The 138,017-nt window shown below is 39.1% G+C and overlaps 2 protein-coding genes across 6 annotated transcripts; one reads left to right on the plus strand and one right to left on the minus strand.

The window, feature by feature from the left end:
- Positions 1-32,053: 32,053 nt before the first annotated feature.
- On the minus strand, positions 32,054-36,567 carry LOC111155083 (3-oxoacyl-ACP synthase, mitochondrial). 3 transcript variants are annotated; one of them, XM_022515130.1, is made up of 3 exons: positions 36,482-36,499; positions 34,881-35,988; positions 32,054-32,654 (listed from the first exon to the last, which is right to left on the minus strand). In XM_022515130.1, the coding sequence occupies exons 2-3, from the start codon at positions 35,858-35,860 to the stop codon at positions 32,252-32,254; spliced, it is 1,383 nt and encodes a 460-aa protein (XP_022370838.1). In that variant the 5' UTR covers positions 35,861-35,988; positions 36,482-36,499; the 3' UTR covers positions 32,054-32,251. The 3 variants fall into 3 exon arrangements, with proteins under 3 accessions (XP_022370838.1, XP_022370836.1, XP_022370837.1); XM_022515128.1 differs by lacking the exon at positions 36,482-36,499 and adding an exon at positions 36,533-36,567 and having other exon boundaries at positions 32,164-32,654; XM_022515129.1 differs by lacking the exon at positions 36,482-36,499 and having other exon boundaries at positions 32,164-32,654; positions 34,881-36,278.
- A 5,280-nt stretch (positions 36,568-41,847) lies between these two features.
- On the plus strand, positions 41,848-102,931 carry LOC111155022 (N-glycanase 1). Of its 3 annotated transcripts, none has more exons than XM_022515033.1 (12): positions 41,848-41,978; positions 52,526-52,640; positions 63,710-63,955; positions 74,437-74,602; positions 82,483-82,705; positions 85,126-85,247; positions 85,949-86,070; positions 88,658-88,768; positions 90,029-90,193; positions 94,070-94,255; positions 101,163-101,340; positions 101,708-102,931. In XM_022515033.1, the coding sequence occupies exons 1-12, from the start codon at positions 41,848-41,850 to the stop codon at positions 101,881-101,883; spliced, it is 1,941 nt and encodes a 646-aa protein (XP_022370741.1). In that variant the 3' UTR covers positions 101,884-102,931. The 3 variants fall into 3 exon arrangements, with proteins under 3 accessions (XP_022370741.1, XP_022370740.1, XP_022370743.1); XM_022515032.1 differs by lacking the exon at positions 85,949-86,070 and adding an exon at positions 86,236-86,381 and having other exon boundaries at positions 101,708-102,928; XM_022515035.1 differs by lacking the exons at positions 85,949-86,070; positions 101,163-101,340 and adding an exon at positions 86,236-86,381 and having other exon boundaries at positions 101,708-101,843.
- The last annotated feature ends 35,086 nt before the right edge of the window (positions 102,932-138,017 follow it).

Genomic DNA, 138,017 nt, shown 5'->3' on the forward strand with positions numbered 1-138,017 from the left:
TCTTCTCCCATTCTGTCAGTTGTCTTTTGGTTTTGTTAACTGTTTCCGCTATTTTATTTTCTTATTCAAAAATTAAACATTGTTGAGCACCAACTATGTGTTGGGTACTTGGGATGCATTTACCAACAAACCAGTCAAAAATGACAGTCCTTGTGGAGCTTGCCTTCTGTAGAGGGAGGGAGAAAAAATAATAATAAACTTAAGAAGGAAGTAAACTTTATAGTATGTTAAGAGGTGATGAAATGCTATGGGAAATGGGAAAAGTAAGGAGCATGAGGAGAGTAAGGAAGGGTGCCATTTCTAATAGGTGATCAGGCTAAAACTCCTTGGAAGAGTGGCATGTGAACAAAGACGTTAAGGAAGAAAGAGGTAGACCTCCAGATGTCAGATAAATGTCAGACAGATTCTGACATTTATCATGGAGAGTGCCTCCTCATGCAGAGCCCTAGGCAAATGTCCTAAAGCAGGAACATGTTAGAACCTCAGCAAGGAGACCGGTGTTGGCAGAAAGGAGTAAGCGATGGAAGAGAAGATGGAAATGAGGTCAGACAGGTAAAGGGGACAACAGATCATGTCAGGTCCTTGTGGGAAAGTATAAGGACTTCAGTCATGAGCAACTAGCAAGGATCTGAGCAGAGGTCTTGCTCATGTCCAACTTGACTTCTCATTGTTCTAGCTGGGTTTCCCTCAATGACTCCAGCTCAGCATATTACCCCCAGAATCATAGGCTTCTTGTGCACATTTCACAGTCTTCTTAATCCTGCCTCTTCCTTTAGCAGCTGCTGCACTACTCATTCTCTATGGTTACTAGTTCTTTGATCTCCTTTGTCCCAGAGCAGCTAGAGCACACCCTCCCTTAAGCCCCCCTGCATACCACTTTCTTTCGGCCCAGGGATTCTTTTGAGGCTAAGCCAAGATGTCTTCCAAGTCACTTGGAATTCTTAATCCAGATGTACAAGAAAGTTAACATCAGCAAAGTCATTCATGATCAGAATGATTCTGATCATGATTGATCAGAAGTCAAGGAGTAATCCTTCCCTCTTGCATCACCACCAAGAAAACAGTCCTTAGGTGCATTTCATGAGGCTCCTCGGGAAGTCACACTGGATCCAACACAAGATGCCTCTAGCACTCATTCAACTCAACAACACGTCCTTGTATTGGCTTCTCCTCCCTTCCAGTTTCATTTCTCCACGCTCTATCCCTGCTCCCTGAGACCATATTTCCTAATAAACTGACCTCACACAAACATATCTCAAGTTCTGCAGGAACTTGAGGGAAAATTAGGGGAAATCCAGTTTAAGACACCGTCCTACACTTTCAAACTGTGCCCTTATTCCTCCAGAGCGCAATCCCCTAGAATGTGGTACCAGTCTGGAATGTCACAAACGGTCACACTCACCCAGCTTTGACTGACCACCAGTTCTACCCCAGCTGCCCCTTTAGCTCCTTCTGTTCCCCACAGCCAGAAGCAGAAAATGAACCCAGAAAACAGGTGGCCAACAGATTGTGAAAGGGCTGGGATGCCATGCTCAGAATTTGTAGGCAGAAGAGATTCAATGGATGTTTTTAATCAGGGGTGGAATGTGATAGCATTTTGGAAAAATAACCAATGGCATTGTAGATGGTAGATAGGAAGAAGAACGTCTGGAGCCAAGCTGGGTTGCCCTAGGTGGAGGGGCTGGCAGGCGAGCTGCAGAGGAAGGATAAACAGATGAGGGAACGTGGTGATTTGAGGTTGTCGTTGAAGTGCTAGATCATACTGAGATCCCTCTTATTGAATGGGAAAGCTTCAGAAGCCAGGCACAATGAATAGTCTAAAAGAATCAAGACAAAGTGGTGAGAAGGGACAAAAAGGTGAAGATGTGGGGCGCCTGGGTGGCTCAGTGGGTTAAAGCCTCTGTCTTCGGCTCTAGTCATGATCCCAGGGTCCTGGGATCAAACCCCACATTGCGCTCTCTGCTCAGCAGGGAGCCTGCCTCCCACCCTCTCTCTGCCTACTTCTCTGCCTACTTGTGATCTCTGTCAAATAAATAAATAAAATCTTTAAAAAGAAAAAGACATGAAAATGTAAAATGTCTATCTTATTTCTTAATTATAATTCTGAGTGGAAGGCTTGGTATAGAATATATGGATACTAATTACTCAGATGAGGTTTGGGGATTATTGGTGGATTTCAAGGATAATTGGACTGAATATGCAATGAAATTCAATTCTGCTTAACTGATAGGAACTAATGATCTCATTTTAAAGTCTAAAGTGAGAATGGACAAAACTTTCTATTAGTTCAACATAAATATTAATATGGAGCCCTGGGTACAGGGCTAGAAAAATGAGGCCAGAGTATGGCCTTAAATTTATTTAGAATAATGGTCAGACCAAAATGCTATACCACTTGTAAGAGTTAACTACACGGATACAAATATATGTATATTAATGATCTTTTAAGCCAACTTTAAAAATAAATTTGGTTTTGGGGCGCCTGGGTGGCTCAGTGGGTTAAGCCGCTGCCTTCGGCTCGGGTCATGATCTCGGGGTCCTGGGATCGAGTCCCGTATCGGGCTCTCGGCCTGCTTCCCTCTCTCTCTCTCTGCCTGCCTCTCTGTCTACTTGTGATCTCTTTCTGTCAAATAAACAAATAAAATCTTAAAAATAAATAAATAAATAAATAAATTTGGTTTATCAAATTGGTGATTTTTCCTTTTTCCTAGTAATTTAACGTTTCTATTTTCTTTCTATAATTGAATAATCCCTCATCTTCCTTTTTACAATTAAAATGATTTTCATATACATGAAAAATAAATAGCCAAGATAAATGCAAAAGCATAGGAATGAGGTCTGTAAACCACCACGGTAGTTTTTGCTTGTTTGTTTGGTTCTTTTACTTTTATCAATGTACAAAATCACTTCTGCTAAATTGCATTCATCACCTTGAAAAAAGTCCAGAAAAAAAATTTTTAAAACCCTACAAATCAATACATGTACCAATAAAAAAGTAAATAACCAAACCCCACTGTATCAATTATCTATTGTCGCATTAATGTTTTGTAACTAGCACCCACAAATCCTGATTGGCATACACAGACAATCGTTCCGTGCTCTCATCACTGTGGATTGGCTATGTGGTTCTGCTGATCTCACCGGGTTCTCTCAAGTGTCTGTGAGTTGGATAGGTGGCTCTGGTTTAGCAGAGCTTTACTGAATCCAGTTAACTGGGCTAGTTCTGCTTTCACTCTTCTGGAGACAGATTAGCTAGAAATGTCCTTCTCATGGCAATGGCAGAGACTCGGTTGCAAAAACACTTCAAGACTCTGCTTGCACCATATTCCTAAAATCCTATTGGCCAAAGCAAGACCTCTGAGCCCAAAGCTGGGACATTTCATCCTGCTCACGGTGGAAGAGTTCTGAAAAGGAACATGACAAAGGGCACAGATACAATGAGGGGAAAAAATACAGCCACTGGCAATCTCCCATGCCCATTGTTCAGAATTTACCCAAGGAAATATTTTAAAAGGATAAAAAACAAAACTATGCATAGGACTCATTCATTAACATACTGATTACAATATGGAAAAATTGGAAATGTAAATATCCATGGATGGGGGCCTTGTTAAGCCATCATGATATAAGAAAATAATCATTTATATTTCTATTAAAATTGATGTAGATTCTTTTTTTCATCTTTTTAAAAGATAGATTTATTTATTTGAGAGAGAGAGAAAGTGCACCCACAAGCCAGGGAGCAGCCAAGGGAGAGATCTTCAAGCAGACTCCCTGCTGAGTGTAGAGCCCATCAGGGAGCTTGAGGTCATGAACCATGAGATCATGAGCTGAGCTGAAATCAAGAGTCAGAGGTTTAACTGAACGAGCCATCCAGGCACCCAATCCTTTTCTTTTTTAAATGGAAAGATGTCCGGGGCACCTGGCTGGCTCAGTCGGTTGACCATCAAACTCTTAATTTAGGCTCAGGTCATGATCTCAGAGTTGTGAGACTGAGCCCCATATCAGGCTCTTCACTGAGCATGGAGTTTGCTCAGAATTCTCTCTCTCACTCTCACGCGCTCTCTCCCCCCCCGCACTCTGCCTCTCCCTCCACTCTCACCCTCTCCCCCCTCAAAAAAAAAAAAAAAAAAGACAAAAAACAAGATTAAATGGAAAGAGGTCTACTACATGTAGTAGCAGGAAGGAGATGCAGGGGAGAAATAACTTATGGAGTAGAATGAATAGTATGAACGCATTTATGTAAAATGCATACATATTCCCACATGTTATACGCCTAAGAAATCTCTCGATGTCAACTATACTTTTCTCTGATTGTAGAGTTTCAGATGCTTATTTCTTTCTCTGTATTATTTGATTTTTTTTATAACGCACAAATATTTTACAAAAGCCATACAGTACTCAAAAAAATAAGTAACTCCTCTTTAAGATTAAATAGAGGCGGGAAATAGACCTTTCTTCTTAATTTTATTCCTGATTCATTGTCAAGATTTAGATTGGAAGTCCTAGTTTTTAACCACAAAAAAGAGTAAATATGCATTTAAAAACAAACTTTGGGGGCACTTGGGTGGCTCAGTTATGCATCTGACTCTTGGTTTCAACTCCAGTCATGATCTTAGAATCCCATGATTGAGCCCCTTGTCGGGCTCCACACTCAGTGGAACACAACAGTGGAGTAAAGCAGCAAATACTGCCATACGTAACAGTGGAGTAAATACTGCCAAAACATAATAGGGGAGTCTGAGATTCTCTCCCTCGCCCTCTGTTCCTCCCTTCAGCTCGAGCTATCTGTCCCTCTCTGTCTACAACAAGTAAATAAAATCCTTAGAAATAAACGGTTAACTTTTTAATTAACTGGGTGGAAAGTACAAGGATATTTGTTATACTATGCTTTATACTCTTTTGTGTCTTATTCATATTAAATATTTTGAAAAATTCTTAAGCCAAACCTGTTTTACTATTCCATGTATTTGTATTACAAATGCAATCCTTTATTAGCCTGAGTCTTGATGTCTAAAAAGATTTGAGACTTTTTTTTTTAAGATTTTATTTATTTGACAGACAAAGATCACAAGTAGGCAAAGAGGGAGGAGGGGGTAGGGGTTGGGGGGAAGCAGGCTCCCTGCTGAGCAGGGAGCCCGATACGGGGCTCTATCCCAGGACCCTGGGATCATGACCTGAGCCAAAGGCAGAGGCTTAACCCACTGAGCCACCCAGGTGCCCCTCAAATTTGAGACTAATTTTAATAATTTGTTAGACTCCTCTAAAATATAATCACTCGGGGTCAATGAGCAACTTCATGCCCCCAATTACAAGCATTCTGGCTACAGGGCACAAAAAAGAATATATACTAAAGAAAAAGAACAGAGTAATGTTAAGTAGTAAGCCTAATATGGTGATCCAAAATTGGCCAATATCCCAAGAGGACTATTCACCAGGATGCCTTAAAGTTCCTGAATATAGTTTGTTATCAAAAGAATCTAATGTATGTAACTCGATCTGAGCTTAATATGACCATGCACACAAATTCAGCTGCCACATTTCCAACACATTGTCCTCCACATTCCACCAAAAATAGGGATTCCAGCTGCCCGTATGTTAATACACACTGCAAGAACATTGCATCATTACCAAACTATTGAGGGCAGGTTTCCTTAGTAGATACTGAACTGGTGATACACGCATTTTAGTTTTTTAATATCGAATACCAATTGAAGGCAGTAATTGCTGCTTCACTCTAAAATCCTATAGTTCAGTTTTTCAGTACAATTGCATTTAGATGTTGACCTACATTTAAAACATTTTCATTCAGGTCCTGCCTTCCTTCATTGATAATATATTCCTTAAAGACAAGAACAGTATCTATTAATCATTGAAGGCCCAGGACCCCTACCACATTGTCTGGTAAAGAGTAGATTCTCAATAAATGGTTTCTAAATAAATGAATAAATTCTAGCTCTATTTCCATTTCCAAGCAATAAAAATAAATCTGATGAGATAAAGTTAAAAGAGCACGGGACTTTTGAGTACAGAGATGTAGACACTGTTGGCTACCAAACCACACATTTACTTTGCAATACTATCATCTTTTACAGTAAATTCTGACTCCACTGACAGACTAAAAATGCTAGGTCTTTATTTTTCACACCTTCCTTGTTACTGTAGGGATAAAAATATAACCAATTCTAACCAATGAGATATGTAGATAAATATTTGGAGAATTATTTCTTGGAAAGATGCATCTCCTAACTAAAGAGAGGAAGAAGGAAAGAATGGGAGAGATGAAAAGACAGAGAAGTAGACAAAAATCAAGGAAGAAAGGGGGAGGGGAGAGAGAGAAATAGAGAATGAGAGAAATAGGGAAGAAGGAAGGGAGAGAAAAAAGAAAAGGAGAGATTTACAGAGAAAAAGAGGTCCCTATATTTCTATTTCTGCTTTAGATTGATTCTGTAATGTGAAGATGTGATGTTTGGAGCTACTGCAATCATCTTATGGCTTTGAGGGAAAGGTCAAGACAATCAGAGAAATCAGTCCAGCTCCCTGAACTAACCTAGAACCATTTTCCAATCTTCTTTTAATGTGAGATTATTAAATGTCTTTTTTGTTTACACTACTGTTAGCTAGGTAGCCTGTCATAAGCCAAAAATATCACATTTGATGTACAAAGCATAGGTTTAAGTCCCAGCTCTGCCACTTACTAACAATAGGACCTTAGAATACTTTCTTCATGTCTGATTCTTCATTTCTCTATCATGACTTTCCTGACAAGGATGGTATAATGAAGGGAGGAACACAGAGAACAGTAAACAGCTATAAAAAATCAATTTAATTGTAAGTTGAAACTAAAGATATTCTCATATTTTTCAATGATTGTCCACAGATCATGTCCTCAGATCTCAAAATCAACAGGTAAAGAAAAGCACACTATAAAAACAAAATCAGAATCTGCTGACAAAGAGAAGCAATTAAATTCCTTATGTCTCTATCTTATCTTCCTAGCAAAGAGAACTCCAGAACCTCATTAGACCAACTCCAAGAATTTCTTTCATAAAGCACTATACCATGATTTTCAACAATATAGATTTTATTTTTCTTCAAATATGTTTAAAGTGGGCCAAGAGACATTTTTCTGGAACATAATTATAGTAAATATGGACTAATTACAGGATCAAGCCCAAGGCTGTTTTTCTACGACAGGTTGCACACTGTAAACTGTAAGGGTTCAGTCACAGCAGCGTCTAATCACTCAGCATTCACAGCTCAGTACATTCTATGCCTTTGCCAAATGAAACCAGACAAATACTAAAGGATAGACTTCAGACGGGTACATGGATCCGGAAAAGCATGTGTTTTACTTTCAGGTTGCCTGGTCTATGATCGGGGATGCTTTGCTATTCTTCATTGCACACATTTGTGGGAGTGAACTCCAGCCAGCTTCAAGTCAAACCATCACAGTCACCGCCTGCCCGAAGTGAGAGGGTTAGGCCTGACTTCTTGCTGATCACAGCACATTGTAGTAACTACTATTTTATCCGCTCAGCATACGCACTTTCCTTACTCGTTTCTTCTGGTAACAAACTTTCCTCATTTGTCACAGGCTTGGGCAAGTGATGCAAACAAAATCACTTAAGTGCCACGCCCTCCTGACCCCAGGGATTGGCTCAGGAATGTGCATGTGACCCATTTAGGGCCAATCAGAACCCTGCTCTGAGCTTACTGTATGAATGTTAAGAAAACTCCATCTCGGTAAGAGATAACCAGCTCAACACATAGAAATAACTAGCTCATTGTTTGGGTCAGGCTTTTAGCTTCTGCATAACTGGCAGGTTGCCCATTCAAATGACTTTTTTTTTTTTTTAATTCAATTAGCCAACATAGAGTACATCTTTAGTTTTAGATGTAGGTTTCAATAATTTGTCAGTTGCCTAGAACACCCAGTGCTCACCACATCAGGTGCCCTCCTCAACGCCCATTCAAATGACTTCTGGCAAATACTTGCTGGTTTACCCAAGGATATGACTTAATTTTTCCTCCGCATGGTAGCAAGCAAAAATTGGGCAGTAAAATCAGCTATCATCAGAACACAGAATTCAGGAAAGACTTAGATTATCTATATCGTTAGAACACTGGTTAATGTAACAAGCAGAAACAAAGAGTAATTGAGAATAAAGATTAATTGATCCAAACAAGACTCTAGAGCAGCACCATCTAATAGAAATATCCAGTGAGCCAAATGTAATTTTAAATTCTCCAGTAGTAGCTGCACTTTAGAAAGTAAAATAAAAGGTGAAAATAATTTCAACAATATATTTTATCTAACCTAATATAGCCAAAATCTTATCATTTTAACATATAATATTTTAAAATTATTAGTGAGATATTCTTTCCCTTTTTAGTAGGAAGCCTTGAAATCCCATGTGTGTCTTATATTTACAGCTCATCTCAATTCAGACTAGCCGTATTCTTTTTTTTTTTTTTAAGATTTTTTTTTTGGGGGGGGAGGGGTAAAAGGAGAAGACAAGAGAGTCCCATGCTGAGTGCTGAGCACAGAGCCCAATGTGAGGCTTGATCCCATGACCCTGAGATCATGACCTGAGCAGATATCAAGAGTCAGACGCTCAACCAACTGTGCCACCCAGGTGGCCCTAGCCATATTTTAAGTGCTCAATAGCCACATGTGACTAGTGGCTACTATATTAAACATCAAAGGTCTAGAGAATAAGATATCCTGTTTTTTAAGTTTGGGTAGCAGCTTCCTGTTACTCTTTGAGTTGGGCATCAGGGTGATTTTCCCTAACCCAAGAAGACTCATTTACCATTATGATAAATAAAAATCCCATCTTTGATATTAAAAGGCAAATTCTAAGATTACGTGTGGGTGTGGGTGCACCCAGGCATGTGTGTCAAGAACCTGAGACCCATCTTGTGGACCATTACACCTCCCCAGTGAACACACAACTATGAGTCATCTACTCTGCACCCAGGTTGTTGAGCTCTCTCTTGGAGAAAAATCCTATAACTCTGAGCATTGGTCTCATTTACAAATTCAAGGCTTCAGATCTCAACTTGAAACTCAATATTACCCCCAAATAACCTGTCCCTAATCAATTCCCTTTGCCATTGTCCTCAAAAATTTCATACTTTCACCATTTTCTTCAGTCCACTGCCTTTGCCTACCACCTTCTTCCATCATTCCTCCCTGGGCAACTCCAATCTTTCTTCATAGAGAAATGGAAGCCTCACATATGAACCCCATTTCCCTACCCCTGTTTCCTCCTTCAAACTCCAGACTTCAACCTTTATTTATCCTTTTTGGCCTCTTGTCTAAATCTAATTGCAGTCACTTCTCGCCACTGTCAGGCTTTTCTCAATCACACCATCCCTTGCATATCCAACCTTTCTTCTCTGCTTCCTCTCTTCAGCATCTAAAGTTCAAACTTCTACCGCATTGAAATTATACACATCCAATTATTGCTACTGCTCGCTTTCTCTGCATCCCTTTGTAGCAGTCTACCTTCCTTACTCTATTAAAAGTGCCTCAAGATACCTCCTCCTGGAAAATCCAACACAGCCCACTCACTCTATGTGTTATTGTTCCTCAGTAATATTTGACCAAGTTAAGCATGTCCTCTGTCATGAAAATCTTTCCACACTTGACTCTATGACACCAGTAACTTTCTGATTTCTTCTTTTTCCAGCTTTCAACAATTTCTTTACAGTTTTTTTCTCCTTTGCTTATTATTTGATTGTTGTTCCTTAAATATCAACTATCTACCTTCTTCATTTTCCATGGGCCAGTAGCATCACCAACATCTCAGAGCTTGATGGAAATTCAGAACGTTGGGCAGCACCCCAGACTTTCTGAATCAGAATCTGCATTTTAACAAGATTCCCAGACACAAGAGGCATATCAAACTTACTCTGGTCCCACAGGCATGTCTGATCCCATGTGTTTAGATAAAGGGAAGCTCATGAGAGGAGTAATCATGAAAGAATACTTTGGAATTGGAGTTCAATTTGACATAAGCCTAAAAGGATGGGGAGAGCCAGGATTCATCTAACTAAAAAGTGGCAGGAAGCACAAAGCCCATTTGTCTTCAAAACTGATAATGTAAGGTCAGGAACACGGCAGGGATGTCCGTTATCACCACTGCTATTCAACATAGTACTAGAAGTCCTAGCCTCAGCAATCAGACAACAAAAGGAAATTAAAGGCATCCAAATTGGCAAAGAAGAAGTCAAACTATCACTCTTCGCAGATGATATGATACTATATGTGGAAAACCCAAAAGACTCCACTCCAAAACTGCTAGAACTTGTACAGGAATTCAGTAAAGTGTCAGGATATAAAATCAATGCCCAGAAATCAGTTGCATTTCTCTACACCAACAACAAGACAGAAGAAAGAGAAATTAAGGAGTCCATCCCATTTACAATTGCACCCAAAACTATAAGATACCTAGGAATAAATCTAACCAAAGAGACTAAGAATCTATACACAGAAAACTATAAAGTACTCATGAAAGAAATTGAGGAAGACACAAAGAAATGGAAAAATGTTCCATGCTCCTGGATTGGAAGAATAAATATTGTGAAAATGTCTATGCTACCTAAAGCAATCTACACATTCAATGCGATTCCTATCAAAGTACCATCCATTTTTTTCAAAGAAATGGAACAAATAATCCTAAAATTTATATGGAACCAGAAAAGACCTCGAATAGCCAAAGGAATATTGAAAAAGAAAGCCAAAGTTGGTGGCATCACAATTCCGGACTTCAAGCTCTATTACAAAGCTGTCATCATCAAGACAGCATGGTACTGGCACAAAAACAGACACATAGATCAATGGAACAGAATAGAGAGCCCAGAAATAGACCCTCAACTCTATGGTCAACTCATCTTCGACAAAGCAGGAAAGAATACCCAATGGAAAAAAGACAGCCTCTTCAACAAATGGTGTTGGGAAAATTGGACAGCCACATGCAGAAAAATGAAATTGGATCATTTCCTTACACCACACACGAAAATAGACTCAAAATGGATGAAGGATCTCAATGTGAGAAAGGAATCCATCAAAATCCTTGAGGAGAACACAGGCAGCAACCTCTTCGACCCCAGCCGCAGCAACATCTTCCTAGGAACATCGCCAAAGGCAAGGGAAGCAAGGGCAAAAATGAACTATTGGGATTTTATCAAGATCAAAAGCTTTTGCACAGCAAAGGAAACAGTTAACAAAACCAAAAGACAACTGACAGAATGGGAGAAGATATTTGCAAATGACATATCGGATAAAGGGCTAGTGTCCAAAATCTATAAAGAACTTAGCAAACTCAACACCCAAAGAACAAATAATCCAATCAAGAAATGGGCAGAGGACATGAACAGACATTTCTGCAAAGAAGACATCCAGATGGCCAACAGACACATGAAAAAGTGCTCCACATCACTCGGCATCAGGGAAATACAAATCAAAACCACAATGAGATATCACCTCACACCAGTCAGAATGGCTAAAATTAACAAGTCAGGAAATGACAGATGCTGGCGAGGATGCGGAGAAAGGGGAACCCTCCTACACTGTTGGTGGGAATGCAAGCTGGTGCAACCACTCTGGAAAACAGCATGGAGGTTCCTCAAAATGTTGAAAATAGAACTACCCTATGACCCAGCAATTGCACTGCTGGGTATTTACCCTAAAGATACAAACGTAGTGATCCGAAGGGGCACGTGCACCCGAATGTTTATAGCAGCAATGTCTACAATAGCCAAACTATGGAAAGAACCTAGATGTCCATCAACAGACGAATGGATAAAGAAGATGTGGTATATATACACAATGGAATACTATGCAGCCATCAGAAGAAATGAAATCTTGTCATTTGCGATGACGTGGATGGAACTAGAGGGTATCATCTTAGCGAAATAAGTCAATCGGAGAAAGACAACTATCATATGATCTCCCTGATATGAGGGAGAGGAGATGCAACATGGTGGGTTAAGGGGGTAGGAGAAGAGTAAATGAAACAAGATGGGATTGGGAGGGAGACAAACCATAAGTGACTCTTAATCTCACAAAACAAACTGAGGGTTAATGGGGGGAGGGGGGTTGGGGGGGGATTATGGACATTGGGGAGGGTATGTGCTATGGTGAGTGCTGTGAAGTGTGTAAACCTGGCGATTCACAGACCTATACCCCTGGGGATAAAAATATATTATATGTTTATAAAAAATAAAATTAAAAAAAAAAAACAACTGATAATGTAACCCTTTTCTCCCCCAAGGCAACAGTCTCCCGGCAGGGAATATAAACAAGAGATAAACTAGTCAAAGGTTGTTCCCACCCCCACCCCCGCCCCCAGGGTTTCTTCAACTAGTATGAGAATTCACCTAGACCACTTGGTCTCTACCCTCTGCAAATTTCTTTTCATTTATTTATTGAGCCTCTACTCAATAGTGTCAGGTACTATTATTCCCAAAGCTGGTGATATAGCAAAGAACAAAACACAAAAGTTTCTGCCTCACATTCTTAGTAGAAATATTTATTTTCTCCCCATAGTGAGTCATTTAGAAAGAAGTCATCATGCAACTTGAGTCCCTTTATGATCAATTCCCTGTGCAGCCCGAAGGTTCAGGAAGAATTCCAAAGTATCACTTGAAATACTTGAAAGCAAAGCCTCTATACTGGGAAGATTTACAAGTAAGGGTCTGTAGGCAAAGAAGACCTGGATCCTTCTTCACTTCCTCATTGCTTGTACAAAGAGGCTTGCTGGAAGCTAACCCCTGATAACCTCAGAATGACTAAGGCACTTACTCAATGTTTCTACACACTGAACTCTGATATCACAACAAAAAAGAACATCTCTGCCCTCCAGCAGAGACAGGAGGTGCATTTCCTTGACAAGTGCAAATCCACCACCACATCTGAGAAACTTTTCCCAAGTAGATGAATAGGTTTATCAGTGCACATAAAAACAATATGGAACATTCTGTTGTAGCTCTTAGTCCATACAGATTTCACCTGTGACCTATTCCCCATTGTTTTTATAGACTAATTTGAACGACCACCATAGTTCAACAATAGCGCACCACAGAAACGAGGATGGGATACATGCCCGGAAATGTGAAAGTTAAGTCTATCAGAGTTCAGTTGGGAGCAGAAGAATATTGGTAACACTAAACCATAGAAAATTGACAGTGGAATTATAGATTAACTGCAGAAATAGAGCATCTCCCAGACACTTTCATAAAAGGATGTTTTCCTCCAACCCCAAAGATCATGCCCTTCTATATGGTTGATAACTGTGCTGATAAAATAAAACGGGAGAAAAAAGTAGAGCTCTGATATCATGGCTCTTACCTTCTGATTTGATTTCAATCTCATTATCACATATTTCCAGAAATAAGCAATAGTGCCAAATAGCTTTTTCTATCTTGAGGTGGTTTCCCTGTGTGTTAGCTGTCATTGTAAAATTATTGTGCCTCCTACATGCAGACTAAAATTCCAAACAATGGCTACTGACAAATTTCTCAATAGTTCACTGGTTCCTCACAGAAAATGGATTTTCTACCCAGCTAAAATTAATTACCGTTGTTACAGAAATCAGAATGCATCTGTCGGTTTGAACAGAAAATTGTGTGCTTTGCTTTCCTTTTTATTGCATCAGTAATACAGTCTCCAGAATCAATTATTATCCTATAATCTTCCTAAAGAAATAGCCCACCACTATACCTGCTTACTGTGGAAAAGTACCTGGGTTTGTGTATCCCTCAGGCACAAGAATCTCATGATGTTGGAGACACCATTTGGGGGAATAGGAGAAGGCTTCAGCGAATATTTTATCACCTCTAGCCTACCCCAAGAATATGAAAGCTTTGGGAAAGTGACCCGATAGTACTAGGAACCCGGGATGAAGAAGGTCAAGGTGTTGAAGTTACTACTTCTGCCTGACCAGCCACCTAAAATTTAGTGGCTCAAAACAGCAGCCATGTATCATTCCTCATACATCTACAGGTCCCCAGGCAGCTAGTTCATACGACCCACTTCTGTGTCCTCAGTCACCTGGCAGGCTGCTCTTGCTTCCGCAGTGGCTCGAGCAGGACAATTGGGAGGTCTCAACTCTCCTGCCTGTGGTTTCACCTTTCAGCAAGCTAGTCTGGGCTTATTCTCAGGGCAGCAGCAAGGAGAGAAGAGAAGCATGCAAAAGTCTTTAATGATTCAGCTTGGAAAGGGCATCCCGTCTGGACCACAGCAGGCTCTTAGCCAGAGCAAGTGACCACTCAGCCCAGATTCAAGGTGCAGGAAAGAGGATTCTACATCTTGATGAGATTTTTAAAACCACAATGCAAAGGGCTAACATAAAGGGGTAGAACATTGTTAAAGTGTTTTAGCCACAAGTCTAACATTCCTAGGAAACCCCTGGACAGCCTCCTTGGGTAGTACACTTCTACCTGGCTTCTACTTCTACTCTTCGGGATCACGTTCATGCTGAGATTTTCTCTTACTGTGGCCTCCTCTTGCAAACACTGTTACACCCCAAAGGGCAGGTCAGAGAAGAGACAGCGACAGAGGAAAAGAGGACAATGCTACCTGTGCCTGTAAGACTTCATGATCTCTCAGCTCGACTGGTACATCCAAAGCACTTGCTGTGGCTTCTTGGTTGGAGGGAGTAAGCTTTCCCACCCCTTGACTTTGGGAGACCCATGTGCCTTGCTTTGGCCAATGACATGTGCCACAAGCAAAGATTTAAAATGTGTTTGGGGCATCTGGGTGGCTCAGTCCAATGAGCAGTCACCTCTCGATTTCAGTTCAGGTCATGATCTCAGGGTCTTAGGAGGGAACCCCAAGTCAAGCTCCATGCTAAGTGGGGAGCTGCTTCAAGATTTTCTCTCTCTTCCTCTACCCCTCCTCCAGTGCACATGCTCTCTCTCTTTCAAATAAAGCTTTTGAAAAAATAAATAAAAATAAAATGTGTTTATACATTGCCTGTATTATTGCATTGAGGCCTGGGCCAGAAGAAAAACATACCCTGAGTAGACACTGCCTCTTTAGCATGGCGTGAGTCAGCCCAGACAATCCACAGGGGTGTGACCCACAAACAAATGCTTACAGTTATATGCAATTGAAATTGTGTGGCTGCTAAACAGCAAATATTGAATTATTGATAAACTGAATTAAAAGAGTAAAACAAAAGGCAAGGAGGAGACTGGAAATTCTGAAGGCAGGAAACCAGCAAAGAGGTGATGGAATCACTATCTTCAATCTGGGTTTGTACAACACATGAATTTTCTGGAGAGAAATCCTACAGAAAGGGTATCTTTTCTTTTTTCTTTCTTTTAAGATTTTATTTATTTGACAGACAGAGATCACAAGTAGGCAGAGAGGCAGGCAGAGAGAGAGAGAGGAGGAAGCAGGCTCCCTGCCGAGCAGAGAGCCCAATGCGGGGCTCGATTCCAGGACCCCGAGATCACGACCTGAGCTGAAAGCAGAGGCCTTAACCCACTGAGCCACCCAGGTGCCCCAAAAGGGTATTTTTTCTTTACTGAGCATTACAATCACCGATCCAAGAACGTCTTTTCTACACTGTGTGTGTGTGTGTGTGTGTGTGTGTGTGTGTGTGTGTAAACATATTTCTTGTTTAATAGCCAGTGCTGGCCATGGCCACTCATTAGGTGAGAACTTTGCATTATTTTTGTAAGTATAACAGGTTACACTGGTGTCTGTTCAAGAACTAAACCACCTTCTCCCATCTGTGAAATGGAGATTAACATGCTAAGATGCTTCAAAGGATTGTTTTCTGTTGTTGTTGTTTTTTTTTTTAAGAATAATGGAAAAAAATAATTGAAAACACTCAAGAAATACAAAGCGATGTAAACACTAAATAATAATTACTTGTGAGAATTGAAATGAGAATTGCTTTGCCAAGAATCTTAAGTTAGATTATAGCTCCATTATTTGTGAGGAACAGCTAATGGGAATCTTCATTAAAAATTCTAATTTTCTACTGACTGACTCTTTACCAGATCAAAACTATTAGCAAATCCGTATCAACCATCCATCTTGAAAAAGAATGATATTCAGCGGAACCAGCCTAATTTCTTTTTGCAATACAGTTGACCAGCGTTGTCAGAAGTCACACAGCCATTGCAGAAAGATGTGGTACTTCCCGTTGGAGAGGAAAATAATCATTTCCCCCGGCAGATAAAGCTTCACAAGGGTGTAAGGCTCTAGTTAGTTAGTTGGATGACTAATTGATGTAATATTTCTTATTACCATTCCAAAAGACTCACTGCTGATTTATATATGCAAACTAATAATCATAATAGCTACCGCTTATTACATATCTACTATGTGCCAGGAACTTTATATATATATATTATTTTATCCCCTAACCCTATTATGTGTAGTTCTTTATATATAATAGAAGCTAATGAATACTTAATGAATATTCCTTCTTACAGATAAGAACAATGGAACTTAAAGAATTTAAATGACTTGTGTGGCACAGGACAGAGCCAGAATTCAAAGAAACTTTCTGAATCCAAAGCCTGTCTAGGACACATAGTACATTCTAGTAGCTCACTCCTTCTCCACTGTAGACACGAAGAACAGAATGTAAACTAACAGAATCCTTGCTCTTTTGACACTTCTGATCTAAACCAAGGCAAAGTTACCTGGTGCAGCCTGCGTTCAGTGGGGTCCAGCTGTCCTCATGCAAGGTAGGGTGGACTGCCATGGACCAAGGACCAGACTTTCTCTAGGTCCTTCCCTGATTCTCCCAAGGCTGTGCCCTCTGGAAATCAATTTGAAGCAAGGTATCCTGGTATTTTCAAATACAGCATCCACCAGTAGGGCCTCAGCTCCAGCCCTTCCCTAATTCTTTGACCTGCCCTTCTATCTCTTGTTCTACAAAGATGACCCTGTTACCCAGCTCCAGGAAAACATGTGGGCTGATTGGGGCTTCCAGGGACCCTTAACCTTCTAATTTTCCTCATCTATCTCACTACCCAGAACACTCCCCACAACCCACTTAGGTCAACATGTTCCTCTCCATGGAATGTTTTATATGTTTGCTATAATATCATGAGCATGAAATCTGGAGCCAGAAATCCCAGCTTTGTCATTTATTAATGGACTTTAAGAAAGTCTCATAATTGGGGCACCTGGGTGGCTCAGTCAGTTGAGCATCCAGCCCTTGGTTTCAGTTCATGGTCTTGAGTTAGTGAGATTGAGCCCAGATTGGGCTCAGCATTGAATGTGGAGCATGCTTAAGAATCTCTCACTCCCAAACAAATATTTAAAGAAAAAATATTGGGGACACCTGGGTAACTCAGTCAGTTACACATCTGCTTTCAGCTCAGATCATGATCTAAGGGTCCTAGGATCAGGCCCTACATCAGACGCTGTGCTCAGCAGGAAGTCTGCTTCTCCCTCTTCCTCTGCCCCTCTGCCTGCTTGTGTTCTCTTTCTCTCCCTCTCGCTCTCTCAAAGAAATAAACAAAATCTTAAAAAAAGTTTCTCTTTCCTTCTGCCCTCCCCCAACTTACACGCACACTCTCTCTTTCTCTGTTAAAAGAAGAAGAAGAAAAGGAGGAGGAGGAGGTCTTATGATCATCTTAAGCCTTGACTTTCTCATCTATAAAATAGAAATGAATCTATGGAGAAAAAGAATGTACTTTAAGGCAGGTTTTTCAAATCTCACCAAAAGTACTGTTAATCCAGATACTTCAGATAGAACACTCTGACAAATTGGAATGGAGAGGGATTTCAGTTGAGGGAGCTTGGTCTATGACCCTAATATCACGCTGCCTAGGAGCCTACCTGATTCCCCCCTTAAACTGGCCCTAAACCATAGTTCTTAAAAAGAGGGACATGTAATAAAACAAGGGCAAGGATTTTTGTTTGGTTTACTAATATATCCTAAGGACATGACATGTAGCTGGTATTCAGTAAATATTCTCTGAATGAATGAATGGAGAAATTTCCATAAATAGCCAAACTCACAATTCTACCCACCAGGGAAGTAATTGGCCCTAGTGGTTTAAAGCAGTGATTTAGGGGTCTGACAGATTTGAGTTCCATTTCTGGCTCTGCATCTTATAAACTATGTGAGCTTGGGCAAGAGCTAAACTCCTAGGCCTGAGTTTCATCATCTGGAAATGAAAATAATAATAGCATCTGCTTGTTCAGGGCTGTTTGAAGGATTAAATGAGATAATACATGGAAAACATTTAACACAGGCTTGGCATGCAGACCAACTGCTGGGAGGAAGAGAAGCTAGGAGTATTGCAGGAGTAGCCAAGTGAGACAGAGGTCCTTTGGTTTATGGATTCCATCTGTGTTCTCTTTGCAGGCATAAGTGACACCAATTCACTCATTCACTCGGCAAATTCCTTTTAGGGACTTTCTATGTGCCAGACATTGATTTAGGCACAGGGGATGCTTTAGTGAACAAAACAAAGAACTTCTGGCAGAAACAAATATATAAGCAACAGATGAAATAAATAAGTAAATTATAAGTTATGTTAGACGGTGACTAATGCTTTGGAAAATTAAAAGTAGAGCAGGGTAAGTGTGATCAGCAGTGGGAGGTGGGAGCATAATGTAGTATTTAAATAGGGTGATTCTTGAGAAGGTGACATTTGAGGAAAGACTTGAAGGTGGTGAGAGATTTGGTCATGTAGGTATCTGGAAGACGAGCAGTGAAGGCAAAAGGGAACAGCCAGTGCAAAGGCCCTGTGGAGGGATAGGACCGGTGCCTTTATGGGTCTGTAAAGAGATAATCAGGGCTGGAGTAGAGTGAATGGAAGTGGGTGCGGATTATTTAGAAGCTGGTAAGCCATTCTAAGGACTTCAATATTTGACATGGCCTGGGTTTTAAAAGGGTTGTTCTGGCTGCTGAATTGAGAACTTATCATAGGGAAACAAGTGCACAAACAGGGACACCTACGAAGAATCTATTAGAGTGATATAAACAGGATGGTGACATGGACCAGGGTACCAGGGGCCTGGGAAATGGCAAGAAATGATTGGATTCCAGATATATTTTAAGGTGATTAGAATGGGTAGAAGTCAGAGGTTTGCCCCAGTGAAGGTCCACTTATCTCCACTTATTTCCAGACGACACAGTGCCCAATCAGTAAAGATAAATACAAATAATTCCATAAAATTATACTAGGTGGGCCTTGCCCTGTTCAAAGAACCATGGCCTCCACCCCTGATTTTTATTCAAAATTAGCAATTTATAGACCTTGGCCTGTCTGCTAACATCACAAAAAGATAGCCATTATGTGCTGACTCAGGAACAGTGTGTGTTCTTGTGAACTTGGATCAAGTCAAGCCCCAGTTCTAACCACTAATTTCTAGACAATCTAGAAGATACATGAACATGTTAAATAATACCACATACTTGCAACCAGCAACATACAAATGTGTAAAATTCTATAAAACAAACGATCTGTTTCTTTCACAGATAAATTGCAAGGGAAAAAGAGAAGAAAGAAACTTACTCCTTTAGATTGAAAATGATTTAAGAGCCACCTCTTCCAAATATTTTAACCTTATTTAGGTCCTGTTTTTCAATAAATCCATATTTTTAAAAATTTATGAGATATTTGGGCAAATTTTAACACAATTTCATATTTGATAATATTAACACATTATTGTAAATGCTGTGAGGTGTGAAAATGGATCTTGGTTATGTTTTTAAAAGGAAAAGAGAGTATCCCTCTCTTTTAGAATAAGAGTTGACAATTTCTAAAAAAGGTCAGACAGGACATATTTTAAGCTTGTGGAGCAAACATTCTGTCCCAACTACTCAACTCCACCATTATAGTACAAAAGTAACCATCCACAATAAGTAAATGAATAAGTATTACTGTTGTTGAGAAAGAAAATCTTTTCCTCTATACTCTTAGATTCACTTGTTGGAAGCTTGTGAATTAAACTGAATGAAAAACAGATTGGGGGGCACCTGGGTGGCTCAGTAGGTTAAGCCTCTGCCTCTGCCTTCAGCTCAGGTCATGATCTCAGGGTCCTGGCATCGAGCCCCGCATCGGGCTCTCTGCTCGGCGTGGAGCCTGCTTCCCCCAGCCTCTCTCTGCCTGCCTCTCTGCCTACTTGTGATCTCTCTCTCTGTCAAATAAATAAGATCTTTGAAGAAAATTTTAAAAAAGAAAGAAAAAAAGAAAAGCAGATTAGGAAAGATTTTTATTCACATACATAAGAGTACACACACCTAGGAGGTAGTTAGAATTTGGGACTTACATATCACCTTAATGGAGGGGGGGTGGACAAAGGACACTTATGGGAAACCAAATGAGTTCTAGGAAGGATAAATGGGCCCTTAGAAAAATAGATGACAGGGGTGCCTGGGTGGCTCAGTGGGTTAAGCCGCTGCCTTCGGCTCGGGTCATGATCTCAGGGTCCTGGGATCGAGTCCCGCATCGGGCTCTCTGCTCAGCAGGGAGCCTGCTTCCCTCTCTCTCTCTCTCTCTGCCTGCCTCTCTGTCTACTTGTGATCTCTCTCTCTGTCAAATAAATAAATAAAAATCTTTAAAAAAAAAAAAGAAAAAGAAAAATAGATGACAGATATGATAGTTTCGTGACAATGTCTGTTTAGATGTGGTTCTAACTTCTTTATGATAAGAATCAATCTTTCATAATGTTGAAATTCCCAAGGAGGAGATTTATGATAATTGAGTTCTTTTGGGAGACCCTGCTCTTAGGCACATAAGAGAGTTGGTAGGAGAAAAACCTATCCTCAAATGACTTCAGCTTAAAATTATTTTTATGCCATATGGAATATTCTGCACCCCTTCACTATGTTCCAATTAAAACAGACATTGGGCTGTAATTTGCTACCTCTATATTAGAGATACATATTGGAATATTTATACATGAAGTAATATGATGTATGAAATCTGTTTCAAAATAATCAAGTAGGGGAAGTGAATGGGCATTAGGTAGAAGACTGCCCATAAACAGATAACCGCCGATGAGTGCATGAAGATTTATTATACTTTGTTCTATATTTTTAAATATTTGCTATTTCTCATCATAAAGGTAAAAAAAAACAGTAAGAAAGAAGCAAAACAAGAAGCAAACAAAATAAAACAATACTTAAGATTTTTAATTAATCACTATTATCGAACACATTAAATTCCAGGAACAGTGCTAACCACTTTTAACGTACTAACTCATTTAATCTTCAAAACCGCCTTAAGAAGTAGGTACTATTATTGTGCCCATTTTACAGATGAGGAACAGGAGATACAAAAAAAATTAAATAGCCAAAGTCACAGAGCTCATAAAAGCTCAGAACCACTATCTAACCCAGGTAGGTTGGCTCCAGAGGCAAGTCTCCTAAGACACTGTACAAATTACTTATTTGGTAGAAGATGCTTATGGATTTGTAGAATTTTCTCTGTTCTCTGCTAACTATGACTCTTCTCTAGTTAGTATGCTGCTCCAGTAATGTCTAGTCTGGGAGGATTGCCTCCTGGATCTTTGCATTATACATTATTATTCATTCATCTTTCTGAACTGCAATATGATAACGAAGCTTAGTTATTAAAATAATCTAAATCCTTCTGTATCTGAATGCATTTTTTATCAACCTTCTCCCTCTTGGTTTCATCCAAAATACAACAACAAAAAAAATCTTCTTGAGAAAAAAGACCTAGTGACTTGTAGAAAACATGAATATTTGAGTCCTGCTAATCTCAAGTATACAATTTTAACCAAGCAGGCAGAGATTCAGGTCAGGAGCCAGTATTTTCAACCATCATTGTGTGTACAGAGGATTTCACATCAGCAGTATTAGCATAATCTTTAAATAGACATCAAAAAAACAAAACCCAGGCTACAGGAACCTTGAGAGGTCATCAAATCCTCCCTGCTGCTAGGAAGGGGTGGGCCTGAGCCAGCCAAGAGAGGCAACCTTTCATCCCTTCACCAGGAATTTCATAAGCTTCTTTGTTAACATTTCTACGCTTCAAAACACTTATTTTGGGGGAAATTCCTAAAGTCTGGATATGGTACTTTTTAGCTTGACAAAGCTTTTCTCCATTTAGTCATAGGTATCAAGGATGATACTATAACAGTAATAATAAATATAGATATAAAATATAAAAATGATAAAATCCAAAGGCAATTGAATTTTCTGGATCTAGCAACAAAGCTCCTGGAGAATTCATTAATATGAAAAAGACCATACTCGTCCTCAATACAATAGCCACTTTTTACACAGATGATCCCACTCAGTGTATTATCGATCAACCTGTTGGAGGTTCAAAATCATTATTGCACAAGTATTATTACTGACTCCATCTACAGAAGAGAAAACCAAGGCCCAGCAACAGTGATTTCAATCTAGGTCTACTGAGTCCAACTCGCCCTCTCTGCCCCCCATACCACCCTAGGAAAGCAAGGAAATCTTCAGGTGGGTTGTTCGTCATCAGGTCATGGTTAACAGATCTTGGCTAGGGTGGAATTCAGCAGTGAAAGGAAAAAGGAAATTCTCATATGCTATTTTCTGAAATCAGGCCAGACCAAAATGGCAACATATATATCAGTTACTTAGAGGTTATAACATGTCATTAGCCAGATAAGGCATGTGGAGAATGGGTTGACTTGTATTTGTCCACACTGCTTTAATTTGTAAAACTGATCATATATTGGGGCACCCAGGTAGCTCAATCAGTTAAGCGTCTGACTTGATTTTGGCTCAGATCATGATCTCAGGGTTATGAGATGGAGCCCCACATCAGGCTCTTTGCTGGGTGTGAAGTCTGCTTAAGATTCTCTCTCTCGGGGCGCCTGGGTGGCTCAGTGGGTTAGGCCGCTGCCTTCGGCTCAGGTCATGATCTCAGGGTCCTGGGATCGAGTCCCGCATCGGGCTCTCTGCTCAGCAGGGAGCCTGCTTCCCTCTCTCTCTCTCTCTGCCTGCCTCTCTGTCTACTTGTGATCTCTGTCAAGTAAATAAATAAAATCTTTAAAAAAAAAAAAAAAAAAAAAAAAAAGATTCTCTCTCTCCCTCTGCCCCTCTCCTGCCCTGTGCTCACTTGCTGCACTTTCTCTTTAAAAAATAAATAAATAAATAAAATATAGGACGCCTGGGTGGCTTAGTCAGCTAAACATCCATCTCCTGCTCAGGTCATGATCCCAGGGTCCTGGAATTGAGCCCTGCATGGGCCTCCCTGCTCAGTGCCTGCTTCTCCCTCTCCCTCTGCCCGCCACTCCCCATTTCTTGTGCACGCTTACTCTCTATCAAACAAAAAAATAAAATCTCTTAAAAAGATGAGCATATGCCCTATATTATCTGTGGTAATGAAAAATATACCATCAGTGTTTTTTGTGTTTTGTTTTGTTTTGTTTTTTAAGATTTTATTTATTTATTTGACAGACAGAGATCACAAATAGGCAGAGAGACAGGCAGAGAGAGAGGAGGAAGCAGGCTCCCCACCGAGCAGAGAGCCCGATGCGGGACTTAATCCCAGGACCCTGGGATCATGACCTGAGCCGAAGGCAGAGGCTTTAACCCACTGAGCCACCCAGGAACCCCCATCGGTGTTTTTACCTATAAATAGGTCCTTCCCTTAAGATACAACGATGAATTTTAAAATTCTAAGTATTTTAAAATTCTAAATAAAGATATACAAATACTGTACCTGGAAGAGCAGAATATTTACACCTAGAGAAGGATCATTTTGATTTTCAAGTGGAGGTTTATCAGACTTTAAATGTTCTAATATAATCTCTCAATACCTGCAAAACCAAATAGGTCACATATTCATTCTTTTCCAAATAGACAAAAGGAGACATTCAATAAACTTTCCACCATTCCTTCACCCAACTCAAAAGAGCATCCATAACAGTTATCTTCACCCTGTTCTATAGGATTTTTCTTAGTAGGAAGCGTCAACTCTTGCTTTTTGAGCAGATGGTATATTCTTAAGTTTAAGAAGATGCTCTTTGGGGTCAGAAGATACCCTTGAGTCCCTGCTCTGCCACTTTCTGACTTTGGAAACTTTGGACCAGCTTTTTAATTTCACTGAATTTCAGGTTCCTTATCCCTAAAATGAGGACAACAATATTATTGGAATTACATAACTGTTATGAGGATTAAAGGAGAAGGATTAAGAAAGGCACTTGAAACAATGTGTGGCATATAAGCATTAGCTATTGTTCTTGTAATTGTTATTACTACTCCGGTACTAAAATCCAGCTTTCTAAGGTTATACTGCAAAGTTTCTGGACACTTCACTGATGCACAAAGATTAGATGGCTAAACATTTCAGAGAATTTCAAACAATGTGCTTCTTTGAAGAGTTAGGGTAGGAACTGTGAAAATATAACCCATTGACCGAATTTGCCCCTTTCCCTGCCAAATCCTGCTAGACCTAAGCATTCATTTATGCATGGTCTATTGCTGCTTTTGAACTATAAAGGGAAGGTTGAGAAGATCTAATTGAAACCATATAATGCACTAAGCCAAAAACATTTGCTATCTGGCCCTTTACCAAAAAAATGGGCTGAGTTAAAAGCATTTTTGCTCAAGACAGCATATTTAGTTTCTTATAATTCAAGATAACATTGCTTGTAAGCAATTCTAAAGAAACTACCAAGATAACCATGAGCTTTCTTATTTGATTCCAACCAGCAAAGCTGAGTCTCAAGTAACCAAACAGAGAAAAAGCATGGCAGCTTCTACTAATTATGATCAGGAGGTCCATTCCCTGTACTTAAGGCCCTGAGTGGGCAACTCTTACCTTGATAACAACTCTTTTGGTTTTCTAAGACCATGGGGCTTACTACATTCCTGGAACAAAGAGAAATGACATGATCTGATTTATATCATACAAAGATCAATTTGGCGACTATGACAAGCATGAACGGTGTTTGGGAAGCATTGGATAAGCTGAAGCAGGGAGACCACAAAGTTGCCCCTTGTACTGATAAGGAAAATCTGTGTTCTGAGGTGGATGACCAATCCACCCGGGCCCAGGGCCATTCCAGGCTTTCCCCTAGCCCCACCAGCCACAGCCACAAGAGTGGCACAGAAACGGAAGTAAAAGTGTATAAACTACCCCATTTGTCTGTGCTAGGGTCTCAGACCTTGAGGGATTACTCTCCTCTGGGCCCGCCAGTGTGAAATAAATCTCCGATCCTCCACGGTCTCCCAGTGCCACTTAGTTTTTTTGGCCAGGATCCAGCCCACATTCCATAATAGTACTAGTTCAGGGGAGAGGTGATAGCAATGGTTGGGTGTGAAGATCAGTGACTGCTTAGGGCATATACTGGGTATATAATCCACTAGAATGGCTGAAGGATTGGAAATGGGAAAGCAAAATCTGGGGAATCGAGGATGATTCTTGCTAGTCTTGTGGTCGAAGCAACCAGGTAATCGGTAGAGCAATTTTTGAGATTCATTCATTTTTTCACTCAGCAAATGTTTACTGAGGACCTACTTTGTGCCAGGTACTATTCTAGGCACCAGGAACTCTAGCAGTAAAATAAGCAGTAAAAATTCCCACTCCGGTAAAATTTATATTCTAGGAGGGAACAGAGAATACAGAAGATTAAGGGAGAAGCAAAGAATCTGGGGAGGAAGATGGGGGGAATCATTTACCAGATCCTGCTGATTCTGTCTCCCAAATATTTCTTATAGTTCAAATTGAAAAAGATGGCAGCTGCTTTAAAGCCACATTCACCTTGTTAAATTAATTAAACAAGGAGGCTCTTAGACTAAGGTGGCTCAAATACTGTGGCAGCTGAATGTAGATTTTCAGGACCCAGGATGGGGTCAGGAACTTCTAATTGCCTGGGTCTAGCCGGAGGGTCAACTGATGTTTCTGTCAGCTGGGTGACCTCCTGCAACAATTTACCCTCCTGATCTGCCTTTACAACCTTACAAGCCCCCCTGCCCAGACCCCGGCCTCTTCTGCTAATTACCCTGAGCAGGCAGCAAGGAGTTTCACCGGGATGGAGGTGATTCATTGGACAGCTACCTGGCTGTGTTGGAGGCAGATACCACAATACAGACACATGCAAGAGAACACAGGTTGAGGTAACGATTCCCAAGATAAAGAACATTTTTTTTCCACCAAAGACCCCATGATCCAAACTACCAATTCGTTAAGTTACCGAAGAAGGGTGTCATTCAGAACATTCACTTGTATCCTCATGTGACTCTGCTAATGTATTAGCATGAGCAGGTATGAACACACCGCATTCTCTTGCGTAACAGCCTAGGTGCCTCCTTGCAAGGCAGTAATAACATTCAAGGCCATCCTTTTTTGGAGGATAGTTTTTTCTTTAGAGATATTTCAGTGTTCAGTAAGGAGAGGCTATGTTGGCTATCATTTAAGGCTTCCTAAGTGAATTTTGTAAGGCCTTCTATGTGAGTGATAACGTCCTCCAAGATGATGGTGGGGGGAAAAGACAATGGCCAAATGATTGTACCAGTGGAAAACAGAATGTATCCGTCTGGCCTAGAGGAGAGTGAGGTTGGTGGCTTTAGGATTTGACCTGGCTGTAATACTGTGCATGTTTCCTGGGGAAGGCAGCACTCTCAGGCAGGAGGAGATGAACTGGGGGCAGAATACGTCAGACCAAGACCTCTACTTTCTTCCCGTTTAAAATGGTGCATGTTTCATTCCAGGTATAGTACATTTCAGAGGCCCAGCTTGCAGCAGGACAACTGGATCCCAGTGGAGATTAAATAGTTCCTCCTCATCAAGGGGTGCAAAGTAATTATTCATCCATTCTGGTGGGACATCCCATTGCAAATCCCAGTAGGTAACAACTTTCCCAGGCATCATGGGACTTTGTATACTCAACAGCACAGCACTTTGATCCACGGTGACGGTTGGTGGGGAGGGCTCTGGTTCCCATAATTGCCATACATTTGTGATATTGGGTATCTCAGCTGGGTCCTCAGTCTGGCATATGGAGCAACAGGTGCTACTGGATGATCATTCAAATGTATTAAAACATGGGATAGTACCTTAGTCTACCGAGGCAAGGTAGTTTTACCCTTGAGTAATTTAATCTATTGCTTGCAGTTTATAGGGAAGATGGAACCTCCATTCAATGTCATACTCTTTTGCCCAGTTTTGTACATCATGACATTTGCAATGTGACCCCTGATCAACATCTATTTGATGAGGGTATCTACATGGTACTTAGCTTCGCTAATCCCCTATGGTGACAGGAATACTTGGGTTAGGCCAGACACAGTGTCGACACAAATCAAGGCATATTAAGAACCCTCAGTTGGAGGGAGGGGACCAACATCATCAACCTGCCAATCTGTCATCCATTGGCAGCTCCAGTGAACAGCCCTAGGGTCTTTTGGCAATTGCCTTGGGCATTGTTTAGAATGCACAAGACAAGTTGTTACTGCATTAACCAAGTCTATGTATTTCAAGGGCAATTTGGCAATATGCCATTCCACCTGGGCAGTAGTGTGGAACCTACTGAGGGGTCAGTACGAGGGCTTGTACAGAGCAATAGCATTAACTTCCTGATTGCCAGGAGGTGTCCTGCCTTATAAGCCAGGATGTAGAAGGCAGTGAGAAATGTCTCAGGCCCTTGCAGGTGAACCCAAATGTCCTTCCACATATCCTGACCTCACAGGGGCTTATTCATGAACATCCATCTCTCAGCTTCCCACTGGTCCAAACCATGGGACCTTTTGAATAGCCCAACTGTCAGTATAAAGGGTTAACGGCCAGGACTTATGAGTGATCACCAGCCAAACTGCTCTGAGTTCAACTCACTGGCTGCTGTAGCTCCTTCCTGTTGCAAGGAGAACAGATTCTTACTGAACTTATACAAAAAGCTATATAGGGGGGCGCCTGGGTGGCTCAGTGGGTTAAAGCCTCTGCCTTCGGCTTGGGTCATGGTCGGGGTCCTGGGATCGAGCCCCACAACACATTGGGATCTCTGCTCGGCAGGGAGCCTGCTTCCTCCTCTCTCTCTCTCTGCCTGCCTCTCTGCCTACTTGTGATCTCTGTCAAATAAATAAATAAAATCTTTTTAAAAAGGAAAAAAAAAGTCTAAAAAAAAGCTAAATGGACATGAAAATAAGAATACACAGTAAGAGTTTCCAAATTCTGGAAGGATCAGGTAGGGAAGAAAAGATAAGTGTTTCAACTTTGTTTATAAAGGTAGATGTTGGCAAACTGCTGATAGCTTAAGGAAAAAGAGCAAAAGGTTTTCTTAAATCTGGAAAAACAAGACCAAAAAAATCAATGTTTCCGATAAAAAGCCATAAAAATTATAGACATCCTTATCAGTTTTTCCATTAGAGTTCTGTAAATTCTTATTCAGTTCTATAGTATGATCTTAGGTATCAGACACCTGTACATGTCAGTCCTTTCCATGAGTCTCCTAGAAGATAAAACAATGTGCAGGAACACTTTTGCAAGGGCATGGGAGTACAACAGTAACTGTAAATGACAAAAGACTTAAAAATAGCTATGGTTAAAGATCTGGTAAGAGTTCGTTAACAATGTGATTAACATGGAAATTTGGTTATTTCCTTGGCACACAACCTCTTGAGGACTCCTCCAATACTGAGCAGGGGGCTTCCTGCAGAACAAACGAGCAAACAAGATGGACCCTAGGAGCATGCCAGTGACATGGGATCCATGAGTTGTATCCCATCTCATACCATCCAGAAGCAGCCAGCCTCAGAGAATGCCAAAACAGCCCTCTAACGGCAAACCTGAATCAGCAGCTCACAAGCAATATCCTGAACGTGGTGCCTGCCTCAGGATGCAGTATTTGCTGAAATCAAAGACTTCGGTACAGGGCCAAGTCCCCACTAAGTAGAACACAATGGGTGTGGGGAAGAGGAGTGACCCCGATTACCATCACTCCCAGTGATTCAATCACAATAGGGAATTTTGTGCTTCCCATTCTTGTAACTCCGGGCTCTGCAGTGTTAGAAGTTCTGGTCTCCAAAGGGTGCACGTACTCTTGCCAGGAAACACAGAAAGTGTCTCATTAAACACCAAAGTGTAGTTACCACTAGGACACTTGGACTCCTTGTGCCCTGAGCCTGGAAAGTCAACATACTGGCTGTGGTATTTGACCCTAATCAGCTGAAGAAGATGGCGCTGCTTTACAAGGATGGGGAGAGTATGTGTGGAATCTGGGTGGTATACTTGGGCACCTTCTGGTATTTCCTTTCCTCCCGATGCCAATGGTCTAGACACAAACAGCAACTGCTCTCTGGAAAAGGCGTGGCATGATTGCTTAGGGCGCAGGCTGTGGGGAATGAAGGTTTGGGTCACACCACCAGGGGAGTCAGCAAGGCCTGCCAAGATAACTACAGCTGAGTGCAAGGGGGAATTTAGGATGAATAGTGGATTAGGGGGAGGAGGAGGACCAGTGTCAACCTGAAACCTACCTCGGCATTAAGAGCTACTATTTGTCCCACTAACCTTCCTCTTCTAGGAGAAGTGGTTAAGCTGTCTCTGTAAGGCTGTTATGTTCACCTGTTATCCTCTGATGATGGTATCTGAAGTGCACAGGGCAGGCAGTTGGAAAGGGAAGATGGATGTAAAGTTTCAATAACAAGCTGGAACCCATAACCACAAAAATGAACTGAAACCACTCAGAACTTGCTCCTTCTGATTTGGGTGGTGTGGGGCAAACCTGGGCCCTTCATTATCATGGAGCTAGACACACACCTGGTCCAGGAGTCAGGGAAACTGAAGGAAGATCCAGCAGAAGGAGAAGCAGTTTCAGGCTCAGCCGCTGCCTCCTCATCGAGGATCACGTATCTGCTATGAAATGGCTGCTGCTTCACATCCACCCTCCCAATCTCCCACAAGAATCTCTTATGGCCAGCACTAACCAAAAACATAAAGAGAATTCTGGGTAATGTAGGTGAGCCTAGGCAAGCTGACATCTTACAAAACCATCATGACCTTATCTTAAATGACCTCCCATTACTTTTATGCCCTTAACAAAACTTGTTAAGGTTCCTTGTGACCTGACTTCCACCAGATTTCCTGCTTTATCTCCTCTTCCTCCCTACCACCCCCGCAATCTCAGGCTATATGTATTTATGTATAGTACAAATGTTCTGACTTTTCTAACCTTTCCACACTATTCCTTGTTGCTGGAAGACTTTTCATTCCATCTCTCTTCCCCTAACCTGGCCGAGACCTATTCACCCTGAACCTATGGGTTCAGCTTTTTTTTTTTTCTTTTTAAAGATTTTATTTATTTATTTGACACAGAGAGAGTGATCACAAGTAGGCAGAGAGGCAGGCAGGGGAAGGGGAAAGCAGGCTCCCCGCTGAGCAGAGAGCCAGATGCAGGGCTCGATCCCAGGACTCCGAGACCATGACCTGAGCCGAAGGCAGAGGCTCAACCCACTGAGTCACCCAGGCGCCTCTGGCTCAGCTTATTTTTGGAAACTTTCCCTGCGGGGCACCTGGGTGGCTCAGTCATTAAGCAGCTGCTTTCAGCTCAGGTCATGATCCTAGGGTCCTGGGATTGAGCCCCACATCGGGCTCCCTGGTCAGCAGGAAGCCTGCTTCTCCCTATCCTCCTCTTCCTGCTTGTGTTCCCTTTCTCGCTGTGTGTCTTTCTGTCAAATAAATAAAACCTTAAAAAGAAAAAAAACAGGAAACCTTCCCTGACGTATCACTTTATTCTTGGCAGCCAGTACAAAACCTCCATAGTTAGCAACCAACAAATTTTGGTTGAGTAAATTAATACATGCCAATGACAATTAGAACTGATTATAACTGAATGAATATGGCTGCAGTCTTGGGAATACAGGAGATTAAGTGTTATAGTTAAGATCAGTGGGTAGATAATATATCCAGCCTATTAAAACATGTGGAACACAATTCAGTTTGGCAGAAATATACATGTTCCATTTATCCATTTATCCATTTATTCACTCTACCCCTTTGCTCTATGAACCCCCATTTTAACACCCACTTCTTGCTCAGTTTGAGTCTCCCACAAAGCAGAGCCTAACACCAGGTTGTTTGTTTGGGAGGTGATTCCTGGGAGTAGGATTAAAAATCAGAAAGGGAAAAAAGGGAAAGGGGAAAAGCCAGGAAAGAAGTTATTGAACTGGTTAATGCCCTGAGCGGTGAAGTTTTATCTGACCAGAAACCCTCTGAGGAACTGGGGAGAACATTAGATATCCCTCTGGAAGGAGGCTGACACACTTAACCACTAATCCCATCCTTTTTGGTTTTGACTGCTGCTCTAAGGAGCTTGTCCCTATCCCTTTCCCAATACTTCCAGCCAGATGGGGATGAATGAGATCCCAAAAGATCTTTAGAAAAAGCCCCAGCGTGGAAAATTAGAGACACCACCAGCACTTGTGGGGGACATTAGAAGCAGACACAAAAATTATCTACCATAGCTATAATAAAGGTGGGTTGAGATAATGTGGCTTAAGTCACCAACAAGTTCTGCTCCACTTCCCAAGAACCTTTATCTCCATTAATCACTAGATGCCACCATAATTACAAAAGGAATAAGAAACACCAGACCAATTTTACTTCCTTCTTTCAGAGAACTCATTACTTGGACATTCAGGGAAATTCCACTAATTTATTGCATCTCTGTATAGATAATACAAAGAAAAGAGCTAGCTGGATAGAAGGGGTAACTAGCTTGCTGCCAGCTGACTGCTTTATTCAAAGAATGTTGATCAATGAGGCAAACTCCCAGTTATATGTGTCTTCCTTCTCTTATGTTGTATGGGAATGGTAAGCCTAGAGTTGTGCAATGCAACAACCTAGCCTAGCACAGAACAGCTACTCACCAAATGTTATTGGAAGATACAAGAGCGGGTGAAACATCAAAGAATTGTTTGACCTAGAGTATTAGGAAAATAGAGATCAGTGGTTCTCATATGGGGACCATTTTGCCACCCAGAAAACACCTAGCAACGTCTAGAGACATTTTTGGTTGTCACAACTAGAGAAGATGGTGCCTCTGAAATCTAGTGGGTAAAGGTGAGGATGCTGCCCAGCATCCTGTAATATACAGGACAGCTTCTCCTTACCCCAACAGAGAATTATCCTGTCCACAATATCGATAGTGGCAGCGTTGAAAAACCCTGACACAGATAAAGGGTATCTGGGTATTGATACAGATCAGTATATAGATACATATTGATATATTTATGTAAACATTTATTTCTCCATTTAATATAGTTCATATTTTTTTAAAAAAACCATATTTAATTACAAATTATTTGTCCTACATGCCAGCAATACAAAGTGTTGCATTAGTACCACCAAAACCAAAGGAATTGGTGAGTCCAATACATCTTTTCTCAATTTTCCATTCCTGTGCCTTTAGTGGAACATAATTGAGATCAAATTCTGGTTCTGTACAATCCAGGTTTAAAGTAGGTGGTAGTTTTTGATAATAACAAGCCAAAGCAGTAAAAGCTGCCTCAACTGCCCCTGCGGCTCCCAACAGATGTCCCGTGGCTCCCTTAGTTGAAGAAACTGCAAGGGCAGGTGCATGGTCTTTGAAAAGATGTTTGATAGCTTTGTTTTCAGCAGCATCTCCCAATGGGGTGGAAGTAGCATGCGCGTTGACATAGGATATCTCTTCAGGTGGTACACCTGCATCTTTTACAGCTGCAGCCATACATCTAATAAAATAAGGAAAGAAGTTCATCAGAACTAAGTTTAATTTGAACACAGGAGTCTTTATATGGCTTATAAGAAAAAAATAAACATATATGCTGGGTGAAGAGAATCCTTTCCTCTAATAACAGAACCCGACTTGGATTACCAGATGAATTAGAATGCCACCTGCATGGGAATAAGGAGTAACCCCCAATACCCTGGACTGATTCAACACCATGAGATAAACACACAGGCCTATAGGTTTTATAATCTCTAACAAAATATATTTCCATTTATTTGAATTGGTATTTTTCTCTGGAGGAAAAACCATGTTGACTCAAGCCTAGAATAGTTTTTCTTCTAGGAATTTTTTATCAAGGGGGGGGGGGGGGGGGTGTGTATGTGTGTGTGTATGTGTGTATGTAGTGATTCCAAATGTGGTAAAACATTTTATAACTGTGTTTTAATTTTTTCTCGCACATTTAAATGTAAAACTTGGCATATTTCTCAATAATCTAAAAATGGCTGCACCATTACTTTGGTGCTTCAAAAAACTTTTCGAAATTCTATTTAGGCTGTAAGAATGCTAAATAAATGAAGTACAACACCAAGCAAAAACAAACAAACAAACAAATCAGAAAATAAAACATTTCTCTAGAAGAATCTTTGAAAACATCATCAATGTCAACACCTTCTGTTTCAGTTCCTGATCTCTGGACTGCATATATTTCCTTAAGAGGTAGCTCCGGCTGTAATTTGAAGTGTGATGAAGGGTTTCACCTAAATATAACTAGTTCTTCATCTAGCTGGCTACTGTTTGACACTTCTAGCACCAACAACTATTTGCTAAAACTCAAAAGCATAATTCAGGGGCCAGTAAACTATGGCCCTGGCCAGATGCCTGTTGACCCTTGAATAATATGGCTTTGAAGAGTGTGGGTCCACTTAAATGTAGATTTTTTATACTACTGTACTGTAAATGTATTTTTTCCTCCTGATGATTTTCTAAATAACTTTCTCTTTTCTCCAGCTTAGCTTATTGTAAGAAAACAATATACGTGTTCATTGTTTATGTTATCAGTAAAGCTTTTTGTCAACAGTAGCCTATGAGTAAAGTTTGGGAGGAGTCAAAAGTTATACATGGAATTTTTGGTTGCACAGCGGGCCAGTGCCCCTGACCCCTGCATTGTTCAAAGGTCAACTGTAGCTTCACTGGAGTACGTCCATTCATTCATATATTGTCTATGGCTGCTTTCGCACTAGAAGACAGATTTGAATAATTGTGACAGAGACTCTATGGCCCACAAAGCTGAAAGTACTATTTGTGCCTTTACAGAAAAGGTCTGCCAACCCCTGGCCAAGTAAACTGGTTAAAACATAATATGATCTAAGCAGGCTAATCCATTAGCTAACACATTAACAGGGATTTTTTTTTTTAACTTAACTATCTCTTCTGCTATATCAACTTGCTTTTCAAATTGTGGTTCTCAGACCAGCAGCATCAGCATCCACTGAGCTTGTCAGAAAGGCAGAATCTCTAGCACCACCCCAGGCCTAGAGTCAGAATCTGCATTTTAATATCCCTGGTATCCCTGGGTGGTGAAAAGTTAGAAAGTACTGACTTAGTAACAGCAGAACCTGGTTGAAATGGCACAGAGACCGGACACAACTAGAAGAAAGGGTTGACTTTGCTCTCTGAGATGATGAAGGGCCAAAGAGGAGGACTGTGGGAGGGAGCACTCTGACAGCTGTTAAACACAACTGGAAGTATGAAAGATTGGCAAAGACACACACGGCCCTCTTCACAACTTTACATGCCTTAACTAAAATCCAGTTTCTGTTAAGGATGTTCAAATGCTTTCAAATATTTCAAATATGTTAAAGCAAAGAATTCAAAACCGTTTTGTTTAGTCTAAAATGGAAAAACATCAAAGACAGTGTATACCACGGGCAGATACTACAATACTGGACTCCCTAATTTGAAAGTCTAATAAAATGTCTTTTTTGAAGAAATATTTTAAATAAAACTAGTCTTGGGGCACCTGGGTGGTACGGTGGGTTGAGCAGCCCACTCTTGGTTTCAGCTCAAGTTGTGATCTTGGGGTCCTAGGATCCTGGGATCCTTGCATCAATGTGGAGTCTGCTTGGGATTCTGTCCCTCTCCCTCTGCCCTTCCCACCCCCACCCCTGTGCGCTTGCTCAAATAGGTAAATACATCTTTAAATTAAAAAACCAAAACAAGTCTTTACCTTAAGGCACCTTCTCCTTCAGGGTCAGGCGCAGTTATGTGACCAGCATCACCTGAGAGTCCATAGCCCAAAATTTCTGCGTAGATCCGTGCCCCTCGTTCAATGGCATGATCATATTCTTCCAGCACCAGCACAGCTGCACCTTCTCCCATTACAAAACCATCTCTTTTGGGGTGAAATGGTCGACATGCCAACTTAGGATCAGGGTTTGTGCTCAGAGCACGGGCTCTGGAAAACCCAGCAAGAGATAAAGGACTAATGCAAGAATCTGTACCTCCAGCCACCATCACATCAGCATCACCATGGGCTATAAATCTAAAGGAGTCTCCCACAGCATGAGCTCCTGTGGTACAGGCTGTAGACACTGCATGATTGGGGCCCTTGAGTTTATATCGAATGCTGACCTGGCCTGCTGCCATATTGACCAGAATCTTAGGGACAAAGAATGGGCTGACTTTACTATAACCTTTTGTCTGAAACATCAAAGCAGTTTCAGAAACAACTTCAAGAGGAACCATTCCCATGCCAATTGCAACTCCAGTAGTCACTTGATCAGCTTCTGATTGAGGGTGCCAGCCAGAATCTTTCATGGCTAACTCTGCAGCCCCAATGGCCATAACGGTTGGAGAAGACATGGACTTGATATCGGATTTGGACACAAAGTTTTGTTCATTGAACTGACCTTCATCACCACCTCTTGGCACATAAGCAGCAACACTGCAAGGGATATTCTTATACTCCTCACCAACCAATGAAATAATTCCACTCTCTCCTCGGATGAGACGATCCCATACCAGCTGAGTTCCAACACCCAGAGGAGTCACTAAGCCAATGCCTGTAATGACAACCCGCCTACGAAATCTGAACGTTGGCACAGTTCCGGAAAACCTCCTTTTACTTCCTATTAGTCGCTGGCATAATCTTGGATATACATGAGGGCTTGTCATTTTTAAGAAATTTTGCAAGCAGTTTGACAACATGATTGAGATTCGATCAGAAACACATTCCTGTAACAGATCACAACACGTCCTGGAGGTAATCACTGTTGTTTAAATACTTTATAGGCCTAACAAACGATAGCCGATTTCCTTCTGGCGCTCGGTGTGAGCTGTTAATGAAGACAGGGAAAACAACGTTAACATCACTTTAATTTAGACTTATCATCAAACCGTTTGGAGTTCCCTTTTTAGACTGTTAAGTACCCTCAGACATTCTAAGACAAAGAGGCGAAATGATTCATTCAATTCACAACAGAATTACACCATGAAAAACAGGCAGTCCCAGCCTTTTATGGACTGCAGAAAGCATCCTTTATTAGGATTACTGAAGCCTTATTCCAAGTAGTATTTCTGGTGTCGATGACACAAAAAACACCAGCGCCTATCCTCTTGAGGCAGGGGTAGGTGAACTTTATTGGTCTTCAAAAGCATGGTGAAAACTAGGGCTTTAACCCAGGGCGGGGTTTGGGAGTGAGGGGGCGTGGCCAACTCCCCACACCGCCTCTCAAGCACCACCACACACGACCCCCGAAGAAAGCACGCCCAGAGGAAAGGAAACCAGGCCCAGGCCATCACATTCCCCCTCCCCGATTCAACCCACACCCGATGTGGCGGTGGAGGAGCAGAAGGAAAAGCGTAGCCAGCAGCTGATACCTTCACGAGGCCTCACGCCGGCCGCGCAGCCGCTGTCTGCACACGCCCGTCCGCTCATGCGCGCGCACGCGCTGTGTCTGAGCTGGGTGCGGCCGGGGGCCGTTCTTCCGCGTCACCTTGGTGGAGGTCAGACCGCGGGCGGCAAGGCTCACGTTGCGGGGGTGGAAACGCCCCTCGGGCGATCTTAGTGACTGGATGATAACCAAGAACGTTCCTGGGACGTGATGAGATAGATTTTTTTGCCCATCAGAAAAGGATTTTGGCGAGGGGAGGGGAGTAATGATGATGTCCAAATATTTCTATCTGCTGGGAAAAGGGACGCAGTCATAGTCTACTGAAATCCTTGGAAAGAATTAAGGAAATTGTTGTAGCCTCAAAGTTATTACTCTACCTCCCGAAATTGTTTATAATAGCAAAGTAGAACTAACCAAAGTGCCCGACATCTGGAAATGGGTTGTTGTAGTACACCTAAAGGCTGTGCAGCCATTTAAAATAATTTTGTAAGTGAATATTATGTAGAAAGGTGTTGAAACCATGTTAGGAGATACAGGTTACAAAATAGTATATATAACTTAAAATATGTGTGTGTGTGGTGTGTGTGTGTGTGTGTGTGTGTGTGTGTGTGTGTGTGTGTGTTTTAAGATCTGCAAGGATGTACAATGATTGTCAAGTTCCCCCATTTTTGCTTAGTCTTATTTACTATCTAGTTTATAATAAATAATACTTTTGTAATAATAAAGCGTTTTTGCTTTTTAAAAATTACTGGTTCTGGGGCAGGGCTCCAAATGCCATGTGTAATGTCTAACAACAATGGAGACAAAAATAGAAATTGTAGACATTTATTGCTAAGTGTCTAAAAAATACAGTAACTTCATTTGTTTAGAGCTGTAAATCTATAAAGGAAAATATGAAATATTAAAAAGAAAGAAAGAAAGCAGCAAGATACTTATTTAGATGACCTCTGTTGCTTACATGCTATCCCAGGTGTGAGGTTTGTGTCCTTTTTTTCTTTTTTAGATAAAGGATTGACGATATAATCTGCATCTGATCCTCCCAGCCATATTTGTTTCTTTCTGAACAGTGTGTCTTGAAATGATTGTTTCTGAGTGCTCGGCCTTCATTCTCAGTTCTAGAGAATTTTGGTTAAGTTTATCTTTTCCTGGTTAGTACTGGACTTAAACGAGTTTTGAAATATACTTTGCGTAAAATAATTTAGGAAAGCCCAGTATGACCTTGAGTCTTGATCCAAGGCCTATTCAGTTACTTCTTAGCATGACTTTATTCATTAACTAGAGAGTTAATTTAAGAGGAATTAAACAAACACATGTTGTTATAAAATAACTAAAACTTGAGAGAAATATCCAAACTTGCTGTCCCTTTTCATTCTTATGGAATATGTTGAAATTACAATGTGAAAAGATCTACAATATATTTTTTGAACCCAACCTCCTATGAAACATACAGTTTTAATGTGCTGTTTTTTCTCTTTTGTAATAGCACAAGAATATCTTGGATAAGAAGTGACAAATCAGTTAAAATCTTGTAGAAAAGTAAAACCACCAAAAAGTCATTTCATTTTTATTTCTACTTCTGATCTCCTTTCCTTTGCTTTGGAAAGAGGTAAGAATGTCTATGATACTCCAATAGCCACAAAATGATTTAGTACTCTATTTCTTGCTGGTGATGCTGATGCTGATATAACCATGGCTGTAAACTCATTGTAACATCCATGAAAGCAAGGCCTGTGCTTATCTACTTCACTGCTTCACAGTACCCAGCACAGTGCCAGGCATTTGGTAGTCACTCCATAAATATTTGGTGAATGACTGAATTATGAAATGAATGAATAAACACATACACTTTATTGGTTAGTATATACGCAATGCTTTGTGTGTGTTTTTTTTTTTACCAAATGACTTTTTTTTTTCTTTTCACAGTAACTTTTTTGTTTCATCAGTTCTAGGGCTGTCTGTGTAAGGTATGATCATCAGTTTTGTCTTTCCTACTTCTTTAACAATCTCTTATGTCCTCCATCAGACTACTTTGTATAAACAGGTGCTCAATAAATGTTGGTTAGTCACTTAATGCACTCACACAATAGTGAATCACCATACCAATTCCTCAAAGGCTTCACCTCCTCTCCCTGTTACAGACTTCAATCCCGGGGAAATTTAATGGGTTATTTCTTTTTTCTATTCCATTTAAGAATAGTGCCCCCATGTGTCAACTCTAACAATGGTGTGCTTAATAAAGCTGGAATCTTAAAAAATATATATTTTTTTTTAATTATTATTTTGGAGGAAAAAAAATCAAGTAAAGGAATGGAAAGTTCAATGCTAATTTAAAACTAGAACATCCTTGAGTTGACACAATGTTAAAAAGTATAAAGAGATTAAGAGTAGCCTACTATCTTCAACTCTTCTAAAGGAACTGAAAAATCAAAATATTTTCAACTTAGTAGAAGAAGCAGACAGGGAAAACAATGAGTCAAAGTCACTTATAATAAACTCTCTTAACCAGCTGCATAAATGGTGATATCCAAGAGAGAGTGTACTTAAGAACTTCAATGGGAGTATTGGTAAATAGTAATTTGGAATGCTTTAAATTTCAGGTGACTTAAAATAATAACTTACTGAATTACCCTCAAAATGATGATTTCTATAATTCCTTGGATTGCATTATCACAGCATGAACTTTATGGCATTGGTTTTCACACTGTGTTTGCATGTTCCCCATAAAGATACCTGGTGACCATTACCTCTGTTAAGGCACAGGCTAAACTGATAGCATTCTGTCTCCCCCCCCCCCCCCCCCAGCTTAAATTCTACAGCATATCCACTTTGGTGCTTTCTATATACTGGGTTTCCTCCTAAGAATTTATTTGAAAGAGAACAAAAAGTGGTGTTACTTAAAAAAAAAAAAAGTCAAAATACTATATAGTATATAATAACTTTAAGCTATTATAAGGATAAACAAATGTGAAAAAAGAAATTCAAATTAAGGTGAATGTAATGTTATGTTTTGTTTTGTTTTGTTTTGTTTTATGGAGAGAGACACAGTGAGAGGGAACACAAGCAGGGGTAGTGGGAGAGGGAGAAGCAGGCTTCCCGGCCAAGGAGGGAGCCAGATGATGGGCTCAATCCCAGGACCCTGGGATCATAACCTGAGCCGAAGGCAGACACTTAACAACTGATCCACCCAGGTGCCCCCTAAGGTGATATAGTTTGTGGTTAGAGACACCTACCTATAATTCTAAGCCCCCTTCCCCGCACCTTTCCATCCTTTAGAGTTGTGGGTAGTACATGTACAGCTAGGGACATTTCCCAGCCTTCCCTCTTTTCTCTAGATGGGGCTTCATTTTCTCCAATTATATGGTAGAGAAAATGCTGTATGTCATTTTGGGCCCATGTGGTTAAGAAGCAGGTATGCCTCCTTTTTGCCCAACCACTAACTAAATGCAGAAGTCTCTGGGGCCTTATGGCAGGAGTTAGCAAACTACAGGCCAATTCCAGCAGGCTGCCCATTTTTGTAAAGTGTCATGGGAATGCAGCCATGACCATTCATATTAAAGTACTATCTACAGAACTACAAGTGCAGAGGCAGAATTAAAGAGTTGAAACAGAGACCCTATGGCCACAAAGCCTTAAACATTACAATCTGGCCCTTTACAAAAAATGTTTGTTGACCTCTATTCTACATGATGGAAGCAGCCTGGGAGACTGGATCATTACATGGAGGAAAGCAGCCCACTGATTAATGACACCTGCTTTTTAAACTGCTATGTGAACAAGAAATTTCTCTTGTGTTAAGTCACTAAAAATTTTAATTACAGCAGCTAGTTACATACTATTGGTTAAACACACTGGTCTTGGAAGCTGTTCCAAAATGCTACATATTAAAAACTTTTCCCTCATATCTAGCAGATGAATGGTAATTGAAGCACATGGCTTGGCTCAAGGTCTTGCTCTGAGATACTGGAAGAAAACTTCAAATTTAAGAAGCAAACAGAAGATAAATAATCAAGAACATTTAAATAAGCAACTTACGCAAATAACTTAAAAACACAAGGTCAAGAGAATGTTTGTTGAAGTTTGAAAGATAGGTCTGCAAAGAAGGAAGCCATTGGTAAAGCACATTTTCAAGGACATGGTGAGGCAGAGAATGGATTAAAGAAGTTAGGATTCATCTTCTAAAAGAATAAAGGACATTAATGACATGATCTACCTATGAAGCAAAGTCACAAAGTAACACCTGCGCTTACCATGTGAGATGCATATTTTTCTGCCAATCCCGCCTCCCATTTTATTCTATTCTATTTTGTCCTTACGGTATATATGCTTTATGTTGGTCACCGAACGGTAAATTGAGTCCACAACCCACTACGTTGCAACCTGGGTTTGAAAACTAATTATTGGGGCGCCTGGGTGGCTCAGTGGGTTAAAGCCTCTACCTTTAACTCAGGTCAAGATACCAGGGTCCTGAGATCAAGCCCCGCATCCAGCCGGCAGGGAGCCTGCTTCCCCCTCTCTCTCTGCCTGCCTCCCTGCCTACTTGTGATCTCTGTCAAATAAATAAATAAATAAAAATCTTAAAAAAAAAAAAAAAAACTAATTCTTTACAGAGACGTCATGCTATTTGAACTGGCACTTAAGAAAAAGATCTTTCCATCATTCATCTAATTCTAAAAAGAAGCTATATACCAGAAACCCAGTAAAGTTTACAGACACCCATTTTAAACATTTGTTTTAAACATGGTTTTAAGCATTTGTTGCTCGGTCCTTCTGGGGTCTTTCATCCACACTTATCTAGGAACACGGAGCAGTCTTCGAGGAGGAAGCTGTAAGATTGTTTTGTCTGGGGGGAAAGGGGTGGTTGTACTACGGGGTTTTCCCACCTTCTTGGCTGGATCAATGGAAGACCACACTTGGGCGCGGAAGGAGCCGGGTTTCTAGGACAAACTGGCCAGCGTGGGCCAGCATCTCCCTGCCCCACCCAGCTGAAGCCCCCGGGCCCTGACAACCAAGCACCCCGCCCCTTCTTTCTGATCGAAGCCCGAGGCCCTGGCGATGATGCCAGGTTTGGACTCCAGGTCCAAACCCCGACTGTCCCAGAGACGCCCCCAGCCCGCCCGGCTGAGGCCGCCCCCGCCCCTCCCCGCCCCCGCCCCCGCCCCCGCCCCTCCCCGCCCGGCCCCCGACCTCCCGGTCGAGTGCCCCGCCCCTCCCGGCTCGCCGCAGAGGAGGTAGCGCGCCGTAGCGCCTGCTCAGTGCGGGACGCGGCGCGCGAAGGGCGGCGACGGCCGCGGGCGCTCAAGCATGGCGGCAGCGGCGCTGGGCAGCTCGTCGGGTTCCGCGTCCCCGGCAGTGGCCGAGCTGTGCCAGAACACCCCGGAGACCTTTCTGGAGGCCTCCAAGCTGTTGCTCACCTATGCGGACAACATCCTCAGGTGCGGGGCTGAGGAGTCGCGCGGAGGGGAGGGAGGGTGCCGCGGCGGACGGTGAGGGGGCGCCTGGTTGGACTGGGTTTAGGGGTGCCCGCTCGGGCCCCGAAGGGTGGCGAGGCCAAAAGGGACTGGGGTCTGAGCTGGCTTTGGCTCAGTATCGGAGCCCACGGGCCAGGGGCCTCGAGCCCCGGTCGGGCTACTCCCTCCCGGGAAGAGTAAGTTTCTTTGCACTTGTGACTTGGCACCTCATGTCGGGGTGCTCTAGGGGGAACTGGAGGTCGCAGGAATGGCGCAGAGTGGAGGAAGGTGAGAAGGCGTGCCCTAAACATTTGCCTCCTTTCGGGTTAACTGTCTTAATGTCAGTACAGAAACGGTAACACTGTTTCATTCCCAATGCGTGGATTTTACCGAACAGAGTGCCTTAGCCACAGGCTTATGAGAAGTTAGTCTCGACAAAATCCTCGCCCTAACGTCTTGTGACTACCTTAATATTAAAACATACTACTACTGAAGTGGTGGTGGGGGGTTACATTTTTATGGTCTTTTCCTGCCCACTTTTGTTGGTTAAAATATTATTAACCATATTAAAGTTAGAATTTTCATATTGATACCTGTATTCTGCTTTTCAACATGACCTTTTAAATAAGAATTGATAAAGGTTACCTTGGCTGAGAGTAATTTGTTTCATTCTCTTGTGAGCAGAAGTACACTTGTAGATCCTTAAGGGACCTTACAGGTTTGGGGAATTGGGATGCAAGTTTGATTATTCATTTTGAATTATTATCTGCTTCAGTTCTTAGATCAAATCATGTAGTGGCTTGTGTGGGGGAGGGAAGAAATGGAACCGAGGGTAAAGAGCTCCAGCTGCCAGGTACTTGTGGGGTTACCTCATTCATCAGGTCACCATGATTGTTATCTAGGTTCTCTCGCCCACCTCACCCCTTGGTGCACTTTTTCTTCTAAGTGGTGGATGTATTGGCATGAAGTCTAAAAGGAAATTCTTAGTTTCAAGGTTATAGATTTGATGTGACCCAATTTTAGAGACGGTGGTTACAAATGTAGTGTTTTAACCCATGGTATTTCATTGTTCATGGCAATATATTGTTCATAGAGGTAGCACTAAGGATTTTAAAAGTAAATTGAAGGGAAAATGAGCCTTTATTATATGCCAAATGCCCTAAGGGATGTGCAGCATGTGTAGTGTACACAGCTACACAATTGTGACCTATGTGGAGACTGCCTTTCTCCTCTGTGACACCTTCTCAACTCACCTCTACCTTGTGAGGTCTAACAGCTCTTCAAAGCACAGGGATGCCGATAGACGCTGCATGAATGAACTCATAAGCTGAGTCCTCTAGGTCTTACTGAGCTGGGACCTCCAAACTGGAAAGCAACCAAGCCATTTAAATCCCATTATTCAGAAAAGGGAAGTGGCCTTGTAATAGGATTCACTTCTGCTTTTAATCTAGTGAAACCCAAAATGCTAAGATCAAGGTGTTTTGAGGAAGGAAAACTTTGCATGCAAATAATGACTTGGCATCATAATTACCATTATGAATATTTATCAAACTCATAGAAGAAGCTTGGCATGCTGTCAGTTCATTTTACAGTCTTTCCTATGGCTTGTGTTTCTGATCTGATTTCTGTTTCTGATTCAAAGGGTATTGAATTATTAATCTGGAACTCATAATTGAAGATGGTATGAAAAGCTACCCTTGTTAGTTTAAGTACAGGTATATCTTGTTTTATTGCTCTTCACTTTATTGTGCTTTGCAAATACTGGCTTTTTGTTTGCTTTGTTTTGTTTTTTACAAATTGAAGGTTTGTGGTATTGAGTGAGCCTATTGGTTCCATTTTTTCCAACAGCTCACTTTGTATCTCTGTGTCACATTTTGGTAATTCTTGTGATATTCAGACTTTTTCATTGTTATATTTGTTTTGGTGGTCTGTGATCAGTGAGCCCTTTCATTTAATTGAAATATAGTTTACACACAATGTTACATTAGTTTCACTAGTACAACATAGTGATTCCACAAGTCTATACATTATGCAGTGCTTACAAGTGTAGTTGCCATCCATCGCATACAGTTCTATTATAACACCATTAACTATATTCCTTATATGTATCTTTTATCTCCATGACTTTTTTTTTTTTTTTTTTTTTTACTGAGCTCTGTGTCCAGTGTGGGGCTTGAACTTATGACCCCAAGATGAAGAATCACATGCTCTACTGACTGAGCCAGCCAGCTGCCCCACCCCCACACCCGTGACTTACTTATTCTGTAACTGGAAGCCTACATCTCCCACTCCCCTTCACCCATTTTGCCCATCCCACATTTCCCCCTCCACCCCCACAACCATCTTTTGTACTCTGTTTTTATGTGTTTGATTCTAATTTTTGTTTATTTTGTTTTTTTATCCGCATAGAGGTGAAATTATGTGGTATTTGTCTTTCTCTTTTTGACTTACTTCTCTTATCATAATGCCATCTATCTAGGTCCATCCATGTTGTTGCAGATGACAAGATCTCATTCTTTTTTATGGCTGAGTAATATTCCATTGTGATTATGTATACCACATCTTCTTTCTTCTGTGATCAGTTATCTTTGATGTTAATATTGTTTTGGGATGTACCAACTGCACCCACTTAAGATGGTAGACTTAATCTATAAATGCTGTGTGTGTTTTGACTGCTCCACCCATTGGCCCTTCTCCTGTTCCTCTCTCTTCCTTAGGCCTCCCTGTGTCCTGACACACAATAATTATTGAAATTGGGCCCATCAGTAACCCTGCAGTGGCCAAGTGTTGCAGTGAAAGGAAGGGCTGCACGTCTCTCAGTTTAAACCCAGCTTAGTGAGGGCATGTCAAAATCCATGATAGGTAGGCCTGTTGTCCCAAACAGCCAAGTTGCAAATGCAAAAGAGAAGTTCTTGTTTTGTTTTTTGTTTTTTGTTTTTTAAGAGAAGTGCTTTAAGGAGGTTAAAAATGCTACTCCAATGAACACACAAATGATGAGAAGGCAAAACAGCCTTATTGCTACTAATGGAAGAAGTTTTAGTGGTCTAGATAGAGGATCAAGCCAGCCACAACATTTTCCTAAAACCAAAGCCTAATCCTGAGCAAGGCCCTACCTCTTCAGTTCTCTGAAGGTTGAGAGAGGTGAGAAAACTGAAGAAGAAAAGTTGCAGGTTAGTAGAGGTTGGTCCATGAGGTGTTAGGAAAGAAGTTGTCTCCATAACACAAAAAGGCAAGGTGAAGTAGCAAGTGCTGATGAGAAGCTGCAAGTTATCCAGAAGACCTAGCTAAGGTGATTCATGAAGGTGGCTACACTACAACACATTTTCAGTGTAGACCACATAGCCTTTTATTGGAAGAAGATGCCATCTAAAATCTCATAGCTAGAAAAGAGAAGTCAATGTCTGACTTCAAAAGGCTGACTCTTATGTTAGGGGTTAATATAGCTGGTGACTTTAAGTTGAAGTCAGTCTTATTAACCATGCTGAAAATCCTAGGGCCCTTAAGAATTATGCCAAATCTATTTGGCCTATACTCTATAAATGGAAAAAACAAAGCCTGGATGACAGCACATCTGTTTGCTATGCAATTTACTGACTGCCACTGTTGAGACCTGCTCAGGAACAAAGATTCCATTCAAAATACTGCTCATTGACAATGCAACTGGTCACCTAAGAGCTCTGATGGAAATGTACAGTGACATAATGTTGTTTTCATGCCTGCTAACATCCATTCTGCAACACCCATTCTGCAACCCATGGATCAAGGAGTCATTTGGACTTTCAAGTCTTTAACAGTTACATTTTGTAGGGCTATAGCTGCCATAGATAATAATTCCTCTGATGGATCGGGACAAAGTAAGTTGACAAACTTTTAGAAAGGATTCCTCATTCTAGATACCATTAACATTTGTGATTCATGGAAGGGGGTCAAAATATCAACTTTATTAGGCATTTGGAAGAAATAGATTCCAACTCTCATGGATGACTTTGAGGAAAGACTTCAGTGGAGGAGGGAACTACAAATGTGGTGGAAACAGCAAGAGAACTTGAATTAGAAGTGGAGCCTACAGGGGCGCCTGGGTGGCTCAGTGGGTTAAGCCTCTGCCTTCGGCTCAGGTCATGATCCCAGGGTCCTGGGATCAAGCCCCACATTGGGCTCTCTGCTCAGCGGGGAGCCTGCTTCCCTACCCCTCTCTCTCTGTCTGCTTCTCTGCCTGCTTGTGATCTATATCTGTCAAATAAATAAATCTTTAAAAAAAGAAGAAGTGGAGCCTATAGATACAGCTAAATTGCTGCAATCTCTTGATAAAACTTTCATGGATGAAGAGTTGCTTCTTATGGATTAGCAAAGGAAGTGGTGTCCTGAGATGGAATCTGCTGGTGAAGATTGTTGATATGACAACAAAGAATTTAGACTATAACATACTTTGTTGATAAAGCAGCAACAGGGTTTGAGGGGACTGATTCCAATTTTGGAAAATGTTCTATCAAACAGCGTTGCATGTTACAGAGAAATTGTTCATGAAAGGAAGGGTCAATTGATACAGCAAACTTCATTGTCTTATTTTAGGAAATTGCCCCACCGACACCAGCCTTTAGCAACCATCAACATTGAGGCAAACCCTCCACCAGGAAAAAGATTACAATTCACTGAAAATTCATATGGTAGTTAGCATTTTTTAGCATTAAAATATGTTTAATTAAGGTATGTACAATTTTTAAAAATAGAATGCTATTAAACACTTAATAGACTACCGAATAGTATAAACATAACTTTTATATGGAGTGGGAAATTTTAAAAATTCGTTTGACTTTAGTGTAATGTTCACTTTATTACAGTGGTCTAGACTCAAAACTATAATACCTCAGAGCTATGCTTACAGTAGTATTAGTCCCTGCTCTTAAATTAGAGTTTAAATTCCTTTAGGCTTCAGGAAGTTAGAAAACACTCTTTCTTCCACTTCTAAGTTCAGTGACTTGTTAACCTTTAAACAGAAAAGCCTCTGATCTCTTTTTGATTCTAACTACACTACCTTATAGATCCATTACTCTGACTTGTTTAAGAGTAGAGAAAACCAAGAGTTCTGTTGCTTTTGCTGTTTTGGGAAATTGATCGGTGTTAAAGATAAGGGACTATGTCAGGGATGTTGTCTTGATATATCTTGTTCCTGCCTCAGGGTTTGACATAGTATCTATGAAATTAGTGCTGAAATAAGAATTTCATTAATAGGTGTTTTGGGGTTGTTGGTTTTTTTTTTTTTTTAAGATTTTATTTATTTGTCAGAGAGAGGGCACAAGCAGGAGGAGCAACAGAGGGAGAGGGAAAAGAAGGCTTCCCGCCAAACAGAGACCCTAATACAGGGCTTGATCCCAGGACCCTGAGATCATGACCCAACCCACCCAGGCACCCCTTGTTTTTTTAACAGCATTACTTGTCACTGCACTCAAGTGAAGATAATACCTTTGATTACATTTCAGATTTCTGCTTCAGGTGATGTTTACTTATTCCCCAACTAAGAGTTATAAAGCTAATGAAATTCTAGAATAAAATGTAAGCTAATTCGCATGTACAATATGCTATAGGTTTGAAACTTTCTACCTTTTTTTTTTTAGTTCACTAACTTCTAGATAAAGTTGAGCTGTCTCAGTAATAATAATAGTTTGACTAGCATGTGTTCCGTAGATAATTTGCTCCTTTCATTCTTTAAAAAAGATGGTTGATTTCCTTTGCAAACTGCACACAGTTATTGGTTACAAACTGCACTGCGTAGGGTTGGGAAGGGCCAAGAATGGAAAGTGGTTTCTTCCAAGAAAAAAGTTATGTTTAGGAGAAGAACATAAGTATGGAAAGTAGCCACAGCATTAAATTTAGAGAATAATTGGAAGACAGTGTTCAAGCAGTTACATGTTTATGTCTGGAGATAGCAGAGGGACCTAGTGTGGAAGAGTTTTGAGAATGGAGGTTTGGGAAGATGGGATGGGTTCAAGGAATAGTAGAGAACCTATGTTTGATATAAGAGGTAAGAGAAAATAATTGTACTTTCTAGAGTCAAAGAGATACATGAAGGAGTTTCATGTAGAATAGTGATGTAAGGCACAAGCATGGGTTTCATTTGTGAAGCTGTTACAGTAATCATAACCATGAATGGGGATAGAATGTAGAAAGAACAGTCGGAGGCAGGGATTGGCAGTTCTTGATGACAGAATGCAATGAGTAGAGGAGACAAAATAATTCAAATAACTTAAGCTTTCTAATCTAGGTGACTGTTGACAACTAGAGAAATTGAGAGAGGGAAGTTAATTGAGGATTGGTGAGTTTGTTGGTATATTGTATGGTGGAGAGTATGTAAGCTTTGTAATCAGACCAGTGGTTTGAATCCCAGTCAACCATTTCTTAAGAGTGTGGCTCTAGGCAGTTTATGTAAAGTCTCTGGGTTTCAGTTTCATCAATTTTTTTTTTTTCAGTTTCCTCAATTTTAAGAGGAAAGAAAAGTGCCTGCATTATAGGATTGTTGCAAAAGAAATTATTCAGTTTTTTCATGTTGAACAAGCTAGATTATGTGTGTGGTTCCCTTTTTGTCAGCTACATAGAGTGGTAGAGCTAGAGTCAGAGATGGTTCCCAGATGGTTCTAAAGATGTTTTTGAAAAATTTACATGTATCACAGAAGAATAGATTTTCAGAAGGACTAGAAATATTTTCTATTTTCTAAATGGCCTGCAAATCAACTTTTGTGATTAGTAATAAATACAAGATTATACCATCTCTTGTGTACTAGATTTCTATTTATGTAAACCCTTTCTAAGATTATGAATTCTAAAGAGGTAGAGGGCTAGTAAATGGCTAAATATATTTAATTACCAGCATTTCTGAAATTCTAAAATAGAAACATTGAAGGTTTTCTTTTTTCTGAATCTGTGACCTCTGGGAAACCTACTGTTAACATGTCTTAGGATATTTTTTGGGTGCCTGGGTGGCTCGGGCAGTTAAGGGTCTGCCTTTGGCTAAGGTCATGAGCCCAGGGTCGGGGGATCGAGCCCTTCATCAAGCCCTGCATCTGGACTCCCTATCCAGCGGGAAGCCTGCTTATGTGCAGTCACGTGCACATGCTCTCACTCTCTCTCAAATAAAGTCTTTTAAAAACAAATATTTTTTTAAAAGATTTTATTTTTTTTGTTTATTTTATAGAGAAGGGGGTGAGGGAGTGGGATTTAGAAGTGAGAGGAACAAGGAAAGAATCACAAGCAGACCCATGCTGAACACAGAGCCTGACATGGGGGTTTGATCCCATGATCCTGAGATCATGACCTGAGCCGAAACTAAGAACCTGACCCTCAACTGACTGAGCCACTCAGGTCCCCTAGTGTGTCTTAAGATCTTAAATATATGGTCAGTTCTGACTTTGAAGGTAAAAAGCATGGATTTTTTTTTTTTTTTTTTTTTTTTTTACCATTCAGTAATAAAAACAAAGAGAAGTAGGGGGTAAGACAACTAGGAAGACAGCAAAATGTATTCAAAGTGGTAGTAAGGTACAGGACATTTTGCTGCCCTTTCAAGATCCCATTCTTTTAACATCGTCCAACAAACACACCAAAAAAAAAAAAAAAAAAAGTAAAAATTATTGCAAACAAGCAAGATAAATATTACAAATTGCAGAAATAGTTCAGGGTCGGCAGAGGTAGAAAAAAACACATCTAAGTATTATAGCAAAAAATACTTGAGAAAAATCTACAGAGGAAATTAAGTTAATGAAAGAAGAAAATGAAGCAAAAATAAACGTGATCCTTAGGGCTACTTTAGCCACTGCCAGATAAGGAGAATAGTAATGAGTTCAAGAATGGTGGATACTTGGGGATATGCTGTGAAGCTAGAGATTTAGAAAGTGTTTGTTTGGTACTTTTCCAGGGGCAGGGAATGGGATCTGTTGGATTTGAGCTCTGATGGCTTTATGGCCAAATTCCCTCTGCCTTGGAGGGCTTCAGGACAAACTTTTGGCACTGTTGTGTGTTCAGTGTGTTGTGTGTGTTGTGTGTTGTGCTATGGCTGGTGTGCTCAGCATATTTAAAAACAGGAAGATAGAATTTGGGTAGCCAGACATTACTGTTGGTCTTTTTGGTTTGCTTTTGTTTGCATTATTTTTTTAGTGAGAAAAACAGATAAATGGTATTGTGAGGCCCATAATGTTAAAAGACAGAAAATTGCTGACTAGACTGGAGCAGAAAAGCTGTATCAAGAGTTATTTTGAAACATGAATCAAAATAATAAGTTGTATCAGATCAACTAGTCTAGGTTTTATAAGAATTTTTAAACAGTCGTGAAAGAGGGAGGAAAAAAATATAAAATTAAAGCCAGAGAAAGACTGATCATATAAAAATCTGGAAGCTATTGGGGGGAAAATAGGTTAAAAAAAAAAAAATCAGTCAGTTTTGCACCAGTACATTATATCATCCTGGTGGTACTGACGGTTATGACCCTGTAAAATGTGTTGAATATCATGAAAAGATGCTTCATTTATCTATAACTGGCCTTGATAAAGTAAGAATATTGTATAGTTTAATGTTTTTTAAGTGGTAAGAAAAGGAGGTACACTTATGATACAATGTGGCATAAAAGCCAGGGATGCTAAGTATGGTGCTGTGTTCAGGGCAGTCCCTACAACAAAGACCTCAAATGTCAATAATGCCAAGGTTGAGAAACTCTCATTTAAAACAAAGAATAAAAGAGTGGCAGATATATTTTTCTTTGTGTTTTTTAACCATCCACGTTGAAGAACAGTGTTTTCATTTTTAATTTCCAATTTTTTGTGGATCTATAACTTTGTAAAGTACAATAAAAATTTCATGGCAAATTGTTATAAAATTGCTGAGTAGTCTCAATTTCTGTACTTCTCATGAATGACTAACAAGGAGTTTACAGGTGGGCACCAGTCTGTGGACCTTTTGAATAATACTATTTTAGAGCTTTATCTCTGAGTATTCTGTAATAAATTTGTACAGTTTTTGAAATTAAAGAAAAGTTTAAAAAATATTTATGTATATATGACAGTTTGGCAATAGAGAGTTGCTTTATAGAAAACAAATGTGAAATATGTTGAAATTTCTACAAATTAGGACAAAAATGCTTAATGGTTGCTAGCAGTTGCTAACATTTGTCCATCATCCATTCCATACCCCAGGCAGATGGCCTCAGCACTCCTTCCTATGGACCCCTGACATGGCCTCAGAATCCTTCTTAGAATAGTGCTAATGGAAGCCACTACTATTGCAAGGGAGTTTGTATCAGATTTGAAATTTGCTCATCGGGATTCTTGGGTGGCTCATTCAGCTAAGTGTCTGCCTTTGGCTCAGGTCATGATCCCAGGGTCTTGTGATCAAGTCCAGCATCTGACTCCTTGCTCAGCAGGGAGTCTGGTTCTCCCTCTGCCTGCCATTCCCCCTGCTTGTCCTTGAGAGCATGCTGTCTCTCTCTCTCCCTCTCTCTCTGACAGATAAATAAAATTTTAAAAAATTTCATCATCCTAAATTATGTTCTGAAGTTCCTTTGTGTAATAAAAGTATAATAGTGTCATTATTTTTTTTAAATTTTATTTATTTATTTATTTGAGAGAACATGAGCGGGGTGGAAGGGCACAGGGAAAGGGAGAAGCAGTCTCCCCACTGAGCAGAGAGCCCAATTCAGGACTTGATCCCAGGACTTCAGGATCATGACCTGAGCCAAAGGTAGACGCTTAACTGACTGTCCCACCCAGGCACCCCAATACTGTGGTTATCTTAACCCTGTATTTTTTTTTCTGTTTTTTTTTTTTTTTAATACAGCCTTTCTGATTTCTCAGGTTATTAAAAATATCAAAGTTTTTCATATGCTGGTCTCATCCCATGTATGATATTCAAAATCTTAATCATGGTAAAAAAATTTTGGGCTCTGACAAAAATATATCTTGAGCTGAAGCAGAACTTAGTATAAAAACAATCATTGGTCTAGGGAAGAAAGAAAATCAACTGACTCTGAGGTATACCTGGATTTGTATTTGTCAGAGGTAAAGTCTTTGAGGAACTGTGATCCTTTTTTGTTTAAAGCTTCTTAGTTTCTTTTATTCATTCATTCATTTCACAAGTATTTATTAACCGCCATCTGTATGCATCAGGCACCATTCTTGATTGATCAATCAGAACAAAATAGGCAAACTTGCACCTATGTCTGGAGCTTACCTAGATTTTTTTTCTTAGCAACCTAAAAACTCATAAAGGTATGTGGCTTTAACAGCATAGAATTAAAATGTCGCATGGATTTCCCTTATGGAAGCATTAATATCATTAGCTATGAAATTAAACAGTAAGGTGGTAGTAACTGTATATTGAGGTAAGAATCATAAAATCCGGCTATTTTTCTGGACTTTGCTTCCTTTTTCTTTAAGGTTGGGAACCTTACTACCTCGTAGCCAGTATTGCCAGTATAAAATGTAAGAAGGAGTGCAAAAACACTTTGGAATGTGTAAATTGTTGTATATAATCATACTTTTTTTTATTTAAATCAGAAACCCTAATGATGAAAAATATAGATCTATCCGGATTGGAAACACAGCTTTTTCTACTAGACTCTTACCTGTTAGAGGAGCCGTTGAGTGTTTATTTGAAATGGGCTTTGAAGAGGTAAGTTAAAGGGTTTCTTTTCCCTGGTTCACATATAAAGAATTTATTATAATGTTGATGGATAAATATCTAAATAAGATAATATTTTTAAATTAATATATTATTTTGAAAATCTGTGGAACTACTTACTTCTTCACCTATTAGATATTTAAAAGTCACAGTAAATAATTTTGAAATCACAGTAAAGTATAACAACTCTCCCACAGGGAAAATTCTTTCAAGTTTTAATTCTTTAGAACAGGAAGTTCAGACGTACAACCCAAAGACCAAATTGTGGGTCACTTTAGACTTTTGGCAAAAATCTGATTTGTAAGTATACATAAATATTAGCATGGTCTAACCACCTGTCTCCAGTAAGAAATGAAAAGAGTAAATGCAGAAAAGCTGAGTTAAGTTGACACATGTAAGGGATTTCTTCTGTGACAGAAGAGAAGAATGTCAGTATTTGTTTGTTTGTTTTTTAGTCAAAATAAAAGTTCAGTGTTTTCATCTTCTCAAGTCTTGTGGCATAGCTTAATTTTATGACACAATGAAAGTTATCAATATTGTCAGTTTTCTTTATGTATATATGCTTAACCATTTCTAGTTTATGGACTATTGAAAGACGTTGAGCCAGGTTGTGGATGCACAGCAGTCCATAGCAGTCAGAAATGCAAGGCTATAGAAATTGTTAAAAAGAGATATGCTGAGTTGCCATAAGAAGTATTTTCCTTCCTGCCTCTCTGCTTTTCTCCCTAGATTCTGTTTCAGGCCCTGAAGGGTATAGTAGTGAACTAGAGAAAATGATCCCATCTCACATGAAGCCTGATTCTAATAGGTTAGACAACAGTAGACGTGAAAGCAAAGATGAGTGCAAAAAAGAAAATAAGGCATGCTAATACATGAAAAAGCAACTGTAGAGGTAGGCAGCTATGTAAGAATGAGTGGTCAGGGTAGGCCTCTCAGGAGATAATATTTGAGCTGGGAACTAAATGAAAAGAAGCCCTCAGGTAAGAGTACTTCAAACAGAAGCATTCAGATGTGCAACAGACTTCTAGTAGGATTAGCTTTGGCACAGAGAGTAGCTACACAGGCCAGCAGAATCTAGGGTGTGGGGATAAAGACTTGGACTTCATTATAAGTGAGATGGGAAACCATAGGAAGGTTTTAGGCAGGGAAGAATATTTAAAAGATTACATTAGTGGCTGTATAGAGAATGTTCTGGATGTTCTGGGATGGGGGCAAGGGATGAAGCAGGGAGACCAGTTAGAAAGCTTTAGGAGAAACAAAAATGGTTTGTATAAGTTCCCTGAGGGCAGAGCCTTTTGTCTTTTTGTCCCCTCTGTTGCTAGCTCCTAGAACACATTGAGGCACTCAGTAAACATTTGTTGAATTAAAGACTAATAGCAGTGGAGATGGGGGAAAAGTAGAGGCATCTAGAATTTTTTTTGGAAGAAGAGCCTGCAGGACTTGCTGATGAATGTGGGGTACAAGGGAAAGGAAGGAATCAGGGATACTACTAGGTTTTGGTTTGAGCATCTAAATGGATGCACGTGCCATTAATTCAGATTGAGACATCTTGGAGTGTGTAGCAGATGTCAAGAGAAATCACTACTTCTCTTTTGGGTAATTATAACCTATATACTGTTAAAAATTCAAGTAGAGATAACAAGTAGGCAGTTGAATATATGAGTCCATAACTCAAAATGAAAGGTCAACCTAGAGATAGAAGTTATGTTGTCATCTGCTTATTAGTTACAGACCTCTGAACATAAAGAACTTGGTAAAATTGAGAACATTGCTGATTTCATTAAAGGAAATACAGATTTTTGAGTTAAATGACAGAAAATTTTAGTAAATGACAACTGGAAATTGTACTGATTTCTCAGTTTTGAAGTGTCACATATTCTGTGGAATCCTGTTTGTCTTTTCATTCAACAAATATTTGAGTGCCACGTGTGATGACAACCATCCCAGTTTGCCTGGGGCTGTCCTCAGTTTGGGACTCAAAATCCCACATTCTAAAAAACCCATCTCAGGAGTGCCTGGGTGGCTCAGTGGTTAAATCCTCTGCCTTCGGCTCAGGTCGTGATCTCAGGGTCCTGGGATCAAGTCCCGCATTGGGCTCTCTGCTCAGCAGGGAGCCTGCCTCCTCCTCCTCTCTCTCTCTGCCTGCCTCTCTGCCTAGTTGTGATCTGTCAAATAAATTTAAAAAAAAAAAAAAAAAAAAAACCATCTCAGCCAGACCCAAAGGTTGGTCACACCATTGCCAGGTAACAAGCCACATTGAGAGTTGGAGTAGTATTTGACACAAATGGAGCAAGTTTCAGAAAAGATTAACATGTTTTGATCAGGCTAATTTATACTTCAAGGTCCTGATTGTCTTTAGACTTCACACCTCAGGACCCATCTGCAGTAAATGTTTTATCAGTGTGGCTAAGTTGCAGAAGGAACCAATGGAACTGCAACTGAACTCTACCATTAGAAAGAAACTTAGTAAGCTTAAAATGAACTAGGAATCTCAGACCCGTCCCAAAATGTTCGTTGTTTTTAAACGATTATTAAATATTAAAATCTTGAGCACTTTTGGGCCTACTTGCCTCTGAGGCTACATTCTTTGTGAAGATTTTGAGGAGGTTGAGAAAGGCTGGGATCCATATATATATGTGATTCAGCCAGCTTGCTGAGTGAAGTGATTCTTGCCAGGTCCCATGGCGGGGGGTGGGGGGGTTAGTTGTCTTGGTGACTGGAAGATATTACCAGCACTTAGTGGGCAGAGCCAGGTTGGCTTAGCATCTGATAGTGAAAATTGTCTTCGCAAAAATATGTTGAGAAATACGGATTTTGTTCAATACTGGAATTCTCATTAATTTTTTAAACTGTTATTAAATCTAGTGCATTAAGCCTGTAATTTTGTCCTTTTGCATTAAGCCTGTAATTTTGTCCTTTTGTGAAAAGACAGTGTGGTTGATAAAACTTTTTGGTACAGACCCTTTAGCCAAATCATACATTCTTTTAAAACTGGTCCTATAAAGCTAGAAGGGAAGGGAACAAGGCACAAGTAGCATCTCTGTCTTATCAGGGCCTTCTCTGAGGTATGGACTGAACATAGATCCCGGTACCTGTTGTGCTGGATTTCTACCTCAGCCCGTGGTGTCTTCTGCCTCTCTCAGTGCTGCTGCACTATGAGATGGGAAACCTCCATATTTGGTTTCAGCCTAGATACCTGATTTCTGAAGAGAAACCTCATCAGAGATGTGGGGTGGTTCCTTTCTAATGTTGGGAAATCATTGTGATCCAATTTTTGCTAATCATGTATGTCATCACAGCTGTAGAAATATTCACTTTTTGCTCAACACTTCCAACTATTAGTACAAGCTTATGGTTTTTGGTCCCTGTTCAGTCTAAGATGTAGTCAATTATAGCTTAACGATCAAGGTTTACTCCAACAATTAGTCTGTAGCTTCAGGCAGATAATTTTACTTTTCTGAACTTTCATATTTTCATATAAAGAATAGGGATAAACCTAATACCTACATTTCAGGATGGTTGTGAGAATTACTTGAGATAACATACATAAAAGTTTATCATAGCACCTAGAACACATGAATACAGTAAATGATAGTTTTGTTTTTATAGCTTTTATAGGTAATGAATATATAGAGCTTAATGGCCTCTTTTGAAAGCCTTTTAAAAGGGATTCATATGAAACTAATTTTCATGTCATTAATGAGAAATGTAATGGTCAGTTGATTCTGAAAGGTTTGCCATCACCAGGGAAATAGATCATTCTCAGTTGTGGAGCCTAACTTAAGTGCTTAAAATCTACAAGTCTGTCTCCTGCACATTAACAATATTTTATCCCATATCCATTTGGTGGAATTACTATTTTAACACTGTTGTTTCTCACAGCCTTGAAACTTGATTGAAGATATTTCATTTAACTTTTTTTTTGTTTTGTAATTTGTTTCACATTGTGAGCTTTGTTGTAATGTTTATTGTGTCTTAAAGCACTCTGATTATATTATGGGTATTCATTAAATGAATCGCTACTTGAGGAGTGGGATTTTTATTGCTTGATTGCTTTGTTTGGACCACCTTTTTTTTTTTAATTTTTTATAAACATATAATATATTTTTATCCCCAGGGGTACAGGTCTGTGAATTGCCAGGTTTACACACTTCACAGCACTCACCATAGCACATACCCTCCCCAATGTCCATAATCCCACCCCCCCCAACACCCCTCCCCCCATTAACCCTTAGTTTGTTTTGTGAGATTAAGAGTCACTTATGGTTTGTCTCCCTCCCAATTCCATCTTGTTTCATTTGCTCTTCTCCTACCCCCTTAACCCACCATGTTGCATCTCCTCTCCCTCATATCAGGGAGATCATATGATAGTTGTCTTTCTCTGATTGACTTACTTTGCTAAGCATGATACCCTCTAGTTCCATCCACGTTGTCGCAAATGGCGAGATTTCTTTTCTTTTGATGGCTGCATAGTATTCCATTGTGTATATATACCACTTCTTCTTTATCCATTCGTCTGTTGATGGACATCTAGGTTCTTTCCATACTTTGGCTATTGTAGACATTGCTGCTATAAACATTCGGGTGCACGTGCCCCTTCGGATCACTACGTTTGTATCTTTAGGGTAAATACCCAGCAGTGCAATTGCTGGGTCATAGGGTAGTTCTATTTTCAACATTTTGAGGAACCTCCATGCTGTTTTCCAGAGTGGTTGCACCAGCTTGCATTCCCACCAACAGTGTAGGAGGGTTCCCCTTTCTCCGCATCCTCGCCAGCATCTGTCATTTCCTGACTTGTTAATTTTAGCCATTCTGACTGGTGTGAGGTGATATCTCATTGTGGTTTTGATTTGTATTTCCCTGATGCCGAGTGATGTGGAGCACTTTTTCATGTGTCTATTGGCCATCTGGATGTCTTCTTTGCAGAAATGTCTGTTCATGTCCTCTGCCCATTTCTTGATTGGATTATTTGTTCTTTGGGTGTTGAGTTTGCTAAGTTCTTTATAGATTTTGGACACTAGCCCTTTATCTGATATGTCATTTGCAAATATCTTCTCCCATTCTGTCAGTTGTCTTTTGGTTTTGTTAACTGTTTCCTTTGCTGTGCAAAAGCTTTTGATCTTGATAAAATCCCAATAGTTCATTTTTGCCCTTGCTTCCCTTGCCTTTGGCGATGTTCCTAGGAAGATGTTGCTGTGGCTGAGGTCGAAGAGGTTGCTGCCTGTGTTCTCCTCAAGAATTTTGATGGATTCCTTTCTCACATTGAGGTCCTTCATCCATTTTGAGTCTATTTTCGTGTGTGGTGTAAGGAAATGATCCAATTTCATTTTTCTGCATGTGGCTGTCCAATTTTCCCAATACCATTTGTTGAAGAGGCTGTCTTTTTTCCATTGGATATTCTTTCCTGCTTTGTCGAAGATGAGTTGACCATAGAGTTGAGGGTCTATTTCTGGGCTCTCTATTCTGTTCCATTGATCTATGTGTCTGTTTTTGTGCCAGTACCATGCTGTCTTGATGATGACAGCTTTGTACTAGAGCTTGAAGTCCGGAATTGTGATGCCACCAACTTTGGCTTTCTTTTTCAATATTCCTTTGGCTATTCGAGGTCTTTTCTGGTTCCATATAAATTTTAGGATTATTTGTTCCATTTCTTTGAAAAAAATGGATGGTACTTTGATAGGAGTTGCATTAAATGTGTAAATTGCTTTAGGTAGCATAGACATTTTCACAATATTTATTCTTCCAATCCAGGAGCATGGAACATTTTTCCATTTCTTTGTGTCTTCCTCAATTTCTTTCATGAGTACTTTATAGTTTTCTGTGTATAGATTCTTAGTCTCTTTGGTTAGATTTATTCCTAGGTATCTTATAGTTTTGGGTGCAGTTGTAAATGGGATGGACTCCTTAATGTCTCTTTCTTCTGTCTTATTGTTGGTGTAGAGAAATGCAACTGATTTCTGGGCATTGATTTTATATCCTGACACTTTACTGAATTCCTGTACAAGTTCTAGCAGTTTTGGAGTGGAGTCTTTTGGGTTTTCCACATATAGTATCATATCATCTGCAAAGAGTGATAGTTTGACTTCTTCTTTGCCAATTTGGATGCCTTTAATTTCCTTTTGTTGTCTGATTGCTGAGGCTAGGACTTCTAGTACTATGTTGAATAGCAGTGGTGATAACGGACATCCCTGCCGTGTTCCTGACCTTAGCGGAAAAGCTTTCAGTTTTTCTCCATTGAGAATGATATTTGCGGTGGGTTTTTCATAGATGGCTTTGATAATATTGAGCTATGTGCCGTCTATCCCTACACTTTGAAGAGTTTTGATCAGGAAGGGATGCTGTACTTTGTCAAATGCTTTTTCAGCATCTATGGAGAGTATCATATGGTTCTTGTTCTTTCTTTTATTAATGTGTTGTATCACATTGATTGATTTGCGGATGTTGAACCAACCTTGCAGCCCTGGAATAAATCCCACTTGGTCGTGGTGAATAATCCTTTTCATGTACTGTTGAATCCTATTGGCTAGTATTTTGGCGAGAATTTTTGCATCTGTGTTCATCAAGGATATTGGCCTGTAGTTCTCTTTTTTGATGGGATCCTTGTCTGGTTTTGGGATCAAGGTGATGCTGGCCTCATAAAATGAGTGTGGAAGTTTTCCTTCCATTTCTATTTTTTGGAACAGTTTCAGGAGAATAGGAATTAGTTCTTCTTTAAATGTTTGGTAGAATTCCCCCGGGAAGCCATCTGGCCCTGGGCTTTTGTTTGTTTGGAGATTTTTGATGACTGTTTCAATCTCCTTACTGCTTATGGGTCTGTTCAGGCTTTCTATTTCTTCCTGGTTCAGTTGTGGTAGTTTATATGTCTCTAGGAATGCATCCATTTCTTCCAGATTGTCAAATGTGTTGGCATAGAGTTGCTCATAGTATGTTCTTATAATTGTCTGTATTTCTTTGGTGTTCGTTGTGATCTCTCCTCTTTCATTCATGATTTTATTTATTTGGGTCCTCTCTCTTTTCTTTTTGATAAGTCTGGCCAGGGGTTTATCGATCTTATTAATTCTTTCAAAGAACCAGCTCCTAGTTTCATTGATTTGTTCTATTGTTTTTTTGGTTTCTATTTCATTTATTTCTGCTCTGATCTTTATGATTTCTCTTCTCCTGCTGGGTTTAGGGTTTCTTTCTTGTTCTTTCTCTAGCTCTTTTAGGTGTAGGGTTAGATTATGTACCTGAGACCTTTCTTGTTTCTTGAGAAAGGCTTGTACTGCTATATATTTTCCTCTCAGGACTGCCTTTGTTGTGTCCCACAGATTTTGAACCGTTGTGTTTTCATTATCATTTGTTTCCATGAATTTTTTCAATTCTTCTTTAATTTCCTGGTTGACCCATTCATTCTTTAGAAGGATGCTGTTTAGTCTCCATGTATTTGGGTTCTTTCCAAATTTCCTCTTGTGATTGAGTTCTAGCTTCAGAGCATCGTGGTCTGAAAATATGCAGGGAATGATCCCAATCTTTTGATACCGGTTGAGACCTGATTTAGGACCAAGAATGTGATCTATTCTGGAGAATGTTCCATGTGCACTAGAGAAGAATGTGTATTCTGTTGCTTTGGGATGAAATGTTCTGAATATATCTGTGATGTCCATCTGGTCCAGTGTGTCATTTAAGGCCTTTATTTCCTTGTTGATCTTTTGCTTGGATGATCTGTCCATTTCAGTGAGGGGAGTGTTCAAGTCCCCTACTATTATTGTATTACTGTCGATGTGTTTCTTTGATTTTGTTATTAATTGGTTTATATAGTTGGCTGCTCCCACGTTAGGGGCATAGATATTTAAAATTGTTAGATCTTCTTGTTGGACAGTTCCTTTGAGTATGATATAGTGTCCTTCCTCATCTCTTATTATAGTCTTTGGCTTAAAATCTAATTGATCTGATATAACCACTCCTGCTTTTTTCTGATGTCCATTAGCATGGTAAATTCTTTTCCACCCCCTCACTTTAAATCTGGAGGTGTCTTCAGGTTTAAGATGAGTTTCTTGTCGGCAGCATATAGATGGATTTTGTTTTTTTATCCATTCTGATACCCTGTGTCTTTTGATTGGGGCATTTAGCCCATTAACATTCAGGGTAAGTATTGAGAGATATGAATTTAGTGCCATTGTATTGCCTGTAAGGTGACTGTTATTGTATATTGTCTCTGTTTCTTTCTTATCTACTACTTTTAGGGTCTCTCTTTGCTTAGAAGACCCCTTTCAATATTTCCTGTAGAGCTGGTTTGGTATTTGCAAATTCTTTCAGTTTTTGTTTGTCCTGGAAGCTTTTAATCTCTCCTTCTATTTTCAATGATAGCCTAGCTGGATATAGTATTCTTGGCTGCATGTTTTTCTCATTTAGTGCTCTGAATATATCATGCCAGCTCTTTCTGGCCTGCCAGGTCTCTGTGGATAAGTCTGCTGCCAATCTAATATTTTTACCATTGTACGTTACAGACTTCTTTTCCCGGGCTGCTTTCAGGATCTTCTCTTTGTCACTAAGACTTGTAAATTTTACTATTAGGTGACGGGGTGTGGACCTATTCTTATTGATTTTGAGGGGGGTTCTCTGAACCTCCTGGATTTTGATGCTTGTTCCCTTTGCCATATTGGGGAAATTCTCTCCAATAATTCTCTCCAATATACCTTCTGCTCCCCTCTCTGTTTCCTCTTCTTCTGGAATCCCAATTATTCTAATGTTGTTTCATCTTATGGTGTCACTTATCTCTCGAATTCTCCCCTCGTGGTCCAGTAGCTGTTTGTCCCTCTTTTGCTCAGCTTCTTTATACTCTGTCATTTGGTCTTCTATATCGCTGATTCTTTCTTCTGCCTCATTTATCCTAGCAGTGAGAGCCTCCATTTTTTATTGCACCTCATTAATAGCTTTTTTGATTTCTACTTGGTTAGATTTTAGTTCTTTTATTTCTCCAGAAAGGGCTTTTATCTCTCCCGAGAGGGTTTCTCTAATATCTTCCATGCCTTTTTCGAGACTGGCTAGAACCTTGAGAATCGTCATTCTGAACTCTAGATCTGACATATTACCAATGTCTGTATTGATTAGGTCCCTAGCCTTTGGTACTGCCTCTTGTTCTTTTTTTTGTGGTGAATTTTTCCGCCTTGTCATTTTGTCCAGATAAGAGTAGATGAAGGAGCAAGTGAAATACTAAAAGGGTGGCAACAACCCCAGGAAAATATGCTTTAGCCAAATCAGAAGAGATCCCAAATCGTGAGGGGGGAGAAAGGGGATAAAAAGAGGTTCAGAAAGAAGAAGAAAAAAAAAAGAAAGAAAGAAACAATTAAAAAAAGAAAACCAATAAAGAAAAAAATATAAAAAGGAAAAAATATATATATGTATATTAGATAAACTAGTTAAAAAACGTTAAAAAAGAAAAGGGTAAAAGTTAAAAAAATTTAGCAGAAGAAGAAAAATAAATTGAAAAAAAAAAATTAAATTAACTGCAAGGCTAAAGAATCATGGGGAGAAAGCCATGAGTTCCGTGCTTTGCTTTCTCCTCCTTTGGAGTTCCGCTGCTCTCCTTGGTTTGAAACTGCAGTCCTTGGTAGGGGAACTTGGTCCTGGCTGGGCTTCTTGTTGATCTTCTCGGGGAGGGGCCTGTTGTAGTGATTCTCAAGTGTCTTTGCCTCAGGCGGAGTTGCACCGCCCTTACCAGGGGCCTGGCTGAGTAATCCGCTCGGGTTTGCTTTCAGGAGCTTTTGTTCCCTGAGCGCTTTCCATAGAGTTCCGGAGGGCGGGAATGAAGATGGCAGCCTCCCGGTCTCCGGCCCGGAGGAGCCGAGAGCCCGGGGCCCCACTCCTCAGTGCGCCCTCTGAGAACAGCTCCGATTTACTCCCGTCACCCTGCCTCCGGCCGCGCTCCGAGCTGACCGAGCCTGCGACCGGTTCAAGGTAACCCCAAGCTTAGAGCTTACTCCTCGGCTCTGTCTCTGTAGCCGGCTTCCCCGTTCTAATACCTGTAAGCTCTGCGACACTCAGACACCCCCGATCCTTCTGTGACCCTGCGGGACCTGAGGCCACACTGACCCTGCGTGGGCTTCACCCCGGTTAAGCCTCTGGAGCGATGTCCCTCAGCGGAACAGACTTTTAAAGTCCCGATTTTGTGCTCCGTTGCTCCGCCGCTTGCCGGGAGCCGGCCCCTCCCCGCCGCGGTCTATCTTCCCGTCGCTTTGGATTCACTTCTCCACCAGTCTTACCTTTCAGAAAGTGGTTGATTTTCTGTTTCTAGAGTTGCTGTTCTTCTTCTCTTCGATCTCCCGTTGGATTTGTAGGTGTTTGCAATCTTTAGATAAGCTATCTAGCTGATCTCCCGCTATCTGAAGTAGTCTCAGCCTGCTACTTCTCCGCCATCTTGACTCCTCCCCTCTGGACCACCTTTATATTACTGTTAACAGTCCATAGTTTTGGCTTGACCACCAGGTTGTACTTTTTGTTTTCTAGGAAATATTAGTGGATCCTCCCCCATATCCAGACTTCTAATCACGTAGCTGTTCTTCAAAGTCTTGGGTTTGGAGAGTCAAACTTCTTGACCCCAGATCATTTTGTATGGCTACATCTCTAGTAGTTACTATTATTTCATAGGGAATTTCACAGAGAATAGTAGTATCATATACTACTGCAGAGAAGATAAGAATGTGCATTTTTATAATTCTTATGAGTCTTTGTAACTTATTATTCCTAAAAGAAAGTATTTTTCTAATGGCCTTTAAACCAATCAGATAAGCTAAGCATTATATGCAAAGGAGGAGACCAATTTTCTTAACTTCCTGGTTCATATATAGATACTTTTTACCTTTGACTATTTAAAAAAAAATACCATAATGGTAGGAAATGAGAATGATTGTTAAAATTATGATGTATTCTATAGAATTTTATACATTTATACATTTTATACATTTTACACATTTATACATTTATACATTTTATATATATATATATATATATATATATATATATATATATGACTATCAGTATAAAGCGAAGTTTAAAATTTTTACCAATTTTATAAATTCCAGGGAGAAACACATCTTATCTTTCCCAAAAAAGCTTCGGTGGAGCAGCTGCAAAAAATTCGTGACCTGATTGCCATAGAGAGAAGTAGCAGATTGGATGGATCAAATAAGAGTTGCAAAGTTGAATTACCTCAGCAGCCTGCATCCAGTACCCAGCTTCCTGTAACACAGCCTTCAAATCCTAGTGGGTTAACCCAGCACGCAGGGAACAGTGAAGGACAGTCATCAAATCCACCATCTGCTCCAACGGTAATGTTAGAATTAAACCTTTCTTAACCATTGAAAGTATTGAAATGGCAAAAGCTTTGAGATATGTTGTGATTTATTCCTGAATTTTTGCTCTTGTTATTCTTGGTTCTTAGAATTGTAATACATCCACATTTCCTTAAGTCTTTAAAAAATTGTCAAATTTGTAACAAAGTAGGGAAAATGGTTATCTTGTTTTATACTTTTAAATCTTAACTTTTGGTTCATTGCTTCTTGGGCATTTCATCATTTTATCATTCATAAATGTACCCATTGCCTTGGTACATAAATCAGTAACATAAATTAGTATATATATGTCTTTAACCTAAAACCAGAGTAACAGACTTGCTGGACAATGGCAATCAAACCTCTACTGCACTGGTACTTCCGATCTAAATTTTAGCTGCTGCCATTCATTATGAACATTATTAATTCCAATAGCCTAACCATTATTAACCTCTCAGTTTGGTAAAAGAAATCAGCCTCTTTAAGGTAAACAATAATGCATTAATTTATTGAGGGGGTGCCACCAGATTAATGAAGTTCAGTTAGTGGCATACACAGATACATGCTTCTGAAGAACTGCAATCAAACTTCCTTCTCTTACAGGCATCCTTGATACACTGAACTGATCTTATTTAATAGGAAACTGTCCTATTTACAAAAATTCCTTTTGATAGTGGTCCTTAAGTTTTCCTCTGAATTTTCACTCAGAAAGATTTCGTGTTTTGTTTTTTTCCTATAGTAATTTTATCACTAACCAGCTTCAACTCGTATCCTCTTATTTGAATTTTTGTAAAACATTTTGTCAGTGTCCTCCGTAAAGCAGGCCTTATATAGAGAGTCAGTTATTAAATCTGCCCTTAATTTTCTCCAGTTGAGTATTTCCAGAGTCCTTAACCTCACTTCCCTGGGGGTCATTTCTTTGTTTATGCTGAGAAGACCCTAAGCTTGTCTTTAAAAAATAAAGAATAAAGGTGGTAAAGGCTATTAGGGGAAGAGACAGTATTAACTGCCCTTTTATATAATTCTTGTTGAGTGGTTTCCAGACTTTTTTTTAAATGGAGAATTAATTCCTCTAAAACATATTTCTTTGTGCTTCAATTTACTTAGATTAACTTTTAAGTCTTGAAAATATTTTCTCCTCTAATTAGCTTCACAACTAGTGTTTACAAATGTCTTCTAGAAACTATTACTGAATATGTCTGATCAACTAGAAATGATACTAAGTGGCTGTGGGTATTCCATGAGATAGCATATGTGGAAACATTGTAAACTATAAAGGACTTTGTAAATTATAAAGGTTTGCTCTTGGTAATAATAATTCTTTTTGTAATGTATCTGAGCTGCTTAATTCACAGAGTAACAGAAAGATGTAACTCCTTAACTCCAGTGTGACATAATAGTGACCCTAGTCCATCCATTCCTTGGAAGAGTGGTTTTTGGTTACACATCTTAACAGTAGTAAAATGTTGAGTATATAACCCAGCATCTATTTCCTTATAAATTATATACTTCTAATATGTTACACACTTATACAACAATTTTTTTAAAAAGTGAAATGAAAAGTAAATCTAAGATTTACCCAGGCACCCCTTTTTTTGTATTCTTAACCTTGTAATTCATATATAATTTGAGGCCTTTAAAACTCTGTAATCACTAGAAAGCCTCTGTATTCTAAACTAAAAACAAAATGTCATTTTATTGACAAAACAAATGTAGAGTTTAGAGGAAAATAAACTTTCCCAAAGACATATGCTTTTAGTAGGCAGTCTGTTACCAATTCTTATTTCTCTAGTCCTCAGGACACAGTATCTTTTTCTGAGTTCCTTAAGAGAAATTAGAATGAATCTTATTTTTTATCACCAAGTCTTGTTTATCCATGGATCACTGGAATGCATAGTTTAAAAAAGTATTTTGTTTTTTAAGCATTCATCACCACTATTTGTTATGGTATAGAATTTGACATCTATATTCCCCTGCCTTGCCTGTTTTGAGTGGGTGAAGTTAATTGGTAATTAAAATAGACCAAAGGCAAGCAGCAAGAGAAAGATTTAAAAAGCACTGAATGGGGCGCCCAGGTGGCTCAGTGGGTTAAGCCTCTCCCTTTGGCTCAGGTCATGATCTCAGGGTCCTGGGATCGAGTCCTGCATCAGGCTCTCTGCTCCGCAGGGAGTCTGCTCCCTCCTCTCTCTTCCTCTCTCTCTCTGCCTGCCTCTCTGCCTACTTGTGATCTCTTGGTCAAATAATAAATAAAAATCTTTAAAAATAAATAAATAAATAAAAATTAAAAAGTATTTAATGTGTATAAACTAGATAAATCCTGAGCACTGATGTGCTCATAACTATTATAATATTTCTTTGGTTAAAACTGCATCAAGTAAAATTTTGAAATACAAATCAAAGTGATAGTGATGTTGAAGTTTGCCAGTAAGCTTTTCCTTTAGGATGTAAAGTCCTGGAATATCCTGGTACTCAATAAGAGTTGATGTTGTTAGAAACTTATTTTGCTGCTTTCTCTGGATATTTTATGTAAATGGAATTACACAATATGTAGTTTTTTGCTTTTGGCTTCTTTGTGTGTTTTTGAAGTTTATTCATATTGTAGGATGTATCAGTATTTTATTCCTTTTTGCTGCTGGGTAGTATTCCATGATAGACATTTGGGTTATTTCCCATCTTTGCCAATTATGAATAGGGCTGCTATGAATATTTACATACAAGGCTTTGTGTTTTCATTTCTCTTGGGTAGATTCCTAGGAGTGGAACCACTATGTTATATGGTAAGTTTATGTTTAATGGTTTAAGAAATTGCCAAGCTGTTTTCCAAAGTTGTTGCACCATTTTACATTCTCACCAGCAGTGCGTGAATGTTTCTCAATATCCTCCCTGACACTTGTTATTGTTTTTTTTTATTATGGCAATTTTAGTGGATATTAGGTAGTATCTCATTGTGGCTTTAATTTGCATTTCCCTAATGACTCAATTGACTTTTAAATTTTTACTGGTTATACATGCTGAGTGTTTAGTGTTCCTAAAGGATATAATTTCCCAATAAACCTTTATATATTTTTATACCCTTTGTCTTCAAAAAGCAGTTTTGAAACAGCAGAGATAGTTTTTCAAAGACATAGACCTTGGAATGTTAAAGGCATTATATTTCCAATTTTGCAACTTTATCTAGGTTGAAAATATGTGATTCTGAAGTATGATTTGCTTAAAATAAGCCTCTGTTATTACAGAACTAGTTTAGCTGCATACTTTTATTTGGCACATGCCTACTTTTAGCATTTGTATAGAATTGTTAAAGACTTTTCATCAACTCTAATCACTCTAGAAATTATTGCCCATTGTGTATATGGGTATGCATTTATTTATTTAAAAGAATTATCATCTGAAATTACTCTTGAAATTATGTGTTGTAATATTGTATTGTAGACAATGATAAAATGAGTTGGCTTATTTTTTTTTTGAGTTGGTTTAAACTTAATCTCATAGGAAACGTTTTAGTCTGGATCTCTATCTGATCTTTATTAGATAAGAAGTCTTCTGTTTGGACATTAGATTAAATTTCCAGTTTCTTGTTGTGAATCCACCATTCTTCAAGGTAAACTATACTGCATAACCTTCAATAGGGGCTCACTTATATTACATGTCCATATACCAGGATTCTTAGCATCCATTAAAAATGATGATACGGTCTTTTGGGCATTAAGAGAGTTGTTATGTGGGGGAAAAGTGATAAACTGAGAATTCCAAAATTAAACAACATATGTCGTGTATATGTATATAATATTTCAATTTTCTTATTAAAAATGCACATACACAAATACTTTCATTTTCAAAAGGTCTGGAAAGCTATACACAGGTATCTTAGCCATAATTTTATCTTAGGGTGAAATTATAGGTGATTCCATATTATTTATACCACTCGATATTTCCTGACAATTTATTACAACAACATTTACTTTATAAATAGAAAAAAAAGAGGGGTTGTAAGAAATAAGGTGATTAAAGTCACAAGCTGTTTAAAACTAATGTTAAATTATTAAACAGAACTTCTATGCTTAAAAAGGCAGATTCTAAATTTAAAAGTCACAAAAGCAAAAGGCTGCATAAAGGCAGAGGGAAGACTGGTGGGCTTGAGAACCCCTGGTCCTTTACTAAAGAAGTAAATTTGCTAATCCAGCTTGTACGGATTATATCACATGATTTGACAAAATATACATTTTTTTTTAATTAATGAAGAGTCTTGAATATATTTCAGTTAGAAACCAAAATAATTGAAATCCAAGTGATCAGTGAAGCAAACCATCGTTTTGACCTAAAACCAGACAGATTGCGCATTTTGAACTTCTGTTTGTATGCTAAATAATTTCACCTCTCTCGGGCAATTACCTGCTACCTGTCTATGTGGTTGCCCCACTGCTGTAGTCACCATGCAACCAGCAGTCTTTGCTTTTATCTCTTAGTGTGTATGGAGTTGTGCCAAAGAATATGTAAAGAAATCAGGCAAGAAAATAAACTCTCATTCAGGATTGTTTGAGTGCCATAAAAACCACAAAGAGTGAGGTGGTTTCCAGATTGGAAGTATCAAATTGAAAATAAAAATTCTCTAGATGAGTTCTTACCCTCTCTCAGTAAATGAAAAACTACATGTAAAAACAACAGCAAAAATATAGCTGTGCCTCCTTTTTGTAAGAGTTCTTTAAAAATGGAGACCTATTTTGTGTGTTTCTGTATCAGTTCTGGTAAAAGAACGTACTCCTCCCTCTTGGGAATACCCTGAATTTCTCATCACAAGATCTTCAGTAAGTTTCTTTAATCATCTGTTGCACTCATCCCTTCTGTGAATGGGGAACCGTGTCTGCTCTTAATAAAAGGCAGTTCCTTCTTTGTCACTGCATCCCTTCTCCTCTGTTCAGTGTGGAATCTCATGTGGACTATGTGCAGTGTTGAACCTCGTCTTATCTTGAGGATTCTTTTCATTGGCATTTAAACCTTGCTTTAGGGCAGTTTTCATCTAAGGTTAGGCTGTTGGCATCAGGATGACCTGGACATTCAGGTTCCTAGATGTAACCCTAGACTGGCTAAATTGGAAAGGGATGGGGGTGGAATTAGGGAATCTGTGTTTTTCACAAGCAGATTAATGTTTAGGAAGCTTTCCTGTAAACTCTTCTATCTGAGAAACAAGCCAACATACATATATCCCTGGGTACTACATGTCCTCTGGGTCTCATTTCTTTACAGAAAGCTTCCGAAAGAGCTCCCTGTATTCATCACTGTATCTTTATGTCTCACATACATGTTTAGCAAGCTTTCCCTTCTTCAATCATGTACACTATCAGTAAAATGTTTGAGCATAGCCTTATAAATTTTTGTTTATAAATTATATACATGTACTGTTCTGCCATTATACTGTATCAGGAAACAATGTCAACAGAAGCTAGTGAGTAAATATTTTTAATTCTTAAAAATGTGTTAATAATATCATTGACGTGAGGGGTGCCTGGGTAGCTCAGTTGGTTAAGTGTCTGCATTTGGCTCAGATCATGATCCCAGGGCTCTGGAATTGAGCTGCATCAGGCTCCCTGCTCAGCAGGGAGTCAGCTTCTCACGCTCTCCCTCTGCCTCTCCTCCCGCTCGTATTCTTTCAAATAAATAAAATTTTAAAGTAAAGATAATCACAGTCTTACACTCAAAAGACCTTCAGAACATAATTTAGGTTGATGAGTAGATTTTTTTTTTAAAGATGTTATTTATTCATTTGATAGACAGAGATCACAAGTAGGCAGAGAGGCCAGGCAGAGAGAGAGGAGGAAGCAGGCTCCCTGCTGAACAGAGAGCCCAATGTGGGGCTCGATCTCAGGACCCTGGGATCATGACCTGAGCCGAAGGCAGAGGCTTTAACCCACTGAGCCACCCAGGCGCTCCAATGTTTTTTTTAATATTTTATTTTTAAATAATCTCCACACCCAACTCAGGACTTGAATTCACAGCCCCAAGATCAAGACCTGCATGCTCTACCAACTGAGCCAGCCAAGTGCTCCCAGTCTTTGTAATCTTTTACAGTTGAGCATTTGTTAGTGAAAACTGTATAACATAATCTGTAAATTCACTTAGCCAGGTACATATGAATTGCCAAACCTTGTAATATGGTAATTAGTATTAAACGTGAACGTGCCAGTTGCTAACTTTCCCTGTACTTTGTGGTCCTTTCTTTCCTCAGGCCAGCTTGCTAGCCACTGATCACCTAATTCTAAGTGTTCTTATAACCTAATTGCTTTATTTTTTTTTTTTTTGCAAAAAAAAAAAAAAAAATAGGAGTTCTAATAATTTCTGTATACTTTCCCATAGACCATTTTGTGCTGCTCCTTTAGGTACTTGTAGGCCATTTTGGGACACAGTTACACAACTAAATTTTTTACAATTTGTTTTCTACTATCAGAAATCTTCCTAAGATCATCAAAAACCTCCATGCTGCCAAATTTAATGTACTTTTTTTCAGTTCATTTCTACTTAACTGTTCATCATCTTTAGCTCAATCATTTCTTGGTTTTTCTTCTACCATAATTGGTTCAGCCACTGACCTAGTTAGTTGCTCACTCAAAATCCACAGATCATTACTAATATATTTTCCTACTTTTCCAGCTGCCCCCTGACTCCACCGTTCAGTCACCAAGACTTGCTGATCCTATTTCCTAAGTTCTTTTTATTCACTTTACTCCTACTAAAGCCACCAGCTCTTTCAGAGTTCTGCAGTAGGCCCCCCTTGGATCATCTGTAACCTCCTTTCTCAATATTGAGCTAGAGTGATATTCTGAAGATGTAAATCTGATGGTTTTACTCCCTTGCTTAAAAGTCTTGAATAGGATCCCATTACAATGGAGGTTGACCAGAAAGATAGCTGCTTATTAACTCCGCTTCATCCTCAGCATTCTCCACCATTCCCCCTTGGTTTTCCATGCTCTCAACACCCTGAATTGTCTCTGATCCTACATAATTTCCTGAACATATCCCCACAGACACACTCCCCAGCTACCTATATGCTGTTCCTTCCAATAGGATTCACCTTTTCCCTTTCCTATTAGCTTCTCATCCTTAGTACTTAACCACAAATACGAGCAATACCATTTTTTCAGGGAGTTCTAGGTTCAGAACCCTGTTGTACAGTGTCACTATCTTCTGTATTTGCTTACTCTTCTTACACCTATTTTAAATTGACTAACTTACCATTATATTCCCGGTACCTAGCAAATAATAAAGGTGCATTAAATATTTGAGTAAATGAACATTGTTGTACCAGTATTAGTTTCTGTATCGATAGACTGCTTCGTGAGGATAATATCCTTGACTGTTTTGGTCTCCATTATTTTTCCAGTATGTAACATATACACACATTTATACACAAATATTTGTTGACTTAATATGGTGGTTTTGTCATTATTTAATACCTTTCCTCTCTCTTAGACAATAAAGTGATATCTGTCTTAGGCACCCATCCCCAATGCTTTAAAAAGTCCTGGATAATAAGAGACTCTTAATGTCACAAAACAAACTGAGGGGGGCCGGGGGGAGGGGGATAGGGAGAGGGTGGTGGGGTTATGGACATTGGGGAGGGTATATGCTATGGTGAGTGCTGTGAAGTGTGTAAACCTGGCGATTCACAGACCCGTACCCCTGGGGCTAATAATACATTATATGTTTATAAAAAAAATTTAAAACTTTAAAAAAAAAAGTCCTGGATAATGTCAGGGAGTATTTGATAATGGTTTTTATTTTTTAAATTAATCTGTCTCTGCATTTTAATATACATATTTAATCTGTTCATATTTATCATAATTGTTAATATGTTTGAATTTATTTCTGACCTCTTATTTTGTGTTACCTGTGTCCTTGCTTTTGTTTTTTCCTTTTTTCTATCTTTGTTTTATATTGAGAGCAGTTTTCTTCCACTATTTTCTGTTTAGAAGTTAGAAAGTTAAATATCTTCTTTTTTTAGTCCTCTATTATTGCCCTTAAATTTTTTATTTTAAAGATTTTATTTATTTATTTGACAGAAATCACAAGTAGGCAGAGAGACAGGCAGAGAGAGAGAGGAAGGGAAGCAGGCTCCCCACTGAGCAGAGAGCCCTATGTGGGACTCGATCCAGGACCCTGAGATCATGACCTGAGCCGAAGGCAGAGGCTTTAACCCACTGAGCCACCCAGGCACCCCTATTGCCCTTAAGTTTTTAATACAAATATTTACTTTTTTTTTAAATTTTTTTTATTTATTTACCAGAGAGAGAGAATCACAAGTAGGCAGAGAGGCAGGCAGAGAGAGAGGGGGAAGCAGGGTCCCCACCAGGCAGAGAGCCCAATGCAGGGCTCAATCCCAGGACCCTGAGATCATGACCTGAGCTGAAGGCAGAGGCTCAACCCACCCAGGCGCTCCAACTTTTATATTTTTTTAATAACATAACAAGACAGGAACCTCAGAAAGCTTTAACTCTTTCTGCTCCCTTCCCTGATACCTTCTTTATGAGAAAAATTGAGATTTTGCTTTTTAGTTATTTATAATCAGAACTTAGGTTTTACTAGTTTGTTTTTTTAACTCACTCCTCCCGCTTTTATTTATATCAATTTCTACTCCTAGGTGAGCTGTTTATTTACTTTGATTATATTGTATTTTGAGGGGACAATAACTTCTCTAAGAATTCTCTTAGATAAGATTTGTGAGTGGTACACTTTCTGTACTGCTACATATCAGAAAACGTATATATTCTGCCCTCCTGTGTGATTAGCTTGGCTGGGTAGGAATCCTATATTCCTAGTCATTTTCCCTCAGATTTTCAAAGAATTTGCTTCATTGTTTCCAATGACGTTATCTGATTCATAAAAGGCTTTGGGATTTTGTTTTTCTACTTAACTGTTACGAAATGTCAGTATTATATGCTTTGTTTTATTCTTCCATTCATACTGGCTCTTCAGCTCTCAGAAATTGGTTTCCATTGTTTCTTTGAGAAGTTTCTCTTTTCTTCTGTTTCTGCTCTACTTTCTAGACTTCTGTTAACTGGATTTGGAAACTTGGATTTATCTTCGGTGTCTATTTGGTTTTTTTGTGCCACATTCTCAGAAAATGTCTTGGCTCAGTCTTCTAATTGATTACTTTTTAACTATGTTTATTCTACTGTTTGACACGATGTGTACTGTCTTATTTCAGTGTTTAAATTTTTAATTTCCAAGATTCATAGTTGTCTTTCTCTGAATACAGTATACTGTCAAATCTCTGAAGATAGACTTGCTGCTATGGCCACAAGGTTAGTTCTTCTGATGTTGATTCTAGTGTATCTTTGCAACAGTGCGGACTGTTGCAGATCCAGTGAGTCTGAGAGCTCCTGCTAGCCTGTCAATGTGGCATCTGCTTCTAGCAACCATGGGGAGGGGTAGGACATGCTACAAGATGGGCTGTACCAGAAGCCGCTGTTCTGAGCTTGGATGTTTCCCTTTCCTTTTGGGACTAAGCAGCCTCTCTCACTTCTCAGAAGCATGGTTCTTTGTTGAGAAGGAATGATGGGGTGGGGACAGGCAGGAGATGTCTAGCTATTCCTCCTGCAGAGCCCAGCCAGTGTCACTAACGTTTGTTCCAAGGCCCTTTTCTGCTTTGGATCCTGTGGCTCCTCTGTCCTTGGGATTGTTTTGAAAACTTTTTTTTTAGTTTGTATAACCACTCTTTTTTGGGGAGTCATATTGCCATGTTTTTTTCCTTTAGTCCATTTGTATCTGTTATTCCTCTTTTAGGAATTTTTCAAAATTCCTGATCCTTGAAGAGTACTCCTCCTTTACTAATGCCATATGGAGGGGGTTTTTTTTGTTGTTTTTTTAAATTATGTTACTTGCAGGGATTTGAACTGGAAGGGCTGTCAGATGCATTGCTCAGAGCAAAAGTTGCTCAGAGCAACTTTTTTTTTTTTTTTTTTTTTTAAGATTTATTTAGAGAGAGAACACACAGGTGCACGTGAGTAGGGGCAGGGGCTGCAGGGGAGGGAGAGAAAAGCTTCATGCAGACTCCCTGTTGAGCATGGAGCCTGACTCAGGGCTCAATCCCAGGACTCTATGACCATTACCTGAGCCAAGAAATGACCTGAGCCAAAATCAGGAGTTGGCCACTTAACTGACTGGGCCACCCAGGCACCCCTCATAGCACTATCTTGATCCAAACTTGTAATCAAGAATCTAGCATACCTCTGTTTAAATATATCCTCAATAATATATTCCAAGAAAAAGAATAGATATTTCTTCGACTGTGACAAAGATAGCTCCTAAAGTTATACTTCTAGGGTATCTCCTAAAACTAATATTATATAGGCTTTGAGTATTATATTTTAGTAAATCCATAATTCCTCTTTACCTATGAAATCATAGAACCACCATTTTTGATTATATGTTATTTTTGTAGCATACAAAGAAAAGCTAACCAGTATTTTTTTTTTTTCTTTTAGGTTACTACTGATTCAGTCATTCTAAAAGTTCTCCGGTCCAACATTCAGCATGTGCTGGTCTATGAGAACCTTGCTCTCCAGGAGAAAGCACTGGCTTGTATTCCAGTCCAAGAGCTAAAAAGGAGATCTCAAGAAAAGTTATCTAGAGCTAGAAAATTGGATAAAGGTAGTGGCTTTATATAACCATTCATTGCTAAATATACATCTGTTGCTAAAGAGAAACACTGAAATGCTGCCTTTTGCTGTATACATCATAAAATTCTAACCTATTTCTATTCTAATTTTTAAGATGTATAACAGTGGTAAAGTATTACTGTGTGTACCTCATAGACACATCATTAACACATCTATTTTTTTTAAACCTCAGCATATGTTTGCAGCTTAATCATTGGTATATGAATTTCTTTAGGTATAATATAATTTAAGTCTATGGAACATATGATAGTATTATTAGTGAATTTTAATGTGAATTAGAAGCCACATTGAAGATTAATCCATATGATTCGACCATTGATTCATTTCGGCTAATAAAGAGAGAGTATTTACGGGTATATGATATGGTTCTTCTCACCCACTACTGTCTGCTGCCTGGGAATAAATTCAGCTCTGCCACTTTACTGTGCATCACTGAGCAAGTAATTTGATCTCTATGCCTCAGTTTCTTCATTTGAAAATAGGATGATTTTTTTAAATAAATAAATTAGTACATGTAAATGCCTCAGAATGATACCTACCACATTCATCAACCAATAATATTTGTGTGTTATCATTAATAGTCTTAAGATTTTAGTTGTTAGGTTTTTCCACTGTTAGCATTTTTACTTTGAGTTTTTATGTGATTAGCTTTTATCTAAGTCATTTCTTAATACTATATTTTCTAGGGGATTATATAATTTCTCTGGGGGTTACCTTAGTTTCCAGTAAATGTTTTAACTGTGTCTACCTTCAAAAACACTATTCTACTTCATGTATAATGCAGATACCTTTTAACAGAATCATCCCAGTTCTTCCCTCCCATCCTTATAATATTGCAGTCATATGCTGTAATCACCCAATACATTGCTCTTGTTATGATTTAAAGAAGTTACTTTTGGGGCGCCTGGGTGGCTCAGTGGGTTAAGCCGCTGCCTTCGGCTCAGGTCATGATCTCAGGGTCCTGGGATCGAGCCCCGCATCGGGCTCTCTGCTCAGCAGGGAGCCTGCTTCCTCCTCTCTCTCTACCTGCCTCTCTGCCTGCTTGTGATCTCTCTCTCTGTCAAATAAATAAATAAATAAAATCTTTAAAAAAAAAAAAAAATAAGTTACTTTTTAGGCCAAAAATAAGAAAATAAAAGATTCTCTTTTACCTTCATATATTCCTTTTCTGACACTTCTTTTTCATGGATCCAAATTTCTGATCTATATCATTTTCCCTCTTCCTAAAGAATTTCTTTTAATATTTCTTTCAGAGCAGATCTGCTATAGATGAATTTCCTCAATTTTTCATTGCCTGAGAAACCCTTAATTTTTTCTTCACTTTTGAAGGAAATATCACTGGGATATAGAATTCTAGGTTGGTGAGGTTTTCTTTCAACAATACTTTAAATGTTTTACCCTCCGGTCCTCTTGCCTCCATTGTTTATGACAAGAAGTCTGTTACAATCCTCGTCCTTATTCCTGTCTAGGTAAGGTTTTCCCCATTTCCCCCAGCTCACTCCCATCCCCAGCTTTATTCAAGATTTTCTCTATCTTTGGTTTTCTACAGTTTGAATATGACGTGTCTAGGTGTAGTTTCTTGGTTGGTGTTTTCTAAGCATCCAAGGTCTGTGGTTTGGAATCTTACTAATTTTGGAAAATTCGTGGCCATTATTGCTTCAAATATTTCTTTTGTTTCTTTCTCTCTTTTCCTTCTGGTATTCCAAAATGAAGGTATCCTATTTTACTTTTATCTGTCTCTGCCTCAGTTTCCCACAGTTCTTAGATGTTCTGGTCCATTTTGATATTCTCCTGCGGTTCTTGAATGTTCTGTGCTCTTTTTTCTTTTTTCTTTTTTTTTTTTTTTTTTGGTCTTTGATTTTCAGTTTGGGAAGTTTCTGTTAACCTACCTTCAAGCTCACTGACTCTGTCCTTGGCTGTGTCCCATCTACTGACGAGCCCACGAAAGGCATTCTGTTACAGTGTTTTTGATTTCTAGCATTTCCTCTAAATTTTTTTGAAGTTTCTAAACAGACAAAAAAAAAAAATCTATTTACATTATCCATCTGTTCCTACATGTTGTTTACTTTTTTCATGAGAACACCTAATATATAGTTATTTTAAATTCTTTGTTTGTTAATTCCAAAATCTGGGTGGTTCTGATACTTGCTTTATCACTTTAGACTGATTTTTCTTGCTTTTTAATACATCTTGTATTTGTTTGTTGTAAGTTAGACATGATGTATTGGGTAGTAGGAGCTGAGATGAATAAGCCCTTTATATAAGGTCTTACATCAAGGAGTGGGTTATGTTTAATGTTAGCAGTAGGTGTCAGAAACTTCGGACTTCCTCTGGTATTCTTGTCTCCCCTGTTGTTTCTAAAAAACTCCTCCTTAGATATAGTCTGCATCTTTTAGTAGATTCCATTGTTGTTACACCAGAGCCTTTTTGGTGTAGTGGTAAGGTAGGGGGGAGTAGAAGCCCTCTGTAATCTGATGATTAAATCTCAGTGCTTTAGTGAGCCTGTATCCTCAGACCTGTGACCTTGCCAAGTCTTTCTTAACTTTTTCCTCCCATAGATGAGATAGGAAGGCTAGAGGTGGCTAGGGTCAGGGAAGTTCCCTTTCCCCACTTCAGCAAAGGCTTTAGTAAAATCTTTTTCCCTGAAGAATAAGTCTTAATTGTAAAGAAGGCTCTGGGCATACTTTGCAATTCTTTTTTTTTTTTTTTAAGATTTTATTTATTTATTTGACAGAGATCACAAGTAGGCAGAGAGGCAGGCAGAGGGAGAGGGGGAAGCAGGCTCCCCGCTGAATAGAGAGCCCAATGTGGGGCTCAATCTCAGGACCCTAAGACCATGACCTCAGCCGAAGGCAGAGGCTTAACCCACTGAACCACCCATGAGCCCCATACTTTGCAGTTCTTAATATTCTCTTCTTCTCAGAGCTATGAGGGGATCTTTTTTGTTCTTCACCAAGAAAACCTGGTAGGATTGTTGGAAGGAAAACCCACAAAAGTGTAAGGAACCCCTCCTAAGATTGTGTTTCTTACTAAAGCTTGTCTATATTCAGACTCCAGCAGTTTGTCAAAATTATCATTTAAGTATTTCTACCAATTAATGGCTCCAGTGGCTTCTGTTCCGTATAGCAGATGGCTGGTTGTGATTCCATGTATTTGGCTGAGATTCTCTATATTTGTCTGTCTCTCCAGATTTTAGGGTGACAGTTTGCCCTGTGAACTCTAAGGAGCTCAAGAAAAGTCAATGATTTTGGTTTGTTCAGTTTTTTGTTGTCGTAATGATGGGAATGACAACTCTAAGCTCTTTACATGTCAGAGCTAAAACCGGAAGTCTCTCTGAGGGATTAACTATGAGTCTCTTTTCCATTTTTTAATCATTTAATCACTCCTCACATATCTCATTTAGGTATTTTGCTGCCTATTGTATTTTGGTAGTTTTGTTTTTATTATACTATGTCATTTTCTTGTATTTGAAAACCATTCTGGGCCTGAGACTTAATTCAGCAACATTGTTGTGAGACCTTGAGACAATTCTTCATATTCTTGAATTAACAGTGACTCATTTGGCTGAGCCCCACAGAGGAGACACAACAGTGTCCCTCTCGACATTTGCCTGGCATTTTTTTCCCTGTAATTATAAAGATAATACATGGCTTTGTTGTAGAAAATTTAGAAAATGGGGGTAAGATAAGCCATCTGTAATTTCACATCAGAGTGTGACTTATGAGATTTGTCTATATATTCTTTCACACTTAAAATTTAAGAGCACTATAATGGAGCTTTAAGTAGGAAAGAAAGAATATATCAGGTTGGTAGAATGGTATTGTGAAAATCAGTAGAAGATTGAGTTTTGGGGGGTTTTTTTAAAGTTATAAAGGATGAGTTGGAATAATAACCTGAGATGCCACAGGAATTACTAAGGCAGAGATCAGGGGTATTGTTCCAAATGTAGTGAACAGCATGTATGGAGGCAGAAAAGTTATATTCTATGTGGGGAACAATGAGTAATAAAATCTGGCTATGTGTAGTGTAAGGAGTGGGTAAAAGAGTAGTGAGAGATCAGGTAGGCTGAGATCATATTTTGGTTGACATTGAATTTCAGGCAGAGAAATATATACTGAATTTATCTTACATTTTTAATCTTTCCTAAAAGAACTAGAGATAAAATGGAACAAAGAATACTTTTGACAAAGTTTTGAAATAGAAAATAAGGACCAAAGAAATAAGGAGGATGTACATGTCTTAGTGGTAAAGCTAACATTACAATGTTAGTATGATTGAACATGAAGCAAAAAGGTTATGTAGTCTGTTCATTAGCAAGGAGGAAATAAAGCCATTGCTCAGGGAAGTCAAGTATTCTTGATTACTTAATTCAGCTGCATTAACCATCGAAGCTTTAAGCATGTGAGTGACCTCAGAGGTGTGCTTAATTGATCTAGCTATAACTTGTAAGATGAACAAGAATAACAGAGTGCAAGGAGAGAAGAGTGGAAACACAGTAGTAATAGAATTTCCAAAAGAGGAATTAGGGTGAACAGGGTATTGTGACAGCAGGGGAGAAAATGGATGTGAGTTACTGGGGTGATAGAATACATGTTGTTTGCAGTTGCTGAGTACATTTGATGTGACAAGGCATTGTGTAAGCTTAAGGAAAATGTCAAGGAGGACTGTCCAGTTTTGAATTCAGGCAACCGGAAGATTAGAGGAGTCAATAGGAACAGTCTTTGAAGGGAAATGCTTTAAAGTACCTGCTGGCCATTATCTGGACCAGGTGAAAATGTAGGCCTGGAGTACACTTTAGGGTGATAGGTAAATCTCTGCAAGTAAAGGAGATTTCCCAGAATGAAAAGACAAGGGGAAAAGGAGCGATTGCAAAGATTCTAGAAAACAGGGCAGTACTAGCCACATATAGGTATTTATATTTAAATTAAGCTTTAAAAAATCAAAAGTCCAGTTCTTTAGCTATAGTCAACACATTTTTTTTTTTAAAGATTTTATTTATTTGACAGAGATTACAAGTAGGCAGAGAGGCAGGCAGAGAGAGAGGAGGAAGCAAGCTCCCCGCTGAGCAGAGAGCCCGACGCGGGGCTCCATCCCAGGACCCTGAGATCATGACCTGAGCCGAAGGCAGAGGCTTTAACCCACTGAGCCACCCAGGCGCCCCGGTATAGTCAACACATTTTAAGTACACATTAACCACAAGTGACTATTGGCCTTGCATTTTTAAAAAGATTACTCTGCTTTAGGCACTTGATGGAGAAGAAGGGTGGCAGTGCTGTATTTCTAAAGTTCATTTGTAATCTAATACAGACTTTCATATTATATGAGAAAAGCTAAACTCTCCCTGCCAGTCAGTCCTACACCTCTTCTGTAGGTAACCGGTATTACCGTGTGATATGTTCCTTTTCATACCTTCTCCTATGTATTTACACGCATAGTTACCTGCAAAAATAGTTTCAGTTGTGTGGGTTTACATAAAATTTATCATCCCATGTATCTTCAGTTTCTTGGTGTTTTTCATTTACTAACTTGTCTTAGAAACCTTTTGAACCCTCCATAGTGTTCTATAGTATGGATATACTAATGTTTATACAGTTCCCTATTGCTAGACATTGAGACTATTTACCATTTTTCTCTATTTTGAATGCTCCTGCAGTGAGAATTCTTGTAAAGCATGCCTTGTGGTGTATATGCACAAGTGTTTCTCTGAGATAAATATAAAAGTATCAGGGGTGTGTGACTTAACACTGTAAAGGATCCTGTCAAACAAATTATCTTTCAGTTTACATCAGAAGTACCGAGAGTACTTATTTCTACCTAATGAAATTATTGGACTTCTTTTATAGACTTTGAACTTTTCTAATGGGTTTGCTAATATTCTTACCAATTTATAGAAGTTCTTTATATATTCTGGATACTTAGTTAGATATATTACATTTTTTTTTCTCCCAGTGTTGTTTTCTGTTGTTTTTTTTTTTTAAGATTTTATTTATTTATTTGACAGAGAGACACAACGAGAGAGGGAACACAAGCAGGGGGCAGTGGCAGAGGGAGAAGCAGGCTCCCTGCTGAGCAGAGATCCTGATGCTGAGCTTGATCCCAGGACTCTGGGATCATGACCTGAGCTGAAGGCAGATGCCCCTTTACCGATGTTCCTTAATTTCATTTAGTGTATCTTTTGAAATTCATAAGCTATAACTTTTAATTTAAGAAAGCTTATTCTTTCCCATTACTGATTTCACAGTCTACATCTTGCTTAAGAAGGCCCTTCCCTACCACAATCATTAACATATTCTGTGACTTCTGTTACCTTTATAGTATTCCTTCTCTCAATATAGAATTTATATATTGTCCCCAAATCATTTATTGAACAGTCTATCTTCTTAGAACTACTTTGAAAGGCTAACTTTATTAGATATCATGTATCACTTAGAAATCTTTTAGGAATCAGGGCATCTCGGTGACTCAGTGGGTTAAGCCTCTGCCTTCGGCTGAGGTCATGTTCTCAGGGTCGTGGTATCAAGACCTGCATCAGGCTCTCTGCTCAGCAGGGAGCCTGCTTCCCCCTCTCTCTCAGCCTGCCTCTGTCTACTTGTCATCTCTGTCCTCTCTGTCAAATAAATAAATAAAATCTTTAAAAAAAGAAAAGATCTTTTGGGAATCATTTTTTTGTTTCAGTGATCTGCTTTTTTTTTTTTTCACCAATATCACAATATTGTAATTATTAAAATTTTGTAATGTGTTTTGACATTACTAAATGAATTTATTATATTCTTAGCCAAATTTTATGAAAAATTATTTTATAAATTCTTAAATAAATTTTTTAAATTAAATACTTTTTAAATTATCTTGTAATTGGGTTTACATTAGATTACAGGTTAATTTGTAGAGGAGTAACAACTTTGGAGTATTGTTTTCCCATCCAGGAACATAATATATTTCTAGCCTTTATATTCTCTAGTTTTTTTCCTAATACAGTTTTCTCATTTTGAACAATATCAAACAAATGGAGTATAACTATAGAAATAGAGTATAATGTATCAAACACCTGTGACCAGCATTAAACTTTACTAGATGTTCACATTATGCCATATAGTACCTTCATATGTATGTTTTATGATCACTTCTTAATAATAAAACTTGAAAGAGATGAGAACTCCTGTATGTGTCTCCTATATATTCTTTTCTCCTCTCCTTCTCTTCTTACCCAAGATACCACAGTCTTGAATATGGTTAAGAGACATCTTTTTATTTTGACAAATAGGTACAATTTTATATAATATAGGCTGTACTTGCCAGGGTTGTTGTATACTGTGTGGACATTGTTGTGTTTCTGGTGATTTATGGTGGGTATTCACAGATGGATTATACTGTATAGTTGAAACACTGATAGAAAAGCTGATAGGTTGAATTTTTAAGGTGTCTGGAATTCCGTGCTTTCTGCTAGTGATTTTGTTATTGTTTCTTGTTTACTTGTATATATACCTGATAAAAAGTTGAATGTAGTCCTTTTTAAATGTTTTAAAATTAAAGTGATTTCTTAACATCCCTGTGTTTCAAGATCAACTACATATTGACCACAGTTCCCTGAGAGGTTGCTGTGTTCAGTTCACTTGTTAGTGCATGATGTTGATTAGAGGTTACAGAGTGGTAAATGTCCTGCCCCTGTAAATGTACAGTGTATTTGGTTCACAATATGCTGACAATTCTTTTCTTGCATCAGATTTGAGAAAACCTTTTAGATCTTCTTATATTTTCATTTATTTTGGCTCCATATTCGAGAATAAAGTATGTATGTGTATTTTTAGTTTTCATCAGCTTTAGATCTTACTTGGCTCTGTTTTAACTTCTCAGGTACTAATGTAAGTGATGAGGATTTTCTTCTGCTGGAGCTTTTACACTGGTTTAAGGAAGAATTTTTTCAATGGGTGAATGACATTTTGTGCAGCAAATGTGGAGGCCAGACTAAGTCCAGAGGTGAATCACTATTCCCCAATGATGATGAGATGAAGTGGGGTGCAAACAGAGTAGAAGATCATTACTGCAGTGCATGCCAGTTCAGCAATCGATTCCCAAGGTGGGTGTCCACGGGACAGTAAAGTTAGATTCCATTATTCCTTAACGGAATGGTTAGAAAAGAATTTTTGTTGGATGAACTCTTCAATTATTAGAAATACATTCCTCTAGGACAGAGGTCAGCAAGCTGTGGCTGACAGGCTAAACCCAGCCTACATCCTATTTTTATAAATAAAGTTTTATTGGAACACATTTATGCTGATTTATGTATTTATGATCTATAACTCTTTACATTCCAGTGGCAGGGTTGAATACTGGCAGCAGAGGCCATATGGCCTGCAAAGTCTAAAGTAATTACTGCCTTTTTATAGGAAACGTATGTTTATTCTTGCTCTGGAATATAAATTGAGTATAGTCTTAGCACTTTTAATGTAACTTTTGTATTAATCTTTATATAACTTTAACTTTCTGATAACTTTAATAATGATTGATAGCACATAAAAATAACACTAGCAACATTAATAATAATACTGATAAATTGTGACACTAAAGACAATGCTGTACTTAAAATAATCATCAGATGGTAATACGGAAGGTAGAAGTATAATACCATCTTGCTGTTTTCTTTTTAACAACAGAATTTTGTTTTAATCAGGTGTTTCTCCTGCTCAACCTAACATATCCTCATTACCTAAATTTTAAACTAAAAAAGTTTGAACTTTTCAGTTAACTTTTTTCATCCTTTAATTCACAAGCCTCTTACCAGTATTTTTTTAAATTGACAATACTTACAAATGTTGATTGTATCACTGGTCAGGAAAAGATACCAAGTATTTGAAATCCCTAATTTTTGGAGCTTAAGGACTCAGTTGTGTCCTAACTAGGAACCAGCCCTGTGGAATATACAGAATCTTGTATCTATGAATGACATAGAATTAATTCAGGTTATTTCTTCAGTCAGCATACATTTGCCACAGGCACTTTGCAAAGATTGGAAGGTAAAAAATAATAATTAAATCTCTTTCCTCATAAACTTTTCTAGGCCGTTAGATATAAACTGATAATGCAGTGTGGAGGGGGCACAGGCTAACAAAGATATTTACTGTTTTCCTTTCTACTTGTTTGCTTGTTAACTGTTAATTTGTTAATGTTAACTTGTTTAACTATGTATAGAGTTGGGATGATGAACACTATTAATTCTAGGCTAAGCTGATCATTCAACTGATACAAATAGTATATAGAAGAGGCATAGGATGCTCTAATTCTGTGGTTATTACTTCTTCATATAAATTTACATCTTTTTTCAATTACTTAACTACTTAATTTTAAATTCATTTAATTTAGCTAGTTTAAACAACAGCGTCTACTTAAGACAAACTTGTCATTGTCGAGCCAGTTTATTCACGTAATGGCTTCCTTCCACAAGCTCACGGCCAGCATCTCTACTCAGCTAGGGCCCATTTCTTGTTTAGCTTTATCAACCAAGATCCTCCTCAACACAGTATGCAAAGTTTGGTGTTCTCCAATTTATGATAATTTGATAATTGGAGTACCTTTTTAAAACATTGTTGCAAACATCTTTCAAAAAACAACTTCCAAATTAGCAAGCACCTTTAAGGAGTTAAGAAGGGAAAAAAAAATCAATCAAAAATATCATTAGAAGGATGCCTAGGTGGCTCAGTTGGTTTAAGTGTCTGCCTTTGGCTCAAGTCATGATCCCAGAGTCCTGGGATCACATCCTGAACTGGGCTTCTTCCCTAGCAGGGAGCCTGCTTCTCCCTCTGCCTGCTGCTCCCCCTACTTGTGTGCTCACTCGCTTGCTTTCTCTCTCTCTGACAAAGTCTTAAAAAAAAAAATCATTAGTCAGAAAAGTAGTATTTTAAGTAGAATTGAGTTCAACTTAGTTTTTAAAATTTTTATTAAGTTGTTTACCTTTTAAATGCATGAGCTAATTATACCACTTATTAGAATAATATCAATGTTTTAAGCAGATTTTCTAGAGAATCTCTTCCTATCCAAATCTAATCTGCCCTTCAAGGCCCAGTTTAAATACAAGCTGTCCTCCCAACCACTCTCACATAACACTCAATCTGACCTAATGTATGGTTTTGTCACATTCTGCCATGTATTAGTTTTGGTGTTAATTTCTTCTTTCTCTAAGGCCTGTAAACTCCTTGAAGGCTGTACCACTGTTTAATCATTTTCATTAAAGCTTCTATTAACAAAATTAATTAAATTAACATAATTAACAAAAGTAACAAAGCTTCTGTTAACAATAATATATTCTTGGCTCTATAATCACTGTCTAAGAATGTGAAATGAAGCTAATATAATATTGTATGTCAAATATATTTCAATTTAAAATAATTTTTAAAAATATAAAATAGAAATATTACTGTTTAGCACAGAGGTAATGAAAAATGTTTAAAATTCTTTATTTTGTTAATGAATCAAAGCTTTTTTATGATTATTTTAAAACAGATATAATAACCCTGAGAAACTTTTGGAAACAAGATGTGGACGGTGTGGCGAGTGGGCCAATTGTTTTACACTGTGCTGCCGAGCCTTAGGGTTTGAAGCTCGCTATGTTTGGGATTACACAGGTACAAAACATGGTGTGAGCAGAGCAATAGGGCTGTGCAGACTTCAAGATTGGGTTTACAGTCTGGGCTCATCATTTTCTGTCTGATACTCTCTGGCATTGTCATTCTGAGTTTCCATTTGCCTTCTGTAAAATAAGAATATCAACCTCGAGTTTTTTGTGGGGAATCTCTAGATTTTTGTAGTACACTTACATTTTGCTGGGCACTTTAAACATGACAATATAAACATTCTTTTATAAACAGTTTACCATGACACTTTAAATAATGCTTTTTCTGTATGAATAATAACATGTAATATGCTCTAGAAATCTTTGTTTTGATAGCAATTAGTGTAAAAGGTGTAGTAAGCTTAAATCTCATTATACAAAAAGGGTAATAAAAACCATGTGAAATTTTTATTGTCCTTATTTAGAAATGACTCTTCTCATCTACATATTTAAAAGTTGTTTCCCTTGTCAGAATTTTACTTGTGTTTCTATTGTTTTTTAAGATAAAATGAAACATTCACTTAAGAATTACTGTTCTCTTACAATCAAATATAGAACATCAGTAACCAGAGATCCTTTGTTAGACCTCCTACTGGTTTGGGTCTTACAGGGCAAAAGAGACTGCAGTTTCAAAAGTGTCATTAGCTCCTTCATATTAGCAAAGACTGAGCCTGATATTTTTGATGCCATTGTTCAGTATATTCACCTTTTTAGAGTTAGAGCTCACATTATTTTTAATTAAGCTTAAAACTGACCGCATTAAAGGACATAGTCCAAAAACATTTTTAAGGATTTCAAAGAGACAAAAAAATTTAAACAAGTATGCTAAGAGTCTTGTGTGCCACAAAATGCTCCGACTTATTAACTAAAATTTAGACCCTTACAAATTCTTCTGTGATCCTTATCTTTAGAGTTTGTGGATAGTTGTTGGAAATAATTCTGGTTTTATAAACTTAACTTTTATTTCCTTTCTTTCTGTTGCTCTCTTGTCTCTTGAGTAGACCATGTCTGGACAGAAGTCTATTCTCCTTCTCAGCAGCGGTGGCTGCACTGTGACGCCTGTGAAGATGTCTGTGATAAGCCACTCCTTTATGAAATTGGGTGGGGCAAGAAGCTTTCCTATGTCATTGCATTTTCTAAGGATGAGGTAAGGCATAAGCGCAAAAATTATATTCTGAGAATGAAATATTTCTTTCAGACAGCTTTTGAAGGTATAATTGACATATAAGAACCAGCTTATATTGAAAATAAATAATTTAATAAATTTTGTCATTTGTGTACACCCATGAAATTACCTTTATAGTCAAGATAGTGAACTTACGGGGCGCCTGGGTGGCTCAGTGGGTTAGGCCTCTGCCTTCAGCTCAGGTCATGATCTCAGGGTCCTGGGATCTAGCCCCGCATCAGCTCCCTGCTTGGCGGGGAACCTGCTTCCCCCTCTCTCTCTCTGCCTGCCTCTCTGCTTACTTGTGATCTCTCTCTCTCTGTGTCAAATAAATAAAATTAAAAAAAAAAAAAAAAAAAAAAAGATAGTGAACTTGCTCACTATCCCTGTAAGTTTTCTTATCTCCTTTGTTATCGCTCCTTCTTACCCCTCTCTAGGCAACCATGCATCTGCTTTCTTTCACTATATATGAATCTGCATATCCAGAGTTTTATATAAAATGAAATCATACAGTGTATGTTCTTTTTGGTGAGCGTGGTCTGGTTTCTTTTACTCGGCATAATAATTTTGAGATTCATCCGTGTTATTCTTATGTATCAATAATTTATTATTTGGGGGCACCTGGGTGGTTCAGTCAGTTAAGCATCTGCTTTTGAGTCAAGTCATAATCTGAGGGTCCAGGGATGGAGCCCCGTGTCCAGCTCCCTGCTCAGTGGGGAGCCTGCTTCTCCCCTTCTTGCTCCCTTTCACCTCCCTAACTCATGTTCTCTCTTGCTCACTCCACTCCCTGTCTCTCAAAATAAATTTTTAAAGTCATAAAAAAAATTGTTTTTATTACTGAATATTCCATTGTATGCATGTACCATAGTTTGTTTATCCATTCACCTGTTGATGGGCATTTGGGTAATTTCCAGTTTTTTATTATTTCTATTTCAAGTAAAGTTGCTGTAAATATTTATGCACAAGTCTTTATAGCGCCATATGCTGTCTTTTCTCTTTGGTAAATTCCTAGAAGTAGAATGACTGGATCATATGGTAGGTGTATGTTTAACTTTTTAAGAAACTGCTAAACTTAAAAAAAAAGAAAGAAAGAAGGAAAAAAACTGCTAAACTCTTTTCCAAAGTCATATGCCATTTCATATTCTCACCAGCAGTATGTGAGAGTTCCCAGTTTCTCTATATGCTTGCTAACTTCTATATCCTTAGTATGGTCATCTGGTTTTGTTTTTTTTGTTGTTGTTGTCGCTTTTGTTGTTGTTGTTTTTTTAATTTTAGCCTTCTTAATAGATGTGAGGTGGTATCTCATTGTGGTTTTCATTTGCATTTCCCTAATGACATAATAATGAATATCTTCTTATGTGCTAATTTGCCATGCATAGTCTTCTTTGCCCATTTTTTAAAAATTGGATTGTTCATTTCCTTATTGTTGAATTTTGAGAATTCTTCATATATTCTGCATACAAGTCATTTTCCAGGTAGATGCTTTGCAAAGATTTTCTCCTTGTTATTGGTGTGTCTTTTCATTCTGTCAGTGACTATTGAAGAGACATAATTGATAACGTTCAGTTAATCAATTTGTTCTTTCAGGGATTGTGCTTTTTTTCTTTTTTAAATGGGGTATAACAGACATATAGTTGCATGTGTACAACATAATGATTCAGTATTCGTATAGATGGTGAAATGATGGGTTGTGCTTTTTGACGTATCTAAGAAATTTTTGCGTAGCCCAAGCCACAATGATTTTATCCTGTGTTTTCTTTTGAAAGTTTTATGTTTTCGGTTTTACATTTGGGTCTGTCATCCATTTTGAGTTAATTTTTGTATATAGTCCACTGTGTGGGTTGAAGTTCATTGTTTTCCTTTAGAATAACAAGTTGCCCTAGCATCATTTGTTGAAAATGTTCTCTTTTTTCCATTAAATTGTCTTTGTACCTTTGTCACAAATTAGTTCTTTAATGTAAATTTAATACAATAAAAATGGAACAAGGTTTTATTTGTTTAATTTTATGAAATCAACTTTATAAATAAGTTTTAAAAAACTAAATGTTCTGGAAATCTCATTTTATCACAGGCTTTCCTGAAAGTGTACCTCTTAGAAAAATAAATAAAAAGCATATTCTTTTTTTTTTAATAGGTTTTAAAATTTAAAAAAGGATAGCATTTAAAAAAACTATTTAAGAATTATATACATTCTAGGTAGTTAGCAAATTAAGGTTGATGGTTGTATTCTTGTTAAATACTGTATTCTGTAATTTGAGGTGGTTGATGTCACTTGGCGATATTCTTGTAAACATGATGAGGTAATCTCCCGAAGAACTGAGGTTAAAGAAGAATTACTTCGAGAAACTATTAATGGACTTAATAAACAGGTATGAGCACTTGGCATTTTTGAGAGGACATTTAAAGTTTTTATAGAATCAGGAATGGCCAGTTTTTAACCCATTGAAACTCTGAGAGTAGCAGCATTATTTTGCAAGCAAAAATATTCTAATATGTTAAATGGTTTTTTGTTCATTGAAAACTTTGAGGTCTTATTTTAAATACCATGGCTTTTTTGTGTATTCAGTTATCATAACATCTCTTTCCAAAGTTTAGTGAAACAAAATTTCAGTGTATGTAATACTAGACATAAAAAGTATGTTTTTATTTTTCAAAGAAATTGTGTCTTGAATATAATTATAACATTTCTCCAAGAATGGAAATTTTTGAAATAAGGCACAGGAAATTGTTAACAGTGACTGTTCTGGAAAAAGGCCCTAGAGGTTCAAAAAGGAAGATTCAGTTTTTATTTAATATCCCTTTGGTAGTATTGAAATTTTTTACTATTATACATGTGTGGGGTTTTTTATGATTTAAAAGCCAAACCACTAATTTTGCTTCTGGCAAGCAGTTAGGATAGGGCAGATCCCCTTAACCCAGTGATTGAGTTTCAAGGTGAAGTGTCTTTGGGTCTGTTTGGAATTTCACCTTCTAATATATGGCCCTTGAGCCTCTCACCTTGAAAGACTTTGAACTCCAGCTGATTTAGTCCGCCGTACTGTGATAATGTAAAAATTTGCTGTGTTTTTCAGCACGTAAAATATCATTTCATGGTTTCTTTCTCACCCTCTTTGGCTCAGACCAGTTAATAATTGGCAAATGCCTGGAAGGGAAGGAAGTGGAGTATGTTCAGTTGACCACAATTCATTTCTTTTTTGGGGATCTTAGCTTGTTTAGCTCTGGTTACCTTGGTAGCTTTCTGTTGTATTTAAACAGGTGTTTGTACATGTGTGCCTGCATATAATGTTTTGCCCAGCTTTTGCTACCTTTCTTTGGTAGGATAGTTGGTCTGACACAGCTAGTCTATCATAGCTGGAAGCAGAAGTTGCTACCTCCATTTTAAAATCTAGGACAATAAAGGTCATAAAGAGTTGGCTATGGATGTCAAATTATTTCTTTACACAAAATTTGTAAAATTATTTTAAGTTTTCCACATTGTCTTACATTCCAAATAACTACATGTGAACAAAAAGTTGGTTATGTCTTTCAAGATCCCATTAAAATACAAATGTTTTATGTATATTCTTTCTTAGAGGCAGACCTCTACATTTCCCTAATCTTAATGACTTCTTTTAAAATATGAATTACAGAGGCAAATATCTCTGTCAGAAAACAGAAGAAAAGAACTTCTCCAGAGGATTATTGTGGAGCTTGTTGAATTTATATCTCCCAAAACCCCTAAACCTGGAGAACTTGGTGGAAGAATATCTGGGTCAGTGGCTTGGAGAGTAGCCCGCGGTGAAATGGGTCTAGAGGTATTTAATTCTAATCTTCTCTATTGCTTCCAGTACTGTGCTCTTTGCTTATAGAAAAATGCATTGGGCATGACCTTTTTTTTTTTTTTTTTTTAAGATTTTATTTATTCATTTTGTAGAGCACAAGCAAGGGGAGCTGCAGGCAGAGGGAGAGGGAGAAGCAGGCTCTCTGCTGAGCAGGGAACCTAAGGCAGGGCTCTATCCCAGGACCCTGGGATCATGACCTGAGCCAAAGGCAGACACTTAACCTGCTGAGCCACCCAGGTGCCCCAGGCCATGACCTTCCAATGAACTTTTTAGAGTAATTATTGAAAAACACAAACATTTGAAAGAACCAGTAATTGATTGGCATAGTATATCCACATGCAGTAGTTAGCAAGGCATTTTAAAATAACATTTTTCTATGTTTTCAGTAGAATGTAACTGTTACTGAAGTACGTACAGAAAAATTCACAAATTATAAATGTAGAGCTTACCAGATTTTCATATTGAGCACCCACATAACCACCAACCAGCCTGAGGAATAGGCCACCAGAATCCAAGGAATAACCATCTGTTCCCTTCCAGTCACTTCTGCCACCACTAAGAATAACCATTATTGTGGTTTCTAACATCATAGATTAGTATTGCCTGTTATTGTGCTTTATGTAACTGGAATTATACCATACATACTCATGTGAATACTTTTTTCTCAACATTATTTTATGAAATTCAAACTTGATGCTGCAGTTTTGTTTTTGTTTTTTTTTTGTTGTTAATGCTTTTTTATGGCACGTTTATTCTCATTGCTCTATAATATTCCATTGTATAAATGTAATTTATCCATGCCACCTTTGATGGATATTTGGGCTGTTTCTGGGTTTTGACTGTTAAAAATCATACTGCTGTAGACAATTTATACACATTTTAGGTGAATGTATTTATCCGTTTGAGTTAGGTATATACCTAGGAGTGGAATTGCTAGGTGGTCGAGTAGGAGCTAGGAGTGTGTTCAGCCTTGGTGAATACTGCCAAGCAGCTTTCCCCAGTGGTTTTGCCAGTTTACACTCTCACCAGCAGTGTATGAGAATTTTCCACATCTTTACCTGTAGTTGGTATTGTCTTTTTCATTTTAGCAGTTGGTAGTATGTAGTAGTAGTATTACATTATGTATGTAGTAGTATTACATTATGATTTTACTTTGCATTTTGGTGATGACTAATGAAGTTGAATGCCTGTTCCTTAAATTTTGGATATCCTCTTTTGGGAAATGCCTGTTCAAGTTTTTCAAAATAAGATTTTATACGTTTTAGAGGAACTTGTTTACCTGTTTTCATGTATATATATATATACATACACATATAGTACCGTGAGAAAAATAATAGACTCTGGGTAATTCAGTGGATGAAAGTGTTTATTTCTTATATACTTATTATATACATCTCATATTAGCTAGAAATTATCATCTCTGGTGGGATTACTATTGTCAAATTTATATTAAGACATTATGTCTTGATTAATGACCCAAAATTAAATAATGAACAGAGGAAATATGCCTTTATTAGGGGCTAGGTGAAAAACAATGTGCTCTGTAATGGATATTAAGGAAGTACAGTAGACCTGTCCCTTGCCCTTAGGGAATTCAAAGTCGATCACTACTGAGTATTTTATATAAATGTCTAAGAAGATATGTAATGAAAAATGCTTAGATGGAAAATAACCCATCACTGTATCATATCAGAATTCCAAATAAATTAGAGTTTTATATCTACTTTTTCTAAATTTGCCATTATTGCCGCTCATTTCTCCAATAAAAGAATATGTCCAAAATGGGTGAATTATCCCCAGTAAACTTTATGTTTGCTTTTTAATTTATTTCATCATCTTTAAGAGACAGTTGAAAGTGTTGGTTCAGCCACAGAATTACAAGATCTAAATTCAACAGATAATTCAAATCACTGCTGATGCAGTGCAAGTTACAAGTTTAAATCTAAATGAAGCCAGTTTAAAAGAGCTAATTTAATTCACAGCTGTGTTCAGTTTAAATAAAACATCGATATTAGGTCTTCATTCTTTTTTCTTTTTATGGACGGATATGCTTCCTCTTGTATGGCATGTAAGTTGATTAAACTTTAAAAATATGAATTGGGTCATATGCCCAGATTGTCTTCCCTTTTGAAATTTCTTTTTAAATTTCCCAGTTACTGGAGACCATTACAGACATGGATTTAAAAAATCATTTTCCTCTTTAGAAGTAGATATTTATTTTAAAAGTAAATTGAAAGACAGCTATGCTCACCACTATACCACCAACACTTTAAGAGTAAATTGAATAATAAAAAATGTTAGTCTTAAAAAATGATGAAACTGTACCTTGAAATCATTTGGAAAAAGAAGGAAACGGTGATATTATTTCTGGAGAGAAAAGTTTTATCTTAATCTTAGATTTAAAAGATTTTATGAGGGCTACCTGGCTGGCTGTGTCAGTTGAGCATCCAACTCTTGATTTCTGTTCAGGCCATGAACTCAGGGTTGTGAGATCAAGCTCCACATCAGGCTCTGCCTCAGTGCAGAGTGTGTTTGTCCCTCTCCCTCTGCTCCTCCCACCACCTACTTGCTCTCTCTAATAAAAAAATAAAATCAGGGCGCCTGGGTGGCTCAGTGGGTTAAAGCCTCTGCCTTCAGCTCAGGTCATGATCCCAGGGTCCTGGGATCGAGCCCCACATTAGGCTCTCTGCTCAGCAGGGAGCCTGCTTCCTCCTCTCTCTCTGCCTGCCTCTCTGCCTACTTGTGATCTCTGTCTGTCAAATAAATAAATAAACAAAATCTTTTAAAAAAATAAAAAAATAAAATCTTTAAAAAAACAGAAGATTTTGCGAAATATTAATGTTATTCTTACTCCAGATTATTCAGTTGCATATATGATTATGATCAGTAGCATAAATATCTATCTTTTCCCTTTGGTAACTAGTTATCCTTTTTATTGAGTAGATAATGCTACTTTTAAATTTTATTTCCATTTGGTTTATGTCGATACCCTAAAATACGTTTATTAAGGTTTTATTTATTTACCTGACAGAAAGATAGAGAGCACAAGTAGGCGGAGTGGCAGGCAGAGGGACAGGGAGAAGCAGGCTCTCCACCAAGAAGGGAGCCCAATGCGGGACTTGATCCCACATTGGGATCATGACCTGAGCCGAAGGCAGCCATCCAACTGACTGAGCCACCCAGGTGCCCCAGTACCCTAGAATATATTTGATAAAGAGGAAAAGAACTGGGAAGTTTTGTTACACACTTGGTCATTCATGATTATAAACCATTTTCTAAAAATAAGCTGCTTTTTTTCTTTACCTGTTTGACAGTAATATCAAGTAATATCACAGTTTCCACTAGGGAATTATCTTTTTCATACATTTAATGTTACTATTTTAATAATGCTGACAGTGATGTATACACACACACACACACTTTTTTTGTTTCTAAGATGTTTTATATTCTGCTTATTGATTCTTGTACATTTGAAGTTTTCTTATTGTTTAATTAATACCTAGCACCCGATGTTGCTTTAAGTTGAGGCCAGAAGGATGAGAAAGAACCAAGTATAAGGAGAGTAGAAAGAAGAGTATGTGTCAGGGACCTGAGCTGGAAGTACCTGGATGGACCTTTTTGAGGAGCTAATGGAAGAGTAACTTGAGATTGATTGGAGAAGTAAGTAGGGAATAGAGCATTTAGAGTCCTAGTATAAAGGTTTGGAGTTTAAGTACAGTAGAAGTTGTTGGAGTGAGTTAAGCAAGAAGGTGACATATCCTAATTTACCCCAATTTCTAGGAAATCACTTTCATTACTATGTGGAGTCTTCCATTATTTTGAAAAGTAATTCTGCTTTCTTTTTTTAAGAGAAAAGAAACTCTGTTCATTCCCTCTGAAAATGAGAAGATTTCGAAACAACTCCACCTTTGTTATAATATTGTGAAAGATTGTTATGTCCGAGTTTCAAATAATAATCAAACCATTTCTGGATGGGAGAATGGTGTGTGGAAAATGGAATCCATATTCAGAAAAGTTGAAACAGACTGGAACATGGTAATTTCATGCATGAGACTATTTAAAAACTTTGTCATTGTTTAAACAAATGTAGATTGTTTCAGTGAAAACTGTGTATGTAAAGTGAAAACTGATCTATCAAAAAAAACTATGTATGTAAAGTGAAAACTGATCTATCAAAATTTTAATAATACTCAAACCTGTAAAAGAAAATCCTCCCAACGTTTAATCAAAAGTCCCTAAGAAATTTGTGCATTTGTATCAAGGAAGCATCCATTTTCATTAAAGAGGCTGAAATTAATTCATTCGTGGGGAAAAATAAATGTATGGCCAACTCATGACTAATTTTTGCATGAGTGTATAAAATACAGTGTTATTTAATTCCTTGATAGGTACTTATTGATTACCTACTAAAGCAGGCTACTGGGGACTGTAACATTTAACCTGAAGTCCCAAGAGTTAACCATTTAACACACTTTCATTTAATAAGAATGCAGATGATTGAGCAGCAACATTGGTTATTTCTTCTCCATGCCCTAAAGAATAAAGATACAGATGCTAGGACTAGTAGTTTACTTATATCAACCTGCATTGTTGTCACAGGCTATCTGTTACAAGTAGAAGCTTTGCCTTTAAACTGCCCTCCCCTTAGATACACACCAAAAATGAACACAAAATTATGCACATGACCTCAGTACATCGAACCATATTATTGATAGATTTTCATAGGAGTTCATTAACTTATAGGAAGCTTTTAAAGTTGACTTCCCAAGATTTTTGAGTAGGAAGGGAAGTTTCTCATTTGTAAGACACATTGGCTAGATTTAAAAAGTGAGTCATGGGTTAACAGCTGCTAGTGTTTATGCTTATCACTGTTCTAGGCATTGAATACAGAAGACGTACAGAGACAGGATCCCTGCCTTTTTTTCCAGTCATGTTTTTGTTCTACAATTTACCTTGGTGCTTATATTGGTGATCTTTTTGTATTAAACTAAGAATGGTTTACAACATTATTATAATTGTAGGTTTAGGACTTTTCTTCTTGAGTTGAAGAACATAAAAAATAGAAGAAGATCAAATTGAAAATTTTAAGATGTCTGTTATCTGTAATTGACAATATAGTTGATGAGAGTGGACGAACTTCTCAGGAAGACTATCCTTATCCCAAAGATTGTTCTGAACAGAAAGCAGGATAGCATAGACATGTTACGTATCCAAGGACTAAGCTACCCTTCTGAAACTAATGAAAGAGTATGCCCTTCTCCCTCACCAGCAGTGTTAATGGAGAAAGTTAATGGAGAAAATAATGACTTTCTGCAGAAAATTTGGTGTGATGAGAAACAGGTCGATTCTATGTAATATTTCTTCTCTGTCTTACTCATTTGTTCATCAGCAAACATTTATTGAATGCCTGTTAATATCAGGCATTGTCTCAGCTACATGGATAAAAAGATAAAGATACAGTGTCTACCCTCACAGTCTAACAGGGGAAGCCAAAGCATAAACAGCCATCTTACCCATGATGCAGAGTGCTATAATAAGGATATCAACACATTGCTATGGAAACACCGAGGAGGGAGTAATTAGCTCTGGCTGTGGGAGTTGGGGAAAGCTCCACAGAGCAAGCGACATTTGAGCTGGACGCTGAAGGATGAGTAGGTGTTCATGGAGCAAGAGAACAGCAGGGGAAAGGCATGGAGTACATGGCATGTTTTGGAGTTCTCTAAATAGACCATTGTAGCCAGAGGGTGTATTTATAAGTAAGATTTAAATATTGTAAATGAGATGCGGAGGCCATTAAATAAAAAACAGACTCCCACTCAATTAAAGCTTATGCCTTGATGTACCTATACAGAGGACATCACTTTTAAAACTTGAGTGAATCTGTTTCAAGTTATAATATGAAGAAAATATGAGAATCTTCATTACACTTCCAGAGTCTGATAACCTAGAAGTAATATATTGCCATTGAAACATTGAATTTTCTACCTAAGTCAGTATTTTTAGTTTTGTATTAGCATGTTCCCAATTAGAGATTCTCTAGCTCCACTAAATAGAAGAAGCCTATTTCCCACCACACCTTTCCTCAGTAACCTCCAGGGTGGAATCCTGACAGATATCATGCAGCTTGCCCTCAGATATTTAGAACAGATTCTTACTGTCTCAGAATTAGCCTCCCAGGATTGTGGAGACTTACTAAGTGTTACTATTTGGCAGATACTCAGTTCAGTGACGTCTAGTTTGGAAGGAGTATAAAAAGCTGAATCAAAAAGACCACTATATCTTTTAGGAGGCAAATGATAACACCTTGATAAAAGTGTTAATAGCTTCCTAATTAGTCTTCCTGGATCTCACAGGTTTTTTCCATGCTGTTAAGCCAGAAAAGCATTTCCCAAACCCCAGTCATTACTAAGTGCTCGTAGAGTAAGAAAGAGCTCAAGTCTCTTCTGAGTCTGGCCTCTGCTTTCTTCTCTGGCCTTGCCTTGCACCATGCTATCCGCTTGCTCTACGTTGCAGTTGGACTGCCCTTCTGCCTTCTGCACAGAGCCCCTTTTACTTTCCTTTGTGTTAGATTCACTTATTCCTTTGTTTGGAACTGAGTGTAAGCCTCACTCCCTCTAGTCCCAGCTAACTGGATCCATTTCCCCCTTTATTTATTCACTGTTCATGTACCGCTCCTTCATGACATTTATTTAACAAATTTGTTTAAGAACAGATGTTTGTCTCTGTCCTGCCGGAATTGTAAACATTCTCAAAGAAAAGGCTTTGTCTTTTTCTACTCACTTGTACTTTCAGTATGCATATATCTAGCATAGTGCCTGATAAATGTTTAGTAAAGATTACTGAATGTAAGAAAAATGTTTGAATGCATATGGCATAAATTCTACACCACCCTCAGACTGTGTAAGACTGTGTAGACTGTCAAAGATGCTCTGTCTTCATTCAGACGATCCCTTGGCATGTTCTTAAGTACTTTGCATTTTTGTAAAGTATCATCTTTGTCACTAGAGTCACTTTAGCACTTTTTGGTACATGGCATTATGTCAAGAATTGATTCATTTAGTCATTCAGTAAATGTGCATTGTCAGACATTGTGTTTGGCACTTAGATTGTAATGATAAATTAGGAGTCAGGCCTCAAGGTGAGCATAGACTAGTGAAGGAGAAAGACATGTGGGCCCGTTGTTTAGATTAGTGAGATAAGTCCTAGAAGAATATGGGTTTGTTTGTGACTCTAAGGGAAAGAAGACAGAAGGAAGAGCCAGTGTGCCTTCTTGAGTCAGAGATGATGACCTTGCAGAGGAAGTAATACCTGAGTAGGCTTTTGGAGAAGGAGGCAAAGGCAGAGTTTCTCAGTGTAGAGACAGAATATAGAAGAAGGGAACAGGAGATGTAGCATGTGCAAAAGCACTGGGGTGAGAAACACCTAGTATATTCAGGGAAGAGTAAGTTGTAAGGAATATGGGGAAGAAGAATGGGAAGTGAGACTAGAGAGGTGAATAGTGGTCAGGTCCCAAGGACTTTGATTACCTTGCAGTTATGCAACAGGAAACCATGAAAGATTTCATGCAAGAGAAGGACATGCTCACACTAATGATCCAGAGATAATTACAGAGGCTGCAGATAGAAAAAATAAGCATAGTACAGAAAGATGTAAATACAGTGGGGACAGTGAGTAATGTTTGATTGCAGTGATAAAATGGAATAACCAAAAATAAGAATCATGAGCAATACCAGTTTACCAGCATTAAATTAAAATCAATTGAAATGCAACTTGTTTCATTAGATATGTGTAGGAATACGTGCAGAGTGCTGCACAGTAAACTTAATTAAGCTAATCCTTTTTTTGTTTTTTAACTAGAGTTAATCTTAACAGGCTAAGCAGAAAAATCATTTTAAGAGCAGAGCAAAGAACAGCTTCAACAGTGCAGTACAAACCAAACTTCCAGAAAACCATAGCAGTGGACAGAAGAGCCTGGCATATAGTGATCAGAAAATCTTTAAGTGAGGATCTTCTATAGACTATGAAAAACATAGAGCATAAAGAAGCTCACATGCAAATTGTTCTCAGTTTTGAAAATAGTGGTAACAGCCATAACACAAAGGATAAGTTTCTGTTGTGTCCCTTGTTAGTGGCATAGCTGAGACCTTAAGCTATACACAGACTGGTCTTATTCTCACCCACACGTTGTGATCTGCCTGTACTATATGCCTTACACTTGCCAAAAAACAGGCAAGGATGGGTCACTAGAGGGAGGGGGTGGCGTACTGTATAGATTTCAGGTCTGTAGGGGTAAAGTCCATGACTTCTGATTTTACTCTTCCTGCTGCTAAAGTAAGGTAGCTCTTGGTAGTCCCCAGAACTGAAAAACCAAACATGTAGAGCTGCACACAGTAAATGATACAAATGAATTAAAAAGCTGACAGGCAAACATTTGTCTAAGATAACTCAAGAAAGTGAGGAACACCTAATAGTAAAAAAAAAAAGTTTTTTTTTTCTCTAGACCAAACAATTGAATATTTAAAAGCTTGTAAAATATTTTTTCTCCTAAATGAATTACAATTACCGGTTCTGTTGCTATTACACATAGAAAGGACTATAATTGGTGTTTATAAAAATCTTACTGTTTGGGTACATTTGAGTTACCAGACTGAGTATACATGTTCTTGATAACTTCCACCTCTAAAAATGCTAGGTTAAAATTAGTTGGTTAAAATGGTACAGACGGAATATATTGTAAGAAAAAGATGACAGGAATTTTCAGTATCAGTAGAGTCTGTTTTATTTCCATATACTGTTTCTTTAGCCTGAGAGACCTTTTATTTGCTCACAATGTGTTTGAATGTTTATTTAAGCATTTAAGAATTCTGTGGTGAATTCTATCCTATCCTTTAGTTTTTTAGCGTCTTAAAAGCTGATGCCTTTATGACTGAAAAATGTATGTTTTAGAATAAGCAACTCTCTCAGACATTTTCAACAGCTATAATAAACCTTGTTATGACAGTTAAAACCACAGTTGTGGCCTAGACCCATGTGGTATAACTAAGACAATTCTGAGGGTAAGCTAGGAATTTGAATTAACCTGACTTGAATCTGTCGTATTTTATACCCCCACTTTTGCGGGGGAGGGGATCATTTGAAACCACTGAGCTCTTAAAAAAGACACAAGACATAAAAAAGCATATACTGAGACATAAATCTAAGTGTATTTGTCTTAAGATTTCTTTTCCCCAGTCTGTTTTTTACAACCACCTTTCTTCCAATAACCCTACTGTTGGGCTCATCTTTTACAGTTAATCCCCTTTACTATCCACACCTTTGAAGTAGTAATTATAGGTAATCCATAGATGGCCAGTAGTTTAGGATAGATGGAACCAGTGACTCCCAGGGAGCACTGGTCAATAGCCCCAGGTTCTCCTCACAGACAGGTGTAGGAGGAGCACTGCAATAGGAATATGGACATTAGAGGAGGTTACAGTGAGGTTGCCCTGAACTTGAGTGGAGCAGTAGACACTTCCATACATCTAGGTGTGCCATCCCGTACAATCTAGTCTAAAGAATTTAAATCATTTTCCTTGGGGAGTGATTGTTTTTAATTGTTGATAACCTCTGGCTCACTGATTCTAAAAACTTTCCAATTAAATTAGCTGACATATTTAACCTGGAAGAAGAACGATAGGTTGTGAAGTGGAATAGAATATCAGAATACTAGCAGTGATTGATTTTTTTTACTTGATGACTAAAAACAGGTAGTAGGACATTTCCATGGCAGATGTGTCATATGGTACTTGTGTTTGTCCTGAGATTTAGTTAGAGGTTTCTAAAAGAATAGGTTGTGTATGCAGACTTTTACTTAAATACTATTTATTAAATCCATATGAATCCCGAGCCTGTGCCCCCAGAAAATGTGTGATTTGGTTAAGATCATACTAAGTTCATCTGATATAACTTACATTTGGGTGGAGAATTATTGGCAGTTCACAGTGGGGTGAAATTCTGTGAAGGACTGAAAGCTGAGAGTTTGGATTTAAAGCTGGAGCCAGTTGCTTACTGTACATTCTAAACTATGCAAATGTAGGAAGGAAGTGGGTTTTTAAAAATGTTAATTAGGCAGTTGGAGAGAGATGAGCATTAAGTCATGACTATAGTGGTAAGTATGGTATAAATGAGGACAGGTCTTTTTTGAGACTTACTTCAAAGAAATGCATGAGTTACTGTGTGAGTTTGAGCATGAGGGATAAGTGAATAAAGAGTCAGATTCTTAGGGGTTTGAGCCTGGGTGAATGAAGTTACCTGTGAAAGACCAAGGCTGTGATGTCAGTGTTCACGTGCACATTTTCTAGAATGTGGATGAAACTATGAGCGAAGATGAGCTGGAAGCAGCCAATAAACTTGGATGCCTTAAACAGTATACATTTAAAGTGATAAGGGTCTCTGATAGTGAAGGAATGGGAGCATACTTTGTAGAGAGGCAGCATGAAAACTACATTCTAAGCCATTACCTAAGAATGACTCAGTTGCCTTCTTGACTTGGATAGCCCATCCCGCTCTGGGAAAGCTTATCTGAAAATCCAGACTTAGAAAAGAAGATAAAGAATAATTGCATTTAAAAGGATTCTTCATTTTCAGCAGGGCTCATCATCAAGTTCATATCTAATAGCTGGACTTAACTAATTGAAAAGAAAATAAGATTTACTAAAATTTGGTTAACATCTACCCCTTAGGGCTATACTTACCGGAGCACCTGTATCCCAAGTATCTTTCTTCCGGAGCAAAATACACTATAGGGAAAATTGCTGATAAAATGCAGAATGTTAACAGTGAAAATCTCCTCAGTGGGGAAGAAATTAGGTTTTTAATAATCATGACAGTAGGACTGACTATATGTGTTTTCTGCACTATTTTATTCTTCATGACAATTCTTTGTTCTCCTCCTCCTTTGTAGGTGTATTTAGCCCGAAGGGAAGGATCATCTTATGCTTATATTTCCTGGAAGTTGGAGTGTGGGTCAGTTGGCCTAAAAGTAGATAGCATTTCCATTAGAACAAGTAGTCAAACCTTTCAGACTGGAACAATACAATGGAAATTGCGATCTGAAGCAGCCCAAGTAGAACTGTCAGGCGGTAAGCATTTGAATGGAGAATTAATCATGATGAGTATATTTAACACTCTGAAGAATAATGGTACTTATTTGAGCTTTTCATACCCAAGAGTCATTCATATAACTGCAGAAAAAAAAATTAAAATTAAAATCTCTATAACCTCTTCTAATAGAACTGTTTGTTTTTATTGTGAAACACAAATGGATGAAGAAAAGTCATTTCTTTGTTTCAAAAGACATATTTCCTCTGTAAGGAATAATTTGTATTTATTTTTTTAAGAGTTGATTTTACCTACAGGTTAGGTATAAAATACGTATTCCAAATCTATCTCTTTATATTCTTTAAGTTACTAAAAGCGAAGTGTTAATTATTTTTTTTCCTCCAACAGACAAAACTCTTCGCCCCTATCATGATTTTTCTGGTGCCACTGAAGTTATTTTGGAAGCAGAATTAAGCAGAGGAGATGGTGTTGTTGCTTGGCAACATACCCAGCTGTTTAGACAAAGCTTAAATGACCATGAAGAAAATTGTTTGGAGATAATTATAAAATTCAGTGACCTTTGAGAACCTGAACATTATAGAAAAGCTGGCAATAATCAAGGACTTACCATGTTCTAAAGTAGTCTGTTGGTTCAGTGCATGCTTAGTTGGCAATTTACTACCCTCTGCTAGCATATTTCTTTTGCTGGCTATCCATCATGTACCCCTCATGAAAATATATCTTTATACTATGGACCATAATGAAACCTTGAATCAAAAGCTCCCTTCCATATGTGACTGTAATTTGAAGTAAAGTCTTACTGCCTCAATATGAGATTTTAATCTAAAACTGTAAGTATAATTTTAAAAGTAAAATGAAGGTATTCATGATGAAATGCTATTCATGATTATGATATAATCTTAAGCTAATAATAGTAATATGTTTTTTGATCAGCCATTAATTTCTTCATAAGTAATTAGATTTCCAAAGATTTTTAATTTTTAATAAATGTGAAAGTATAGTATCTCATGAGTTATAATGCATGAACATTTTTATGATTGTACATACATAGATATTTAAGAAATAAAATGAATTATTTTGCCTTATATCATTTTAGTGTTTACTTTGGCTAAATAAGAATCTTTAATAAAGGTATGCTAAATATTGAAGACTGTTGGAATAGACGAATGTTAGGAAAACATTTAACATTGACTGTGTATATTCAGAAATACATTATAAATCCATGTGTGGACATTTCAGAATATGCTTTACTTTTGAGTTTACTTTTGAGTATTTCTATCTACCTCACTGAATAAAGATCTGTTCCTGTCTTTGAAACTATGTAACTAGATTCTGTAGTATATGCTAATCAAGAGTTTTTGGTGTGTCCATATAACCTCCCCAGTTGAATTTAGTGAACATTTAAGTATTTGTGTTCAAGCATTGTGATAGCACCAAAGGAGGCAAAGGTTAGAAGGGCACAGTTCTGTACTCTCACTCTTTGTGAGGTTCTACAAAGTGAGTTCTTAACTCTTCATACAAAAAAAGTACGTTCTCAGAGATTCTTACCCTGTGCAACTCCATAAGATATTCATGTGCATTTAAAAAAAAAAAAAAAGATGCACTAAGATGCTGAACAAAATTCTTATATTTGCTTTTTAATTGTAATCAAACTGTTGATCAGTTTCTTGCTAAAAAGTTACATTTCAAAAAAATTTTCCTGCATCTAAAGGTATGCGTCTTAATATTAAAAAGGTTTCTGGAATTCTCCTGCGTTAATCATAGCTTCATATAGTGGCCAAATACATAAAATTGGAGAGCCTTGACTCTATCTGTCTTGAGGTGTCTGGTATTGGCACAGGAGTATTGTGATTGAGCAGGTGGCCCAACCTTCCTAACCTCATGAGAAAAACCTAGAGACTGGCAAGCATAAAGATGTAAGAAAAATGTCAATCTCAACTGAATGTACCTCATCTGTGAAAAGAGTACATTCTAATTTTTACTGTGGCAGTAAGCAGAAAAATGATTAGAGTTCAAATGTCTTATTTTTATAGACGTGAAACGTTGAAAAGTGGTTGCACGCTTTTCTTAAGTGTATTCCATGAGAGTCTCAACCCCAAGGGTACCCAATACATAATAATAGATTTTTTTATTACACAGAAAATGTTGGCAATAGTACAGAAATCATGGAGCAAAGCAATTCTCGGTAACGTATAAAGCTAAGTGCCAGTAAACTGGTAAGGCCAAAGGAATAGGTAAGGAAGGGCTGATAGGAGAGCCCGCCTCAGACCGACACTAGTATCAGAGCACAGTTTGTGTAGCCATCCTTTAGGATCCTCTCGCTTAGAGGCGTACATGGTGTGCTGTGCTGAGAGTGACTCTGCCAGGGTAGGGCGGGCGTAACTGCACCACCTTCTGGAAACAGGCTCTGTCTGGTTGAGGAGCTTTCTACTGCCATTGCTCATTGTTTAAAAAGGCTGTTTACTCTGGCTTCAGTTCCGGTCCCATCATGGTAGTTTTACAGCCTGCTTTCTGTTACAGTGAGTTTGGGTAGAGGGTGGTTTAAAAAAGAACTTGTGCTGGAATTCACATTCTCAAGATGAACAAGAAGCTACAACTGATAAAATTGTGAATTTTATCAGTTTGCAAGGAAAAGAAGTGCCTCATGTTGAAGGAGGCTTAGAGAACCATTTATCATGGACTTTTGGAATAGGAAGCGTTGTTGGTGATCATTTCACCCGGAATCCTCACTTTTCACTGAGGAAACTCAAACCCAGAGAAGTTAAATGACCTGTCTAAACAAGGAGTTGCTGTTTCAGTGAGTGTTTCATGAATATAGATACTTCTATAGGAATGTTCAAGTTGAGGTGTTAAAATTGATACTAGAATCAGTGATTTTTCTACCTATAGGTAAGCTTTCCTGGAGAACAAATTTATTGTACTTTTATGATGGATTGTCTAGATGTGGTTGCTTTGGTGTTTGTGTAATAATTTTTAAAAGACTTTTTTTCCTCTGTAACAATAAATTGTATGTTGATTTTATAGTCCAAGTGAATACACTCTTCTAAGCTAGTAACTGACTCAGGTGGCATTCCTTCCTTAAACACTCCTGGGGGAAAAAGAACAAGAATAAAGCAACACAAGTCATGATTGGTTTTACCCCACTTAGCCTGTATTACAGTCACATCTTTGTATGGACCAAAACAGTGCTTTATTTCTAATAAAAGATTTAGAATGGACCTAAGCTAATAATGGTCACCTTTGTAGTGTCTAATGAATGTCAATTACTTCGGTGTTTCATTCGATCATAGTGACCTTGTATGTATTTTGAAACTGAGAGGCTAAGAGGAGCCAGCAGTATTTCATTGCCATTCCCTGTCATTGCAACACCACAAGTAAATACAGACTCAGAAGTTCAGACCTTTCTCTCTTCTCTTAATTTGCTAAAGACTTGCTCTGAGATCAACACAACTGTAGCAACAACTAGAAATCTGTAAGTAAGCCAGAGAGGGCCTCAGAAGAGCTAAAACAAATATAATGAAGTCTAACCACTAAAGCCCATATTCTTTATTATGAGAGTGCATTTTGGGTAGTCTCTCAAAATCTGTTATTTACTGATTTTAAATGTTTAAATTGTTAAAACCATTTTTATTAAAAAATTCAAACTCGACAATAAAGTAAAAGTGCTCCCCACACTACACCTGTTTACAGAAGTAACTGCCAAAATGTTTACATGTGTTTTTCCAGGGCTTTCCTAGAAATTCTTATATTCATGCATGTACACGTGCACACAAAATCAGTTTCCATGTATTTGGTTTTTGTCTTTTTATGTAAATGGAAGTGTATTTTTTTTTCTGCTTGTTTTCTTAACAAGGTGTCTAAAGAAGTCTTTCCATGGTTGGCAATAAATCTGCCACATTCTTTGTAACTGCCTCTCAGTATTCCTTTATCTAGTCCCTTATTTACAGATATTTAAGTTTTCTCTTTTTTGTTATTTCAAACACTGTGCAGTAAACATCAGTATACATATTTCTTTCACACAGGATATATGCAAAGATGGGCATTTTTTTTTTAAAGATTTTATTTATTTATTTGACAGAGAAATCACAAGTAGACAGAGAGGCAGGCAGAGAGAGAGGGGGAAGCAGGCTCCCTGCTGAGCAGAGAGCCCGACGCGGGGCTCAATCCCAGGACCCTGAGATCATGACCCGAGCCGAAGGCAGAGGCCCAACCCACTGAGCCACCAGGTGCCCCAAAGATGGGCATTTTTTTTTTTTTTAAAGATTCTATCTATTCATTTGACAGACAGAGATCACAGGTAGGCAGCGAGGCAGGCAGAGAGAGAGGAGGAAGCAGGTTCCTTGCTGAGCAGAGAGCCCGATGTGGGGCTCGATCCCAGGACCCTGGGATCATGACCTGAGCTGAAGGCAGAGGCTTTAACCCACTGAGCCACCCAGGCGCCCCAAGATGGGCATTTTTAATCTCAACCTGTCTACTGTCCCATCATTTCCTAAAGGAGGTACATCAATTTACACACTCAGTGATAGTGTATGAGAGCACCCATTTCCACCCTTTCTTGCCAAAACCAAATATTGCAGTTGCTGTAGCCAGCTTCCAATGATCCTCACCTCCTGGCTTTCATGTGTTTGTGTTGTCCCTTCCACACTAGATTAGAGCTGGCCTGTGTGTCTAATAGAACATGGTACAAGTGACCACATGATATTTCTGAGGCTTTGTCATAAAAAACCTTGCTTATATTGCTTACTCTGGAGAAATCCATTGCCGTGCCCTAAGGCCACTCCCGCAGGTCTGTGGGGAGGACCTGAGGCTACTTGCAACCTCAGCACCAACTTGCCAACCATGGAAGTGGATTCTCCAGCCCCAGCCAAACCTTCAATGACTAGCTTCATGAGAATGAGACACCGCACGATGGAAATGCCAAGCAAACCACTACTGAATGCCTAATGCCCAGAAAACCATTACAGCTAATTGATTTTTAAAAAGACACTTTGGGAGTGGTTTGTATGTACAGCATTAGATTACTGTTAAACCCCTCAATGTGGTAGTATTAGCAGGGGAGGCCTTGGGGAAATAATTAGGTTATGAAAATGGAGCCATCATAAATGGTATGGGTGCCCCAAAGAGCGTTTGCTTCTCTCTGGTTCCCACAATGTGAGGACACGAGGTCTATCTATAAACCCAGAAGAGGCCTTCATCCAGAACCCAACCCAATTTCAGACTTCCAGCTTCCACACTGTGAGAAATAAAGGTTTGTTGTTGAAGCCTTTTGGTCTATGGTAATTTGTGACTACAGCCCAAACTAAGGCAATTAGTAAAATAGCAATGTTATATATATTTTTTTAATTTTTATATATTTATTTGACAGAGATCACAAGTAGGCAGAGAGGAGGAAGCAGGCTCCCCGCTGAGTAGAGAGCCTGATGCGGGGCTCGATCTCAGGACCCTGAGATCATGACCCAGGCCAAAGGCAGAGGCTTAATCCACTGAACCACCCAGGTGCCCCAGCAATGTTATATTTGACAATCTCGTGGATGAAAACTATCTAGCTTTGGGTTACATTTCCTTGATTAGCTGTGAGGTTAAACAATTTTTCAAGTGTTTATTAGCCATTTTTGTTATTTAAGTTTTCTATGTACAGGCGTACCTTGTTTTATTGCACTGTGCTTTATTATGCTTTGCAGACATTGCATTTTTTACAAATTGAAGGTTTGTGGCAACCTTGCTTCCAGCAAGTCTTATCAGCTCCATTTTTTCAACAGCATTTGCTCACTCTGTGTCTCTGTGTCACCTTCAGGTAATCCTGGCAATATTTCCAGCTTTTTCACTATTACTATATTTGTTATGGTGATCTGTGATCAGTGATCTTTGCTGTTACGGTTGTAATTGCTTTGGGGTGCTGTGAACGGCACCCGTATATAAGACAGCAACCTAACAAATGTGTGTGTTCTGACTGTTCTACCAACCAGCTGTTCCCTTGCCTCTCCCTCTGCTTGGGCCTCCCTATTCCCTGAAACACAACAATATTGAAAGTAGGCCAATTAATAACACCGCAATAATGGCCTCTTAGCTGTTCACATGAAAGGAAAAGGTGCACATCTCTCATTTTAATCAAAAGCTAGGGCGCCTGGGTGGCTCAGTGGGTTAAGCTGCTGCCTTCGGCTCAGGTCATGATCTCAGGGTCCTGGGATCGAGTCCCGCATCGGGCTCTCTGCTCAGCAAGAAGCCTGCTTCCCTCTCTCTCTCTCTCTCTGCCTGCCTCTCCGTCTACTTGTGATCTCTCTCTGTCAAATAAATAAATAAAATCTTTAAAAAAATAATAATAAATCAAAAGCTAAAAATGATTAAGCTTAGTGAGGAAAGCGTGTCAAAAGCAAGGATGGGCTGAAAACTTGGCCTCTTATACCAAACAGCCAAGTTGAGAATGCAAAGAAAATTTCTTGAAGGAAATTAAAAGTTCTAATGAACACACGAATAATAAGAAAGCAAAACAGCCTCATTGCTGATAAGGAGAAAGTCTGAGTGGTCTGGATAGATCAAAGTAACCACACTACGTTCCCTTAAGCCAAAGTCTAATCCAGAGCAAGGTCCGAGCTCTCCTCAATTCTGTGAAGGCTGAGAGAGGTGAGAAAGCTGCAGAAGAAAAGTCTGAAGCCAGCAGAGGTTGGTCTGTGAAGTTAAGGGAAGAAGCCATCTCCATAACATCAAAGTGCAACGGGAAGCATCAAATGCTGAGTTGTAGAAGCTGCAGCAGGTTATCCAGAATTCCTAGCTAAGACTATTAACGAAGGTGGCTACACTAAAAAACAGATTTTCAGTGTAGCCCCGGCTTTCAAGCTTTCAAGGACATGCTGACTCTTAGGGATGAATGCAGCTGGAGACTTCAGATTGAAAGCAAGTTTCCTTGACCATCCTGAAAATCCTAGGGCCCTTAAGAATTATGCTAGATCTACTCTGCCTATACTCTATAAGTGGTACAAAGCCTGGATGACAGTACATCTGTTGACATCATGGTTTGCTAAATATTATAAGCCCACTGTTGAAACCTACTGCTCAGGGAAAGAAAAAAGATTCCTTTCAAAATATTACAGCTCATTGACAATGCACCTGGTAAGCCAAAAGCTCTGATGGAAATGCACAACAAGATTAATGTTTTCATGCCTGCTAACATCCATTCTGCAGCCCAGGGGTCAAGGAGTCATTTCGACTTTAAAGTCTTATTATTTAAGAAACACATTTTTTAGGCTATAGCCGCCATATATAATGATTTCTCTGATGGATCTCGGCAAAGGAAATTGAAACCTTCTGGAAAGGATTCACCATTCTAGATGCCGTTAACATTTGTGATTCATGGGAAAAGGTCAAAATATCAACATTAACAAGAGGTTGGAAGAAGTTGATTCCAACTGTCGTGAAAGACTCTGAGAGTTTAAGACTTAGATGGAGGAAGTCACTGCAGATGTGGAAGAAGCATCAAGAGAACTAGAATTAGAAGTGGAGCGTGAAGATGGGACTGAATTGGGGCAATTCCATGATAAAATTTGAATGGATGAAGAGTTGCCTCTCATGGATGGCTAGGAACTGGTTTCTTGAGATGGAAACTACTCCTGGTGAAGATGCTGGGAAGATTGTTGAAATGACAGCAAAGAATTTGGAATATTTCATGAATTGAGTTGATAAAGCAACAGCAGGTTTGAGGGAATTGACTTCAATTTTGAAAGAAGTTCTATTACGGGTAAAATGCTATCAAACATCATTGTATGCTACAGAGAAATCGGTTGTCATGAAAGGAACAGTAAACTGATGTGGAAAACATTATTGTTGTCTTATTTTCAGAAATTGCCATAGCCGCCCCAGCCTTCAGTAATCACTACCCTCTGATCCGTCAGCAGCCATCAACCTTCAAGAAAAACCCTCCACCAGAAAAAGTTTATGACTCACTGAAAGCTCAAATGATGGCTAACATTTTTTTAGCAATAAAGTATTTTTTAATTAAGGTATTGTTATGCCCCAATAATGGGTCTGTGATTAAAGGAGCGAGACTGATACAAAGCGAAGGTCAAGCAAAGCTTTATTTCGCACCAAGCATCAAGAATCTAACCGAACGTTTGGTGCCGCACCTCTTACAAGAGAGGGTGACCCTTCTCTGTTTCACAGTCTAGCTTTTAAGGGCAAAGGCCATGCGGTCGGGCCTGCCCACGCACAGGTAGCCAATGAGATTGTAACACACATAGGAAACTTCACAGTGATGCTAAGTGACCCATTGAGTTACAATTTACCCTAGTGGACATTTGAACCAGCCTATTACACCTTGACTGGGATTGGCGCCCAAAAGGCTCCCAAAGGGCGGGGCCCATACTCCTTGGTAACCAGGGAGACAGTATGCCTCCCCCCGCCCACTGATTGAATTCTCCACCTAGCCTGACCCACCCTTGTATCTGGGCTTTATTACCTGGAGCTGGTTTCCGGGACTTGTTTCCAAGTAAATCCCCTGGGAGAAGGGGAGCAGGGACTGTTTCTAAATAGGTCCTTACAGTATGTACCTTTATTTTTAGACATAATGCTACTATACTTAATAGACTCATATTTAAAGTATGCAGTTTCGGGGCGCCTGGGTGGCTCAGTGGGTTGAAGCCTCTGCCTTCAGCTCAGGTCATGATCTCAGGGTCCTGGGATCAAGCCCCGCGTTGGGCTCTGTGCTCAGTGGAGAGCCTGCTTACTCCCCTCTTTCTCTGCCTGCCTCTACACCTACTTGTGATCTCTGTCAAATAAATAAATAAAATCTCTTAAAAAAAAAAAAGACAGGACCTGCAGGGCACCTGGATGGCTCAGTCGTTAAGCGTCTACCTTCTGCTCAGGTTATGATCCCAGCATCCTGGGATCAAGCCCCATATCAGGCACCCTGCTCCATGGGAAGCCTGCTTCTCCCTCTCCCACTCCCTCTGCTTGTGTACCCTCTCTCGCTATATCTCTCTCTCTGTCAAATAAATAAATAAAATCTTAAAAAAAAAAAAAAAAAGACAGGACCTGCATTCCCCATTATGGGGGCTTAAGGGACCCATATCCCCTGCCCCCAGCTCCAATGTTAAAACCCAGCAGTAGTCACCATTTACTGTAACACTTGCACTACTGTTCTTCCAGACAAGACTGTAAACTCAAAGACTATGTGGGTTGCATGTTTTATTTCTTCACTAATTCATTCTTACCTACAGTCACTTAGAGGAGTTATCTACCTATTCATGTTAGAGTATGTGATTGCCCTAAAGAGATGCACTATTTTATTTGTGCTTATTTCAATCAAGTTTAAAGTAATTACTTCATATTACAAGTTGCTTAAACCAAGATAATTGGCATATTGAATAGCTTTGGGGAAGGTTGTTGACTTTGAATTTTCAAGAACTTCAAATTCATCAGTTAGTTACTTAAGATTGTAGAAATCATTCCTGTTAACCAAAGCCAAATGTAGGAAATGTACCAATTTTTATATCTTTATCTCTATAATTTGTACCTTTGCCCACTTCTTTTAATTTTCTGTGAGGCAAATATACTCACTTCTTGTAGTTGTCTTTGGATTCTTGGATTTAATGCTCAGAATGCCTTGTAAATGCCACCGTTTGCATTTTATGAAAATAGCTCTGCAGAGTGGCTGTCCCATCTGAGCACTCTCACAGTTTAAAAGGATCATCATGGGTACCTACCACGTTTTTTCTCCAGTTAAGCCCCCCTCTTACTTGTTAATGTTTTGGTTGTAAAAATTTTTTTAAAAATACACAAAAGTGCAAAGAATGATATGACAAAAACCAGTATACTCTCCACTCAAAAGTGAAATACACTTGTTATTTTATTTGCTTTGTATTCTAATGAAAATCAAAATAGTACCTACAAAGTGAAGTCCTCTTTGGACCCCTCTGTCAGCCCCACTCCCCCTTTCTCCTTCCCAGAGACAACTATAATCAGGACTTAAAAAACAAATTAGAGTTTATTATTTTATTATTTTTTCCTTTCACTCTACTATTTATTAATTATATTGATTTGTATAGTTTTAAGTCATTATAATAGTACATAATGTTCTACAATTTGCTTTTTCCATTACTTTCTATATCCATGTTGATACGTATAGATCTTAACTCGTAACGGTGCATAGATGCCATCACTTAACAGTATCCCGGTTGATTTCTCCCTTACCAGCTCGATGGATATGTAGTTGATGTTCAGTGCTTATGACAAGCAGTTATCACTACTATTACAGCCAATGCTATCTAGATCTCCTTGTGGGCAAGTGCAGTTTCTCTAGGATATATTCTTAGAAATAAAACTCCTGAGTCATAGGCTATGCACATTTTCAAATTTATTGCCAATTGTTTTCCAAGATGTTTACTGCCAACTTCACAGTGCTATTGGCGACTTACCCAAATTTCTGCTTTTCTACATCCTGGCCTGCACATAGTATTATCAAGTTTTATAATTTTTGCCATTATGATCTGTGTAAAATGGTATTTTGTTACTTTACCTGGCATTTTCCTCATTACTGGTGAATTTGAGTTTTCTTTCACATTTATTGATCACTTGGGTTCCCTATTCTGTCAGTGCCTGTTCAGGTATTTTGCTCCCCCTCCTTTTTTTTATTGGGTTCTTAGTCCTTCTCTTACTGACTTTTAGGTCTTTATGTATGTGGGGTGGTAATCATTTGTCTATTATGTGTTTCCCTCTATATGTGATCCATCTTTTTTTTTTTTTTAGATTTTTATTTATTTGACAGACAGAGATCACAAGTAGGCAGAGAGGCAGGCAGAGACAGAGAGAGGGGGAAACAGGCTCCCCGCTGAGCAGAGAGCCCGATGTGAGGCTCGAACCCAGGACCCTGGGATCATGACCTGAGCGGAAGGCAGAAGCTTTAACACACTGAGCCACCCAGGCGCCCCTGTGATCCATCTTTTAAATGTGTTGATGATCCTTTATTAGACAGAAACAACACAATATAACGAAAAGCTATCTTCTCAACAAGATCTACTTAGGAAGATAACAATCGCTGACTCAAACCTTATAATCCCTGAAGCTGGTCTTACTAGGCACAGGGCATTGTGCAAAGTCAAGGGACAAAGCAGTATCTGGCGACACTATAGAATGTTGTGTTATATTCCTGGAGTTCTCGAAACTGAGTGGAATTCCATGTGTGATGGCAGCATGCTTACAATTTGGAGAGTATTTAGGCTTAGAAAGAGGCAAATGTGGGGTGCCTGGGTGCCTCAGTGGTTTAAAGCCTCTGCCTTCGGCTCAGGTCATGATCCCAGGGTCCCGGGATCAAGTCCCACATCGGCTGCTCTGCTCAGCAGGGAGCCTGCTTCCTCCTCTCTCTCTGCCTGCCTCTCTGCCTACTTGTGATCTCTGTCTGTCAAATAAATAAATAAAATCTTAAAAAGAAAAAAAAAAAAAGGAGAGAGAGGCAAATGCTTGAAAATGAAGGCATTCTTTGGTGGAAAGAAAGACTGTCATCTGAAATGGCATGTCACCCCTCACAGATGTAAAAGACTAAAAAAAGCAAAGAGGGCCTTTGATCTTCATTTAATAAATATGGAATCATCAAAGCTCTTGCGCTTCTTGTAAACTTAAATTTGAAACAGATTCAACGCTGAGGAAGAAAGACGGTGGAAGAACTTTATGAAGGGAATCATGAAGTAGTTGAATTTCAAAAATCCACGGTTGAAGAAAAGAGTGCTGTAATTTCAGTTGGATTCAAATCACCTCACAGGATAAGGAGTGTCAGCCCTGAACGGTCATGCAGTCAAGTCAGCCATCTTTGCCACTAAGGAAAAATACCGTCAGTCTGAAAATGCCAGGTGGGAGAGCAGCTGCACAAAGGATTCAATACAAACCGGGGTGCCATTTCCCCCTTCTCCAGATGTGTGTGTCTGTGGGAATGTGTGTCTCCACGGAGGTGTCACCAAGTTCCTGTTCTGCCTGGGCTGCCAGCCAAGAGTGGGTGCTTCACTGCCGGCTCTCCTTCCACTTCTCCATGGAATAGTTCCACGCCAGTCCCCGGATCACAGAGGAGCTGCAGGAATGCCTGCTAATACATATGCACGCATATTAAACGCTCACTAAAGCGTGTTTGCAGTGGGAGCATGGAAATTCTACATTTGACTTCTCAGATGCTACTCTCCATATCATAAATCCTAACTTACAGTATTTGGGGGAACCTTCTCATTTTGCTCTGTGAGTGCAAGTTAATTATGTTTCTTAGTTTGAATGCCCTGTTATGTTTAAGCCACATTTTCTGATAAAAGCATAATTTTGATTTCACTCACTGCAGAACGAACTGCATACAGATTAAATTATACTACTTATGAAATAACTCCTAAAACATTTGTGAATATATTGCGATGGGAATACATAAATAGAAACAGTAAGGAAAGAAATGACAAGATGTGTATTTAATATTTCTACTAGTCCTCTTTTGTAATGGTGATGCCTCACACAGAGTATCTTTCGGGTAGGATCGCTCAGGATTTTTCAGGCCTTTTCAGGCAGTGTGCCCCAGAGCACACACTGTATCACAGCATCTGAGGGGTTTGCTTAAAATGCAGATTCCTGGGCCCCTCGCAGGAAATTCTGAATCAAAACCCTTAGGATGAGGCTAGTGAATTAGGTTTAAAAACAATCCCCATTCTTAAATGGACAAACATTTGAGAACTCCTGTTCTAACCTAATGCTCTTATTTTCATGATGAAGAAATTGAAGGTCAGAGAGGTTAAGACACCCCCCCCCAAAAAAAGACACCAGCCCAAGAACATACAACTTAGCAACATTGTGTTGTTCATTGTTTTGTTGTTTCCTTGCATCCTGATATGCTAGTTGCTTTTTTTTTTTTTTAATGGAAAAGGATTAGGATTTTTTTCTGATTCTCTTCTCTCAAGTCTTAGAGCAGACCAAAGTAACCTCGGCAGGCAGAGGGTGAAAAAGGAAAGGAAAAGAAAGAAAAATGGTGTTCCAGGTTAACTGAGCCTATTTCTTGACCTCTTTTTTCACTTTGAACACATTGTAGTTTGTCGTTCTATACTCCGCTGAAAACACAAGATGGCAAGCCCCTTAATGCCAGTAATCACGCCCTGTTCTTTTTCTTCTGTTGCCTCTAATACACGTAGGACAGCACGCAGAAGGGACATACAGTTGACCCTTGAACAACATGAGAGCTCAGGGGCACCAACCTCTCATATATCAAAAACTACCCGATAACATTTGACCCCCCCCCCAACAACTTCACTACTATTCGCCTACTGCTGACCAAGAGACTTACCGATCAATAGTCAATTAACACATATTTTGTATCTTACATTTATTGTGTCCTGTATTCATTCTTGCAATAGGGTAAGCTGCAGAAAGAAAATGTTATTAAGAAAATCATAAGAAAGAGAAAATACATTTATAATACTGTATAGCTGCAATTATCCGGAAAAAATGCATATATAAATGGACCCATGCAGTTCCAACTTGTGTTTTTCAAAGTTTAACTATAGTCAGAGGCAGCTAAGGATAAGCAGATAAACTACAGAATAAAAGGAACCCCAAGTGGCTTCCCTGCCTCCCCAAAGGATGGCTACTCTTTGGGGGAACATTTAGCAATTTTGCCCTAGGACATCTTTTTACACTTTTGCACCCACTGTGATTCTTGTAGAGAGTTGTGAAGTGTCATTGAAGATTTGCTCCTGAATTCTTCTTTACCTTCTTTTTAGGCAGTAGTCTGAGATACATAGGTATCTTTTCATTCTTTAGTCACCGGGACCTGCTCACTCTCAACCCACATCCTGGTTCTTTTTCAGATTGTATCTATCAGCATGATCTAAATTGACTTCCTTTTACCCTAATCAGTAGTTATCTATTAAAACTGATATGCTATTTAAATTAAAATCTATGGTTAAAATAATCACTGGGACGATGGGACAACTAGTGGCACATACCACATCTTTCTTACAACTGTGTTTTTCACAGTCGGTCTTGTCCACCTTTCAGTTCATTGCCAAAGAAGTCCTTAACCAAAGCCCCATGTGAGTCTTCTTTCTAACACACAATTTCTCTTATAGAAGTTAACATACCTCACAGTTTCACTGATCAGTCTAAACACAGATGACTCCCACCGTTGAGCCTCATGCTGACCTCACAGAAACGTCTCAGTTCCACGTCTCCAGCCACCTGTGTCCATTTCCATGGATATCCCATCGCCACTCTCAATCACAGCCCCGCCTCCACAGCAGCAACCTTCTGGTTAACAATTGTATATGTGCCATCTTGATGTCCATGACACAGATGACTCAGTTATTCAATAAATATTATTAGCATCCTAGTCTGTGTTACAGATTATTTTAGCTACAGAGAATACAACAACAAAGAACAGACGAAACTCCCTGCCCTCGTGGAATATATACTGTGGAGAAGGAGATGGATTTTAACCAAGATTCACACATGTATTTTTTATTTTATTTTATTTAAGTAATCTCTACATCCAATGTAGGGCTCGAACTCATGACCCCAAGATCAAGAGTCACACACTCTTCTGACTGAGCCACCCAGGCACCTTTCACACATGTATTTAGATAGCAGTAAATATGTAGATAGGTATTTAGATAGTGAAAAATTCCCAAGAGAAAGAAAATATGTGATATTATTTTGCCAAACAAAATTTTAGGCTGATGAAGCAGAAGTGACCTGCTTAGCACATGAACCTGGTCGACTGTCCAGCCTCTGAGTAGAATGGCATTTTGGTGTGGCTTCATTGCCTACACTCACCTCTACCTGACAGATAATGACTACAAAGAACACACTAGCATCCTACCATGATTCTTGTGTATCTGCAGATTTTGCACAGTTCCTTGAGCTGACATCCCCCTTTCTTTGACATGGGGTTGCCCACACGTTACCTTTGTGGTAATGTCCCTTTTCTACCATATGAAATGCTTTGCTCTTGTACCTGTTGTGTTAGTGATGTTAACTATGGCTTTACCTGTAAAAGGACCAGCCATCGGCCTAGTGGTGTTGGACAAATATTGATTAGGAGAAACATGGCAGTGAAATTTCATGCTTATCAACATCTCTCCATCTCTACCTGGATCAAATTTGCTCTCTTGTTTTGGTCTCACAATATCTTGTCAGCTCTAGTGCAGCAACCTTATTAAATAGTGTGTAGCTTTAAGTAACTTCCTTCTGTGTCATTATACAATACATAGGGATAATGATTTCAACCTTTCAAGAATATGAAGCATAAGCATAATGCTTGAATATATTAGGACTCAATGCACAGTAGTGGTCATTTTGATTGATCTTCCCTCTCCCTAAAGGGCCAGACCTGACCAAACAGTACCTTCTTCCAGATTTTGACTTTGGCCATTCCTGTTTTGATATTTTTCTCCTCATTCATAATTTTGTTTCACTTTTCACGTCTTTTTGTAAATTTGTAGTTTTTGTTTTCAAAAATGTAACAAGAATATTAGAGATATGAAGACACTTAATAGTATGCAGTAATATTTTATTAACTTGAAAGCAATTAAATTTTTAGATTTTTTTTTTAGAGTTTTTATTTTAATTCCAGCTAGTTAACATACACTGTCATATTAGTTTTAGGTGTATAATATAGTAATTCAACAATTCCTTACAACACCTGGAACCCATCACAACAAGTGCCCCCCTAAATTCCCACCACTTATTTCACCCATCCCCCCCACCCCTCTGGTAACCATCAGTTTGTTCTTTACAATTAAGAGTCTCTTTCTTGATTTGTCTCCTCTCTCCCTTTTTTCCCCCTTTTGCTCATTTGTTTTGTTTCTTAAGTTCCACATATGAGTGAAATCATATGGTATTTGTCTTTCTCTGACTGACTTATTTCACTTAGCATTATACCCTCTAGGTCTATCCATGTCCTTGCAGATGGCAAGATTTCATTCATAAAAAAGAATATATATATATAATATATGATATATATATATATATATATAGTGTTCTCTAATTTAAATATGTGTGTGAATCATAATGTGCTTTGCATCATTTTTTATGATTGCACAGTAGTCATTTTTATAATGCAATGTAATTAAGGCATGCCAGGCTTTTGCTGGATTTTTAGTGATTTAATTAGTTTGTTGTTTTGTTGTGGTTTTTGCCAAATTTTTTTAAGAGAAGAGGAAAATGAAAAGAAAAAGCAGCTCTCAGTAAATACTTCAAAAAAAAAATCAAATACCTGGAACATGTCTTGAGATGATATAGACTCAGTCTAGTTTCCCACACTTTGTTGAATAACATCTTAGAAACTTCACCAATTCACTGTGACCATTACCAAGGACTTTAACTCCTTCCTTCGTCCTTCTGTCACCACTGGGTACCTCCTCTATGTCAAGTACTATAGTGGAAACTGAGGATACCAGCCCAGGCCTCAAGGAGCTTCTTGACTCCTCAGCATAGGACTAATACTTTTGGGGGAGGAAATACTTAGGCAAGGTTTCCTTTTGTATTGTGTGTGTATATATATATACATACATACATACATACATATACACACAAATATATACATATATATACATACATTTTTCCTTTTGTTTCCATTGTTTCCATTTTGTTTTGTGTGTGTATACACACACACATATATAATATTTTTAAATTATTTATCTATTATATATTTTAATTGAAGTACTGTTTAATTGAAGTACTGTTGACACAATGTTGTATCAGTTTCAGGTGTACAACATAGCTCACCCCAAGTGTAGCTACCATCTATCACCATACAACACAACTACAATACCATTGGCTATATCCCCTATGCTGTCCCTTTCATCCCCATGACTTATTCTTTCCATGATTGGAAGCCTGTACTCCCACTGCCCTTCACCCATTTTTCCCATCCCCACACATGCTTCCCTCTGGCAACCATCAGTTTGTTCTCCATATTTGTGGGTCTGCTTCTGTTAAGCAAGGGTCTTAAGACAACATTTTTGGTTTGCTTAATATAAGTTAAATCAGTCCAATTTTGGCATACACATAAGTGGTACAGAGATGTTCTTTAAATTTGAATCTCAAATTTATTAACTAATCTAATATACAGAATATCGAATATACCATGTCCTAGTTTTGTTTCTTATCACGTGCTTCAAAAACAAAACACAGTCGTACTGCTTATTCTCATGTAACATAGAAATTAGCTGAATATCACAAGAGTTGGAAAGGGCTCCATAATCAGTGGCAGATATGTTTGGCATTGCAGAATGACAGTAATTTTGAAGAGGAAGTGAGATTAAAATAGAGCCTGATAGCTAAGTATAAGCCTGGGGTCCTGGAGCTGTAGCCTGTTTATAAGAAACCATAGATGTGAAGGCTCCAATTTCTAGCATTCAGAGATCACATTAGATATACTGACCTCTTCGAGCTGTTTTAAAGTTAGTGGCAAGCTATGATTAACTCTATTATGCAAGACAGGTGTAGCCCCCAATCTCCTGACAAGATGCCAACATGGGCAAAGTTTGAGACTGTTGACTGTATACTGATAAGATGTAGACAGTGTTCATTGTAGACAAAAGTATGGTTTCAAAAATACAGTTAAACCTGAACTTTCTGTGATAGTGGTTGTATGTGACTAGTATTAGTCAATAGAAGATGAATGTGTGAAAATATAACTAATAGATTGCTTCTTTCAAAACTAATCACTGTATACATTATGGTAGGCACCATTGGGAAGAAATTACACATACAGTGGATTCTTACAGTTAATGAAATTGATCCAGCAACCATTCAGATGAGCCACCATCATCTTAAACTGGAGATATTCTACACCAACTCCAAATGCAACTCATCTCCAAGTGATTCCATTTCCCATCTTTCCTCTATCAATAATGCCACATGAAACCATCAAGTCTTTTTTATTGATTATTCCTTTAAAATATTTCCATCTTCCAACTATTCCTTTCTAATCTCGCAACACAATCCAGCCCCTCATCCCCTCCAACTGCTTTTCCATTCTCTGGTATCTCCCTTCCAAGATAGTCCACATACCATGGCTACCATACCATGGCTATCATGGTATGTGATCTTTCTAAATTATTCATTTCATCAGATCAATCTCCAGTTCAAACTTGCCCTTGATTTCCCATAGGTTTAATTCCTGGCACATAGTAGGTTTTTAAGAAATGTTGAATGCCTCATGAACTAACTCATTGGTTGGTTTCCAAAATGTGGGGTTGCAGTTTTGTTTTAGCTTAAACATGTGATTCACCAAGCTTGAATTCATAACTATGGTACTACACTTCTTTAAGGTTATTTTCATTTACAACTAATAAACACACTGTAGCATTGTAAAATGATTGTTGACAGTGAAATAAACTAAGGAGATTAAAGCTTTAAGTACACTTCAATCTTGTGAAATAATTTGGAGTCACAATCTAACTTGTGCTTCATTAAAACTTGAATCATTCACAGTGTGTGTCTTTAAGGTGAAGATACTGATTTCCATAATCCTCACTTGCAAATCAGCCTCATTATCTTCTATGTCTCTGTGTATGCTCAACCCTTTTTTCCCATTCTTTTATTTTTAGACCCAGCCAACCTGCCAATCATCTGTCTATGAGCTGCTCTTGAGCAAGACCATCACTAAACAGGATTGTAACGTTAGGGTTTTAGGCTACCGCATAAATGTTTGTAAATCAGTTGAATACATTGAGCATGTGGAGTTTAATTATTTTACATTGAAGAAAAGTTTTACATGAAATGTTAAATGTTTCCATTTGGAGTAGAAGCGCTTTCTCCTCCTCCCCATCCCCCCATTTCAAATTTCCAAAGGTTGTGATAATTTAACTTTAAGCAAGGTTTAGTGTGAACTTTAGATTAATCACATAGCCCAGCTGTAAAGGATACACACAATCAAAGTTCACAAACTGAACAAAACCAATGAGTTGCTTGAAGTAATTCATAGGGTGATTATGGCGTGTTGTTTCCTCTCAACCACCCCCGTAGATAACCATTGCTATTCTTTATCCCAACTAGCTTTTAGAGCCCTAAATATCAGCTGAAGGGAGAGTTTCCTTTTTTCTCTGCTTCGTTTCTATCTCTGCTTCTGAAAGATGTACAACTTGCTGACCCGTGACAGAAAATGAGGGAGAGGCCATCGATTAGCCAGATCTGTTCTGGCTCATACTGAGTGAGCCTGGATAATTCACTCCCGAGTAATTGACTGGAATATGCATATTTCTTTGGTTTCACAGTTATAAGCTCTTTTAGCTCTTCTGATTGCGCACTCCAAACTTTCTAATTGTAGGCTGAGTGTCAAGTTGCCCATGTTCCAAGCAGACTGAGGAGAAATGTGGGAATTTAGCTTATGTTTCAAAGTTATTTAAAACATGTATCACTCTTTGAAGCTGCGTTAGACTCTTCTTGCCAATAAGCTAAGTTTAACATTTCTCTCAATGTGCCGGGATGATGTTGCTTCTGTGAATTGCCATTGTGTAGATTGGGACTTTAGAAAGTAATTATATGTTCAGAGGGCTGTGAGCCAAGTTCTACTACACTTCTTGACAATTTTGTCTCCAGCCAGTGTGATAACACTAGAAGAAGTTACACATTCTTTTTTTTTTTTTTAAGATATTATTTGTTTATTTGAGAGAGAGCGAGAAAGAGCATGAGAGAGTAGAAGGTCAGAGGAAGAAGCAGACTCTCCATGGAACTGGGAGCCCGATGTGGGACACGATTCCAGGACTCTGGAATCACGACCTGAGCCGAAGGCAGTCACTTAACCAACTGAACCACGCAGGTACCCGAAGTTACGCATTCTTAAGTACAAGACAATGCCTGTAGTTGATTCTGAAAAGACGCACCAGTGCCCACTAAGCAAGTTATTCCCTGCTGAAGTGGAAATCAGCAGGAATATATCATGTCATACAGGAAAGATACAGGGAGTTCCTTTGTATGTCTGACGGTAGGGATTATTTTTTAAATCCTTCAAAATTATTTTTTACCAGGGGAGCACTGTCTTCTTCACAGCACCTTTCTAGTTTATATTAGTATTTTCAAGGCTGTTTTGTTATTTGAATTAGAAAATGTTCAAAAAGTGTATATTGTTGATTTGATTCAGTTTGCACCAAATAATGAAGAGCCTTGAGTATGGTAGTTGGAGGCACCACAAATATTTTGGAAAAGTTGCGTGTTACAAGGGGCTCTTCCCTGTTTTTTAAACGACTCAATGGTTCTGACGTTCATAAATACAGGCTCTGGTTTACCAATGGGTTGTGTTCTGTAAGTATGTTTTAAAGTCAGTCAGTAGGGGGCGCAAGGGTGGCTCCGTCAGTTAAGTCTCTGACTTCCGCTCTGGGTCCTAGGATCAAGCCCCCCACAGCAGCCTTGCTGCTCAGCATGGAGTCTCCTTACCTCTCTGCTCCTCCCCTTCTCCCACTGCTCCTCCCACAGCCCCCTTTTTCTGCTCCTCTCCCTCCCCCTTCCTTTTCTTCCTCCCCCAGCTTCTCTCCCTCTCCCCTCTTTCTCCTCCTCCCCCTTCCCCCTTCTCTTCTTCCCCTGCTCCTCTCCCTGTTCCTGCTCCTCCCCCTGCTCATGCTCTCTCTCTCTCTCTCTCTCTCAAATAAATAAATAAATAAAGTCCACAGGTCAAATCTTGTGTCTATTTTGTATTGGCTGGATGAAGTCCCTTAATCTTTCAGAGCCTCTTTTTACATATATAGAAGAGGAATATCTTCCCTACTGAGTTGGTAGAAAGCTTAAAGAGAATATATATAAAATGCAAAGCATAGAGCCTGGGACGTAGTAAGTATTCAGTTATTAACATAACACTAGCAGTAATAGACACAACTCCAGTCTGTTGTCAGAATTCAGGATTGACAGCAGGATCACAGGTTACTACACTGTGCACAAAAATGAGTTTTTGTAGAATAGCCTTGAAACCCCATCTTACTTAAAACCAAGGTAAACATGTTTTCTAAGATTCAATTCTCAAAAAAACAGATGCTTCAGACCATATTTTTCTTTTAATTTTATAATGAAATTAGCTTTAACCTAGGGGGGGAAATATGTCATTTTACAAGCCAAGGAAACTTTTGATCAGAAGAAAGTTATTGAGAATACTGGCGGTGTTTTCGACACTGAAAGTCTAACATCTGCCAGTATCTAAGAAGAAAAACAGGAGTAACTCTAATTCTTCATCCTTTCATGCACATCAGACTTTTGAGTTCATAGATAGGTTCATGGGTGTTATTCTAGGGGTCATCTCCACTTTACAGATGAAAAAACTGAAGCTCAAGCATATTCACTTGCCTGAGGTCACACAGCAAGTTAACAGCAAAACAGCAACTTGAATTGGTTCACTCTGTTTATGGAAACGTTTGCCAAGTACATACCAATACTGGGGATATGGAAATCACTGTATCCCCCACCCTCACCCCCTCTCCTAATGTCACACACAACACAGACCTTTCCCTCCAGGATTTTCCTCTCTGCGTGGACCAGGTCAGGCCCCTTCCTTGCCTTAGTCTGTTTGCTGCTATAAAGAAGATCACAAACTGGATGTCCTACAAGTAACAGAAATGTGTTGCTCCCATCAATGATCATAGGGCCGGATGAGGGCCCTCACTAGGTTGCAGACGTTTTCATTGTGTCTTCCTACGTTGGAAGGGGCTAGAGAGCTCTCAGTAGCTCTTTTATAAAAGCACTAATTCTGGGGCGCCTGGGTGGCTCAGTGGCTTAAGCCACTGCCTTTGGCTAAGGTCATGATCTCAGGGTCCTGGGATCGAGTCCCAAATCAGGTTCTCAGCTCAGCAGGGAGCCTGCTTCCCTCTCCCTCTCTCTCTGCCTGCCTCTCTAACTACTTGTGATCTCTGTCAAATAAATAAATAAAACCTTTTAAAAAAAAAAGCACTAATCCTTGCCCTCATTCTCATGACTTCAGAACCTTCCAAAGTCTCCGTCTCTCAGGACCATCACATTATATATCAGGATTTCAATATAGGAATTTTGGGGACACACAGACCTTGAGATCCTAGCCCTCTCCCTCACAGTCCACACAGATCCCAGAAGGCCTCAGAACCGGAGAGGTTTCTTGTTACACCAATGGACAGCGGTGCCAAGAGTTCCAAAAAGTCCTATTTTTGTTCCTAACTACATACTAGTTGACCGCGAACAAATGGTTTGTCAGGTCAACTTCTTAAAGCACCAAAAGTCAAGGCATCTTATTTTCTACAATTCAGCAACATTCTATGATTATTGTTTTCCTTAACAAAGGTTTTTTAAGGGCTGTGAAAGTTAAAAAAAAAAAAAAAAAGCAAACAACGACAACACAAGAAAAATTTTGCACTTCGGTTTTGGAGAGCTCTAACATGTGGTTGAAACGACCTAAAGACAAATATCTAGGGGTAGATGTCTTTGTTTTTAAGAGCAGGAAGTATGGCTTTACTTTCCCCACTTCTGCAGTGTTCACAGCATTTTAAGAACAGAATCTATGATTAAATAAATTGGGGGTTTTGAGGTTTTCAGGATTCAGATCATGAGTGGGTTTTATTACTTTTCTCCAAAGCATAATATATTGCTGGGTTTCTCTTCCAATATCCAAACAGCTAATAGCTTTGTTGAACTGTGTTCTCTTCCCCACAAAGGAAATTCTAATTAACTCAAGCACTTTGATTCAACCTCTGAGCCATTTAAAGATGGGGGTTGTGTTACAGTTGGTCTTAGATTTTTTCTAATGTCCTTTGTTAGCCTCATAAAAACGTCTATGGATATGAATCTTAATAGATTTCAGTTCTGTTCTATTTTCACATTCCTGCTTGTCCTGAGGGAGTAGTATAGTTTGGTCATTGTTGGTCTGGCATGCAGCTGGAGGAAGAATGTGGAGTTTATGGGAGCAAGGGGCCTCTCCGCTTGTTGCTGCTGCCAGAAATGTGTATCTTGCAACTCCTAGGCTTTGTACAAGACATGTTGCAAAAAGAACCATGCGCCTTGCTGGGTGTTAGTGAGCCCAACGAGGCCAGACTTAATTGTGTGTAACTTACTTTGTCAGGAATGGGGCGGTGGAGGAAGGCGGAGACTGAAACATTATCCATATTCTGGAATATCTTCTCTCCTTTTCCCTCCCCCCATTCTTTTCAAAGGGCCCAACTTCTACCCTTAGAGAGAGTTACTGGTTTGGGTTCAGGCACTGTGTTTTGAGGAGTCCTTTTACTGTATGGATCAGAGAGCTTATTTGTCATCTCAGAGAGCAGAGACTAGAACCTTGGCACAGTTGCACGTGGGATGTGCAAATGGGGAGAGGGATGTTAAGTGCCAAGTTCACGGTTACACAGCTGGTAGCTACAGCCAGTCCTCTTCCTTTTCTCAAAGCCTTTTATCCTGTTCATGGCTTTGCTTCCTTTGTCTCCTTTCCTTTCAGCTTCTCCCTCACTCTCTCCACCATCCCTCTTCCCTCAAATGGTCCACTCTTCCCTGAATTACCTGCAGTTTGTAGGGGCTGCTGGTAAAACTCATGGCGTCAGGCAGATCATGGTGCCTTCCAGCCTCTTCCCACTTTGTATAAGCTCTTCCTGGGCGGGGGCATCTACCTTCACAGTTTCCCCTAGTAGACCTGTGCAGGCATGTTGCAACTTCGTATCTGAAATGTTTTACTCAGGGTAGTTCCAGACCCATCTCCTCCAAAGTATTGGAGATACTCATTTCCATGTCTCAGACGGAATTCACCTTCTCTCTCAAATCTGCCTCTCCTCGTATTGTCAGGACCTAAGATCGTTGGAGGGGGAAAAAAAGCCAACAAATGAAAAGCCACAAAACTAAAGTCCTTTGCCCCTTGCTCTCATCCAAAACTAATTAGAGACTAGTGCATCAAAAGTGAGGCCAGCGTTGCTTCATGCCTTCATCAGTAACGTGATCTAAGGCATTGTGTGCATTAAGTTCAGGGTTTCAGGATGGGACATGTTCATTCATTTATTAGGCGTCATTAATGATGCCAGATATGGGCCGGGAATAAGGAGTTATTTAGATAAATAACACCTGGGTGTGCTGTTTTCTTTATATGCACTGACTGGGATATCTTAAACATTTCTTGAATAACCAGTCTCTCTGGGCTATACACACTCCTTCTAAGTCTGTACACTGCCTGCCTCCCCTCCTACTGTGAGTGATTTGTACTTAAAGCATTATCTCGAAGGAATACTTTTTGAAAAGGGGGCCACGAAGAAGACCATCGATTTCCTTTGTGATCGATATAACATACATGCCATCTGAATAGGGGGAAATCGTACGCTTTAGCCAGAAAAGAACTGTAGGTATGGGTATGATGAAACCTTGCCTTCGGGCTGAGCAGTTTGAGGCTTGGAGTCATGGGGCAGGTTCCATGCTGTGACTTGACTGTCTGGATTGCTGAGACATACCCTTCTCCAGGCGGTCCCAGGGACCTCTGAGCACACTTGACCTCACCTCTGCAGTTAACATGTCATGCCATTCTCTCTCAAAAAGAACAGCATGATGATTTGGTTTTTGCTTCTTAACAAACATTGTCAAAAAAATAAATAAATAAAGGTGCTCCTGTTGCAGTTTGGGCTTTTCTGCAGGGACACGTTCAAGTGGAAAGAGCAAGGAGCCAGGAGACAGTTTATGTTCCCATGAACTATGCAGTGTGAACCGGGTCACCCTGTTTCCCCAGCTTCAGGTTCCTCTTCTGTTACACGATCATTCCTGTACTTTGTGGCAACATCCTCTGGGATCGCTAACAGAACTCTTAAGAAATTCACTGCTCAGTGATAAATACGTTTTTATAAGACAGAAAGGTCAGCTACCTGACTTCAGTCTTCTGATCTAATGCTCAGGTAACTCCCGTGTTTTCTTCTTTTCAGACAGTCCTTCTATTTGAAGTACTTTTATTACTTGCCGCCTTTGGAAAATTCATTTTAAAACTATGGTATGTTGTTTTAAATTGTGAGCTAGATCTAGGCAACCAAGACCACTTATACAGAATAATGGTGTATTTGAAACGGGAATATTTTATTGGGGGCCTATGGACCTTAAAAAAGAGAATGAGAACAGGAGGAGTGGAGATGACAGAAGGCCCTTTCCCTGGGACAGAGAACATGGAGAAGAGCAGGGTGGGGTAGGGAGAAGGATGGAGTCTGGGTGGCTAGGACTCGTGTCAGAACATGCCTCTGCTGCTTGAGTGACTCCCACTTTGCCAAGTGTAAAAGAGAAGTCCTCCCCACAGCTTTCTGGATTCCGTACCACGTGGCCCAGTTCTCCAGGTCACCTCCTGCCTCCTTCCTTTTTGTCCTGTTGCGCCAACCTGGCTGTTTGTGGAACACACCTCCACCCCTGGGCTTCTCCACTTGCTCTTCCGTAATCCTGGAATTCTCTCCCCCACCCCCTGGCTCACTGTCTCTCTTTCTTCAGCTTCCACTCAAATGCCTATCAGCCTCCTTTCTCTCCTTTAGCTGCCATAGTTTCCTCATACCCTTACCACCTCTTGGTTCACAACCCTCCCAGGAGCTTCTCAAGTGAAATTTGCAACTGGCCCTGTCCATGGTGGGCAGGGAGAGGCGGAAGAGAGAGGCCGGCCCCTCCAGGTGGACAGCAAGCAGGTGTCGCAGCAAAGGAACTTCCCTGTGAGGCCTGTCTTGGACAGCAGCAGGATGAATGGATCTCCACCCCTGCCCACCAAACTTGAACAGTTCATAAAGAGGCCTCAGCTGGGTTCAGTGACTGACGTATACCACTGAGATGTTCTGAACACCACTTTGCTGTCTCAAGACTGTGTCCTTAGAACAGCCTCTGCGAGTGGGAAATGCAAGCAGAACCCACATTCCAAGGACAGATGTGGGGGTAAGGGCCTCCGAGTACCTGGGTCCAGCTCAAAGGCAGTCAGCTGCCACGTCCTCTCAGTGGCCTTCCCAACACCACCACCCAGTGTCCATTTATGTCTATATGTTCCCCTCATGGAAGTTTCAGACAGAGAGGAGAGGATATGCCTCATTAGTACTCTATCTCCAGCACCTAGAATTGGCTCATGATTGATGTTCCATCAGCAGTTCTTGCATGAACAAATGAAATCAGCTTGGGACATGCTGAATTAGAGTTGCCTCAGTTACGTCTCAGTGGGGGTCCCCACCAGCAGATGGATCTTACGTGTTCATGACGGGGGGTGGGTCTGGGCTGTAGATTGGGAATCAGCAGCGTATGGCAGGAAGTGGATGAGATCAGGCGGTGAGGAAGGAGAGCAGGGAAAAGCCAAGAATGCGTCCCTGGGAACACCAGTCCTGAGGGCCAGGTAAAGGATAATGGATCTATGAAGGGAATCACTTAGGAAGAGTAGTGAGAGGTTGAGAAATCAAAGCTGGGCCGGGAGAGGTATCCTGGAAGTGAGCTCCAGAGGGGGCCCCAACGAGAGAATGGCAGTGTCAGAGGCTGCCAAGTGAGACTGGGTCCTTGGAGCAGGGTCCCCAGAATGGTGAGGGGAGAAGCCAGATGGCAACGAGCTGAGGATGGAATCAGAGATGAGATGGGGACTGTAGAAGCTGGCGGGGAAAGAGCCCGGTAGAGGCGACAACAGAAGCCTATTTGAATGAAGATGATGGATTAAACATTTCCGTTGATGGGGTGAAACCCAGGAGGTGGAGGAAGAAGTTGGATTGGAGGCCACAGAGGAAGATCTGACCACAGTAGGTGGGAAAGCCCCTCTTCTGTTGTTGAGGAGGGGCAAGGAGGAGGCCCAGAGGGAAGCCACACTGAGGTGGGATTTAGGCAAGGGGCAGCAAGGGAGGGCTTCCCGCCTGAGGAGAATGCTCTGTCTCTGCCTCTCTCCACAAAAGAAGAGGTTTATGACCTGCTGACCAAAAGGGAAAAGTAATGGGTGGGTTTCTTTTTTTACGATTTTATTTATTTATTTGACAGAGAGAGACACAGCGGGAGAAGGAACACAAGCCAGGGGGAGTGGGAGAGGGCGGAGCAGCCTTCCCGCTGAGCAGGGAGCTGGATGGGATGAGATGCAGGGCTCCATGCCAGGACCCTGGGATCATGACCTGAGTCAAAGGCAGATGCTTATCGACTGAACCACCCGGGCTCCCCCGTGGGTGGATTTCTAAAGAGCTATCTAGTGTGAAATCCCAGCTCCAGGGAGTGGGATGGCATGCTGCCTAGGGAAACCTCCCAAGGGTGTCCGGAGGTGGCGGAGGCCAGCTGGGACTTGAGACCACAATTTTTGTAGCAACACCAGTGTTTTGTACTGCTGCTTCCCAATCTTAATACACTTCCCAATCTTAACACTAGAATCACCTGGGAACCTTGTTAAACTACAGATTTGGCCTCAGTGGGCGTGGGGCAGGGTTGAGATTCTGCAGTTCCCACAGGCACGCAGCTGATGCTGGTACTGAGGACCTTTGAGGAAAAGGTGGTCTGTGGGTTTTTTCCAGCCACGCGCAGCAGCCCGGGGGTCACAGAGGACCGGTGGAGAGTGGGAGCCAGGCTTGGAGCTCGGCCAGGTGAGTTCCATAGAAGGAAAAGGAGAGAAAGGAAAGCTGAGGTGCTTAAGAGGAGCCATCAGCCAGGGACTACAGGTCCCACGTGAAGAAGGACTCAGAAGAAGGAAGCAGGCATCTGATGGGCAAAGAGCTACCAGACTGAAGATAGATTCAAGTCATCAGATTTGCTGGGCAAGACAGATCAAAAACAAGTGATGTAGTTTCCAGAGGCTGATGTACGAGTGTACCTAACATTGCCAAACACTGGAGGAAAAATATTACCACCCACGATCAGTTCACAGTACTTTTCGAAACACACAGAAGTTAAACCAAGTGCATTAAAATTCTTATCCTCATTCCTTTTAAATAAATGTCTCCTCTTTCCTCTGTTATCTTTGCTTTGGATTTTACATTTCTACCGGGCAGAGATTTTACTTGGGGATTTACATTTACATAGCCCTACATTGCAGAGGGAGCTTGGCCGATCAGCCTTTTCAAATACTTCAGTTCTGGGCAAGCACATGGACTTAAATGTTCCATGAATCTAACCAATCTTCATCAGGAAAGCCTGTTACCAGCTTTCTCTGTAAAACAGCATAATTCCATTATTTCACGGTTTATTTTTCTTTGGAATAGGTCATCACCTACATTCTTAGAAATCTAATCTGTTCAGTAAAAGGCTGAAATAATGTGGCAAGCCCATAGCCTAAGTATTACACTGTCCAATTATAATGTTTTTAATAACAGGGACCTTTCATATGGGAACATTAGTAACAATCTTTAGGATATGGTGCTGAATGGTGGGAATACAAAGGCATAATGTAGGCCTCCCTTCCCGGGCTCTATTCAGAGAGCAAAATACACGTTTCTAAGAGTCTTCCAAGCAATACCATTCAACATACTCATTATGTATTGCAGTGAATGAAATGAAGAGCTCATAAGGAAACCACTTTGAAAAGAAAGGTAAATCCAAGTCATTCAAAGCAAAAAGGAGTTACCAGATTATTTTGGCTTTAGAATAATTTGAAAGCAGAATTACCAATTAGTGTTCTTCCTAATTCTGCCTTGAGTGCTGCATTTCTTGTTTAAACCTGAAGTTAATACTATGAGCAGTTGTTACTTACCAACCAACACTCAGACTGAACAATTTAATTACTGCCTTAAAATCATCATAAATGATTTCAGACATATAAAAAGGCATAAAGAATAATGTAACATGCAAAATATTCTTTCATACTCCATCAGCTTTGTAGGTACTCAATGTTTGTTGAATGAATAAATGATTCTCATTTATTATTAAATGCCTTGTCTCCATATTTATAGTATCCTTGGAGTCAAGGACAATGTTTTGGATTTGTCTTCTTTTTCATGGTGCCTATATAATGATGGTTACGTGGTTGGTATTAAAGAAATACCCATAAGTATTTCTTATGAGTATATATTTACGAGTAAGTAAAATAGGCCTGAAATAATCAATTTATTGATTATTTCAGGCCTATTTTTCCCATGTTTGTAACTGTCTTTAAATTTGAACCTTAACCTGTAGCTCTCTTGATTCTAACTCAATATTTAGCCTAATAAAATTGTTTTTTTAAAGATTTTATTTATTTATTTGTCAGAGAGAGAGAGAGAGATCACAAGTAGGGAGAGAGACAGGAAGAGAGAGAGGGGGAAGCAGGCTCCCTGTTGAGCAGAGAGCCTGATGGGAGGGGGGCTCGATCCCAGGACCCTGAGACCATGACTTGAGCTGAAGGCAGAGGCTTAACCCTCTGAGCCACCCAGGCGCCCCATAATAAAATTATTTTAATTGTAACACATTATCGAAGTATACCTCTACAAGTCCAAATTGAGAAAAGCTGAGAATCATTTAAGCTATAGTTTTATTGTTAATTTTGTTATTACATGCTAACATCCTTTATTAATGCATCCTGGGTTTTTTGAAGATTTTATTTAATTATTTGAGAGAGAGAGAGACAACAAGCAGCGGGGGTGGGCAGAGGAAAAGGGAGGAGAAGGCTCCCCACTGAGCAAGGAGCTCCCTGCCTGTGGATCCCAGGACCCTGAGATCCTGACCCGAGCCAAAGGCAGCTGCTTAGCCAACTGAGCCACCCAGACGCCCCAGTACATACTATTTTTAATGTTTGAATGAAAAATAGGAAATTGGTTAAAAACCCAATTTATAATTAGAGTAGGAATAAGTCAAAAGCTAATATTGTCAAATGGTTAAGGATAGACTTTTCTTATTAAAAAACCAACTCCATCTCAATTTTAAGAGTTCTCCCACAATGACTAGGGATTTCATAAAATCTCGGAAAGTATTCCCACACTGCCCTGTGCATTTATTTTCTGCTGCTTCCTCTGCTTCACTGTTTCAACATGGAGCTCAAAGACCGCTTGCATTAGAATTGTCTGGAGTGCTTGCTGTATGGATTCCTACCCTTCACCTCAGGTTCCTCTGCATCCCTCCAATGGAGGAGGGGGGAGAGGGGCGCAGATTGCACTCCCATCTTTCAGCTCTGCAGATGCTACCTCAAGAAGCTAAGTTTGAATAAATTGTTTTTGCTATTGTCTGAGCTCTGGTTCTCTTGGTCAACTCCCTCTCTTAAGTTTATCTTTAGATTTCTGTTCCTATTCTTTCTCTTTCGCTGATCCCTTCCATACCCTACCCTCCTCCCAACTCTGGCACTTCCTTAATTCATCTCACTTCTCCTTCATGGCCTCAGGGATTCACCTGCCAGTACCGAGACTCTGGAGTAGTCCCTCTTACAGAATCACTTGCCTCCCTCACTTCCATCTCAAGAGCCAGAGTCATTGGAAATCCTTCTGTTTAAAGTATGAGGTGCTGTACCTCAGTGCCACTCCATGGAGCCTGTCTGTGAGAGAAGCAGCTTGTGGTTGGATAATCAATGCACTAACTCCTTTTTGATAAAGTATTGCTACAATTTTATACTCTGGTGCAAGCTCCTTAACTCTTCATGGACCAACAACAAACAGTTCGTGGAAGGCATTGTTCCACTAACCACATTTCAAGTATCTATGTTACCGATACATTTTTATCTTATTTACTTATTTACTTATTTACTTATTTACTTATTTATTTATTTGATAGCCAGAGATCACAAGTAGGCAGAGCAGCAGGCAGAGAGAGAGGAGGAAGCAGGCTCCCCGCTGAGCAGAGAGCCCAATGCGGGGCTGGATCCCAGGACCCTGGGATCATGACCTGAGCCGAAAGCAGAGGCTTTAACCCACTGAGCCACCCAGGCGCCCCTGACTTTTTTTTTTTTTTAAGATTTTTAAAATTTATTTGACAGACAGAGATACATCGAGAGAGGGAACACAAGCAGGGGGAGTAGGAGAGGGAGAAGCAGGCTTCCCACTGAGCAGGGAGCCTGATTTGGGGCTTAACCCCAGGACCCTGGGATCATGACCCAAGCTGAAGGCAGATGCTTAATGACTGAACCACCCAGGTGCACTTGTTCTCTGACTTTTTGATGATAGCCATCCTACTGGGTCTGAAGTGGTATCTCAGTGTGATTTTAATTTGTATTTCTTTGATAACTAATGATGTTGAACATCTTTTCATCTGCTTATTGGCTATCTTCGGAGATATGTCAATTCAGAGCTTTTGTCCTTTTAAAAATTGAGTTATTTCTCTTTTTATTATTGGTAATTATAAGAGTTCTTTATATATTCTGGAGACAAGTCACTTATTAGGTTAATGATTTATAAAGACTTTTCTCCTGTGTTTTGTCTTTTCAATTTGATAGTATCTTTTACAGCACAAAAGTTAATTTTGATGAAGTCCAAATTGTCTGTTTTTTGCTGATGCTCATGCTTTTGGTGTTACATTTAAGAATTCCCTCCAGGGATACCTGGCTGACTTAGTCGGTTAAGCATCTGCCTTTGACTCAGGTCATGGTCCCAGAGTCCTGGAATCAAGCCCCACATCGGGTTCCCTGCTCATCAGGGAGTCTGCTTCTCTCTCTGTCATTCACCCCACTCGTGTTCTCTCTCTCTCTCTCTCCCTCTGTCTCTCTCTCAAATAAATAAATAAAATCTTTAAAAAAAAATCCTTCCCAGGGTACCTGGCTGGATCAGTCAGTAGAGCATATGACTCTTGATCTTAGGATTGTGAGTTGGAGCCCCACATTAGGTAAAGAGATTGCTTAAAAATAAAATCTTTAAAAAAAAATTCCTTCCAAATCCAGGGTCATAAAGAATTATCCTATGTTTTTGTCTAACAGTTTTATAGTTTTGACTGCCATTTAGGGCTTTGACTCACTTTTTAGTTTATTATTATATATGGTGAGCATCGTATTATTTTTTTGTATGTGGCTTTCCAGTTGTTCTAGTACTATTGACAGGGAAATTCTTTCCCAACTGAATGAATCTTGGTACCATTGTTGAAAATCAATTGACTATAGATATAAGGATTTATTTCGACTTTCAACTCTATTTCATTGATCAATAATGTTTATACTCATGTCAGTTCCATACTGTCTTTTTTAAAAATTAATTGGTTTAGGGGGGAGGAGTCAAGATGGCGGAGAAGTAGCAGGCTGAGACTACTTCAGGTAGCGGGAGATCAGCTAGATAGCTTATCTAAAGATTGCAAACACCTACAAATCCAACGGGAGATCGAAGAGAAGAAGAACAGCAACTCTAGAAACAGAAAATCAACCACTTTCTGAAAGGTAGGACGGGCGGAGAAGTGAATCCAAAGCGACGGGAAGATAGACCGCGGGGGGGAGGGGCCGGCTCCCGGCAAGCGGCGGAGCAACGGAGCACAAAATCGGGACTTTTAAAAGTCTGTTCCACTGAGGGACATCGCTCCAGAGGCTTAACCAGGGTGAAGCCCACGCAGGGTCAGCGTGGCCTCAGGTCCCGCAAGGTCACAAAAGGATCAGGGGTGTCTGAGTGTCGCAGAGCTTACAGGTATTAGAACGGGGAAGCCGGCTACAGAGACAGAGCCGAGGAGTGAGCTCTCAGCTCGGCGTTACCTTGAACTGGTCGCAAGCTCGGTCAGCTCGGAGCACGGCCGGAGGCCAGGGTGATGGGAGTAATTGGGCGCTGTTCTCTGAGGGTGCACTGAGGAGTGGGGCCCCGGGCTCTCGGCTCCTCCGGGCGGAGACTGGGAGGCCACCATCTTCATTCCCGACCTCCAGAACTCTATGGAAAGCGCTCAGGGAACAAAAGCTCCCGAAAGCAAACCCGAGCGGATTACTCAGACCGGCCCTGGGTAAGGGCAGTGCAACTCCGCCCGGGGCAAAGACACTTGAGAATCACTACAACAGGCCCCTCCCCCAGAAGATCAACAAGAAGCCCAGCCAGGACCAAGTTCACCGACCAAGAAGTGTAGTTTCAATACCAAGGAGAGCAGCGGAATTCCAGAGGAGGAGAAAGCAAAGCACGGAACTCATAACTTTCTCCCCATGATTCTTTAGCCTTGCAGTTAATTTAATTTTTTTTTCTTTTTCAATTTTTTTTCTTCTTCTGCTAAATTTTTTTAACTTTACCCTTTTCTTTTTTAATGTTTTTTAAATAGTTTATCTAATATATATATTTTTTTCCTTTTTATATTTTTTCTTTATTGATTTTCTTTTTTTAATTGTTTCTTTCTTTCTTTTTTTTTTTTCTTTCTGAACCTCTTTTTATTCCCTTTCTCCCCCCTCACGATTTGGGATCTCTTCTGATTTGGCTAAAGCATATTTTCCTGGGGTTGTTGCCACCCCTTTAGTATTTTACTTGCTCCTTCATATACTCTTATCTGGACAAAATGACAAGGCGGAAAAATTCACCACAAAAAAAAGAACAAGAGGCAGTACCAAAGGCTAGGGACCTAATCAATACAGACATTGATAATATGTCAGATCCAGAGTTCACAATGACGATTCTCAAGGTTCTAGCCAGTCTCGAAAAAGGCATGGAAGATATTAGAGAAACCCTCTCGGGAGATATAAAAACCCTTTCTGGAGAAATAAAAGAACTAAAATCTAACCAAGTTGAAATCAAAAAAGCTATTAATGAGGTGCAATAAAAAATGGAGGCTCTCACTGCTAGGATAAATGAGGCAGAAGAAAGAATCAGCGATATAGAAGACCAAATGACAGAGTATAAAGAAGCTGAGCAAAAGAGGAACAAACAGCTACTGGACCACGAGGGGAGAATTCGAGAGATAAGTGACACCATAAGATGAAACAACATTAGAATAATTGGGATTCCAGAAGAAGAGGAAACAGAGAGGGGAGCAGAAGATATATTGGAGAGAATTATTGGAGAGAATTTCCCCAATATGGCAAAGGGAACAAGCATCAAAATCCAGGAGGTTCAGAGAACCCCCCTCAAAATCAATAAGAATAGGTCCACACCCCGTCACCTAATAGTAAAATTTACAAGTCTTAGTGACAAAGAAAAGATTCTGAAAGCAGCCCGGGAAAAGAAGTCTGTAACGTACAATGGTAAAAATATTAGATTGGCAGCAGACTTATCCACAGAGACCTGGCAGGCCAGAAAGAGCTGGCATGATATATTCAGAGTACTAAACGAGAAAAATATGCAGCCAAGAATACTATATCCAGCTAGGCTATCATTGAAAATAGAAGGAGAGATTAAAAGCTTCCAGGACAAACAAAAACTGAAAGAATTTGCAAATACCAAACCAGCTCTACAGGAAATATTGAAAGGGGTCCTCTAAGCAAAGAGAGACCCTAAAAGTAGTAGATCAGAGAGAAACAGAGACAATATACAATAACAGTCACCTTACAGGCAATACAATGGCACTAAATTCATATCTCTCAATACTTACCCTGAATGTGAATGGGCTAAATACCACAATCAAAAGACACAGGGTATCAGAATGGATAAAAAAACAAAACCCATCTATATGTTGCCTACAAGAAACTCATCTTAAACCTGAAGACACCTCCAGATTTAAAGTGAGGGGGTGGAAAAGAATTTACCATGCTAATGGACATCAGAAAAAAGCAGGAGTGGCAATCCTTATATCAGATCAATTAGATTTTAAGCCAAAGACTATAATAAGAGATGAGGAAGGACACTATATCATACTCAAAGGATCTGTCCAACAAGAAGATCTAACAATTTTAAATATCTATGCCCCTAACATGGGAGCAGCCAACTATATAAACCAATTAATAACAAAATCAAAGAAACACATCGACAATAATACAATAATAGTAGGGGACTTGAACACTCCCCTCACTGAAATGGACAGATCATCCAAGCAAAAGATCAACAAGGAAATAAAGGCCTTAAATGACACACGGGACCAGATGGACATCACAGATATATTCAAAACATTTCATCCCAAAGCAACAGAATACACATTCTTCTCTAGTGCACATGGAACATTCTCCAGAATAAATCACATTCTTGGTCCTAAATCAGGTCTCAACCGGTATCAAAAGATTGGGATCATTCCCTGCATATTTTCAGACCACAATGCTCTGAAGCTAGAACTCAATCACAAGAGGAAATTTGGAAAGAACCCAAATACATGGAGACTAAACAGCATCCTTCTAAAGAATGAATGGGTCAACCAGGAAATTAAAGAAGAATTGAAAAAATTCATGGAAACAAACGAGAATGAAAACACAATGGTTCAGAATCTGTGGGACACAACAAAGGCAGTCCTGAGAGGAAAATATATAGCGGTACAAGCCTTTCTCAAGAAACAAGAAAGGTCTCAGGTACACAACCTAACCCTACACCTAAAGGAGCTGGAGAAAGAACAAGAAAGAAACCCTAAACCCAGCAGGAGAAGAGAAGTCATAAAGATCAGAGCAGAAATCAATGAAATAGAAACCAAAAAAACAATAGAACAAATCAACGAAACTAGGAGCTGGTTCTTTGAAAGAATTAATAAGATCGATAAACCCCTGGCCAGACTTATCAAAAAGAAAAGAGAGAGGACCCAAATAAATAAAATCATGAATGAAAGAGGAGAGATCACAACTAACACCAAAGAAATACAGACAATTATAAGAACATACTATGAGCAACTCTACGCCAACAAATTTGACAATCTGGAAGAAATGGATGCATTCCTAGAGACATATAAACTACCACAACTGAACCAGGAAGAAATAGAAAGCCTCAACAGACCCATAAGCAGTAAGGAGATTGAAACAGTCATCAAAAATCTCCAAACAAACAAAAGCCCAGGGCCAGATGGCTTCCTGGGGGAATTCTACCAAACATTTAAAGAAGAACTAATTCCTATTCTCCTGAAACTGTTCCAAAAAATAGAAATGGAAGGAAACTTCCAAACTCATTTTATGAGGCCAGCATCACCTTGATCCCAAAACCAGACAAGGATCCCATCAAAAAAGAGAACTACAGACCAATATCTTTGATGAACACAGATGCAAAAATTCTCACCAATATACTAGCCAATAGGATTCAACAGTACATGAAAAGGATTATTCACCACAACCAAGTGGGATTTATTCCAGGGCTGCAAGGTTGGTTCAACATCCGCAAATCAATCAATGTGATACAACACATTAATAAAAGAAAGAACAAGAACCATATGATACTCTCCACAGATGCTGAAAAAGCATTTGACAAAGTACAGCATCCCTTTCTGATCAAAACTCTTCAAAGTGTAGGGATAGAGGGCACATACCTCGATATTATCAAAGCTATCTATGAAAAACCCACCGCAAATATCATTCTCAATGGAGAAAAACTGAAAGCTTTTCCGCTAAGGTCGGGAACACGGCAGGGATGTCCGTTATCACCACTGCTATTCAACATAGTACTAGAAGTCCTAGCCTCAGCAATCAGACAACAAAAGGAAATTAAAGGCATCCAAATCGGCAAAGAAGAAGTCAAACTATCACTCTTTGCAGATGATATGATACTATATGTGGAAAACCCAAAAGACTCCACTCCAAAACTGCTAGAACTTGTACAGGAATTCAGTAAAGTGTCAGGATATAAAATCAATGCCCAGAAATCAGTTGCATTTCTCTACACCAACAAGACAGAAGAAAGAGACATTAAGGAGTCAATCCCATTTACAATTGCACCCAAAACTATAAGATACCTAGGAATAAACCTAACCAAAGAGGCTAAGAATCTATACACAGAAAACTATAAAGTACTCATGAAAGAAATTGAGGAAGACACAAAGAAATGGAAAAATGTTCCATGCTCCTGGATTGGAAGAATAAATATTGTGAAAATGTCTATGCTACCTAAAGCAATCTACACATTTA

Source organism: Enhydra lutris, unplaced genomic scaffold (genome assembly GCF_002288905.1).
Source record: "Enhydra lutris kenyoni isolate GAN:26980312 unplaced genomic scaffold, ASM228890v2 scaffoldscaffold39, whole genome shotgun sequence".
Classification (NCBI taxonomy): domain Eukaryota; kingdom Metazoa; phylum Chordata; class Mammalia; order Carnivora; family Mustelidae; genus Enhydra; species Enhydra lutris.

Bases quoted from the DNA above. Each gene is read 5' to 3' on its own strand.
- LOC111155083 (XM_022515130.1), bottom strand. From the start codon at position 35,860: ATGTTGTCAAACTGCTTGCAAAATTTCTTAAAAATGACAAGCCCTCAT. The intron at 32,655-34,880 runs GTAAAGACTTGT...TTATTTTATTAG, and splicing joins GAAGGAGAAGGTGCCTTAAG to ATGTATGGCTGCAGCTGTAA.
- LOC111155022 (XM_022515032.1), top strand. From the start codon at position 41,848: ATGGCGGCAGCGGCGCTGGGCAGCTCGTCGGGTTCCGCGTCCCCGGCA. The intron at 41,979-52,525 runs GTGCGGGGCTGA...TATTTAAATCAG, and splicing joins TATGCGGACAACATCCTCAG to AAACCCTAATGATGAAAAAT. The intron at 63,956-74,436 runs GTAATGTTAGAA...TTTTTCTTTTAG, and splicing joins ATCCACCATCTGCTCCAACG to GTTACTACTGATTCAGTCAT.